This window comes from Vigna unguiculata, chromosome 5 (genome assembly GCF_004118075.2).
Source record: "Vigna unguiculata cultivar IT97K-499-35 chromosome 5, ASM411807v1, whole genome shotgun sequence".
NCBI classification, from domain to species: domain Eukaryota; kingdom Viridiplantae; phylum Streptophyta; class Magnoliopsida; order Fabales; family Fabaceae; genus Vigna; species Vigna unguiculata.
Window position 1 is genome coordinate 47,963,794 of NC_040283.1, and position 101,397 is coordinate 48,065,190.

The following is a 101,397-nucleotide window of genomic DNA, read 5'->3' on the forward strand; positions in this document are numbered from 1 at the left end:
TTGATTTCGTATAAGAGATTTTAAATTAGGAGTAAGAGTGGGTTTGGTAGGACATCTGTCCTCTACTAAAAAAATATGGGGCAGATCGAGATATTAAGTTTGTTAGTCAATAAAAGTTTTGCTAGTTATAATCTGTTTGGACGGGTCTATTGTATAAATAAAAAAAGGAACTTGTAAATATATTGATGATTATTTTCTTTGCACGAACATTCTAATTTTTTATGAACGTAAAAGATAAGTGTTATATATGTTTTAATGTGCTAAAATTTGAAAAATATCATAAATTTGAAGAATACATTGTATATATCAAGGTATCAATATGAATATGATAAAAATGTTAAATTATAAATTTATCATTCAACTCTCTAAAATCTTCACTTAATTTTATAACTTACAGATCGAGATAGAGCCGACAAGAAAGAGAAAGATAGACCGACCACAGGGAGGAAAGGCAACAAAGATAGATTCACCAATACAAGAGCGAGAGCACGCCACGCATCACTCACAGATAAGAGCCGCTATCGCCCCTACTCTCTCTTAAGCTTGCCCCCACGAAGACCACAATTTTTTTCGTCTTCCGGAGAAGTAGAGGGATATAGGTTCATTTATTCAAGGACTACTTTCCTATTTGAGATCTTTTGAAAGTCCTATTTTTAAGGTAAGAATAAAATTCTTACTCAAAAAAGTAATTATACGCCCATCTTTAGAACTTAGGATCCTCTTTTTAAAAATGTAAAAACGCTTAGCTTAGTTTGGATTTGGATTTGGATATATATATTCTTTTCGCATTTGGATTGAATAATTGAATCAGATAGTTATATGAGTGCAATAAAACAGCTTTTTTTGAATATAATTTATAAAATACTCTATTACTTATAAAGAAAGTATGATGATTTCAAATTGCAGTAAAAATATTGAGTCTAATTTTCTATGTATAAGAATAAGGTGAAAAAATCAATGAAATTCTAGAATTAGATTCTATATATTATATTCTATGTATAGAAGTGGTTGTTTTTCCCAAGATTTGTTGATTAGTAATCCAGTCTTATAAAGTTTTTCAATTTATTAAACATTAAAAATTTTAACATAAGATTTTTTTTTTAAAATAAGCCGTTATGCTAGTCAGAACTTACGAAGGATTTTCAACCTTCATTTTAAAATTAAACAAACTCACACGACCTTCATTTTACAAACCAAATACTAAAGAGACCTAAAGAGATTGAGTCAACTTGGATTGTTATCTTTATGGTAAACTCATTTGAAGTAAAATTCTAAGAGATAACGTGATTTTGGCCTACAAAACCTTAAATTTATTTATTTAATTAAACATGTAATAAATAAATCAAACCCAAATAGTTTTCAAAATAACTAAAACCATTTATATATTCCTAATAAAATCCAGTATAATTAGTGCCATGATAATATGTGGCTCTCCCGTTGTACGATCTTCTGTTGTTGTGTGTAGCACTCACGTACAATCAAATTACACTGTCGTGTCACCTTCTATAATCAAAGATTTGCCATACAAAACAGAGTAACTTACCTCTGCTACAAATTTCTTAAACCAAAGTTTCATGTCCAAGAGTTTTCAGACTCATTACAAAAAATTAAATTTAAATAAATAGTTTTTTATTACAAAACATTTCACATAATATAATTTTTTACAAGAGAGATTACCTCTATAAAGTTTGACATTTCTCAATATTTTTAAGAAAAGAACCCTACTTTTCTTTTCTTGAACTCTGAAACACTTCTTCCTACCCAAGCTGCATTAACATTTTAAATATTACATATTCACTTGTAATATAACAATTAATCTCTCAAAAAATCACTTAAAAATGACCCTTTCTTAAAACCCAGTTAAATTAAAATGGCAAGAATATGCTTTTCTTGAGTTTATCTCGTTTTTCTTTTTGCTGTGTCTCCGAGTTCAATGGCTCTTCAACTTCCAACACTTTCTGGTTGTGCCATGCGCTTCAACTCAAGCTTGTGCTCGATGCCTCGTCGAAAATTTAGCACCTTTGCCACTCTGTCACAACCGCGAAGCGACACAACCAACTGGGTTGAAGCAACTTCCAGTTTCTTCGACCAAGACAAACGACCCATCATGTTGTTTGATGGTAATTAACCCTCTTGCATCTTTTTCTTCGTGCTACCTTTAACAAGCAAGTGATTATTTTCTTCAATGCTAATGTTGGGTGAAATCAAAATTCTTTCTTGTGATACAGGAGTATGCAACTTGTGCAACGGGGGTGTGAAGTTCGTTCGTGATAACGATCGGAATAAGTATATGATCTATTGTTTCCTTTTTCTTGTGATAATTCCTCCCTTTGATTACTCTCACATTAAAATTTGATCTTCCATATATTGAAGTTGTTTCTTACCTTGGTTAAGACTTCAGAGGGAAAAAGAACTTGATCAGTTATTTCGTTTATTTACGCTTTTTTGATGATTTTTAGGACAATTAGGTATGAAGCTCTTCAGAGTGAAGCAGGTAAAATGTTGCTTAGGAGATCAGGAAGAGCTCCTGATGACATCTCAAGTGTTGTACTGGTTGAAAATGACAGGTACGCGTATTGAAGGTTCATAAACATTTGTACAAATTTCTGTTAAATTTTCCATTATTTTCTCAACTGAATTAATGTAGTTCTGGGGGGAAAAGAAATTCATGATTGTAAATTACAAGAAAGAAGAGTTCACAGTGACACAAATGACTTTCTGGTTGATTCTAGATCCTACATAAAGTCTGAAGCAGTACTGAAGATAATGGAATACATAGACTTGCCATTTCCACAAATAGCAATTCTTCTTCAATTTGTTCCTCTGTAAGTAGTATTTTATTTTTCCCTCTTGCTTTGTGGGTTTTCTGGTGTTCTTTAATTGCTTAAGTGCAACAGGCTTGATGATATATGTAATACATGACTGCAGGTTTATCAGAGATTTTGTTTATGACAATGTTGCAAATAACCGTTACACGATTTTTGGTCGTTCTGAATCATGTGAAATATAGCATCATCCTGGTTCTTTATAGTAACGTGCTAAGTTCAAAAAGTGTGGTTCTTTATTGTTGTAAGACAGATCATGTTGTCTTCAAATCTTTTGAAACTTGTATATGAACTTTACTTATAAATAAATCTTTAACTTGTAAGTGACAGAAGTGTAAAAATGGTGCAGTAAATTTGCTAGTTATGTAACTACCAGAATAGTGTGGCAGTAAGTTTCTGCATTTCTGCTTTAACAAAGAAATAAATTAAATCAAAACCTATTGGATGAGCTATTAGTTCCTCCGAAAAAAAAAATGAAGAACTATATTCATTGTTTTTGGATTCAGTTGTAATGAGATCTACGTACAGCTGATTCTGGAAGTAAAAGACAGAACAATTTTGAATAAGTGATGATGGTAATACACTTGGGAGCACTATTTCACATGGTCAGCATTCAAGAATTTCTTCTATCCATACAAGAAGCCAAGTAGATAAATACATGTATTGTGGATTTTCAAGTACTGGAATTTGGACTTTTCTTCTGAATCTAGCATAAACAATCATGTACCTCGAAAGAAGAAAGAATTTCAAACCAAAATTCTCAGAAGCAGTTGCAAATCATGCAGATGTCTCAAAGCTTTCATTATCTGTTTCTGTAAGACATGTATGCACTGTCGTAAACGCTTCTAAAAGGGAATATTTTCAGTTTGTTCATGCAAACTGAGGAACTGACTCTGCAGTCAGAACCCTTCATCTTGGATAACTCTCTAGGAAGGGAAATCTTTGGTCTGCATTTTCTATGTACAGATTAGCCAGGCCATATGCAAATCTGTCAAATTACACTCATTGAGTCAGAACAAGAAAAGTAAGAACTTTACCTCATTCAATCTTGAATCTTGAACGGAACATAATAACATGCATTGTGAAAGTTTAAAAGCAAGAAAATTTTAACTATTTACCCGAGAAGTAAAATGACCAGTGACACGAACAGGTAGAAATATTGATACCATTTGTACTTTGATTTACGTTTGACATCATATCCTGGAGGTATATATTTGCGATTTACATATCCATATTGAGGGCGCATTAAGAGAACAAAACCGAGGAAATATCCTGACAAAAACCCTCCAACATGAGCTGAATTGTCCACATGAGGTAGAAATCCAACAGCCAAGTTTAGACCAACAATGATCAATAGGCTTGTAAGAGCTGCACACTGAACCAAGCATGGATTAAAATTTGTCCTTTCACATTGTCTTCCAATGAGTTCAAATTCTTTATTGAAATTTTTGGTATTCAACATTAACAATACATCGATGAATTCAAAGTACCTTATTTGCATAGATACTCCAGTTAGTTAGAAGCTCAGAAAGCATGGCACCCAGAAGCCCAAAAAGTGCACCAGATGCACCAACTGATACGGTACTTGACTTGTTCTCTTTCAAATGCAAAATGGAGAGCAAACTTCCGCCAAAACCAGAAAGCGCATATAAGAGTCCAATTCTCACTGCCAAATCCAAGAGATCAGAATTACACTAAAGAAAATCACATTGAATAGGTTCAATTCAATCTGCATAACTTCAGTACTATGCCTTACAAAATCCGAATTCCTTCTCAAGCCTAACCCCTATAAAGAGAAGGCTGAACATATTGGCTAGCAAATGCACGACTCCAGCGTGAAGAAACATGCAGGAAAAGAACCGCCACACTTCTTGTTGGTCCACCACTAGGTCCTCTTCAAGGGCCCCTAACAGCCGCAGCCTGCAGAAAGTTAATGCAAATGAAATGAAAAATCAAACATTGTTTTGTTTCTATTTCTTCAAATATTTCTTCAAATCGACAATGGTAAGAAATAGAACGTAAGATGAAATTGTATCCATTTATATATTATAAATTGGTCTTATCTTTAGTCGACACGAGACTTTCAACATACAAAGTGAAAGAGAAAATCGTTGTTTCATGCAGATTGTTGAATGTTCATCCATGATGATGATGATGAATGCAAAAAAGCTTTTGGAGAGAAAAGAGAAACTTTCTCACGTGCGGATTGCAGGGCCAAGGAGAGGGTTTTCCCTGAAGGGTTGGAAGGAGAATCTGCCGAGATATTCAGAGAAAAGGCAAGACTCGTCGTTCAAGTAGGCAGGGCAATCATTTTCATACATGGTATAGATGAAGATTGCAATGTTGGCCAAGAAAATGAGTGGCACCAACCATGAGAACCACAAACGAGGCTGTGGAATGTAGAAATTAGGCGGTGGAGGTGGGGGATATCGCGCCGCCTCTATGTCGGACAGGTGCGGCGGCTTCTTCCCCATGCGGTTGCGATTGCAGGTTGCAACAACACAGACACCAAAACAAAAACAATCAAATATGTTGTTGTGTTAGCATGCAATTGCAATGTAACAACCAATCTACCCTCCTTTTTTTCCCTTGGCTTGCCTAGTAGTTATATCAGGTAACCATGTTTCCTTCTTATAGAATTCGTTACATTATATCATACCATCCATTACATTATATTATTATATATATACCTTCATCTTTCTTGCTTTTCTTATATTCTCATTTGCATCTCAATATCTATTTCGGTCCAGTCATTAGTTGGTTGCAAAATAAACACAACTCAAATGTAGGACAACATTTGATTGGCGTAATGTCTAATCATACGTATCAGTTGACACGTAGTCATAATATTTTCACACCCTTCAAATCTTATTTATGTTCGAGAAAAATGTGGTTGTCAACGAATATTTGTCACAAAATCATTTGGGATAATACTGTCAAAGTATATATATATATATATATATATATATATATATATATATATATATATATATATATATATGATCGAAAGAAAAACACAGATCTTTTACATGATTATTCGTCTCCATGATCAAAAGAAAAAGAAAATCCAACAGACAACAGATAAATTATTGTGAAAAGCTACTTCAGCAAGCACTTCACGGATGGTTTGGTGTGGGTGGCTGTTCCATGTGCATTATGGCAAAAGGAGAAAACTTTCTGCCCTGGAACTGCAGATGTTATGTAAATATGATCAAGCACAATGTTGGAGCATCCCACGTTTTCATCACAGCTCAAGTTGATTGCTTTGTCCGTCAATGATGTTCCAACGATCCCTTTGTAAGTTATGTCACTTACCTTGATTGATGCAGTCTTTGAAGAGAAATAACAGAAGAAAAATGGTGTTGGTCAATTTTAGTTATGATAAACAGTGAATGAAATTGGTGGGTTATCTACACTTGTGGTACCTTGTTTTTGCAATCCGTTCTATGAGGGCAATAAAACTGGTCAATGATAATTGGGTTATTGGCTCGAACAAACGTAATCTTTTCAAACGAGATCCTCCTAGCAAATCCAGCACCACCCTAATGCAAAATACAAGTCCTATTATATTCAACATGATGACACAGACAAACAGAAACCACCCTAAACATCGGTGTATTTTAAAGACACAGATACACAAAAAAAATTGATCAGAGAATTTAGACTCGGAATGAAAATATAATTAACGTTGTTTTCTGTTTGCCAATTACCTGCCATGTCTTGATTCTTACACCAGTTAATGTTTCAGTCAAAGTACAATTCTCCACATGCACGTCCTCGACAATGTCGGTCTCTCCACGTGTTCCCAATGATCCAATGCTACAAAAATTTTAAAAACCTTATAACTAAAAGTAGGAAAGGAACATGATACACAAAACGCATAATTTATAATTGGATTTGTGGGTCAAAGAATTGCACTTCTGTGTATATAAAAAACTGTGCTTTATTAATGTATAGTTTACAAAAGTTAATGTAAAACAGAGTGTTTCATTAATCTAGACTTGTTTTCATTAAGGGATGATATATGATATAATTGACACAGTAATATATTTGTATAAAGAAATACTAACTAACCTGATACCATGGCCTGGACCACATGTTATACCAAATATTGTGATGTTGGAGGATCCAGCACTAATAGCAATGCAATCATCACCTGTAGTTAAATTATGTCATTATGAGAAGTTCAAAGGTTTTACCAAAATTTTTTGGTGCTACGTTACATGCAGATGTAAAGTTAATTACCTGTTGCTATAAAAGAATTAAGTACTTTAATGTGTTTAGAGCCAGAAATATCAATGCCATCGGTATTAGGGCTATTTCCAGGAGCAACTAAATGCAGGAAAGAGAGGGTGCCTTTCTGGCAGCTTGTTAGAGTCATGTGGCTTCTTGCAGGATTAATGCTTGTATAACCTTTCAGTTGAAGGCGATTGCATCTATTGAATGTAACTGCCTATGAATTCACAAAAGATGTGTTATGTAAGAGATCAGAACACTTCTTCCAATCCATCAGATAAAGCTAACGAGTTTATGCATTTTTCTACTTATATATTAGTCATCTTACTCATTTTTAATTAGGACAATGATATTTTGACTACAAAATTTTGACAACTTTTTCTTACAATATGAGGTGACATCTTTTAAGTGGTTTTGAAATATTAAGAATGAGAAAATAAAAAAATGGAAAACCACTTAGAAAATAACACCTAAAATTGTAAGAAAAAATTGTGAAAATTTAGTGATAAAAAATCATTTTCCTTTTAATTAACGTGAAATTTGAAATCATCTTGAATTCTTAACACCTTTTTCAAGTATAAGTAAAGTGATCCTAACTTGAAGGAAATGAAAGTTGTCACACTTTTTCATACTGATAATGCGAGGTAAACCTTTATGCAGAAAACAATAAAAGGTCCAAAACTTAAATTTTGTATAAGCTTCGGCAATATTATCGATTATGTCTGACAAATTGAAACATATCAGACTTATGAATTTTAATTTTTAATTTGTTCATGAGTGTCATCCTTGTCTTAATTTTTAACGAAAAACCATGAAGAAATATTTTACCTCCTTAATTATATTAATTTGTTTTTTCCGAGAACAAAAAAGACAGATTTTACTTTAAGGGTTAAATATGTTTTTGGTCCTTCAAGTTTCAATAAATTTTGGAATTAGTTCATCTTCAAAACTTTTGACCAATTTAGTCCTTCATCTATAAAAATGCGTGAATTTAGTTCTTGTAACCAAATTTTGTTAAGTTGATCAGACGTTTCGAGTGCATTTTACGATAATATTTGAATTGTTTTCACTGTTTGGCACATTTTCGCTTCAATGTTAACTCAAATATTATTATAAATGTGTTTAAAATATCAAATAAACTTAACAAAAATTGGTAAGAAGGACTAAATCTACGTATTTTTAAAGATGAAGAACTAATTTCAAAATTCACTGAAATTTGAAGGATCAAAAACATATTTAACCCCATCTTTCACTCTGTAATGAATAAGTGCTGGGATCATTATTTAGATAATGAGTAGCAAAAAGAAAGTATGAAGAGCTTTTTTTTACTCACTGTTGGTGGACGGCACGTTCTCCCCTGAAACAGAAAATTTGGGCTATATTGTTAAATAATAGAATGAGGAATTAACAAGTCAAAAACAATGGAGAAAGCAAGAACAAAAGAGAAAGAACACTGCAAAATATTTACTTACAGGTTGTGGATTTCCTAAGCAAGGTTGTTGCCACCAGATAGAGCCTCGACCATCAATGGACCCTTTTCCACTGATAATTAAACCATCGATGAAAGAGAAGCCAAGCCATGTATTCGTGTGGAATCCAGAATATTCCGGTTTTGTTTTTGGTGCAACAATGTTCCCTGAAAGCTGAGATCCCACAAACACTTCAACTTTTACCAAGATATATGACTCAATTTAGGATCTTCTGCTTTGTACATTTTCCTTTGGCTTAAACTATGCATACTTATACCGTGTATACAATATTCTACGTACACCGTCAAAACTTCTTTACTGATTAGAAATGAATTTTAAGTCTAACTCAATTTTACAAAATCAATTTGTAAGGTCCACAAAATCAGTTTGTAAGGTGAGGATTGCACCTACTTATATATTATGAATTGGCCTTATCTCTAGTCGACGTGGAATTTCTAACACTACCACAAAGTTGATGACTCATAGATATCTGTCTTTGAGTGCATTTTGCATAAAAGTTGAAATACGCTCAAAATATATATATCTCGACGTAAGAGAAATGTGTTAGAAGTTTCTCAACGACTAAGATAAGACTAATTTACACTATACAAGTAGATGCAAACTCCACTTTACAAGTCGATTTTATAAGATTAAATTAGGTTTAAAATCCATTTCTTAACGTGTTGGATTACTAAGAAAAATTACCTGAATGTAGGTGTAATTTGATTTGCATGGACCAGTGAAGGTAGTAGGCTTCAGCATGAATGTCCGTTTTGCTGGTATGATGAGTTGAGATATGTGTGACTTGCTCTGGCAAACGTCTTTCCATGCCTTCAGAAAGGCCTGTTGAAAGTATATATTGAAGATTGTGTAAAAGGTATATGGCATAGGCTTCAAGAACATAATTTGGAATAGGTTTAAAATGGAAGAAATTATTAAAACAATCTGTGAAAACTAGAATGATGAGAGTTCATGATTATGATTTACCGGAGAATCGTTGGTTTGTCCATCTCCCACTGCTCCATATTTCAAAACATTGAAAGTAGTTGTTGTGCTGCTGAATCCGGGTGCAAGAACACTCAGAATGATCAACACTGTGAACAAAAACTCCTGCATGAAATTAACATTTTCCATGACATAAGACTTTGTTAATGGTGAAAAAACTGTAAGAACTTCATATATACAAACCAAACATCATCAGCAAAGTCACTACAACATAAACAAAGTTAACTAGAATGTGACCACTGTCAGATTCTGACCATGTTATATCCAAATCTGCTTGCTCTTGAAGATTCAGAGACTGATATATGACATGTACGTACCCAATTTCTTCTTCTATATATAAGGAAGAAGTGAACTTTCATTAAGTGGTAGTCCGATACCAGGTGGAACAATAGACCTAACAAATAACAAATTTGGTTAAAATAGATTTCAACACTCCAACATATAACTCTGATACCATATTATAAAATCGACTTATAAAATGAGAATTATACAGGTTATGTACTTTAAATTGGTCTTATAAAAACTTCCAATAAAGTTAAATTGGCTTAATTTTAGTCATAAAGTTATGTTGGGTTTTACTGATATTGCATTAATTGCATTAATTGAGACAAATAATGGCGTTGAAGAAAATTAAACTGCACACAATCTATTTGGAAAACACATGGCTTGTGAAGACTAAGACATTGTTTTCACAGTAAGCACATGAAGCAGATGCATCTTTCTACGCTTTCTTCTGAACGAACGGTATGCTCCTTCATTCACACTCAATAGTAAACTAAGGTAAATACGTCAAAAGATTGCTAACTTTTGGTTGAAAAAAAACCTTCTACTTTGATTTCAAATCACGTTGTTGTTGTAATGTATGGAAATATTCTTCTAAATATTTATTTAAATTAAATATAATCACGGAACAATTTCTTTTACACTATTAAAATATAATTCAAGAATGTTACGTAAAATCTACTGACCTAACATAAAATACTACAAATAATATTAAACATATTTAATTATACTGTCTAGATTATCTTGTTTATGCATTCTAAAGAAAATAAATGTGATGGACTCTTTGAACAAAGATGGAAAACTAAATCAGTCTAGTAAAAGATTAAATAGTTGAAGGAAATGCATTCGTCTGTAAAAGATTTTTAATCTTTGTGAGTACTAATATTGTATTTGCTTTCTTCTAAACGAAGATTAGTCAATGAAATTTTCATGATTTTCTTTTTTGTTATTTATAAAATAATATGAAAGATATAACGTAACAAAGAATGCTCCCCGGGTTGAAGATGCCCAAATCCATGCTCATTTTAGTTTTGGGTGGAACAATTTGCGATTTGACTTCAATCCAATGATTTAATTTGCACATGGTCACCATGAATAGTATATATTAGGTTATTAAGTTCATTTAGTCTCGTCGTGTTTACTTGGATGATTCGTGAAGATGCGTTAATTTGGTAAAAGACATTTCTATTGTATTTTAAAATAAAATTTAAGGACATTAACGGCATGTAATGTGTTAATCTCTGATTTAAAAAAAAAAAACAAATATGATTATCATGATTATCACGTGCATTGTCTTGATTTTAATTTATTTTTGACTTATGTCTCTTTGAATTAATTTAGTGTCTATATATATCTTTTTGACTCAAATTAGTCTTCATAAAAGTATCTTTGATTAATTATTTCTTTAATTAATTCAATTTAATTTAATTTTCAAAAATCAAACATTAATTACCTCTTTAACATATGATATATTAATTGATAAAATTTATTTTACCATTTAATATTAATTGTTGAATTATTAATTATTATTTAATACATCAATTTAAAATTATTAATATCATACTTGTAGTTATAAAATTAAATTTTGTGATTTATTTTTTCTTTAATTAATTAAATTTAATTATATTTTTCAATAGTCAAACATTAATTACCTTGTTAACATATAATATATTAGTTGATAAAATTTAATTCACCATTTAATATTAATTGTTGAATTACTAATTATTATTTAATACATCAATTTAAAATTATTAATATCATACATATTTGTAAATTATTATTTAATACATCAATCTAAAATTATTAATACCATACATATTTGTAGTTATACAAATTAAAATTTGTGATTAATTTATTCTTTAATTAATTAAATTTAATTACATTTTTCAAAAGCCAAACATTAATTACCTTTTCAATATATCATATATTAATTGATAAATTTTGATTCATTATTTAATTAAAAAAATTAATCATAAAATTTATATATATAGTATAACATTTATATAAATAATAGATTAATAGATTTGGTCTCAAATCTAAGAGAAATAATATTGCTCTATTTTGAAAAAAACAATTGGACTAGATTGAATAAATAATACTTATGTATGGACTAAATTGAAACAAATAAACATATTTAGGTACCAAATTGAAATAAAGGCAATAACACTTGACCATTATACTAACACCTGGCATTGTTTACCGTGTGCCACTGACAATGTCACATATCACATCAGGATTTGATACGTGACAAAAATAATAAAAGAAATTAAAAAAGTAAAAAAGAAACAGAAATAAAAAAAACACATATTAACATGTGGGGCACCATTAACGCCCTTAAATATATTTTTTTAAAATGACCTAATTGACACACTCTTTAAAAATTGGAACCTAATTGAAATGTCTTTAACAGCAAGACAAAATTGACACATTATTACCGATGTAAGTATCATCCAACTAATTAAATATATATTAATTACTTTTCTATTATTTTTTTTAAGAAAAAGAAATATACTAAAAAATGTTATATATGCTTTCTTCAAAATAACTTATCCTTTTGATTTAATTATTTCTTATTAAGAAGTAGAAGTAGATTTATTATCATACGAAGATACTCATCTCATACGATACGAAAAACTAGATATTAATTTGATAGCAGTGTAGTGATTTTATAATAAAAATAGACAAAATGGAAATAACATCTAGGAAAATGAAATGAATAGTGAAAATCAATATGTAACAAATGCTTGCCAAGTGTTAGTAAAACCCTAAAGTCTGGCTGCATGAAGAGAGATAACTAACTATTTAATAAATTATTTTCCTTCGATCTCTTCTCTCAATTTTAACACTAAAATAACTATTACAACACAATTTTATTTTATAAAAAACTATAATAATATCAGACATATAGTATAATTAATTAAATTATTAATATAAAATATAATAAAATCAACAAATGTCTTTTTTAATCAAAATACAACATTTTTTTATGAAAATTTATACAAACAATAACTAAAATACACTATACATAATAATCAAATTTATTACATATTCTTAAACAATTATTTTTTTATAATAAAAATCATTGTAAATTTATTCTTCTGGTGTTTTAAATCATATTTTTCTTAAGTTGTTATAAAACCAAAATTATAAAGTAAATCCAAAATTAAACTACGGGGCAGGCCAATCCGACCCACACCTTACCCGCACCTTACGGACCAAAATGCGGGGAGGACCAAAACAGGTTGGGCTGACCCGTTTTGTTATCCCTGATACCAACTCCTTTTTATATATCTCTTCAACCTCTTGTCTAGATTTCTAAGTAACTTATTTTTATTTCAAATAATTTTTTTGTGCTTCTTTTATTTTAAAGCTCCCTTTCAAAATGTTCTCTTGTTATTATACCTTTCTCAAACTCCCTCTTTTTAATAAGAAAATTACAATTTTATTTTCTTAATTATCATTATTCATTTTCATTTTCATTGACGAATAATTATGTTAATTTTGATTTAAATTGTTTTTAATTGACATTCCTACCTTAAAACTGCCAACTTACCATCTTTACTCCTTCTCTAAAAATATCTATATGTTTAATCTATAATTAAGTTTTTAATTGACACAATGATAAAAAATCTTTAACAATAAAGTTAATTAAAAGACATGTCATGTTTCAAAGTACAAATTGTTGCACCTACAACACATGCTAGAGACACGTAACATGGACAACTACCATATCTAAAGCCCCAAAGAAGAATGACATTTAATGTTATATATATAGCATTAAATTCATTGCGATAATCATCTTGGACAAACTATGACTCTAAAAAAGAAGATAGTTGTAGAAAAAAAAAATCTAACAAATTGAGGTGTTAGTAATTTTGGAAATCACTCAATGCTTAAAGAAGTTGAAGAGGAAACAATGTTTCCTTTTAAAAGTCTTAATATTTCTTCAAAAACAAAGCAAGAGAATCGAATTTACATAAGAAGAACAAAACATATTAAAGTTTCATGTATTTTCTTCTTCAGAAAAATCAGTTCTTCTATATATATCCTTTTTCATATTCTCGAGAGTGTTGATTAGACTAAAAGAAAGCTGACGGTAGATCGTGAATCTTAACTTATAATTTTTGTGTTTATTGTTCTTAATGAGTATTATTAAAGTTCCAATATTAATCAATCTGAAAAAGAAAAAAAAATAGAATGTTATTGTAAAAATGAAAATTTGATTTGAGTGTATTCACCACAATTTTATGATTTTTTTTTAGGTGTAAGGAACTTGGGTAATTAGTATTTTCAGAGGACAGATTTTAAAAAATATAGTATCTTGATTAGCTAATCTTGAATCTGATTATTTAAAAGAAAAGTTCAAACGCTCTATTTGTATTGAGAAAAGTTTCATTTGAAAATGGCATTAAAAAACATAATTAAACTCCTGTTGTGTTTTATTCTATTTTGTAGTTTACTTTTTTAGAAGACTTTCTATATACTTACCCACCCTAGTATTTGTCTTTAGTTTAGGCTTGAGAACAATTATTTTTTAGGAAGCAATAATAATATAATATAGATATGGATTGCCACTGTGGAAGAAAAACTCATCCACACCAAATTGCTATAAAAACAGCCTTCAACACATAGAAACATGGAAGACAGAAAAAATCTCATAATCAAGTTGGGGAACAAGCGTTCTAATCAAGTAATGGTTACTTTCTCTAAAACCAAAATCAAGTATTGGTTACCCTAAAATAAGATAAATAATTACAACATATCCTTCTCTTTACCCTTTAGCAGGTAAGCAAGCCATTGCTACAAAAGTCACACATCCATTTTCAGTATACAAAGCTGAAACAAAGTGTCAATTGAACTAAGCTATACAAGAATACATAGCTCAAACAAGAGTCCAAATTTTTACCGGATTTCATAGTGTTGTTTCCTGTTGAACACCAACAACACAACGATGTTTGATACTTTAAAAACCATTTTAATATATTTTAAAATACCAAAATTAATGTCTATGAGTATATTCTATATTCTGAAGGCACAACATAGAAACAACACATGAACTCCTGAAACGTGTCAATTGAAGGCTGCATGGTAACACAGATAGAATCTGTCATCACTACTTTATATCAGCAGGATCATATGCAGTTAACAATTCCACAGTATTTTGCACATTGAGGCACTATGTCAAACATGTGGTGGACAGGTCCCAGAAAATCAAACATCTACCAAAAGAACAAACCATTGATCCATGCAAAAACCAAAAAGTCTATGGAATTTAAATACCAGATGGTAATAACCAGAAAAGTGCAAGTTCATACATGAAACACACTCCAAAAGGGTGAACAGAAAGTCCACTATACTGAACCCAGAAGAACACCAGGGTTCATGGACCTCTAATTATTTCATAGTGATGAAAAAGTAACACTACAGTTCACTATTCTGCTGCAGTAGAAGGCAAATAACCGCGACAGTTGTCAAAGCCATACCAAATACCATTAGGTATGTAAGTATTGTAGTAAAACGTAACAGGTTTGTAGCCATAGCTGTTCACGGTCACTTTCTCTGGAATCCAACCATCGTATCCATTCCTGTATAGATACAGATAGCATGTTTGATACGTACACGGGCCGTGTATCTGAAATGTATCCGTAGAGCACCGCTCGAATGTTCCTGAACGAGGATCATCTAACCTCGGCACATAAACCTGATTCATTCATTGATTAACACTAATCAGCACCAAATTAACCCCCAATTTACTTCATTTCATGTAGTAAGCATTCAAATTTCAAGAGAAATTCATGACAAAGAACGAACCTGATAGCCATAAGCATCACCAAATGCAAGACTAATCTGATCTCTGGTGTAAGAGGGAGAACTGCAACTTGTTTTGATGGTCACCGTGTAGCTACAGGAACTAGCCTGGTTCTGTAAAACGCAGTAAGAAGATCTCAAAAATGCTTCACTTCACAATCGAAATCTAACTACCCTTTCATATTCTCTGTTCTTTCTATGTTCCTTCAGGTCAAACATTGTTTGAACCAAAGTTTACATGTAAAAGTAGATGACTTTGAAGATTTTAGAGTATAGGGTGTTGTTCTATTTTACTTTCTGGAACATTTGTAAAAGTAAAGAAACTTTTTTTACCTGTGACTTGGTTTGGTTGACCTTGAAAGATTCATTCGCTTCAGGTTGAGATTGAGATTGAGATAGAGTGATTAATGGGGTTGCTGCTTGTGAGAAAACAGCGATGATGAGCAGTGTGAGGATGAAAATGAGAGATTTCATGGTACAGTGTTTGAGTTGCAACCTCGTTGTGTTCGAGGGAGAGAACGAGGAACACGCTTAGCCTTGAACAGCTTTTCTTTTATTGTGGCAGATCTCAACTATTATTCGTGCTTTTTAGCTTCTGTGATTTAATTGGATTTTCTACACTATTTATCTTTTAGATTAATTAGTGATTTAATTTTTCTTAGTCTTTATATATTTTTTTATTTAATTAAGTTTTTATCTTTAAGAAAAAAAACTTAATTTGAAGTTAATATCGTAAGCAAAGTGTTATTATTAGTTTGAAACATAAAACCTTTAAATAAAAAATACTCAAATTTTGATAAGTAAGAGACTTATATTTTGACAATTAACGACAAATTATTAATATTTTGTTAATGAAAAAATTGAATACGGAATCTTTAGTATTCTCTTTCAAACCTCATAAATTAATCTTATAACTCTAAAATATTAATTAGAAATTGAAACACATCTCTCTTACTTTTCCTATCAACTTTATTATTAAACTAGTGTAAACACAGGCGCTATCGCGCCTGTGTGTACACATTTTTTTGAATTATATTAATAATTGATGATGTTGTAATGTTATTAAGTTAATAAATAAAATAAAAGTATATTTATAAAAAATAAAATAAAATGTACGGAGAAAATAAGAGAAAAATAACTGTTGATGAATAGTAGGAGAAAAAAAGAAAAAGGAGATAAGTAAATAATTTTATAAAAACTTATACAAATAACCATTAATTTTTAAAAATTTAATAAATAATTAAATTATAAAGGGTAAAGTTGGAATTATGAAATGTGGACACAAAAGAGGGAATCCCCTTTATATATAGTTATAGATTAAATGAATTTTATAACTCCGGCTCGTATGAACTTGCCATTTTCATATTTGATTGGGATAGTTTAGTTCTCGAAATATTAAAAGAGGTAATGGTGGTTCTCGGGAATATTCGAGAGATAATGAAATTGGTTCGTTCTTCTTCTTCTTTCTTTTTAATACATAATTTAAATTTGATATCTGGTTAAAGAGAAATAAATATGCATTACTAAAATTAACCATCTTTTGCATTTATGGTTTTAAATTTGTAATAAGTAACTGTATGTGAATATATAAGATAAACTATTTATAAATTAATTGTAAATTAATTGTACGTGAAATATATTTATTATCTTTTAACTTTTAGAGAAAATTAAAATTAATTTTCTTTGAAAATCTTGAACCAATTTAGTCTTTCAACTTTGCAAATGTATAGATTTAGTTATTTTAACCGTGTTTATTTGACATTTTAAACACATTTCATTATAGTATTTTAGTTTAATTATACCTTTTGACATATTTTTCTTCAATGTTAATTGAGAAACATGTTTGAAACGTCAAATAAACTTAAAAAAATTAGTTTAAATGACTAAATTCACGCATCTCTAAAGATGAAAAATTATATTAATTTAAAATTTTCAAGAAAAGCTAATTTTAATTTCCACTTGAAGAATTAAAAAACATATTTAACCCTTATTTTAATCATTTATATCTTTTTTCCTTTTGTGCGAGTGGAATACTCTCTCCATTTCTATTTATTTGTTTTAAGAACAATTTTTTTATATGTTTTTTTTAAATTTCAATAATGCACTTGTATATTATGCGATCTAATTATATAAAAGTAAGATTTTCTTAGAGATTCAACATTTTATATTTACAAATATTGGAATTAACAGAAAAAATATTTTATTTTTATTAAATACAAATGATTGTAAATGAAATTAATGTAGAGTTGACTAAAAGAATAGTGATATGAAAAAATAAAACATAAAATTCAGACATGGTTAAAAAAAAACTGACATAATTTGTTTGATTTTTGACGAGAGTGTTGTATTTAATTTGGGCCTCGCCGAAAGCATGGACTAAAAAAATAATTTATATTCAGAAGTGAAGAACTCCTCACAATCCACATGTCAGCGTCAAAAAGAAAGTTTAACCTTTTCAAATACCCAATTTACAACCACTCCATTATAAGCATGTTTGGAAGCTCCACAGCATCATAAAATGGAATCGAAGCCTAAATTAAAAAAAAGGTTCATTCAACTGAAACTGCTCAGAACAAATGAAGAATGAACAAAAGGTCCTATACACAATGTAGAATAAATGAAGAACATGTAGAAGGTATAAAATAAATAAAGGGTTAACTATATTTGTAGTTTAGAACACCAGTTAAAATTCGTTTATATTTAAAATTTTAATACTTTTTTATCTTTAAATCTTAAAAAATAAATAAATATAATTTTTTTAATTTAATTATGTTGCTTTTTTTACATGTGAAACATATTTTTCAAACAGAAAAGTTTGTATTAAAATTATGTAAAAAACTTAAATGTTAATATGAAATATAATTAATACGTTAAAAGTTTTAATTTAATTACATTAAAAAAGACTATATTCGTTAACTTTTAACGATTAGAATCAAAATATATTAAAATTTGGAACGAATTTCAATTTTACGTTAAAATTCAAACACTACGAACGTACTTAACCCATGAATAAATAAATATTAAAAGAATGAGAAGGTAGGTACAAATATTGGCACAGAAAAATCCCCTTGCTGGACATCTAGAGGAATACAAAATATTGGTAAATAAATAGTCCTGTTGATGTAATGCACTTAAAGCTCTTGAACAAACTTTTTTTCAGCTCTTGGAGCAATATCAATATATTTGACATTGTTATAAAAACTGATGTTATGAACAGAACCTATTTTTTCATTCAATATTTACACTTTTTTCTTTCTTTTTGGTAAGCCAGACAAAACTTAGATTCCAAGATCTATGCTTACTTGTTCATTTGATTGGTGGTTTTTCTTAATAATTCATTTTCTAAAAGGTAATGTCATATTTCTGAAATCACTCCTGTATCTTTTATATCTCTATTATTAACAAAAGAACAAGTTTCAAACTTAGTTTTGTTTCAAAATGTCTTTATCTCATATAAATCCTTAACAGAAAAACTGATAAGGAAAAAGAGTTACAAAAGCAATATAAATTAAATGATAGTCAGCGCAGCAGTACATTCAGATGACAACAAAAGAATTAGTTTCTACATTACACAGTATTCAAATCACCTTCATCACCTCAAAATAAAAGAACAAAAAGTTATGAACCAAAACACCTCTAGCTAGCACTACAATCTCAGAACAAGTGATTATATCCAATTTATTTCAAGTTTCAACAACAGATATAGCTCTTTTCTATGACATTGTTTCACAGCAAATACAGTTGTTAAAACATCAACAACTGAAATGATTATTCTTTCTCGTTTATTTTATATAGAAGAATGGTTCAATGATATCATGATACACACAAAAAATGAAAAACAATCAGCAATCAGCATGATGAGATAATTAATTTTCTAAAAGAACAGTATTTTTTGATCGTTTAGGACTCTAATAATCTAAACGGATAAAGTTTATGTAACAAGTTTGTACTTCAGTTTATACAATTTACTTCCAATTTTTTCATTAATGGAGAGACGATATTGTAGCAACTCATCTTATCCAATTCGTTTTCATGTTAAAATATATATATATATATATATATATATATATATATATATATATATATATAAAGGTAAATTATTCAAAGCCCATCTCATAGACAATAGCAGAAACCCATGAAAACTACAATCACAGAGTCACTGAGTTCAGATAATAAAAAAATTGAAAACAAGACCATTTGTTTTTCTGTACACGAGTAATCACCCAAACCAAACCAACCCTATACATGTTAGTATGATTGCCAGAAGAGTTTATCAAAATTCATAAACATCAGATCAAATTAGTTATAGGATGTTCAACCTGTGCAATTATGAAAGGAGGATTTTCAACAGCATCAAGATCAAACAAATCGATATTCGAAGAAAACTATGACAGAAAATGGAAATGGGGATTTAAAGAGTAAACGAAACGCACCGTTCGATGAGGATATTGCCCTCGGCGTTCGCAAACAGAACCGCCATTGATCATTCTCTCCTCCTCTTTTCCACACCTAACTCTTCCTCCTCTTTCAAAACTATTACAAACCTTTTCTTTTCTTTTCTTTTCTTTTTTCTAATTAAAGTTTAAGTGCATATTTTTAATTGAATTTAATAAAAACTTTTTATTCTATTAAGTACTAACAAATTTGGATTTTATTTATTAGAACTTGGAGTGTAGTTTACTCTTAATTAACAAAATGATTCTTTACTTTGTTTTTATTTTGTAAATTGTAGTTTATTATTACTTTTTTCTTTAATCATCTTGTTGAATTTGTCTCGCTTATTTTTCTCTAAAAATCAATTATTGAAAAAGGTTATTTACGAATTACAAGATATGGAATAAGAACAGAAAGATAAGTTAGTGATTATAAAATATAACAAATCAAACGATAGAGAAAAATAATAATATTTAATTAAGTTTAAAGTATTTCATAAATTTTGATATATATTTTTTTTTTAATTTTTCTTAATTTTTTTAGTCTATTAATATTTAAAATTTTATGTTTATATTAATTCGGCGACGTAACTTTTATTTTGATAATCATCTTGTTTATTCGTCTTCGTGAATTCGTTTATATAATTGTTGTTAATATAAATTAATGAATAATTTTTATTGTTCTAATTAAAAATATGTTGAATAATGAAATCGTTGTAATATTAAACACCATTTTATATCTTCAACTTTTCTCTTTAATTATTTGAATTAGTGTGTTATAAATAAAATATTTGAAGGAGTTACACATAATTAAATAAGTTAAATGAATTATTAAAGATTTAGTAAATTATTTTAATAACTATAAGTATAAATAAGATAAATATTTTTATCTTCATTATCACACTTTATGCACAGGTACGTTCCTTTATATTAAAACACAATCATTTAATTTTCACACTGATGATAAGACACGTGGGACATTTTCCATTATTGTGTATTTTCCTTAATAATATGTGACTTTATCATTATTTATTAATTATTTCATTTTAACATTTCAAAATTTTTATTTATTTCCAATTATTTTATTAACATTTAGTTTTCTTAAAAATTTTAATTTTAATTATTTATTTCAGCTCAAATTCTTAATAATCTTTTTAAATAATCTTTTTAATATATATATATATATATATATAATTTTATACATTTTTATTTTTAAATTTTATCTAATTTCTTGTATATGGCACGAGATTCTTGTTATTAATGATACACTACTAACTATGATACAATGGTAGATCAAGTATCATATTAAATACGTATCTTTATAAAATATTTTAGAATATTTTATTGATAATTATTAATGAAATATCTAACTCATAGAATAATAATATTTTTATAATGATGATAATTAATAATTTTTTGGATTGACAATTTTAATATGATTTTAATTTAAATTTACACAATAATAATTATATATTTATCATATTTTTAAAAATTATTATATAATTTTTAATATATAATATATCACATATATGTCTTATTATTTTTAAAACAAATATTGACATATCAAGTATTCGATTCAGATATTATGTATAATAAACTAATAACCTTTATTTATCTTATTTATTATTCTTGAGAATTTACACCTAAATTTCTAATACAAATTTAAGAGAAAATTAACACGTTTTAGTCTTTTAGGCAAAATAATTTGTTAATTAAGAATGCATAATGATGAACAATCTTTACAATGAATGGCATGGAGTGCACAACCACTACCACCAACATTTTTTTGGTACATCCACTACCTCCGATATAATCAGTACTCTCTCTGTTTCTTACTAAAGAGAGTTATTGCTTCCACCCATAAATTATCTCAAACAGTTTCCACCTTGTCTTATTCTAAACTAAGATCTTTTCTGTAATAAATATTTTCATTGTTACTTTATTGTTAATACTTTTCACAAATAACAGAAAAAAAGAGAGTCATAAACTAGTTCAATTCAATAGAAAAAAGATGCCAGTGTAGGAAAAACTTAAAGAAAATGGTTCCTAGATGACCCTACCACTGTCACCAATATAATAAGTATTTTGAAAGTTGCTAAGAGAAAATTGATTCAACCTCTGTGTAGTTTCCACCTTTGCCATTGTCGCTCTCATGCTTTGTTCATGTCTCTTAGTGGAGAGCACAGTGAGATTTGACAAAAGAACAGTTTTATATATGGTTTCTCTAGATTAAGTTGGAATATGATTTAAAAAACTTTTTTTAAAAATCCAGAAAATGACATGATATATTAGAAGTGTGAATTCTACAAAACTGACTTATAAAGTGAGGTTTGCACCTCACTTATATATTATGAAATATCTTCCGTTAACGGTTCGATAACGGATAAAACAAAATATTCAAAAAAATTCGCTAAGATAAGTTCTAACCTGGCTTTAATATCATGTTAGAAGTTGACTTTAAGCCTAACTCAATCTCACAAAACCGGTTTGTAAGACAAGGTTTGCAACTCACTTATATGTGAAATTACCTTTTCTCTAGTATATGTGAAACTTGTAACATAGACATATGTGAACCATGGTTAATTAACTTCAATGGTTGCTCTACTATAAAGCTTTTACTTTCTTGATCATTATCTCTGCATCATCATTCTTTTACATTCTCATCTTTCTGCTCTTCAAAGGTTGCTCTCTTTCTAAATCTCTTCTGGTATTTGAATCAATTCTTCCCTGTGATTGAACACCAGTTTGAGGTGTTTGAAGTGATTTTGATTATAAATTGAATGGTGCAGGTAAGTGAGAGATGGGAGAAGTTCTGGTTCATGGGACCCTCCATGCCACAATCTATGAGGTGGATAACCTGAAGGCTGGTAATGCTGGTAATATTTTAACCAAGGTTTGTCCCAAATTCATCATCACTCAAAACAAAATTCCTTCTTTCTTCTACCGATTCTCATGTTTCTTAATTATGTCTCTGCCATTGCCTTTTTCTTCACAATCTTCTGCCTGCTCAAAGAAATTCATTCTCTCTTAGCTTTGATTTCAAAGTCTCTTATGTTTTTTTAATAGTCTCTTACCTTCCTTTTTCTTAATTTATTTATATTTGCAGTTAACGTTTTTCAACACATATTACTTATAAAAAATTGTAATAAATTCAATAAATGGAAGAGTATATTTGATTAAAATGTTAATAGATTATTTACCTTTTTTTTTTTGTGATCACGTACGAGAAGAAATAAGGATTCAGCTGAATAATATACTTTTATAACTCTTCAAATATTAACCTATTCCAATCCTATCATCTTCAGTTAACTTTTATTATTTATTATCAGTGGAAGCATATACTCTACACGTATTTCTGTTTGTTTATTTTTCTTTTTTTTTTCAAAAATTTGTTAAATTCTAAAATAAATTTTATTAAAAATAATTATAAAAATAATAATTTGTATAATATTTATTATTAAATATTTTTTTTATTTTAAACACTTATTTTAATTCAAAAAATATTTATTAAAAGAATAAAATCATAAAATAATTATTTTAATTAATAAAATAACTAAATTTAGATGAGGATAAATATCAAAATATAATTATTTTAATTTAAAATAACAATTATTTAAAGGATAAGATTGGAAGAAAAATGTTTACATATATATAATTATAGTATATATTTTATCTCTAATAACTGATTAATTTAGTAAATAAAAATTATAAATAAGTTTATGAATTTAATTAAAAATGTTAAAAGTGTTTAGTCAACTCATGGATATCACAAACTAAGTTTGATTATGCTTGTTTACTAAAGACACATTTAAAATATGTTGTAGAAATTAAAAACAATACTTTAGAAGAAATAGTAAAAAATCATTTAAATTTTAATTAAAAATATACTTAAATCTTTATTTTGAAATTAATTTTAGTTAACATACCAAACATTAAATTTATTTCTTGCAATATATTATAACTAATATTTATATATATATATATATATTAAAATATTACTTTAAAATTTTAATTCCAAACTAGACCGATTTTCTTTAGCTCTTTTATCTTCTAAATACATTCTTAATGGCTCTTTGTCATGTCACAATATGATATTTTGTTTTGAAAAATGATAATTGATGCTTAAAAAGTTTTTATTTCTTACTCTTTATTCCTTACTTTTCTTCCATACTTTTATTTACAAATACACGGGTTCCCTTATAAAAAATTGTTAAAAGGTGATTATTGGTATCAAATAATCTTTTTTTCTACTAAATTTTTATGCATTTTTCTGATATACATAGCTGCTACACAACATCGAGGAAACCATTAAGATTGGGAAAGGAATAACCAAACTATATGCAACAATTGATCTGGAAAAAGCACGCGTGGGAAGAACAAGAATCATAGAAAAAGAACACACAAATCCTAAATGGTGCGAGTCTTTTCACATTTACTGTGCTCATACGGCATCAAATGTCATATTCACAGTGAAAGATGACAACCCAATCGGTGCAACCTTGATCGGAAGAGCATACATTCCCGTCGAGGAGATTCTGGACGGCAAAGAAATAGATCGATGGGTTGAAATCTTGGACGAACACAAAAAACCAATACATTCACATTCCAAGATCCATGTGAAGCTCCAGTACTTCGATGTTTCAAAAGACCTCAACTGGGGCCAAGGAATCAGAACTCCTAAATTCCCCGGAGTTCCGTACACTTACTTCTCACAGAGACAAGGATGTAGGGTTTCCTTGTACCAAGATGCTCATGTTCCAAACAACTTTGTTCCGAGAATACCACTTTCTGGAGGCCGCACTTACCAACCTCGTAGATGTTGGGAAGATGTTTTTGATGCAATCAACAACGCACAGCACTTGATATACATTACGGGGTGGTCTGTGTACGCTGAGATCACGTTGGTGAGAGATTCTAGGAGACCAAAACCTGGAGGAGATGCAACACTCGGTGAGCTTCTGAAGAAAAAAGCACGTGATGGTGTTAGGGTTTTGATGCTTGTGTGGGATGATAGAACTTCTGTTCCTCTGTTGAAAGAAGATGGGTTGATGGCTACTCATGATGAAGATACCGGGAACTACTTCTACGACAGTGATGTGCACTGTGTTCTATGCCCTCGCAACCCTGATGACGGTGGAAGCGTTGTTCAGGATATAGAAATTTTCTCCATGTTTACGCATCATCAGAAAATCGTGGTTGTGGACAGTGCTTTACCTAGATCAGATAATAAACGAAGAATTGTGAGTTTTGTGGGGGGGATTGATCTCTGTGATGGAAGATACGACACACAATTTCACTCACTTTTCAGAACGCTGGGAACAGCGCATCACGATGATTTTCATCAACCTAATTTTCCACACACTACGGTGAAAAAAGGTGGTCCAAGGGAACCATGGCACGACATTCATTCTCGGCTTGAAGGGCCAGTTGCATGGGATGTTTTGTTCAACTTTGAGCAGAGATGGAGGAAGCAAGGTGGAAAGGACTTGCTGATTCCTCTGAGAGACCTTGAAGATTTGATTATTCCTCCATCGCCGGTAACTTACCCTGATGATCACGAGACATGGAACGTGCAGTTCTTTCGATCCATTGATGGTGGAGCGGCTTCTGGGTTCCCCGAGACTCCTGAAGAAGCTGCAAGATCTGGACTCATCAGTGGGAAGGATAACGTAATCGACAGAGGCATTCAAGATGCTTACATCAACGCCATTCGAAGAGCGAAGAACTTCATCTACATTGAGAATCAGTACTTCCTCGGAAGCTCTTATGCTTGGAGTGGTGGTGATGGAATTAAGCCCGAAGACATTGGTGCGTTGCATCTGATACCGAGGGAGCTTTCTCTTAAGATTGTTAGTAAGATTGAAGCTGGGGAAAGGTTCAGTGTTTATGTTGTGATTCCGATGTGGCCGGAGGGTTACCCGGAGAAAGGAACAGTTCAGGCAATATTGGACTGGCAGCGGAGAACAATGGACATGATGTACAAGGATGTTGTCGGAGCATTAAAGGGCAAGGGGATTGAGGAAGATCCTCGGAACTATTTGACATTCTTCTGTCTTGGTAACAGAGAGGTGAAGAAAGAGGGAGAGTACGAGCCTCCAGAAAGACCAGATCCCGATACAGATTATATCAGAGCTCAAGAGTCTCGACGCTTCATGATTTATGTTCATGCCAAGATGATGATAGGTAAGGAAATATAAATCTACACGAAAATCGTGTACAGTTCTCACGACTTTATTTATTCGATGATTGGGCATTGAGCATTGTTTTTTCATGCAGTTGATGACGAATACATAATCATTGGATCTGCCAACATAAACCAGAGATCAATGGATGGTGCCAGAGACTCGGAGATTGCAATGGGTGCATATCAACCCTATCATCTGAGTAGAAACGAGGGTGCAAGGGGTGAGATCCATGGTTTTCGCATGTCATTGTGGTATGAACACGTTGGCATGCTTCATGAGTCCTTTCTCCACCCTGAAAGTGAAGAATGTATAAAGAAGATAAACGAGATGGGTGAAAAGTATTGGGATCTTTACACTACCGAGCCACTTGAAGGAGACCTTCCCGGTCACCTTCTCCGGTACCCTATTGCAGTTTCCGGCGAAGGAAGTGTGACACAGCTGAAAGGATTTGAGTTCTTCCCCGACACGAAGGCTCCTGTTCTTGGAGTCAAATCGGACTACATGCCACCTATTCTTACTACTTAGTTTTCTCTAAATTTTTAAATAAAATAATTGTTTGTGTTTATTTTTATTTTTTTGTGCCTATATGAATACCTAAAACTCATGTAAGCTTAATCTTAAAAGTATTAACTTTAGTTATACAAACAAAATAATTTCTAATGTATCCTTATAATAATAAAATATAATAAGCATAAATGTGTCATCACACGTGTAAAATATATATAAAAAAATGAAAAAAAATAAATGTTAATAAATAAGAAAAAAGAAAAAGCAGAAATAAATTGTTTTATAAAAAATTTCTAAAATAACCATCAATTTTTAAAAATTTAATAAATAATATTTTAAAGAGTAAAATTAAAATCTTAAAATATAGACACAATAGGAAATCTCTTTATATAAATTACAATCTTTAATATTTTGAAAAACATCACCCTCTCAAATAAATATTCTTAAAGTTCTGTTCTTGTTAGAAAGTGTACGTCACCCATTATTTTTCTAACAAAAAAGAAAATATTAACGGTTTCAAACTAACATCTTTATCATTGTTTTTATTTTTTTACTTAATTATCTACTCGTTTCAAGTTAAAAGTGACCATACATTATTATAATTTAAAGTATTGGTTATAGGGATGGCTAACAGGGCGGGACGGGGACGGGGACGGGGATGGGTTTCACTATCTCATATCCATTCCCATAAAAAAAATTCATCCCCATCCCCATACCCAAATTTAACGGGTATCAAACTTTTATCTAATCTCCATCCCCATCAGGTAACGGGTATAATCTCGTACCCATACTCGTACCCGTTTTCTTACTATTTTAATATTAATTTTAATTAATTTTTATAAAATAATAAAAAATTACGGTAAAGGAAACATAATATTATCAAATATTCAATATTAGGAGTATGGTTGTTTCTTCGATATCAAATACTTGAAATAAATTATAATTGTTTACATTTTAGATTAGAATACCAAATAAAATTTAATGAGAACCAAAACATTTATTAAATTTGCAAACATTATTGAAACCTAGTTGATAAATTTTAAAAATATTTTTAAAAAAATATAAAAGGAAAAAATATTTTAAAAAAAATATAAAAGGAAAAAAATATTTAAATTAAAATATATTTTAAATGTTTGTTTACTTCAATTTTTTAAATTATAATGAATCTATTTTTTATATAGTAATAAAAGTTATAATACATCACTTGATTAAAATCACGCAAAGAACAAATAATAAATATAATAATAAAATTTTAATATAGATCTTGTATCTTTTGAACCACAATATATGTTGGATGGTGGTAAAAAAATATTCATGGCAATTACATTAAATTTTTATATTGTAGTAAATAAAAATTATTTATACAATTATAGTGAAAAAATTAAAGTATGATTGTAAAGAGTTAGAAAATAAAAAATAATTAGATAAAATTTATCGAAATAGTATTCTACATGATAAAAATAAACAAAAAATAAAAATATTAAAAAATTAACAAATGTGTGTCTTATAAACAATTTGGAGACTATTGGAAGGAATCACATAAAGGAAAACAAATATATAATTAAAAGTATGATAAGATGAAAAATATCTTAGAGATTTAAGAAAACTTTTCAAATATCAACATATATACTCAATGGTTGATAAAAAAAATTACGCAAAGAACAAATAGTAAACATAATAAAATTTTATCATAGATCTTGTATCTTTTAAACTCTAATATATGTTGAATGGTGATAAAAAAAATATTCATGACAATTACATTAAATTTTTATATTGTAGTAAATAAAATTATTTATACAATTATATTGAAAATATTAAAGTATGATTGTAATGAGTTAGAAAATAAAAAATAATTAGATAAAATTTATCGAAATAGTATTCTATATGATGAAAATAAACAAAAATAAAAATATTAAAAAATTAACAAATGTGTGTCTTATAAATAATTTGGAGAAGGAATTGCACAAAGAAAAACAAATGTATAATTATGGGTACGATAAGACGAATAACATCTTAGAGATTTAAGAAAATTTTTCAAATATCAACATATATACTCAATGATCGAGAAATAACAAATTTTTTTTACCGAAATAAAAGAGTTATTCAAATGAAACAAAAATTAATAATAATAAGTAAAGATTTTTTTTTATATTACCCAGTAAATGAAATGTTTATGCTATTAAACACTTAAATTGAGAGTATTAAACATTCTCAGGTGAAAGGAAAATATATAATAAATAAAAATATTAAAAAATAATAGAAATATTCAAATGTTAGACATACAAAAATTTAATTGACATACATCATTTTAACATAATTACATAAATGTTATGATAAGATAAAAAAATATATTGGAAATGCGAATGAGTTTCATGACAAACAAAATATTTAGAAAAAATAAAAAATAGAAAGATATATATATATATATATATATATATATATATATATATATATATATATATATATATATGGTTACTTAATTAATTGTGAATATTTTAATAATTACATAAAGGTTATGATAAGATAAAAAAATATATTGGAAATGCGAATGAGTTTCATGACAAACAAAATATTTAAAAAAAATAAAAAATAGAAAGAATATATATATATATATATATATATATATATATATATATATATATAGGGTTACTTAATTAATTGTGAATATTTTAATAATTTAAATGAGGATGGAGATATGGCGGGGATGAATATTATGGCGGGGATATATTCATCCCCATACCCATACCTAGAGATGGCAAATAAACCCGTGCCCGTGGGTATCACCCGAACCCGTCCCCGTTTTGACGGGGAATCCCCGCTTTGACTGGGTATGGGTATGGGTATGGGTATGGGTATGGGTAATACCCGAAATTTTCAACTGGGGATGGGGATGGGGATGGGGATATATATATACCCGCCCAAATACCCGTCCCCGCTTAAATTACTAAACTATTTATAATTTATTAAATAATCTAAAAAATATATATAAATAAATAATATATTTACACATATACATGTAATATAATATAATATAATATAATATAATATACATATAATATATATACATAATAATATAATATAATATATATAATATATACGTATAAAACAAATTAATCATTTAACTAGTGAGATCTTTTATAAACAAATTTATAACATTACAAATTTATAAAAATTTAAAAGAAATATATATATATATATATATATATATATATATAAAAGCATAAAATATCTACGCATATACATATAATATATATACAGAATAATATAATATATATTATTATATTTATATTATTATATAATATAATATAATATAATATATACTTAAAATAAATATATATCTATAAATATATATATATATATATATATATATATATATATATATATATATATATAAACATAAGATATCCACACATATAATATATATACATAGTAATAATATAATATATAATATAATATAATATATATAAATAATTATATATATATATAAACATAAGATATCCACACATATAATATATATATATATATATATATACATAGTAATATAATATATAATATAATATAATATATATATATATATATATATATATATATATATATATATATATAACATATTTCTCATTCTCTTTGTTTTTTGTTATATAACATATTGGCAATTGCTTCAGTTTTAGATCCAAGGTACAAGATGGACATGTTAGAATATTATTTTTATAAATTGTATGGTAATGATTTTGATCTGAAACTTAGTAGGATTCGTCATATGTGCTATGATTTGGTTTTGGAATATCAATCAAAAAAGAATGAAACTTCTTCTTATAGAGCTACATCATTGGAGTTGGGAAAGGATGTTGATAATGATGCGAATGAATTTTTAGAGTTTATGGCAAAAAAGAAAAAATCTAGAACTACAGTTATGAAAACAGAGTTGGATTATTACTTGGAAGAAGATAATTTGCCGGTTACACAAGAATTTGATATCCTATCATGGTGGAAAACAAATGGGTTAAAGTTTCCAACCCTTCAAGCAATTGCAAGGGATGTTTTAGCTATTCCAATAACAACTGTAGCTTCTGAATCTGCTTTTAGTACTGGTGGTCAGATATTAACTTCTCACCGTAGTCGACTTCATCATATTACTATAGAGGCTTTGATGTGTACAAGAAGTTGGATATGGAACTCAAACCATCTAGGTAAGGTACTCAAATTTATTAATATTTTTTGTTAGTATTTTTTGTGAATTCTCATCTAATATTCTACATTTGGTGTTTGTAGGTGTTAAAAAATTAAAAGGAAAAGATGTTCTCATGAGTGAAAATGAATCTGATGAAGAAGGTACAATATATTCTAGTAATTAAAATTTTCAATTTCAATTATTATATCATATCTAATTTTTCATTTTTTTTCTATGTGTAGGTGGATCGAATGCAAATGAAACCACTGATCATTTGTAAAATTAATAAATATTTTGGTTATTATAAAATTTTAGTAATGTGTAATTTTTTAGCTTTTATATAATTATTTGAATTTTATTTAGTTGTTATTTGATACTTTAATTTGAGATTTATACTATTATAATATTTTTCTTAATATTTGACATCATGAAAATCAAAAAGAGTATGTTATTTTAATATTGAATATTTTGATAGTATCATGATTCCGTTGGTGTGATTTTTAAATTTTTTTTATAAAAAATATTTAATTGATATATGGAACAATAAAAAAATGGGTATGGGTATGGGTATAAGAAAATACCCGTTACCCGGTGGGGATGGGGATGGGTCAAAAGTTGTATACCCGTTGGGTTTGGGGATGGGGATGGGGATGAATTTTTATTATGGGGATGGGGATGGGATCATGATACCCGTACCCGCCCCGCTCCGTTGCCATCCCTACCCATACCCAAGTGAAAAAATCGGGAATTCCCCATATCTATACCTATACCCAATCAATGTGAAGATTCCCCGTCAAAACGAGGACAGGTTCGGACAATACCCACGGAAACAGGTTTATTTGCCATCTCTAATTGGTTATGAACTAAAATGTGGGAATATATATATCAAAAATATTTTATTTTCTTAATAAAATTTCTTTATTATATAATATTTATATTGTGAAAGAGTACAAATGTTAAGATTTAGAGGATAGAGGAATTGTGATTTTTTGTTCCCTATGAAACCTAACTCCAATTAGTCACCAATTAGATTTTTTTTTCGTCTGAGTGTAACTTTCTATTCGATTAAGTCTATCACTTACATAGTGGGCAAAAAAAGTGATTTTCACATCTTTTTATGGCGAGTACTTTTTAAATGTAAACAAAATTTTTTTAATCAACATAAAAATTCTGAACTTCATATGCCACTTACCGATGTAAATAAAAAATCCATAATAATTGTCACACGAAATCTCTCATACAGCCGTATTTGTTTGAATCTTCCACTCATAACTTGAATTTTTAAAAATTAAACATGTTTACATAAATTATTGAAATGATTAAAGTACTTTTGCATCAAATTATGATCTAATATAAAATTTTGAATTTTCAGACAAACATCAACAAAAAAAATAAAGTTAAGTAATTATTGACCATTGTTTTATTCTTCTTCCTCTCTTATTCTTTTCAATTATAAAATATATATTTTTTATGATAATTATATTACTCTTAAAAATAAACGATCAGGTAATTGATTTGGTGTTAAAACATCATTTTCTTGATTAAATCTATTAATAAATAATAATAAAATAACGAATAACTATTTTTGGTTGATTGCTTATTTATAAATATTTTTCAAAATACTTGATAAAAAAAAATGGTTGTCCTTGCTGTATACTCCAAAATCTTAAGAGTGATTTGAATCAATTATATAATATATATTCTAACTTTGCTATACCGACAGAAAAATTTTCGTGGTTGAAATTTATTGTGTAGGGCCACCAAAAAGCTTTTCTTTAATGATGGTATCCACAAAAGGAAACGTGTTTTCTGATATTTAAAGTAGCACTTATCTGGACACTTTCCATTGGTTCGTGTAGTGTCAAATTTCAATGAAAAATACTCGTCTATTAATAATAATTAGAAGAACGTTTTATCTACTAATTGTATCATCAAGGATTTAATTAGAATTAGTAATAATGGTAATAATAATACGTAGATAAAGGATTTGATTTTATACGCAAATGATTTTCAACGAGATGAATTCAGTACCAACAAAATATTATATAAATTATAATTGAAATAATGTGATATATACTAGAATGAGTGAACCAAAACAATGTGAAAATATTTTTAAGATAAAAAATTAAGCAAAATGTTTTAAGGGGAAAAATAGGCCTATATGTTGGGAAAAAAGAAATTCTTTTTAAATATTACATAAAATAAATATGACATAAATATCAATTACTCGCTATTTATTCCATTTAAAAAATTTATTTTGTTATACTAGTCTTTGAATCTTGATCTAAAATTGAAATTTGTTTTTATCCGAAATTTTAATACATTTTTATCCATAAATTTTAAAAATAAATTAATATAGTCATTTTAACTCAATTACGTTAATTCTTTCAGATGACAGATACATTTTTCAGTTGATATTGAACCAAACATATGTCAAATAATGTAAACAACTCCAATACTAATATGAAAATCATCCGACATGTCAAAAAAAGTTAACATATTTGGATAAAAATGACTATATTCATTCATTTCTAAAGTTTAGTAATCAAGATGTATCAAAGTTTCAAATAAGAACGAATTCCAATTTTGAGGAAAAATTTAAGAACTAAAAATAAATTTAAATATATATATATATATATATATATATATATATATATATATATATATCAATATTAAATAAAAAATAATTTTAAAATATAAATCAAACGCAATTTACTTAACAATAACATCCAAACTATAAGAAAATATTGAAATCAATAATAATACTATCACTAAAGTTGTGATATTGGTAAAAGCTAAATAGTTGTTTGGTTTAAGAAAATATTATCTATTTTACGAATAATTTAAAAAACATGGTTATAAGTTCTTAAAAAGCTCATTATTATAGTAAACTTTAACAACATTAACAACTTTACAATCATTAAAATTTTGTCCTAATATGAATAGACGTGCCAGCAATTTAATCAACATTCAAAATACTTAAAAAGTATAATTAGTGACTAGTTGTTGAAAGATTCTTTTCAGATAATTGAGGTTTTCCCTCATACATATTAAGAGTTCTTCTTTTAGCAACAAAACTTTCAAATATTGTAATTTGGGTATGTTTATGGAAATTTTGAGATTCGCATTTCCGTTTCCATAAACTTAGAAAAAGTTTAAAAAAAGAATGCCATCTACTAGAAAGAAAATACTACTAAATATTTAACTATTTTAGGAAATATAGAGTAATATATTGATATTCAAACTTCTTTATCAGTGGACATTCTAGAAACTTTGAATTTTGTAAAAATATAGAAACGTTCTAGAAACTTTGAATTTGAATTATTCACGTCTAAATTGTAATAGAAAGAAAAAAAGTTTCTGCAGTTCAATCTCTTTTAAAAGTGTGCTTATTTATATCAATAAAAGAGTTTTATTTTAGTAAAACTTTGTATAATTGTTATTTTATTTTATTTTTTTACAAAAGCTAAAAATGAGTATTTTCATGATTGATGTAAAAGTTATTAAGATATGATTGAAAATATTTTAAGATAATCTGACCGTTGGATTGAATGGAGTTATTATAAAAAAGAAATAGAGTAACTAAAGAAAAAAAGATCATTAAAAAAGGAGAAATTTAAAGATTAATTATTAAAAAATTTAGAACATATTCTATCTTAATAAAATGGTATTTTTACACAATAGTATGTGATATTAGAAAAAATAACTTCAAAATAATATATTTTAGATTAATCATATTCTTCCTTTTTTTTTTTCTCTGTCACCTTTTTTTCTTTACATTTTAACAAAGGAATGTTTATGAAGTATTAATTATTTACATTACATCATTAATTGTTTATTGTGGGGTAATATATATGGGAATAAATTAAATTATACCATTAATAAATTTATATACTAAATTGACAATAATAATAAAATAATAAAATGATTAATATTTAATATGTTTTGAAACATATATTATATCGATTTATCTATACAAATGAGTATTAACTAATTTTAGAATTATATAAAATTTGTATACATAATTTATATGTAATAAATTAAAAACAAAACACGATCCAATAAAAAAAATCAAGGGTTTAAACTTTTAAAAGGGCAATATTAATTATATATATATATATATATATATTTACTTATTTATTTATAAAAGTTAGTTAATAAAAAAAAATATATTTATGAAAAATTAAATAATAAATTTATTTATTTGTTATATTCCACGTTTGTTTAAATACCAAACAAGGTAAACCAGTATTTTCAAAAGAAAGTACTAAATAAAAAAATAAAAAACTACATGATTAAATTTTGTATCAATTGAATGTTTTATAAGTATAGAAACATTTAAAATTAAATGTTTAAGAGGATTAACAAGTAAAAGAATTAAAACCATTCGTATATTTGTATGTTAATATAAGAAAATCCTTCATTCATTGGCCATGAAAAATTATAATTATGATATGATCGACTATTAAAGATAAGAGAGTAATTATTTGCATCCCTTTGTTGAAAAGAAAGAAAAACACTGTATATTGCCACGTGGCAATTGGCAATTAGCAATTAGGTATTATAATTAGGTATTAGTAATTAGCAATTAGCATGAACAAAAAATTAATCTTAGCCAACTAGTCAACACCAATGTATATACACTTGGATTATATTATATATTTATCAATTTTCAATTGTTTTCCTCAATCAATGTTCATTGATTCTTGTCCACTCCTATTCACCTGTTTCTTCTTTTTCTCTTCTTCCTCTTAAACAACCTCATCTATAAACTGTGATCAGATCCCATTTCACACTCTGTACTTTGATTTTTCAGAGTTTCACTGTTGGGTACTAAGTGATGGCGCAAATTCTGCTCCATGGCACTCTCCATGCCACAATCTATGAAGTCGACAACCTCAAAATCGGTGGCGGCAATTTCTTAACCAAGGTTTGATTTCCTAAGCTTCTCTGTTCTTTTCATCTTGCATTTCAATTGCTCTAAAATCCTCATCAACTAATTAGCGCAGTAGTGTTTAGTACAGTAGTTTAGGTTTCTTAAATTTTCCTAATCTTCGTACTCACACTTTTCATCAGTGGAGAAGTAAAATTACCCCATACCCCGACGAATCATTTTTGTAGAAAAAAACGTGCTCTGGTTTTACCAGAAGATCTATACGGAGTCTCTGTTCTGTTGTGTTCTGTTCTATTCTGTTTCATACTGTTACTTCTTGATTTTTCAGTTTTTTCTAATTGAAGGAACAAATTTGTTGTTGAATGGTAGTAACTGGTAAAACGATTAGAAGTTGGAAGGATAAGGGTTAGATCCATCGCATGGATAGATAGATAATTGACGACACTTTTCTTCTTTTGTGTGAAAAAGAAAAGTAAGAGGCGGTGGTTATCTTTTTGACATGAGGCAAAAACTTACAGGAAATGGCTTTTCAAAATGATGACATGAGTGTGTTTGGAGTGTTATTTTTCAGATACACTTGTTGGTTTTTCAACAGATTTTTCATAATCATACTTAGCTACTGATTTTCGTGTTGTAAAGTTTGTTCTTAACTTTAAAATTGATTATGGGTTGAAGTAATTGGAGTAGCTTTAGGATTAGATAAAGCTATTTTGTTAAATTTTATCTCTCAGTTGTTTTGTGTAGAAAATGAATCGCACTGTTTTAAAACGAACTTTATTCAAAAATAATGTTATCAACATTCGCCCAACCATATATCAAGTGAGTTTATCTAAAAGGTTTGTGTTGTTAGTTGTAATGTAATTAAACTTTGCAATTAATACAGTTTTTACATTTTTTATTGAAATTGGCAATTTATAAATACACGATAGATTATATTTAGATGAAAAAAAAGAAGACAGTTACTCGTTGTTATATTCTTAATTGATGTTGTCAGAAGAAAAAAACGAGGGAAAGAAATAATGCACTTTAGACTGGAGATGAGAATTGTAAGAAAAATGGATCTGAATATTCCGAGTAACATCATACCCATCCTTCTCCTTTATTTATGTGGTACAAGAGGATAAAAGAGAAAAAAAAAAAAGGAGAGAGAAACTAGAGTGGAATAAACCGAACTAGTATTTAGTGCGTTGCAAATGTAATCAATTAGTTTATGGTGTTTGAATTTAGTTAAATATTTCACTTGTTGAATGTTATAATTAGGTTATAAAATAACACTGTTATTTGCCTAATTATGGGACAAATTTTAGGTATGAGTTTTGAGGTATAATTTCCTTATGGGGGCAAAGATTGAAATTATTATGAACATGAATATAATTTAAGAGGGATGAATACTTCTTTTAAATTATAGCACGAGACAAGTATTACAATAAATTTTTTTTGAAGTAAAATATACCTGTCTTTTAATATTTAATCTTAGTCTTAATCTTGATATTCTTAATGAATTTAACCTTTATATTTCATCTCTATTTTAATGTGGCTCACGCGTATTAACTGATAATATTGACAGGATTTAGATAAATTATAACATAAAAATTAAGATCAAGTTTCACTAAAGAAAGTGTTTTAGTAAAAGTTGAAGAGATGTTTAAACTAAAAATATTTAATGTATATTTTATTTTTTGGTAGTATTGGTAAAGAGGTATATTTATAAATATAGAATTCATCCTATTATAGCGAATAGTGGGATATTGGATCTAATAAAGTAATTGAAACAAAAGCTAGAGTTTCTTATTATAAATGGGTCTCACCTGGTACTCAGATCCGAATATAACCGACAAAAACCTGCTATCCTGGAAAAGAATGACTGAAAATAAATTTCTTCATTTTTTATTTTTACAAATAACTCATCATCTTATTTTTCATGGGATATACTGTGTTTCAACCAAGTTGCACTGAGCCATTCCTGCTGGCATCGCCCATTGTGTTGCTTAATTTTAAGACCTCGGTATTTATTTGGATTATTTGTGATCATATACTATTTTTCTACTTGAAATTCACATATTTGATTTTAAGGGTGAAGGGGAAGGGAAATAGTTACTAGCTTATTGGCGATAAGTGTGTATTGAAACGGGAAAATGATTTGTCCATTAAAAAGATTAATTAACATTTAATATATTTAAAAATAATAAAATAATAAACCTATAGGATATATGATGTAATAAAAAAGGGACTGGAAGAAAAAGAGACGTATAATAAGTATAAGTAAAATCAAGATGTTAATTGAAATAACCTATTGTTCATTGAACTTGTCTTCTACCTCAGCAGTTTTTAAGTTTAGAATATTTTGACTTTACCATGCCATGTTTTCACCTCAATAGCTTTAAGGATCATAAGCATCCTTATCAAAGCCACTGGTGGAATCTTTCTTATATAATACACTGATTGTTTTACTTAGCACCTTTACGTCCATGTACATTGTTGTTAACTCTTGAAATTTCTAATTCCATTTATGTTTCTCCGATTCAGATCGTACATAACATCGAGGAGACTGTTGGTTTTGGAAAAGGTGTCACTAAATTATATGCAACCATTGATCTAGAGAAGGCACGAGTTGGAAGGACCAGAATTCTGGAAAAGGAGGTCAAAAATCCAAGATGGTACGAGTCCTTTCACATTTACTGTGCCCATATGGCATCAAACATCATATTCACAGTGAAAGATGATAATCCTATTGGGGCAACGTTAATTGGAAGAGCATATGTTCCTGTTGAGGAGGTCTTGGACGGTGAAGAAATAGATAGATGGGTTGAAATATTGGACGAGCATAAAAATCCAATTCATGGAAATTCCAAGATCCACGTGAAGCTGCAGTATTTTGACATTTCGAAAGACCGCAACTGGGCTCTTGGCATTAGAAGTCCTAAATTTCCTGGAGTTCCTTATACTTTCTTTTCACAAAGAAGAGGATGCAAGGTTTCTCTGTACCAAGATGCTCATGTACCAGACAACTTTGTCCCTAAAATACCACTCAGTGGAGGCCAGACTTATCAACCTCATAGATGTTGGGAGGATGTTTTTGATGCAATCACCAAAGCACAGCACTTGATATACATCACAGGTTGGTCTGTGTATACTGAGATTTCGTTGGTAAGGGATTCTAGGAGGCCAAAGCCTGGAGGAGACGAAACACTTGGTGAGCTTCTGAAGAAAAAAGCAAGTGAAGGTGTCAGGGTTTTGATGCTAGTCTGGGATGATAGAACTTCTGTTCCTCTGTTAAAAAAAGATGGTTTGATGGCTACTCATGACCAAGAAACAGAGGAGTTCTTCAGGGGAACTGAAGTGCATTGTGTTTTATGCCCTCGCAATCCGGATGACGGTGGAAGCATTGTTCAGGATTTAGAAATTTCTACCATGTTTACTCACCACCAGAAAATCGTAGTCGTGGACAGTGAATTGCCGAGTGGAGAATCTGAGAAGCGAAGGATTGTTAGTTTTGTGGGGGGAATTGATCTCTGCGATGGAAGATACGACTCTCCATTCCATTCTCTTTTCAGAACGCTGGACACAGCACATCACGATGATTTTCATCAGCCTAACTTCGGTGGCGCATCAATACAAAAAGGTGGTCCCAGAGAACCATGGCATGACATCCACTCTCGACTTGAAGGGCCAATTGCTTGGGATGTTTTGTTCAACTTTGAGCAAAGATGGAGGAAGCAAGGTGGAAAGGACTTGCTTGTTCAACTGAGAGACCTTGAAGATGTGATTATTCCTCCATCACCGGTAACTTACCCTGATGATCGAGAGACATGGAACGTTCAGTTATTCAGATCAATTGATGGTGGAGCTGCTTTTGGGTTCCCGGAGACTCCCGAAGAAGCTGCTAGAGTCGGGCTTGTGAGTGGAAAGGATAACATAATAGACCGTAGTATACAAGATGCTTATGTTAATGCCATTAGACGTGCGAAAAATTTCATCTATATTGAGAATCAGTATTTCCTAGGAAGCTGTTACGGTTGGAGTCCTGATGGCATTAAGCCCGAAGACATTGGTGCTTTGCATCTGATCCCGAAGGAGCTTTCGCTTAAGATAGTTAGTAAGATTGAAGCTGGGGAAAGGTTCAGTGTTTATGTTGTTGTCCCAATGTGGCCAGAGGGTGTCCCAGAAAGTGCATCAGTTCAGGCAATATTGGATTGGCAGAGGAGAACAATGGATATGATGTACAAGGATGTTGTTCAGGCACTCCAGGCCAAGGGAATAGAGGAAAATCCTCGGAACTATTTGACATTCTTCTGCCTTGGTAATCGGGAGGTGAAGAAAGAAGGAGAGTACGAGCCTCCAGAAAGACCAGATGCTGATACAGATTATATCAGAGCCCAAGAGGCCCGGCGCTTCATGATATATGTTCATGCCAAGATGATGATAGGTAATTCAGAAAATTAACTCCATTCTTACTCATTGGAATCACTTTCTTAAACTGATACTACACTGTTAGCCAATTTTATTTTTTTGGTTATCATAAGGTCTAAAAGTGGAAGAACTTTTTCTTTGTGCAGTTGATGATGAATACATAATTGTTGGATCTGCCAACATAAACCAGAGATCAATGGATGGTGCAAGAGACTCTGAGATTGCAATGGGGGCTTATCAACCCTATCATTTGATCACGAGTGAGCCAGCAAGGGGTCAGATCCATGGTTTCCGCATGTCATTGTGGTATGAGCACCTTGGCATGCTTCATGACTCTTTCCAATTCCCTGAAACCACAGAATGTATCAGAAAAGTGAACCAGATTTCTGACAAGTATTGGGATCTGTATTCAAGTGAGACTCTTGAGCATGACCTTCCCGGCCACTTACTCCGCTATCCCATTGGGGTTTCCAGCGAAGGAACTGTCACTGAGCTTCCAGGATTTGAATTCTTTCCTGACACTAAGGCTCGTGTTCTTGGTGACAAAGTTGACTACCTGCCACCTATCCTTACTACTTAGTTTCATTCTATGTGCTTGTTAATAAAATATAGTGCTTATGGTGTTGAGTGACGGCAGTTATTGTAATGGTCATGCAAAGATGGTTTTATTCTGAAGACTGACTTCAAGATTTTAGCAATCTCATGCTGAGAATGCTACTGATTTGTATGACTTTATGTGCATTATAATACATGTTTTCCGGGTTTCTGAACAAGGTTTGAACATTGTAGCTGTCGTGAGTTTGACTGTTGCTAATTATTGTTGTTTTCAGTTTTATTGTCAGTAATTTTTTGCTTGTAGTTTTGGGTCTCATGGATTGCTTCTGGATAGCATATGTAATGTTGCCCTTTGATTTCTTGAGAAAATGTATAACAGAAGCTACACTTTTGTAGCAAGACAAGGGAAGCTTCTTTTACCATTCTGGTAAAATGTTAGTATGAAACTACAAAAATGGTGTCAAGTTTACACAATTTCAAAATGAAAATTTTGGGTCATGTCGAAATCATATTATGTTAACACTATTTTAATCATGTGATATGATCAAATGGATTGAAAATGTGTCATGTTGTTACAACTTCATCTCTATACTTAAATCAACTAAAATCGTGCCAAAATTCGATTTGGGAGGATCGAAAGCATAAAAAAACGAAAAGAATAAACACGTTCATCAAGAAAGAATCAAAATAACATTTTCAAACTCAACACTGCAAGGAAGTATTATATTTTAGAAACTATACTTTGAAATACTATATATTATTTAAAATCACATTTTCAAAAATACCTTTTGAAAAGAATATATTCAAGTAAATAATTGAGATAGATATTGCATCCTTTTTTCGAGAATAAAACACTATTTGATGTAAGAGGAGAGTGTCCTCCTTCATTTTAGCAAAGATGATTTGAATATGACACGTCTCTTGAAATAAGTAACATGAAATTTAAAATTATGAATTCATTAATTTCTAATTTAAAATTTTATAAAATAATTTGTCAATTACTTAATTAAAAATTCAAATAAAAGTATTATGAAACCTCAAATAATTGTACTGACAAAGGTAATTAAATAAAAAAGATTACTTATTTTTAATATAAAAAGACTACTAGTGTCTTAATATTTGACATATTTAAAACTTAAAATGTGTTTAATTCATGAAATGTTGACCACAAAAATAAATTTTATTTTGTATTAAAATGTAAAGTGTAAAAGAAGAAACGTAAGAAATATAACTGCAGAGGAGTGTTGAAGTTTTTGGAAAGTGTTTAGAATCTTGGTCCGTACACGCGTGCTGTGGATAATGTCTTGTCCCCTTCATCAACACGCGTCAATCAGGACTTAAATCATACTATTCATATTCAACGTTCCTATCAAACTCACTTCACATACCCCACACACGTGTAAGAACCACTCAATTTCACACTGACTTTGCTTAGAATCTTCATTATTAATATAGAAAAGATATTTATCTTATCCCAACCTTTCAAACTTTTCACTTCTAATAATTGACCATTGATGAAGTGATTAAGGATCGATGTAATATCTAAAATTATTAAATTAATTATTTTTTCTTGATTTAACAATACAATTTCAATTAAAGTAATTCATATATTTTTTACGATCAATATATTTTTATTCCTTAACTAATTTTAGAATTAGTCCATTTCGAAATTTTGAACCAATTTAGTTTTCCATCTTTTAAAATATGTTGATTAAGTCTTTTTAATCAAATTTTATTATGTTTGTTTGATATTTTATACATATTTCAAGATTGTAGTTGAGTTATTTATACTATTTGACACATTTTTATTTTAATGTTAGGTCAAATACTATTATGAAACACATTTGAAATGTAAAATAAATTTAATAAAATTTGATTAAAAAGACTAAATCTATGTATTTCAAAAAATGAAGGACTAAACTAGTTTAAAATTTCAAAATAAACTAATTTCAAAATTCACAAGTTACACATTTTAATCGAGTTTACTTTTCCTAATTAAAAAAAAAAACTAGGAATATCCGGAGTGATAGAAGGCTATGAACTTCCTTTCAACATGATTGTGAATAATTATGTTAGAGTTCTCTTCACTACAAAGATGTCCATTAATGAAAGATGATGCAGAAACAAATTAAAACAAAAAAAAAAATCAATAAAAGAAATAACTTCTGAAAATTACAAGGGGAAAAAGATGTATCATCATATATGAAAATGACACACAGTAACAATATAACAACTTAAAATTCACTTTTCTCTCTTCAAATCAATTTCATCACCAAAATCTTTACAAATAATTATATTTAAATTTTAAGTATATTTAATCTTACAAAATAAATAATATAAGATTTATATATATATATATATATATATATATATATATTTTTTTTTTTTTTTTATATAATGTAAACATACATGGTACATCGAAATAAGAGTGATTTAAAAATTTTAGATATTAAAGATTTAAGAGATTTAAAACAAATTTAAATTAAAATAAGACATCTATAATATATAATTTTAAATTAATTTATTATAGATTATTAATATTAACTTTTTTAGACTTTTTTCTTAAATATAATTTTATAATTAATTTAATAAATATATATTAGTAAAAAAAATTAAACATGGTTTTAGAGACCTAAAGAAATTTTTTTACCTGATTAAACTTTGAATCAACTCTAATTAAGACATATATATTTCAGTGAAATTATATATTAACCGTAATCTCATAAAAATAATAAATAACATAATAAATTTAACAAATAATAAATTTTACTATGATAAAATTTAAATAAAAATAAATTTTAATTTTATAAAATTACTTTATGAAATAAGATTTACACCAAACACCTATCATACTTTCATTTACACATGGCCACTTATGATCAAACTAAAGTATTAACATAAGATTAGAAACCCACAATATATGATAACAGTTTTAGACGATAAATCAAAGTATTTAAAATCGAGATTTGACGAGACATAATCCTAGTAACGTCGTTGAAGGTGGTGGTCGTTGAATGTGACCCCACCTGACAGGAGAAGACAAGACACGTTGAAGGTCGATACAAACCGCAACCGCATTCATATCCATACTTGTTCCTTCAAATTTCCATGACTCCAACCAGAACATAATAAGATACATAAAAACCAAAGTCCAAACAAAGAAACCGAACACTTCTTGCACCGCCACACGCAACACAGAGAAATCTAGATACTCACATCACATCACCAACCACCAATTAACTTCTGCCATTCTTTTTTTCTTTCTTCTATATATCATCACTTTCTCACTTTCTCATTTTCTCACTCTCTCAACCCGTGATTCCAACCTTCTCTTCACCCACCCCTTTTTCTTTTTCATCATCTCTTTCTTTCTCACACCCAACCATGGCTTCCATCTCACAGGGTCTTGTTCTCACCTCTGCCATGCTTCTCTCAACCACTCTCCTCTACGTTGCTTTCTCCAGGCAAAAATCCAACCTTTCTTTCCGGATTCATCACTCCAACAAACCCACCTTGCGCTCTTGCTTGTATTCAGGTAAAGTTTCAAATTTGTTTCAAGAATAATCACTGCAAGATGTTCTTTTCTTACTTTCATCTTTTTCTTCTTCTTTAGGTTAAGTTTTGAATGTGTTGTGTGGGTTTGCAGAGGAAAAGAAACGGGAGAGAAAGAAGAAGAAGAAGAAGAAAGTGAAGTTTGCAGATAGTGTGAAGAAGGAAGGAAGAGAAAGAAAAGAGGAAAACAGAGTATCGAAAAACTGCAGAGACGAATCCTCGGATTGTGTCGGAATGCCGGCGAACAGAATCGCTTTGTATAACGGGATTTTGAGGGAGCGAGTGCACAGAACAGAGTGCTCTTACTAATACTAACACCTGATTTTTCGCAAAGATCGATCAAATGTTGTACTTGTTGTACATTTGTGTAAGGAATTTGAAGAACGCACAAAATCTCATCCATGTGTCTCTGTCTGTCTCTCTCTCTCTCTTCCTCTGTTCTGTCTCTGTCTATCACACTAAATTTTCAAATATAATTTTGTGGTGAGGAGGGTGTTAATACAATGCAGAAATTAAAAGAATATAAAATCTGGGGTATTCTTTTCTTGTGGTTGTAAATTGATGATGCCTACAGGATTTTGTCCCATTGTTATGTACAAATTATTAGGCAAAGTTTTGTTTTGTTTTTTTTCTTTTTTTTCGAAAATAATATACTTCCATCCACTTGAATGAATCAAATTTCTATTGTTTGTTTTTCAACCATTCTTTTCGTTTATTGTATTGAAGGTGTCACTATTTTACTTATGTATTGCAGATTGCTATGTTTTGCCTGTGATATATTGATTACTAAATTAGATTCCATGATTAGAAAAACAATATATCTTTGTCTTATTTTTTTTCTCACATCTAGGGTCTTATTTTTTTTCTCACATCTAGGGCAAACAACAACAAAATACAATAATGATTTAAGTGGTTATTTTTTTAATGTTTTGTATAAAAAATCATAGTGGTAAAAAAAACTACTAATTTAAAGAAAATCATGTTTTAGGTTTCAATATTACATCTTGAGGTAGAACAAGACTGTTAGGTTAATTCGGATTGTAGTTACAGTATAATTATTTATTTAAGAGAATATATATATATATATATATATATATATATATATAATACAATCATATAACAAGATTCGATTATTTTGTCATGTCACTATGTGACAACAAACTAAATTTGTTGATTGCCTGTATATAAATATCTTACATAGGTACAATAATGGTGTATATAAATTATTCCTTGTTCGCACAGTTTTTAAGAGATGGAATAACTAATTTATTCAAGTTCAAATAAACAAACTATATAATTATAATAATATTAATATTTGAAATATTATAAAATATTTTGATGTTATTAATGTTGCAGTCTTCAGAAAAGTTTTAGTCTATTAATTATTTCAAATGATTGACTTATTTAAAATAACTCTATACAAGAGATTTTAAAAAAAGTGGGAGTTAATCCTTAAAATTTAATATATTTCTCACACAAATCTGACTCAAATGTTATATTTGATAGTTAAGTTGTTCTTCATCAGAATATCAGTCTAATTTAACTTATTTTACCTCTAAATTCACATCGAATAGACTATATATAGTTAATCATGTTCATCATCCATCTTTGAGTGATTAATACACTTCACCCTTTTTCATCATCAAATTAATATTTTTGGCCACCTTATAGGACCTACAATTGAAAATTATTACAAGAACAAGTTTTAGTTGACATTTAACATCTGACTTTTAGATTATGTTCATACTCAAACAAGTGAAAAATCAACACCTTTGACCCAAGAGTTTCATATTAAGAAAAGTCCACATAACAGCACCATTTAATATTAAACTAAAAGCTATGAAATTGATTATGGACTTCTATCTCACAAAAATCTATCACTCCTTACATTATAGACTCTGGTTCTGTCAAACTTGTCTGATTCAAAATCTCCTCACAAAATTCAAAGAAAATTCATTGAAGATATCAATGAAAAGATAAATTATATGAAAGAACAACAAGTGGATCTCTTATTTCCCTAGTCAATCTCTGACCTTAATCTAATGAAAAAAATCACAGTTTATGTCTGTTTGTTGTTCTCATCCTCGTACCCAGATGCTCTTCCTCTTCTTCCTATGAGGTATGGTTCTGGGGAGGTGTTTTCACTGGGCATATTCAGCCCCTGATAAGATCGATTAGCTAAAAACTCTGCTCCTGATTTTGCATTTCCTTTCATTAGAGCATTAGAGTTATTCCGCAACTGCAGTGCCTTCTCTGTTGCATTTACTAAAGCAAGGGCTTCTTTTTCTTGCTCAACATTTTCTGATCAAAATGTAGATTGTCATTAGAAAATAAAACTAATGATCTTATTTGGTAACTCAGAATAAATGACTGAATCATTACCAGCATTAAGTTTCAAGGATGGTGGTAAAATGATCTTATTTTGTATTCCATTAAACAGAAACAATGTGATTGACTAACAACAACACATCTTCAGCAATTCTTTTATTATATCAGAATTATGAAGGTTGGTTTTGTTCCTTTTAAAAAATCAATAAAAGTAACCATTCAGTTGCAAGCATAGAAGCATGAAATGAAAACTACCTTGGTTTTCAAAATCTTCAATGTATCCACCCTTCAAGAATGAAAACCGTGCTTCTTCTTCCTCTTGGTCTCCAACTTCCATTTGAGGCAAATTAATTAGATCTCGAAATTCCATTACATAGGCTCCTGTCCACTGGCTTCCCCTGAAAACAGATTGATATGGTCAAATCCGAAATCAAGTAATGGATTTACAATAAACAAAACAAGAGGCTACACAAAAATATTAGCAATTCATACATTTTAAAAATAAAAAGTATGTTTAACTATGATAGTGTACCTATTGAAAGCTATCATTGCTTCATAGGGAGTAATAACTGGAGCTAGATACTCTTTGCTATCCAGTAGAGCAGTTTGGGCACAAGAAACATATATAAAAACATCACACTGATGAAATCAAAGTGTTAGAAAGTTTTTACATAAAGACAGACTGAAATATATGGTACAGATGTAATAAATTTCACCTCAGGAAAGTTAGCAAGTTTAGCTGGGTTTGGCTTTCCCATAACCAAAGTATAGGCCTTCTTGCCAGCTCCAGTTATGAGCTCCTTCATTTGATTGATTATGTGAAGATAACCAGCTGCATCAGTATGCAATATGTTGAATTAAATCCCACTTCTATTGAAAAAAAAAACAAGAATATAAAATATTCACTCTCATAGGAGATAGTTTCCACATTTCTTATAGCTACCTAAACCATGATTAAGACTGTGAACCATTCACATATGCATTCTGTAATCATAGACAATAATCAAATGATGTCTCACATAATAATGTTCCTCAAGTAAGAAAACTATTCTTCTCATCGCATTCAAGGTTAGTAACATTAAGGATTCACTCTTGATATCCTTTCTTACTAGACAACAATATTCGAATAAAATGTTTTCATTTTTGGATGTTTGCAGTATTGTAATGTTTCGCAAGGAATGTGACAGTATAAATCTGTATATGCACATGCTACTTTAGTAATTATCATGCACACACAAAAAATGAATAAAAATTTGACAAGACAACATACCAACACCAAGAGTTCCAACTAAAATCCCAACAATATTAGCATCCTTAGCTCTCTCCACAAGGTAATATCTGCATAGTCATCAATCTAGCTTAGTAAATTTGAAGATATAAGATGGTTTACACAAGACAGAGTAGTGCGTTTATATTGGGATACATACCTACGTTTAAGAATCCTCCTTTGTTGAAACAAGTCCGTCACCATTTGATTTTCATTTGCATCATATCTGACTAAAACAACAGAAATCATAATACTTATAATCATGATTCAGAAAGAAACCTAAAGTAGAAAATAAGTTGAGAAGCTTTTTTATTTCATATACATGTTATACAGGTATAAAGAAAACTTAAAACAGAGTAATAATTTCCGGGAGGTTAGCTTCCCAAAATATACCCTTTTGTTAGAGATGCCGTACAACACATGACATGTTTACCAACTACTTTCTTCGTGCCATTTCATGATAGAAATACATTGTAAAGGATAACATAAATTAAAAGGAGAAATTGACATCAATGTTGGCAAAACTGAGATTTTAATTAAGTTAAGGTGGGGATGGTAGGAACCATTCAAAATTATAGTTAACATAAGCATATGTTCAATCACATCATTGAACTAGAATTCAAAATTCATAAGCTCAAAATCCAATACCACTCATAATTGGCCAGATAACTTTTTCATTAGAAATATAAAGGGCAAGATCGTGAATCTCACAAAATCACAATCCTGCCACCAATCCAACTCACATCTGGCTCCAAAAGTTGCAGAATCAGACAATTTCATGATCTTAATCAGGATCTTAACAACAACGATTGGTATAAGCAATTCATGCAAAGCAATACAGGTTTCATGAGAAAGGTAAGCTTTTATATGCAAATGCAACATATAGATATTGTAGTGTATAAAGAAAAATACAGATGCATATGACAAATTTCATAAAGGACGGGAAACTGTCAACCTATTTCACAAGTATTGAATGTGAGCACAACATTTGCAAAAGCTGAATCGTCAAGTCCAATCCAAAAGAGCAAGTAGTCATCCATGCTTTGTCCCTGAGGTAATTTCCAAGTTAATCCCCCAATGCTATACGTAGTTCCACTTTCCCCATTGCAACCACAAGCTAGTTCTTGGAGCCCTTTTATCTTTTTAATATCTTTTGATGGAAACATAACTGAAGATGGAACATCAGCAAAGTAAACTTCTGGCTTTGGGTCAAGTCTGCATGACATTGATGATTCTAACAGTGCTTCTTTAATTTGTTGCATTGAATGTGCATATTCCAGCCCAAAAAGGACCTGGAAGCAGATGGTCCATGAAACACCGAATGTCAGAAACTTGTATGGTAGAAAAATACCAATAAACTTCTCTTCTATATGGCAGAGAAGTTGGAAAAATTAGCAATTCATGCAAAGAAATGTAAATCATCCCAAAAAAACTACATAAAGATGAGAAGTCCAGTTTATATTCTGAACAATCATCACCAGAGGATAATTGCAGTTGCATTATTTCACATACACTACAAAATTCAGATAATTTATATAAATATGAATCCGGGAATGATTAAATAAATAGTTATACCATGATAGGCTTACTATTTGTCAGAGCATATTTTGACATACTTTCAACGCAATCAGCTACGCAAATGGAAGCCTTCCCAAAAACAAAAAAGGATGGCAGAGTTGTTGTCCTGAACACCAAAAAGAGGATCCAATGGAAGCGTAAGAATTAGAATCTCAACCCTTAATTAAGGTAAAGAAATAAACTGAGCAACCCAGTGGTACCACAGACACTATAATTCCATTTAAGTTGAAGTGCTCAAAAAAGGAATGGAATCTAAAGGAAACTTAGCATATGAACTAACAGCATAAATAACTGAGCAGTAAGTATCATACTCATACACAGATGGATATAGTTATTTGAAATGCATATCCACACTCCAAAATCAGATATGAGAAAAAAGACACGTGATTTATAAAATAATCTCAAATTCAAGATTTAAAAAATGTTTTAGAAGTACTCACGGACTAAAACATGTATGTCCATAATGTATGACACAATCAGCATTAATGTGTGATGCTCCAACTTCATCAACACAGCAACTGCCATACGCCGTGTCTGCCATCACAAACAACCCAACGTTCGTCTCGTGCCCACTTTCTGTGGCATCAATTTTCTTCAATGATTGAAGTCTCTTGCGCAGAGCAGTGACCACTCTTGTTGAATCTTTCAGAAGATTATCTGGAAACTGAATTTCACACAAGAATATCCTTGTAACAGAGCAAAGTATAGTAATAACCCCCATCTACAACGAGACCTTAAATATTCAAAATTTATACTGTGCTTGGTGATAGAGTTGATAAAGAATAGTTCTTTTATTGCTAGTGTTTTGTCTAGCCATTGATGAGTTTGAGGGAAAGGTGAAAGTGAAGAGTTGACGAGAAAGATTGTCTTACTTGTAAGGCAACTCTATTGAAGTTGTGAGTATGAATGAATTGAGCAGAGGCGGCAATATCATAATTTGATTCAAAATCCATAGCCATAACCAAAGATCACAAGCAGTGAAACAAAATAAGCTTTTTTGCTTTCTACGGCGTCCCTGTTAATAACATTCAAAGTAACAGAGAAAAAATTGACATTACATGTGAAAAGATGAAACTTTGAAAGCATTGAGAGAGAGGTAGTAACAATACGTGTTAAATTGAAGAACAGCGTGAAGTGTTGTTGTTGCTTCTGGTGTGGTGTGCGGAACCTGAACGCACTCTGCCACTGTTGTTGACGCAGCTCTTAAACGGCGTCGTGCTGCTCTCGCCGGAGTTTCTGAATCTATTGAGTTTTTGGGTACTTAGGGCACACCCAAAAGACTTGATTGATTTTGGAATTTTAAGAATGTAAGAATGTAACAATTTAAGAATCATTCTTTTAAAAAAGATTTTTAACGAAAGTAATTTTTTTGTGTACATATATTATCCTATCGTAATATGTTAAATTAAGTATCTTCTAAACTTTATTTTTAGGTTTTGTGTATTACATGAATTTATTTGTTGTGATTTTTTCCATCAATAGATTTTTTAAGTTTAAATATGGTGTTGGTTAATAAAATATAATTTTTCTACCGAATAAAAAAAAGTTGATAATTTTAGTTCTTCAATTTTTCATCAGATTGCTTTCATTATTAATTATTAATTCTATTCAATTTAATAATTACGTGGATTGCGAAATAAACAATAGAAAAATTAAGAAATTAAAAAGTAAAGAATAATATTTACATTTACACTTATACATATAGATTTTTGTGTGTTCTTTGTTTTCTAAATTTATCTTTTAAATAATAATTTTTTAAAATAAAATAATTATTCTATCAATTTTACTGTTTCTTTAAATTTAAATGTTTTTTTAATTTAATCCCTTTTGAAACTTAATAATTTTATTATAAAATAAACAAAACTATTTATAACAAAATTAAAAATTATTTATATTTAAATTTGCAATAATAATAATAATAATATTAACAATAAATTTTTATTTTTTATTATCTAAAAAAAAGTAATACACATACATATATTTATAAGTAAAAAGAATTACTATTTATAACATTTTAAAATCATGAAATAATTATATCTTATTCATAAAAAGCAATAAATAAACACACTAAAGATAGAATTTTATGAATATTCGAATAACTTTCAGAAAAAAAAAACATAGGTATTATCTTCATTATAATTTTATGAAAATTTTGAATAATAATATGTACAACTGATCATTCATACATATTAAAAACGGACACTTATTTTGTTTCCTAATTTCTCTTATTTCATATTCATATTCTTTATGATTTTAATTTTTTTTATCATTTTAATGAAAAACACAAGTTTATAAATGTTCTGAATAAAATTAAATTGTGTTACTTTATTTAAATTTTGTCTATTTCTTTGTTGTTATTATTAATTTATTGTAGTATCTATAACATAATATACAGTAGTTCTGTGTAACTAAATACCTGTACATTATCGACAACAAATCCTTGTTTTTTCTGGAAAAGAAAGAGGAGAAGAAAGACAACACACAGAACCCAAAAAACAACTTCTCACACAACAAAGCTTACCCATTTCAGGGCTGCCACCAAGGTAACAGACACAATACAACCGCCATAGCTCTCTTTCTTCCTTAATTTTCCCTTTTATATCCTTATATTTCTCTTTATTCTCTTTCTTCTTCAAATAAATTACTAAAAGAAATTCCAATTTGTAATTTTTCTTTTAATTTTCTGGATTACTCCCTGACTTCATCTTTCTACTTCTTCATTCACCCGCGGATTCGTTTCAGCAGATCTGACTAGGGTTTTTGGGGGGTTTCAGACATTGCATGCATATGGGGTATGTTTTCTCTATCCAACTGTAACCCACCGAATAAATTTATCTCTTTTTTTAATTTATTTTTCATTTATTTACTTCTCCCCTTTGTGGGTATCTATGATTTTGGTTGTATTAAGAAGTATGAGTCAATAACATGTGCTGGTATAAGTGTTAATATAATCTGGGAATAACTTTTTTTAACGATTGTTTAGTGTATTCTTTTATTGATATGGTTTAGTGTTAATATAATCTGTACGTGTGTTTTTATATAGATATAGATTTTGCTCCTGGCTTAATTTTCTGAATTGAAGTGGTTGGGAATCTTGTGGAAGGGATTTTCTGTGTTAAAAACATGAGAATTTGAATTACTGTGTTTGGAAAGTTGTCGAACCTCTATGTCTGCATAATTTTCATTCAGCTAGTTTGTTATATGTGTAATCCTCTGCTATTTTTTTCTCCTTTGTGAGGATAATTTTGCACTAACCAATTAGAGAAAAACGTTTTAGTGTATGAATTTGTGGAGGATGATTTAGAAAATTGTATTGATATGATTATATTACGGTGCATAACAGAGTTAAATGTGATTGCAATAGCACAGTGGTTGCCTTGGATCCTTTAAAAAGTCCCCTCTAATTGCTAATGCTGATGTTCCGCCAAAAGGATTGAAGAAGCGAGGTAAGGAAGCAAAGAAAGCAAGCACATCAGAGGATTTTTGGATCACAAGCACGCATGATATGGACAACAGTGCGGTTCACTCACAGGGAAGCATTTCATCAGCCAGTATAACCAATCCACCTGCAGATTCTCATGGATCTTCATGCAACCCTACTGAATTTGTCAATCATGGTACTCTATGTTGCTTCCTTTTTTTCTTTTTGTTGATATTTCATTGCATAACATATGAAAAACTGAAAGGAAAATTAGATTATATGGCTTTGCACAATGAAATCTGAAATCATTTTTTGATTACTTGGTTGCTACTTACAAAAATTGGCAAAGAAAGGAAGGGAAAAAGTTATTGACCATGAGATTTCTTTGCCAGGTCTTATCCTTTGGAATCAGACTCGGCAAAGTTGGATCGGAAATAAAAGGTGTGAGAACAGAACCGAACAGTCACGAGAACCAAAAGTGAGGTAAACTGCATTGTTTGATTGCTTTTACTAGCACTTTGTAATTATAAGTTTTTAATTACTTTTTATTTATTGGGTGTTTTGGGGAGGAGGGGAGGGGTGATACATGCATAGCACCTATTTGCGTTTATTCCCCACAGAATTCACTGTGCTTTATAATTCTGATATTCCACAAGTCTAAACAGATGATGTAATGTACTTTTCAAAAAGTTTGTTGTTAGTTAGCACCTTTTTCAGAATCCATGTTTCTAAGAGGATAAATGTGCGGCAAGTATATGTAAGGATTGTTGCTAACAGCAAGCTCATTTTTCTGTAGTACTAATTTCTTGTGTTTTTTTTTTTTTGACTGGTGTAAAATGATTGGGTTTCATCTTAAGTTAAAATCAACACATGCACTTTAACTTTTTTGAAATCTCTCTCATATGTATATGTTCTTATGGAAAATTTTATCCAACAACAAATTGGAGAAAACACCAATTCCATCCATGGCCTCATGAAAATCTCTATCTATGGTGCTGCAGTTGGAATGCAACATATGAAAGTTTATTGGGTGGCAACAAGCCATTCCCTCAGCATATTCCCCTTGCGGTAAGCCACACGGTCTACTTCTGAGCCTAAGTAATTATTGAATAATGATACTTTGATACTTTGATAGTTTCACTTTATCTTCTTCTTTACAAATACAAAATTTTACTTTTGTTAGAACCATTTTATTCTTAATGTTAGTTTGGGTGTCAGAATTTTTTTCCTGAATTATAATCAATTATCTGATTTGTTTGTTTGTGTAAATTGTTAGGAAATGGTAGATTTTCTTGTGGACATATGGGAACAAGAGGGTCTGTATGACTAACCTATACAAGACTGATATGATTATAGTTCTTTCTTCTGAAGGAAGAGGAAAATTGAGCATACTTTACTTGCAGTTTGTAACTTTGTATATCTGTTGTAACATCATCTTTCAGTTAACAATGACAAGGAATTTTATTATAATTTTTCCACAGCCTGCACATTTTTAGGTATCATAAATGCCAATTCAATCACACAATCAAGATCTTGCAAAAAAATTTATCAAGTTAGCTGCAACTATATTTGCTGTTAACAGACTTTCAGCCTCTATGTGTTTGAGAGAATACAGAACACAGTTACTGTTTTTTCTTTTAGATGAAACTATGGTTAAGAGTTAGATTTGGAGGACTACTATATAATATTATTATTTAGAAGGAAAAAAAAACTAAATTTGAAAAAGTTGTAATAAAAGAAAAAAAAAATGGTCAAAATTGCAGAAGTAGCATAACAGTAATTGCCAAGAAAAGACATAGTGAAACTTGCATTTGAAAATTCTGAAACTGAAATGAAAGACAGGACAGGAGAATCGTACGGTCATGACGTTACCACACAACAGTTATGCTACAAGCACTGTTCTAGTAACAGCCTTTGGATGGCTTCCACGTCCTTTGGACATTGTGATTTGTGAAGAAAAATATTAAAATATTTTTATTTTATTTTATAATATAAATAATAAATATCAACTATAAAATAATAACATGAGTCAGTTTGAATTTTTGGACATTGGATTTGTGAAGAAAATACTAAAAGATATAAATACTTTTATTTTATTTTATAGACATAAATAATAACTACCAGCTACAAAAAATTATAATAAAAGTCAATTTGAATTTTATTCCATCTTCTTTATAGTAAAAAGGAAATCTAGAAAAGTTTCTTTATCGAGGGAAAAAAGGTTGTTGTTTTGTTTCGAAAATGTTGCAGATTTTTCCTCGGTTTGTTCAGTCATGGACAAGAAGCTCAAGAGTCGAGGAACTTGTAAAATGTCAAAAAGCTTAAAACAGAAAAGGGATTCATTAACCATCTTCTCTGTTAATTTAATTATAATATATTTTTATAAGAAAAAATAAATACCAAGTTGAAATTATTAATTGATTAATTATACTATGATTAATTTTTATAATAAAATACTATTTTATCTATTTATTAACTTTTTAATCTATGTAAAAAAAAATTATACCTAACACTTATTTATGCGTATGAAATAAGTGAAATAAGTACATCAAAATTCAGAAGAAAAAAAAAAGTACCTATAAAACTTCTTGTGTCAGGATCAACATCTTGTCATGTCTAATTAAACAAGTAAATGTTGTTAAGTAAGGTTATATTTCACATCTCACCACACTACTAAATCAATGAAAAGAAGATTCTTGTACCTAAATATTAAAATAACAGGTTTTCTATAACAAATTTTAACTGTCATTATTATTAAAATATGAAAAATTATTATGGTACTATAAACAATTTAGTACATAACAAACTTAATATATGAACTAACAAATATACATAACAAAAGGTCAAAATGAATTAACCCTATGACACTATGAGAAAAGTTATAATCTTTATTGATCAATCATAAATAATCTTGACTTTGACACAGTGATCTTCCTTAGGAAATAGAGATAAGGAATCTCATGCCACACTTCATAACCCTCAGTCAAACAGTATTTAGATCTTTGTGAACCCTGAAACTCAATTTATTACTTTGAATCTTGTTAATAAAAAATTGACCAAGAATCCAAAGTCAGGTCTCCAATTTCCCAAAAGGACTGAACTACACATTTCCTCTCTGTGCTCTCCATTTTCACTATTTTCATTGGGGGAACAAACCACTGAACCAGTGCATTGTCTCTCCAACAGGAAACATCTCTCAACTTTATCAAACACATTCATTATTGTCTTCTCTTCTTTTCTATCATATTTCAATTGCCACAACCCTTCACTCTTCACATAAATCACTCTCAAAAAATATCAAACACCTCACTCATGGCACCACAAAGCAGAAACAGATTCAAAGTTGCACTCATCTTGGCTTTCTTCTTTTTCCTCATTCTTCTACTTCCTGAATCAGGTAACAAAACTGTCCATTTAGTCATTTTTTATGTACTGAGAAATATATATGAAGCTAGAAATTCAGAACTAGAGTTCATGATTGTGATGCATATTTGTCTCAGTGAGAGGTGATAGAAGAAGAAATAGTTTGGAAGAAAAGAGAGTGATGATAGGGTCAAAGCCTCCAGCTTGTAGAAACAAGTGCATGAAGTGCAAGCCTTGCACAGCAACTGTGGTGGTTCCTAATCACAAGAGTCAGGATGATAGCTATTACCTTCTTTCATGGAAATGCAGATGTGGGGATAAGTTCTTTCAGCCATAGCTATTACCTTCTTCTAACCCTAAATTTATGTACATTATTTTTCAGTCCTTTAACCTGAATCTACCCTAGTATTGTTCATGCTTGCTTTTGTTTCTCATCTTTCTCTCTTTTTCATTACTGAACTTATTCATGATGTATACATTAATTTAATATGTATACATGTTCTAAGTTAATCTTGTTGGAAGCTTCTTATATGTGTCTCACTCTTTCTTATTAGTAACTAAATGAAGGAGATAACTTGCTTTGATGAAATGGTTTATATAACTGCTTTCATGAATACATATATCCATGCATAATGGAGATAGGTATACATATTACTATATATGCATGCAAGGCAAGGCAAGAAAAAACAGTATTCTAATTCAAATCACTAACATAATTATTTAATAAACTTAAATATATAACACTTATATATAGTACCTTAATTTTGTATATTTTAAATATTTTATGGTTTACTTTGTCTGGTTTAAAATACTTTTCTAGATATATGGTGGTGACAAGTTAAGCAGTTATATGCAGATATATCTTGCAGCTAAGATCAGATAGGGACATGGTATGCAGAGTTAGGAGTTGTTTTAGATATTTGCAAATATATTCTTTTTTATTTTTCAAAGCATTGAGTTAAGTTTTATTAGGAGACATATATAGTTTATAGCTATAAATACACAATTTATGTTACTTCTCAGAGTTTTTTTTTTTTTTTTAAGATTAAAATTTGTATCTATAATATTCTTAACACTAAAGCGAAGAGTTTATTAACTAAAAAAAGTTATCAAGAGATAACTTTATCAAATTAATAACCAAAACTGGATATTTCACAAAAACTAAAATAAGACAAATTTATAATACCAAATATTTCACATTAACTAAAATAAGACAAATTTTAGGAGATTGTAATATATAAGATATGTGAATTTTATTTTATAAATTAATTTTATAAGATTAAATTAAACTTAAATTTTTTAAATGTTATTAAGTTCAATCAAACTTTATCCTAATAATATTGTTTTTAAAACATATATTTAAAAGTATTTGATAAAATTTAGTACGTGACCCATTATATAAAAATACTCCTCTTTCTCTAAAGAATACGAGCTCTTTTTTATTTTTACTGTTATTCATCTACTTTTAAAATAAAATAATGTATAAATTAAGAAATAGAACTTACATTTCATTTATAATAGAAATATATGGGATTTTATATATTAATGTTGTTTCACCCCTAATTACAGATCGGCCTTAAGATTATTCGTCTTTTAAAAGGTTTGTTTCTCGTTTTATAAAAGTAAAAAGAAAAAAAAAGTTTCCATTTTAATATAGTACGGGTAACAGGAAAATTGCATTTTTTTTAATAAATATATTTTATTGGTATACATATTACCGTAGACTTTGTGGATGATTAATTTCTAACAAAAATATTATCTACTTTTAATGAGATATCTCAACTCTCACATTTTTTTTGGTCCACAAAATTCAACTTAGAAACATTATTTAATCCAGTAACACTTTAATATACAATCTAATAGTTATAATTGATTTTAATATAAATGTTTATTTATATATAACTTCTATGTTACAGTTGTTAATTTCAGTCAAATTAAAAAAAAAAGCATATTTTTAAAAAAATAACCAAACATAAATTTCCAACATAATTTTATTAATTAAATATAATATTTTTATTATAAAATAAACTGTAAAGTATATATAAGAGAAGAGAATGTTTAAAAAAAAAGAAAACCACCCGAACTACTAAAGATTTGTATGAACTTAGTTCACAAAGCCCAAAAGGATTGGGTCAACAACACTGGACCCTCCTAATACTCTTCCAAGCATATCTTTATCATAAACCAAATCAAAATCTCTCTTGTGCGTTGCTTTCTCCCCAATTGTCTTGTCAAAAGCGACTTTGTGATTATAGATGGAAAGAAATTTATACCGCTCAAAGTTTTCATATTATATGAAAATTTTCTTACAAATATATTAAAAAGAAATTGCAAGAAAACATTTTTTCTTGTTATTTTTTTTAAAAATTTTAGTTGACAGATAAACTTTTTATAAATAATTATTTCTTATAAAATTATAAAATTCACAAATATTTCTTACAAAATTTATTGCGAGAAGTATTTTACATAAAATATTTTGTAAAAAAATTAACAACAATTTTTTACAATTTTTTTTTATAATAAAATTTATAAGTATTTTTTTTTCTTTAATTTTTAAATTAAAAAAAGAAATTGAAGTGAAAAAGAAAAATAATTAGTTCTAAAACCTAGAATTTACCTTTTACTTTTTCTTTAGTCACATCAAAAAGTTATTTATTGTTTTATCGACAATTGTTAAAAGTTAATTCTTGTTAATAAAAAAATTAAACCTATAACTTCTTTCACTTTTTTTATATAATTTATCAAATTAATTTTATCTCTTTAAATTATTAGGAAAAAAATCGAACACGACCTTCTATTTTCTAGCCATTACACCACCTTATCATTCAACTTTATTTGCTAACCATATGATTAGTGTTTGAAGTAACGAGTGTGAAGATGGCGATAAGATTCTTGAAGCATAGATTGATGAGAAAAAGATAGAATGAAAGCTTGAAATATCCCATGTCGATCGTGGTTTTGTAGTTACAACAACATTTCAGTCTTGTAATGAAAGCTGTGTTATACTATGTTAATTAATTCAATGATGAGCATGGGCAAAGTTTGTCACCCAAGACAACGTTGACGCATGTTCGGCATCAATTGGTCGAAACTGTGGCTAGATTGTGACACCATTTCTGTGACCTGCATAATCCATTCATGGCCGTTCAATTTTGCAGCCTGCAATAACTCAGCTTCTCAGAAACGGGTCCACACCGATTCATGTCACTCAATCGTGTCCTCGCCAAACAGATCCTAATCTTCAACTTGTATTTTTCTAATGCTCAAATGCTACATGTTCTTCACTGGTGCTACTGTATAAAAATGACTCACCCCTTCTTTGGTTTTTGTGTTTCTGTCTCAACTCAGGAGTTTCTCTTCTCACACACACTCTTTCACTCACTCTCAAATCACTCTCTCTCTTTTTCTTGCGGTGTTTTCTTTCCAAGTTAAGCACTTTATTACACTTTCAGTCCCTACCATGTCATTCCCTTCTACCCTTTTTCGTTTTCCATTGTTTCTGTCTCTCTGAAGTGCAAAAACATGTTACTCAGAACTTGCACCGTACCAACTCCAACCTCATGGCTGCACCATTCCAAGGACTCTTCATCTGAGAGACATAACGCTGAGAAGAAAATTTGCATGTCACGAGAGTGGAAGAACCAAAGCATGAAGATGAAACAAAGTGGAGAAGTGGGAGAAGAAGAAAAGCAGAAATTTTTGAAGAAGAGAGGAACACCAGTTTCGGTTCGGGAACTGTTTTCGGGTTCTGGTTTGGATGAGCATGAAGAGGGTGGTTTGGGGTTGCAGACGTCGGTGATGGGCGGTGGGATGGGGAGTGGCGGTGGCAGGATCTGCGGTGGTTTTAATGGAAGTGGAAGAGGCTCACATGGTAGGGATTGGACAGATGCTTATTATCAGAACATGATTGAAGCAAACCCCAATAATGCTCTTTTGCTTGGAAATTATGCTAAGTTTTTGAAGGAGGTAATTACGTTCACTTTTAGTTTGGTTTAGTTTGGTGGATGCTTAAGCTTGTTTCTTTCTATTACTACTTAGTGTTTTTGTGACATTGAATTTGCAAATAGGTTCGTGGAGATTATCTTAAAGCAGGGGAATATCTTGAAAGAGCCATTTTGGTTAATCCTGGTGATGCTAATGTTTTGTCCCTCTATGCTGATTTGATATGGCAAACAGAGAAGAATGCTGATCGAGCTGAGGGCTATTTTGATCAAGCTGTTAAAAGTGCACCAGATGATTGGTGAGATAAATATACACAGATTAGGAGAAAAAAATATTTTTGTTTGTTTTGTAGTAGTGTTGTAGCTTAATTATAGTTGATAAAACTAATGTATGAACCTTATTTATTGTCCATCTTCAGCTATGTTCTGGCTTCTTATGCAAAATTTCTCTGGGATGTTGAAGAAGATGAAGAAGAAGACAAAGAATGTGAACAAAAGACTGATCTGGGCCATGCATATCCACTTGATCTGTTTAAAGAAACCAAAGATAGCCCTCATGGTAGTCAAGTTTTTCAATCCTAAATCTCTGAGTGAACTTGGATAATCTTAAAAGACTAATGAACTATTAGAGTCTCAAACAATAATGTGTTCCCTTTTTTCATCTCTTATAAGTGACTATTATGTAACATATATATCGGTTTAGTAGAGTAGAGTTGACTATGTAGCTGTTAATAGCTTATGCTACAAATAAGAGAAACCAAACCTGAAATCTGTCTTCTGTTGTATACTAGGGAGGCTTCCACTGCTGTATCTTGAGAATATGAAATTTTGGTTGAAAATGAAGAAAAGAGAACAACCCTTTTACGGTTTCACCATGTTCTTTAATTGCTTATCTTGAACTAGAGTTGTTAAAAACAGTGATCACAATGCAATGAGATTATGGGTTGATTCATATGTAACAGCTTCCATGCCTCTCTCAAGATTGAATAAAAATGGGCCAAAAGGAAATGTTTTAGTCTCCCTCATGACTTGTTTTGGTACCATATTTTCCCTACGTTTTTCCTAAAAAAAGCTCAACATCTAGTACATCTAGTTCTCCCTTTATTGATCAAGGATCAAATATGTTGGGCAAAGTTGATCCAATTTTATGACAAGAAAGGAAAACACCAAAAGTAATCATGAAAATTTAATGAGCGTAAGTCTTATATCAAGTAAAAATAGAAAGCAAGAAAAAAAATGTATACACTTATTATTTTAAAGTTTTAAGTTCTAAACAATGTTAATATTTTTATATGTGTTTATATTGAGAATTTAAATGTGAGTCTAAATCACATATCAAACAAAAATGAAAAAGTTGAGCATCATACAAAAATGAAAATCTATAAACTTATTGTCTTAAAGTTTTTTTGTTAAAAATGATATCAATTCCTTATGTGTAGGATAGACTCGTTTCTCTTACCTTCTCTCCTAATGAATCCTTCTTGAAAGATCCATCAAATAAAGCATAGAATATTCATGTGATAGGTTTAAATAACAATATAACATAAACCAATGGCTCCAAATGTAGATGGGACCTGGTTTGCAACTTCATCTTTGTGGTCACAGCCAATAGTATTGAAAGTATGGGTCTCTGTCTTCTTTGTCTTTAACCTGTCAGATACACTCCTTGATATGTTTGAGATGCGTCTTATTTAAACACTCTCTTCTCATAATTTTGTACTCACTCCATGAGAAGTGATATCACCGTTAATTTAGCTTTAGTTATTAAACTATTATCTCAGCCTTCAGAAACACTCATAAGCTTTTATTTCTGGCTAGACTGAGATTTTGAAACACTAAGAAAAGGAAACGCGATTTGGAAACACATATCTAGATTTCATCGTCAATCATGAAATCTACCATGTCGAGTTTTGAGGTCAAAACATGCTACAAGCCATGTTGGTCATATGAGTTATGGAATAAAGGTTAGAGTTACCTATTTAATGTTCTTTCTTATCTGTATGAATGATTAAATGCTCCCAAGTCTATCTTCACACGTGATAAGAAATAGCCTTTCCACCACTCATCTTCTCATGTCCAATTAGAATTCAGCTAAGAGTCTAAGCCCACCATGGATTAGGTACCCAAATGGAAAAAGTTTCTTTCACACCATGTGATTACCATATAACAATCTTTGTAACAGGAAAATCATCTTAACATAACAATTTTTTTTTGTTTCTAATAAAAAAACAAGTGAAAGATATCGTAGTGTTAAAGTGTTAAATGAGTGTAAAAAAAATTATAGTGTAAAGTATAATTTTCAATCGCAAATAGTTATGTTCTTCTTAGACAAACTTGATATTTTCAATATCAGGTAAGATCGTCAAGATCATGAGATCATTTTTTATTATATAAGAAGAGTTCTTTCACAAAATGTATTTCTCGGTAATGGTTCTAGAGATCCTATATCTATCGGTATGAAAATAAATCATGTGACGGGTTTCTTATTTGAACAAATGGTACTTCAAACTTAGAATGAGTATAAAGAAATTAAGTATACTTCTTTATTTTTTGAGTTGTTATATCGTTCAAGACCTTTGGTCTCTATCCAAACTTATGAAAAAAATGGAATCACATCTTATAGACTTGTTGAGAATAATTCTGATCTAGTTCATGACCTATTAAGAGTTTCAAGCATTGCGGATAATGAAGATTTCTTTTTTTTCTTTCAAGTTTTTAAGGTTACATAATTACTTAATCCGCAACATTTTTTACTTTGATTTTGTTCGGAGACTGTTTTTGTAAAATAACTAGCTATCTATATAGATAGTATTGTAAATATTGGCCTATTTTTTGGTCATTCCTTGTCCGTGAATTTAAAGAACCAATCACCAGAAACCAAGAAAAAGAAAATTAAAGAGAAGATCGTCATCCATCCACAGGCAGAAGAAAGTTCCATTCTGCACATCCTATGTACAAAATTGCATAGGATTTCTAAATGAAAACACAGTTACAAGCAAAATTTATGTCCATAGAACTGAAACTAAGCATTAAAAAGCACGTATGCATGACTCAGTTAACTACTTACACTTGATCTCATCTTGGTCCTGATAATTGAACACATGACATAGGCACATTACTGAAAAAACTGGCTTGTCCTGATGAAGTAGCTTCTCCACTACTCAATTTCATGAAAGCTGAATAAGTACCAGCTTGAGATAATGAAGGAGGATCAGGCACAGTACACAAACCTTCAAGCATCTGAGCCACTTTTGTCATGGAAGGCCTCAAACTCACATCATCTTGTATGCACCAAAGAGCAACTTTTAGAGCAGCCTCAACCCTTTCATCCTTCTCATCAATATCTATCTTTGGATCAAGAACTTCCTTCAGTTTCCCTTCATCCATCATTCTGAACACATAAGAAGGAAAATGTGCTTTCTCTGCTCCTTCCCATTGATCATAGTTCTTCCTCCCTCCGATTATCTCAAGCAAGAGCATGCCATAGCTGAAAACATCACTCTTCTCCGAAATTGCATAGTTTGTAATCCATTCTGGTGCTAAATACCCTCTCGTGCCCCTCAGAGTTGTGAACACGTGGCTCTGCTCGCGGCTCATTAGCTTGGCCAATCCAAAATCTGAAACCTTTGCTGTGAAATTATCATCAAGAAGAACATTCTGTGGCTTGATGTCACAGTGGATAATCCTCACTTCACACTCCTCGTGGAGATACGCCAATCCCTTAGCCGTGCCTATTGCAATGTTGTACCTTGTCTCCCAGTTCAGCAAGAAACTGTTCTCACTGTTCTTGAAGATCCATTTGTCCAGAGAACCCCTCGCCATGTATTCATACACAAGAAGACGATGAGGACCCTCAGCGCAGAACCCTTTGAGCTTCACCAGATGAACATGGTGAATACTTCCAATTATGGACACTTCTGCTTTGAACTCTTTGGCTCCTTGTCCAACACCTTCCAATTTCTTCACAGCCAATTGGGTGCCATCTTCAAGCTCACCTAAATACACTGAGCCAAAACCTCCTTCTCCAATTTTTGTGGAGAAATCCTTTGTCGCTCTACAAAGAGCAGCAAAAGTAAAACGCGCCGGCATCCCAGAGATACTGTCCAAGAAATCATCGTCTTCCTCGAACGTGTCTTCGGGATACCTAGTATCATTCTTCTTCCTCTTGTAGTAGTACAAGAATACTGTCACAAGACCAACAATAACCAGCACTGTGAGAACTGCTATGACTAGAACTAGCACCGTGTCTTTCCTTCCATTTTTGTTGCCATGTCCATCATCACCACCACCACCAATGGAGACCTTCATGTATGAAACATAACCACCGGTGCCCCCCTTACTGCGTTGGAAACTCCCAGTGTCATCAAAATGAAAGCATCTTCCGGTACTGTTTTCAAAGAAAAGCACACGGCAAGAACAGTTTCCTACACAAGACTCTTTGCAAGAGTTAAGGGTTGATTTTGAGACCGGTGTAGTGTACTTGAGAGCAAAATAATCAAGCTCTTCACCGACATACACAAGTTCTGTTGAAGTACTAGAACAGGTGGAGATGTTGGGGGGTTTGCAGTTAAAACTAGTTCTGAGAAGTTTGGGGCAGATGCACCAGTTTTCAAAGAAGCAAACATAGTAAGGATCACAAGGCTGAGGAGTGCCACAAGGGTCTTGTGGTACCTTAACTGCCTCAGGGGTGGGAGACCTCCCTTTGTTAAGGTCATAAAAAGTGATAGCCCCGGTTGGATCCAAGGTAGCAGCCCACAATGAGTTTGGATCTGAGTGCTCAGAGAAGTTAATTTTCCACAGCAAAGCTCCATTTGGGTCAAAAAATCTCCATGAATTGGACACCAGAGAAGCTGAGTGAACCTTGGTAGTGCCATTTTTGGAGCTTCTATGAGCTTCTTCTGATAGGGACCAGTACATTTGTGGAGGTTCAAATCCTGCGTAGAGAAACAAATCAGCTTCCTTATAACTAAGATAATAGTTCATGTTCAAGCTGTTGTGGAAGCTTTTGAGCATCATTCCCTCCACAAATTCTTGCCCAGGTAAAAGAGTATCAGTGGGATGGCTAAAACTCTGCCAAATGGCTGTGCCATTTTCCCCAACCAACACCAAATTCCCTGAGTCTAGCAACTCCATGGCTCTCACTTTATTCCCTGTTGTATTTGTTGCCCAAACCACAGCATCATCACCTTTCAAATATGCATTCCCACCACGGTCCAACTCAAATTTTGCAGATTTTCCAACGAGTAACCCTCTGTTCGCAGTCCAAACCACTTTGTAGCTGCTTAAGTGCAAGACAACTAAAACAAACGACGAAACATCGAGAGTAGTGAAGAATCCTAAACCGAAAGCAGAGTTGTTGGATATCAAGAAAAAACCATTATGGTCGCTCCACTCAGGCTGCGATGCACTGAAGCCAGGATATATCTGATGAATGTGTTGATCTTTCGCCAGACAGGTACTACTGAACAAAAGGAACACACACAAAAACGAGGTTCCCCACCTTAACATACCCATCATCCTATGACTGCATCAAAACATTGAGTATTAACTCAAACAAGGATCATGTAAGATCTGAGAAGATAATAAACAACTTGGTTACTAACACTACACCTTGATTTACTTCACACAAAGTATGGAATTGTTTCCTTGAGTGAAACAGAAGCAAACCAAACCACGAGGTGGGTGTGAAACTACTGTAAAAAGATGGAGATTTTCATGGAAAATAGTGCAGGAAAGCATGTGAGGAAAGATAGAAGGAAGTGCAGAATGAAATGAAGAGAAATAGTAACAGAGGTATGAATATGGCAGACCTTTATTTTGCATTGAGTTGGAGAAGCGATGTGGTGATGTTAGAATGTTGAAGAAGAAGAAGAAGAAGAAGAAGAGGAAGATTAGAAGGAGTTGTGTGCACTTTGTCCATAGCTACATATGGTTGAAATTCTATGTTCTTTCACTACAGACTAATAAATGGTAGGGATGATGTTGTTGCATAGTTTCACTATGATGCTCCTAAACTTGCCTGTTTTTGAGGTTATTGACCCTTTTGACTTATTTTTGTGTGTGAATATATATATATATATATATATATATATATATATATATATATATATATATATATATAATGAAGAAATTTGTAAAAAAAAAAGATAAAATTTAAATGAATCAATTTTTTTTTATTCGTTCAGATTTTTAATTTTTTTTATATGATCTGAGTTAGATTAACTTGATTAAGAACAGATTAAATTAGTTTTGATCAATATGAAATTATTTTATTTGAAAAAATTATCTTATCCCACAATTCACGTATAATTTTGTAAACAGTGTGAGCAACGTAATTTATTGTGACTAATTGTTATAAACTAAATAATAATAAATAAATAAATAAAATCAATAAATCATAACATTACAAATGTAAAAAAATTAATAATAAAAGATATATTGATATGATTCGAATTCATCAAACTTACAAGTAAAAAACAGTATTGAAATTTAATCTTGAGTTCGACTTAATTGACCTAAAATCGCAAACATTTAAGCTTTCAAGTTAACCTAAATTAATAAACACTTCTATAGTACCTATTTAGGTTAAAAAATGGAATGAAGTAAGAAAAAATAAATTTCTACTTCAAATTTATGTAAAAGAAATACACATGAAATGGAATTGTCTTTTCGTCATCTATAAATAATTATTTTTATTTCATTTCAATTCGATTTACATATAATTAAACATGTAATAATCAATTACTAATATTTTTTTATTCCTAGTGATTAGTCTTATTTACACCAAAAGAAAAATATAACCTTCAATTAGTATCATTGAATAATATCTTGGAAATTTACGGCAAATTTGATAACATTAATTCAACAAATTTTCAAATGCATTAAAAAACGACTTCAAATTCTCTAATGATTTTTTTGTGTTGGTCCTTGAATATTAAAATTACACCGTGTTAATATTTTAAATATCTTCTTAATATATTTTAAAACATCAAAATTAATACGTTAATAGAAAAATAACACAGAAAAATTCAAAAAAAAAATTAAATTCATTAAAAAACTTTTTTTTTCAATTTCATTAAATAAAAACTACAATATTTGGTACCGGTCTCAATGCGGCAATACGAAAACCACTTTTAAGAAGTCCAGTGAGAAGACTACAAATGTTTACTTTAGATTGGTGGATAGATAGTGAAAAACTAATAAATTAAAGAAAAATAATTGGAAAATTGAGAGAGAGGAATGAATAAAAATTTATAATATATTTTTTATATTTTTATCATTTTTAAATGATTTTTAAAAATTATTTAATTAAAATTGTCAACATAATAAAATTTTGATAAAATTTTGACAAAAACAAGATAATATTTGAAAATAATGCTGCAAATTAATTAATTAATTAAATTTATTATTTTAATTATTTAATTTTGTATATTATACTAATGGCATGTGACATAAATCATGAATAAAATAAAATGTCATTAATTAAAATTTTTTTGTTAATCAAATGAATGATAAATGTAATATATTACATTGTCATCTTTGACATAACCTATTATATATCTTTTTTTAATAGTAAAAATAAATTTAAAATATTAAATATAATGAAATAAATTAAAAAATAAAATAAATAAAAAATAAAACGTATTTAATAAAAATAAAAATTTATTATTATTATAAAGAAATTGATTTTTTAGGACTTTGACTTGGTCGTTTTGGAGAGCTTTCAAAAATGAGTTGGCATACCACCTGCCACATTAGTTTCTACCCAACCCTATTTATTATAGTACTCTTTTTACTTACTATCACACTTCAACATCACAGCATGCATTTATTAATTCGGATAATTAATAAATACTAGAACTTTCAGGAACATTTATATATAAATTAATTAATTATGCCATTAATAAATTAATTAATTAATTAGGCAGAATGAAAATTTCATGTTACCGCAATTACTGCACTGACAACCAATCAAAACTTCAATTTTCCATGACGTTCTCAATATTTTAGTTTGCAAAATATTTACTAAAATAAACATGTTGAAAAATCTATAGAGAAAATAGGGATATTAAAATTGAAGAAAATAGTCACTAAAATTTATAAATAATTTTGAATCTACTCCAACCTTGATATAAAAATTTAATCTTGGAATTAAATGTAACAGTTTTCACCATTAAATATTAATAATAATAATAATAATTATTATTATTATTATTATTATTATTATTATTATTATTATTATTAAAACAGACATATCAACTAAATCAGAAATCAATGTCAGAGTAATGAAGCTCAACATCTATGTGTTTAGCTATTTAAAGCAAACCATAAAAAATAAATAGCCACGTGTATTATGTATATTAAGTATGTTTTATCTCTCATTAAGAATTAAAATCAGATTTTTTTTTCTAAACTTATGGATTAAAATAAATAAAAAAGTATGAAGATTAATTAAAGGTCACAATTTTAAAGAAAGAAAAAAATTGCCTAAAATTTGTCGCTAACTGAATATGTGAAAGGGAATGACTAGCTACCTAGTATTGGTTGTTTACGATTAAATATAATTACTAAATAATATATTTAAAAAATTGGTAAGAAAAAATAATAACCCTCCATTGAGTAGTTAGATTGCATTAAAACAAATTTTAATTTTAATTTTTTTTTATAAACATGCTTATCAATAACTCACTTAGACATAATATTTAATACTAATATAAATATTTTATTATTAGAATGAAGTTGTCAAATGTTTTTTTTTTTCCTAAAAACTGAGTTCTCAAAAGCTAATTTTCTTGACATAAATAGTAGCTATCTCGACTTGTTTCGTTACCAGGTAATGTTTGAAAATATTCGTAGATATTTTGTGAATACTTTTAATTTCACGTGAACTTGTTTAAAAAATAGTTTTAAAATAAAAATTCAAATAAAATATATCTGAAAATATATTTTAAATAAAATTAGATTATAAAATATTATTATTATCTTTTTACACCATAAAAATAAATTTAAATAAGGTTAATATATTTTAAAAAATAGCTTTATAAATCTAAATAAAAAATATACACATATAAATTAAATTATATGTAATTTTAAAATTTTTAATACTTTTTCATTAAAATTTGATTTTTATCACTTTTTCTAAAAAAAAATAACGAACCACAAATTGTAAATATCTATAAATTGAATATCATAATAATTGTTTTTTTTTTTCTTTGAGATGTGGCGTTGACGTACCACAAATTTTAAAATAAAAACTAAATGTGTACCAAATTAATATAAACTAAATATAATTTTCTTAAAAATATTATATCACAGCCACTTTGAAGGAAGCATCTTTATAGATAAGGTTCTTTTTATAATAAAACAAATTAAAAGACTAGAGATATTTTTAATAATATTATTCCAACTTATAAAGCTAGAAGAAATATAAAATAAAGAAAGTGACCCTTAATTAAGTTTTGTTTTCCAAAAACTGATTTTGAAAAGTCTAAAGTTCTCTAGAAAAGGATTGACAGGTCAATTATGGGGTCAATATTAATTGATTAAAGAAAAAAAAGTCACAATCTACTAAAACTATATCAACACACTTCAAGTCTCTCTTGTGAATTTATTCAATCCAACACTTTTTTTTCTTCTTTTTAACCCATGAAATCTAAGTAAGTCCAAGTTGTTTTACTTTTGCAAGTGTGGAAAGTGAAAATTTCTTACCAGAAAAAGAAAGATTTATAATTTAATAGGATTTGTTTACCAAAACTTAGAAAATTTAATTTAAGACATTCTTCAGTGTAATTCTTTTACATCATGAAAGCGTAAAACAGTGAATTACTAAAAAGCATAAAACGACAATACCATTTATATTTATAGAGATAATCGAATTGTGTAAAAGAAAATATATAAATTTTTGAATATTCAATTATTATGAATATTAAGTAGGGTCACAAAAATAGATCATTCAATTCATTTTGACTCAACTTCACATTGATTTGTTAAAATTGGATTGGTTTAGGATATTCTAAGTCATTTTAAGAGTTAGAATTATCGATTTAGTTTGTTAATGGATGGATTAACGAATTGGCAGCCACTTTTTTTAATTTTTAATTTTTTAAATTTATTTAAAAATATATTTAATCATGTAAATACTTTTAACTATATTTAATCGTGTAAATATTTAATATTTTTAATTAAATTAATAAAAATAATTGTTATATTTATATATTAAACTTTTTATTATAATTTTTAATTAAAATTTAGTTTATAAATAATAATAATTTAAATTACAATGTTATCATATATTTTCATCAATAATACAATATATATTTTGTTAACATTTTTTTATTACTTTTAATTTTAATTTTTAATTTAGAAAAATACGAGACATCATATTAGTTGAAGCGGAGAAAAACAGATTAGAAAGTTTAAAACTTGATTAAAAATTTAATATATTTTTAGTCCTATAATTTTTATAAAATAATTCACATTAGATTTGTAATTTTTGTTTGGCTTAACTTAATTTTTTAATTTTATAAAGTTTTTTTGTTATATTAATATTAAATTTTTATTAAAATTAATATATCAAATCATTTTACCTAAAAATTTAAATATTTAAACTAAATTTTATTTTGTAAATGAAATAATTTGGTATATAAATTATAAAAAAATGTAATGTCAATTAAAAAAATAGACTTAATTAAAATTAAAGTAAATTAAATCAAATAAAAATAAAATATCTAATCGAATTTTTCGTACAAATTAGAGAACCAAAATAAAATTTTAAACTTAAAACTTTAACTCGACGGGTAAAATATAACTAATTTTATCACTCTTAATATTATAATATTATAGTGTATTGAATTTGATAAATTAAAGATATTGTGATTTCAAAATGCGAACTAATTACTCACAGCAAAGTTTTCAAAATCATATTATTGAAAATATTTATTAATATGAAAAACAATTTATTTCAAAATTTAAAGATTTAAATCATTAAATTTTACTTAGAAAATTCGGAACCTTCCGAATACATCACTATTAAACCTAAATTGATGACCATAATAGTCTACAGATTTGTAGGTATAGCATTTTTTTTCATATTGCCTCATTGATGAATTTCAATCACATAAAAGAGATTGTGATATACTATTTTAGTGACTCAAACCTAATACAGATAAGAACTCATTAATCTTACAATAAAAGTAAAAAATAATAATTCAAATTTAAGATTATTTAAATTTTTATTCAGAAAAAAAAAATGTTAATTAGTTTTGAACTTGACATTAAATGAGCTATGCAATTTTAGGTTCAAAAGCTGCGCGTTCCAGCCCATACCAGGCAGCAAATTAAGAAAAAATAAATAAAAAAGTGAATTAATTATAAACATTGCATTAAATGAGCAATGTCATTTTCGGGTTTTAAAGTTGTGCATAAAAGACAACACTGGAAAATTTAAAAGTGATTATAAAATTAAGAAAGTTGTGTTTGATAAAGAGTAACATCGAAAGGAACAAAGATCTTGGTACATCTTAGGATTTGTGTAATTAGAGAGTGTTTTGTTTCAGCTGTTCAAGTTTATTCTTACTCTTTCTCGGATATATTTATTCTTATTCGCTCCTAAATACTATACTCTTTTTAGTAAGTTCATTAGGTTTGTCTCGTGTTGAATAAATTGAATTATGGTTTATTAAATATGTTGAAATTTTCAAATAAGCTAATCTATAACATATGAGTAAATATAAATATTGTTTTATAAATTGTTTTAGTAAGTAAATAAATAATTAGCACAGCTGAAAGAGAGGAAATAGTAGTAAAAGAACCCAAACATATTTTCAAAAGAGCATTGCAACCATATTTTGTACCTGGTGGACCCCATTGATTCTTAAAATCACAACATTGTTGTTGCGTGTTTTATTACAAGCTGAGTTTGCTACACTGTTGTACATGGTGGTTGTGGGTGGAGTATAGCTGCAAGGTGGTTCACCTAAGTCCAAAGGATTTTTCGTCTACAGATTCAAAATTCTTCCAAAAATTTGCAATTTATGAGAATACTTTGAGCGTAAAAGTGAGTTAAGCTAAAATTGAATTTTAATTCAGTTTTTCGTGAGAGTAAGCAATTTATGAATCGGTTTGACCCATATAGTCAGATAGTTTGGTTCACTTTTTTCCTTTCGATATTTATTTTATATATTTATCGTTCTAACAGTACAATAGGAATTTATCAATTTTCATCAAATATTAGATAATAGTTAAAAATTAAAGTATCAATTTACATAATTTAACAAATAAATTATTTAAAAAAATTATTTAAATATTATTAAATAACATTATAATTTTTAAAAAAACTCAAATCGTCAACATACATGACTAGAATTTTAATTATAATAAAACTTACCATAGAGAAATAATAAATAATTATTGTTTGTGGATTATGGGTGACTCAAATTTGTTTAACTTGTAAATTATTGTTGTTCCTTAACTAATTTATATATTATAAACTCTTCTTATCTCTAGTTCATATGAAATCTCCAACACATTATTCACGTCAAGACAAAAACATATCGAACATGAAACTAGATATTAATAGCTTGTTCAATAGTAGTTCAACAAACAACAAATCTTTTGATAGCATGTGACAATATATTAAAAATAAACTTTAAGTCTATTTCAATCTCACAAAATTATTTTATAAAATAAAATTTATACTCATTTATATACTTTAAACTCATCTTATATGTAATCATATGTAATGGATGTAATATCTTAAAAGAACACGAATTAAAATATATTCCAGATAGTTTTTGGTTGCCCAATATACACTGTTCTGAATTAAATATTTCGTAACGTAGTTTCAAATTACTTATGAGATATTGCAAGCTGAACAAGTTGGTCAGTTTTTACATTATGGGTGCGAAAAAAGATTGTAGGAGTACAAGAAGAAAAACCATCTATTTTGTCCCATGTTTGTTACCAACACTTGGGCTTTCTTAAGTTACAGGTGCCTTTCACAGTCACCATCTTTTGATAGAACATATAATTTCCGTTCAGTTAGCAACCTCAGCTGCACACTTACTTTTAAATTTAAATCAATTTTGAAAGAAATAGACACTTTATTGAATAATAATATTTTAACTTATCTTTTTATCCACTTTTAAATCACTATTTCAATCATCATTAAATCATTTATTTTAATTTTTTTTAGTGTTGTGATATAATGATCTAATAATAAACAAAATGGTGAATTAAAAATGGATAAAAAAATGGATTAAAACGTTATTATTCCACTTTATTAACTAGGAATATCCGTAATTTTTGTTTGTTTGCATCGGTATACTTTTCTATTTTTATACATATTTAATGTTTTCAAAATAAGTTTTTAGACTTATTTAATGTTTTCAAAAACCAGTAGAAAAAGAGAAAAACAACCCAAAGGCACATCCTGAAAACCTAGAGTAGAAAAGTGGAAAAGGGATATTTAAAGGAGGAGTTAAAGGAAGAATCTATTCAATCCCCTGAAAACAAACTCTTTTTCCAACCATCTTGGGTTAAAAACTAAGAATCTGGTGTTTATGGAGGAAAAGTATTGCATCAATCTCAGGAATATTACAAATTATTTTTTGCTAATCAAGTTACCCTCACTGAATTACATACATAATAAACGCCTCAACCACTTTTTTTTCTTCTACATTTGGAATGCATGCTTAGACTTCATATCATGTTCTCTTCATTTTTTATTCGCCTTCAGCTCTTCTTCTTTCTGCTATTTTCCCTTGGTATGTATACTAGTTATCAATTATTAGTAAGTCTCACATTGACTATAAATAAAAAAGTAGGACATTATATAAAAATAAAGACCCACATATATCCATTGTCTTAAAAATTTTGGATTGAGAGTGATGTTAATATTTTATGTGGTTAAGCTCAGGTTTCATTGGTGTTTGTTCTCTCCGGTAAAACTTTCTCTATAAATTATAATCACTCCTATGATGACTTTGAGTTATAATCTATCTAACCAAACACATATTCATGCACTAAGCAAAGTTTCACAATCTGATACGATGCAGTTTTGGGAGATAAAGCATTTACAGGAACATATGGTGTAAACTATGGTAGAATAGCAGACAACCTACCTCCCCCAGAAAGTGTGGTCACCTTACTCAAAGCAGCAAAAATCAAGAACATAAGAATATACGATGCTGATCATCATGTTCTTCGCGCATTCAAAGGTTCCGGCATTGAAATCGTGGTTGGACTCGGCAACGAATTTCTCACGGAAATGAGTGTGGGAGAGGACAGAGCCATGAGTTGGGTCAAAGAAAACGTTCAGCAATTTCTTCCAGGAACCAAAATCCGTGGAATCGCAGTGGGAAACGAGATCTTAGGAGGCACAGATATTCAACTCTGGGAAGTTCTTCTACCTGCAGCAAAGAATGTTTACAATGCCCTAAGTAAGCTTGGTCTGGAAAAAAATGTTCAAGTTTCAAGCCCACATTCTGAGGCTGTTTTCGCTAACTCTTTTCCTCCATCGTCATGCACTTTCAAGGAAGATGTTGTTCCGTATATGAAGCCTCTGTTGCAGTTTTTCTCGCAGATCGGAACTCCATTTTTCATAAATGCTTATCCCTTTCTTGCCTATAAGAACGATCCGGAACACATTGATCTTAACTATGCTCTCATGGAGAAAAGTGATGGGATTTATGATGCAAAGACTAAACTGCATTATGGGAACATGTTTGAGGCTCAGGTTGTTGGGTTTTATATTTCTTCCTATGTTTTGGTTAGGTTATAGTCATGGTTATTGAAAGACTGTGGTTCTATATAGTTATATGACATTAGTATTAACTCTGATACTAATTATAGTTATGATCATCGAGATATTGTGGTTCTAAATGATTATATGACATTAGTCTAACACATATAATGCTTTTAACACCACTTTTACACCAAATCTTTTAAGATAATGGTGTTATGGGTCTTTATTTTTATATATGGTTTAATTTTGTCTATTCTATCCAATGTGAGACTTTGACTCATACTTAGACTATTTCCAACACAGGTTGATGCGGCTTATGCAGCGTTGGAGAAGGTTGGGTTTGGGAAGATGGAAGTGATTGTTTCTGAGACTGGTTGGGCTTCGAAGGGGGATGAGAATGAAGCTGGAGCAACGGTGAAGAATGCGAGAACCTACAATCTTAATCTGCGTAAGAGGTTGCTGAAGAAGAAAGGAACCCCTTATAGGCCCAAAAAGGTGGTGAGGGCTTATATCTTTGCTTTGTTTAATGAAAATTCGAAACCTGGTCCAACGTCAGAGAGAAACTTTGGATTGTTTAAGGCTGATGGAAGCATTGCTTATGATATTGGCTTCACTGGACTTGTACCATCTTCGTCAGCTTCATCATTACTTTCCTTCAAGGTATGAACACCAATTTAGAATTTTTTTATTGTGTTTTTCTGTATAGATATTTTAAAGTTTAGGATTTAAGATTTAGAAAATGGTCAAAATATTTTATTATGTCTTCAAAATATATTCATCAAAACTTACACCATATCAATATTTTAAAAATATTAATATAAGTGTATATTAAAAACATAACAGAAAACGACACCTAAAATTGATTAAAGAATTTAAATTGGTATCAACACCTTCAGATTTTATATATATATATATATATATATATATATATATATATATTATTTGATATCACTTTTATTCAAAAAATTTAAATAATAATATTATGAATCTTTATTTTTATGTAGTGTTTAACTTTATTTATTTTATCAAATGTAAAACTTTTCGACTAACATTTGAATCGTTTCCAACAAAAATTAACTTAATATGATTAATAGTTTTTCTATTTTAAAATTCTGAATTAAAAATAATTAGAATCTCCTGAGATAAAAGATACGAAACATAATATATATATATATATATATATATATATATATATATATATATTAATTATGTTATTGTGGTTTCAAAGTTTCTAAAATAATGATTCTTTGCAGGGTATTGGAACCTGGTTTGTGCTGGCTTTCACAAGTTTGGTTGCTTTCTTTTTATAGCATTGTAATTAATTATGGGATTAAGCGACCTGCTAATTATGTGATTCTTGGATTCTTGAACAGTTTTCTGTATTTCAAGTTGTGAATTTTCATAGTGAAAATGTGACTTATCAATGTATAAATGATTGACTTGTTATTCATTAATACCATAAGCTTTATTAGGGATTTAATCTTCTGTGTTGTTGTTGACCTGCTGTTTTTTCAATATATTTTTTTTAATATGTTATCCTAAATAATCAAGTTTGTTTGTTTCTAATTTCTCACAATAAAATTAAGCTGGTAAGGTAAAGAAAAAAAATCAGCAAAAGTTTATTTTTTAATCTTTTATTTATTTTGTATAAACATTTAATAACTCTCTTAATTTAGAAATGAAAAACTATTATTTCCTTATTGTTTTTCAAAACTTAACTCCAAAACACACTTTGCATGTGTCATCACCAAAGCATTTTGTGGATCACTTTGAAGCTTTTAGGAAATGTTTATATATATATATATATATATATATATATATATATATATATATATATATATATATATATATATATATATATATGCATGTCACTGTCACTAAAAATGTTTTAACAAACTAATTAATTATCACATAATACCTGTATCTTCCCCCTCAACAAATAATTTATATATGGATTTGGTAAAGTGAAAAGGTTCAACTATAAATTAAACCAAATTTAAGAAGTGCTCAAACTTTAATTATTTTATTGAATGTTGTACCTTTACAATTATGGGTAACGATCAGATAGAATTAATAAAATATATTGCTGATAATGCTGGTAACTGTCAAAATCACATTTCATTTTTTATGAAAAAAAAAAAGTTGTTTAACATCATTTGATTATTTGAGAATTTGTATAAAAGTGAAATAATCTTATTAAAAATTAATTTTTATATTTTTGAAAGAAAGAGAAAATAAATAATTATAAAAATAATATTAAACGATAATAAAAGAATGATGGTGTTAAAATATCAGTATTCTTTGTCTAACTACTGTAAATAAAAAAATATAAATATAGTTATTTAGAATGGTAGACATTTAGAAAACAAAAAAGGAAAGGAAGAAAAATCTAGTCAGACTCTGGGTCTGAATAATTATGAAACTTGGATATCTTCACACATGGCCCAACCTAAAAGTATGAAAAAATATTATAAAGATAAAATCCTAATTATTAAATATGATATCAGATTTTTTATATTGACGCGGATCTCGTTAATTTATCCCAATAACAAAATGTTTAACAGTTGAACTACTTGAAAGGAAATATGGCTAGAAATCAAAATAAGTAATATATATATATATATATATATATATATATTTATATATATAAAAGGAATACAAATGAAAAAATACATAATCACTTGGACATATATAATATATTAATTTAGAGGAAAAATATTTATTTTTTGTTTGAAAATAAGGAAAATGATAAGATTAAATTTTTATTTAATATAAAATATTAAAAGAACATTTTAGTTAATACATTAAATAATTAAATACAATTTAGTTTATGGTAGATCCAAGTTTAATCATAGTTATTTACTAACCTGCCATTAATTTCTCTTTTCTTTTTACTCTTTTTCTTTAAATTTAAGCAATCGTGATTTTTTTTTCTTTCCTTATTTTTGTCTCACTTCCATCCACCCATTTAAGCAGATAATCTTTTGATAATATTTTTATAATTTAAATAAAATTATTTAAAATAACACTTAAATAAAATAATTTATAAACTCCTATATATAATGTTCTTACTATAACATCTTTATCACAATGATACTAACATCATCAATTTTCTTCCTTTTTCTTTTTGCTTTTATTCACGTTTTTCACCTTTTCCTTGTCTTTAATCTCTTTCATACATAGATGTCACTGAAAACATTCAGAAAAGGCAAATATTTTTTCATAGCTATAATCATTATTGTTCTTAATGCTTGATACTTAGCCTGAATTTGATAAATGCCATGGATTGGATTTGCTACTATTTTTATTTGTGATTGATAAAAAAAAAAACATGCCAAATATATGTAACAATCGTTTTTTTTATTTATTATTTAGTGAACAAACTCGTGTTTAGTTTAAGTTAATTTATTATATTTAGATTAATCAGGGAAAAACGTGACGGATAATAGACAGCATTTTAATATATATTGTGAAGTACACCAGTCTTTTGTTTTACAATTAAAAAGTACTTTTGGTGTATATTTATACGATTTGACCCTCGTGCGTATACGGTTTTAAAATCTTAAATTCCTGGTATAAGAAAAGAGAGAATTTAATATGAAAGTTGGAATATGAATTAATTAAGATAAGGAATCTACATAAGGAAATGATGCTATGACTTCTAATTTTTTACTTTCATATTTTATATTTTTAACGTGATTTAATGTGGATCATTGATTAATATATTATTATTTTTTTTTTGAATGAGTTAATGATTCACATTAAATCATGTCAGGAAGTAAAAAATGAGAGTAAAAAAAATGAATATTATACATATGCTTGTGATAATTAAAATATGAACATAAAGCATATATAATTCTAGATGGATTCCACGTTTATAATTGTTAATTATATATATGAAGATTTGCAAATAGGAATTTGATTCCTTCGTAGTTCAGCTTATACAGTCAAAAGATATTCTTCCATTTCAAAACTTTTTCTATTATTGGTGGAATAATATTTTTGTATATTTGGTTCATCTACCTATAATTGTTAATACCTGGCCAAAATCTTTGCCCCGTTTATTTTTTTCTTTCTTCAACAACCAATGATATTTAGTAATGTTTTTCATGGAATCTGAGTAAACACATGCCAGAATAAGGCATAAAAAAATCGATTTTTCAATAACATTAATTAGTTGTTTTAAATAATCAAAATATTAATTATTAACATTTTTTTTTCAAATAAATAAGCATCTGCTTACTTGTTTATTTATTATATTCCGTCCATTAATGATAGTGGCAGCAACATCCTCGTTTTTTAACTGTGAAAAAGATATTAGCAACGGTCTTTTATTTTCAATTATATAGTTTTTGTTTATAAAGGTTTAAATCCTTAAGTTTACCAAATTTTGTAATAATTCTGGAAAAAAAATATGAATATTAAATTTTCATATCATCAGATAATGATTTTATTTTAACAGGATACAAACTATTATATTTTGTTTATCCAAGTGTTCCAAAAGAATAAATCATTCTCACCGTAGAGGAAATAATTTTCTAGTTGAAAAATTCAAACTCCTTAACGTATAGGCCAATATCTAAAACTATAATCTATTTATTTCCTTTCATTTTTATTTTTTTGTTGTGTTCAAAGATAAAACTTTCATTTTTCTTATAATTCAAAGATTCAAAATAGCATTAATTGTCGATAAATTTTAGGTGGAGAGGAGGAGTCCGGTGAGGATATAGTTGACTGAACATAACTTTGACTGATATATAGTTCCAAAGTAAGTTGAAGTTTTAGATTTTTATTTTTGTGCGATATTAATGAGTTCAGATTTTTTATTATTATTTTTTACTATCTTTTCATAAGTATTAAAAATAAATTATACTGATATTTTAAATATTTTTTCAATATATTTTAAAATATTAAAATTAGTGATAATAAATGTATTATGAGAAAATAATAAAAAAAATAGCACACAAAAAATAGCAGAAAATTAACTCTCCAATAAAGTAAACATTAACAAAATTAAAAGTAAAGTACCCTTTCTAATCTTTAATATAAGGAAAAAAAAAAGAATTCAAATGTAAGAAAAAGTTCTGAGCAATTTAAAATATAAAGTGCAAACTTTGTATATATATAATGAACTATCTATTTGAAGCTACGTAAGAAGAATAATGGGTTGCAAATAGGAAAGCTGAAGTTATAGTTTTATGCATAATACAATATAAAATTTACATAATCGCGTTGTGAATTGTAAACTTTATTCTTTCAAGGGCATGACCCACAAAAGAAGGGGCAGAGGTTCCCTTCTTGAGGGACATTCCAAACCCCAAAGATTAGTGAGTTGAATTAAACAAAGCACCAGATTTCCGCAATGCCAGTGTGATCAAATCTGGAACTGCACTCTACAATTCCCTTTCAATCATCTGTGGTTGGGTGCACCGCAGGCTCCGCGGTCGCACCACTATCAGCGTAATCCTCACCGTTGATCTGATCCAGGACCAGCACAAAACCCATGGCAAAAGCCGCGTCAAACCCAGCCTTAACACACAGAGAGAACACTTCCTTCCCAAGCACAACACTGGTGGTGGGGTCCACCTTACGTCGAATCTCAGCCACAGATTCCTTGGTCACATTGAACACCGTGCAGCATCGCTGAGAGAAACACCCTTCGATCTGGTACTCCTCACCCGGGTTATCGTACATCTCCACCGTCAAACTCGCGCGCGACCTTCCGATGATCGACGCTCTCTTCACGCTGAAGATAGGTTTATCACCGTCCATCCTCTCCCCTTTGAAGCCCTCCCACCGTTGATGCAAACTCGGTCTCTGCTACGCCAAAACATTACACACAACTCAACTCACTGAGTCCACTCAAATCAATGAAAAACACACCTAACCATGATAATTCTAAACACGAATAAATCAACGTAATGCGCATATCAAATTCTGAATCACCTAAAGTCAAAATTTAAGATAAACTATTAATCCTTAATCGAGAAAATTAGTTTAGTTTTAAGTTTTAAGCAGAAAGAAGAAGAAGAAGAGAGAGTATAGATTTGTACCTTCCGACGAACAGTGAGGAGGCAGCGTCCGTTAGGATCCATGAGAACGAGTTCGTCTCTGTCGCGAGTGTCGGGTCCGTAAGAGTCAACTCGGAAGACGAGTTGACCCTTGCAGTCGTAGACGGTGAAGCCGTCGCCGGCGAAGAAGAGAGAGGTTTTGAGGACGGTGAGATGGATCTCTTCTTTGAAGACGTATCCAGGTCCCACCTCGTTCATGTTTTCCGCAGCAGCGTCAGAAGCCATACACAGAGGGTAGTAGTGTGTGTGGAATGTGATGTGCGATTGTTTCTTCGGTATTTGTATTAGAAATTACGTTGTTTTTAATGGGGCAAAGGAAAAGCACTATTCATATTCCCGCAATTGAATAATCCTCCACCATAACCAAATCAATTTATGCCACCCATCAATTATTAATTCACAGAGTGTGGGGCATAGAAATGGAAGCATGCATGGGTGGGTTATCGTTACCCCAAACGTGGGGATCAAAGATAAAAAAATATCTACGAACATGATGCGACAGGACTTTTAATTTTAGGGCACGCCAATTTTATTTTTTATTTATACGTATTTTTCATAATATATGATTTTAAAATGGCGTATTTATTAATATTCTTAAAAAAAATTAGGGTTTGGAAAATATTTTATTGGGTTTGGTAGTGTGGACATTGTAAGCGTTAATTGACTCTGAGTTTGGGCTAACCCGGTGCCAGTTGTTGGCGGTTGTAATGTTACATTTGAAGAAAAAATAAATTGGGAAATTTCAAATATATCCCAATCCCAACAAAAATTTTGTCAACTGCAAATTTCTTTCTCTCCACAAAAAAGACAAAATTTATGTGTGGCGACGTATTCTTGAGTTTTATTTTCGCTCATCGGTTAATTTTCAAATAAAATTTAATTATATAATCATTTAAAAATATTAACCAGAGATGTTTCATTTGATATAGGGTTATTTGTTAGAACAAAAATCGTAGTCTAAATCCTTGTTGAAGTTATAAAGAGACTAACTATATTTTCTTTTGCTTGTATTACAGGATAATTTTTTTTTATATATATAATTAATGTCATCAATCAATAATCACCTTGTATATATAGACTACTTTAGAAAATTAAAATAATATCCAACTATTTTAATAGCATCATCAAAATCAAAATCCTTATCGTTATTGTTCTTTCTAGTCCCATCATTAACATTATCTCTTGTACGGAGAGGAAAAATAACCCATATGAAAATTTAAAAAAGTTCTAACTATTACCATTGTAACGTAAAACTATACCAACAAAAAGACTAAAACGAAAATACCAAAAAAAAAAGATTTTTTATCCACTTTAAGAAAAATAAAATGAAATAATTAACTAATTTTATGGGACCACTTAACCCCCATTTCTTTGGTGTAGAGGGTCTAAGCTAGAGTCCATCCTATGATGTATACTGCCAAAAAAGCCGATGTTGAGGGAATTGAGCTTCTTAATTGCTATCCATATCATAATTTTATTTTTTTAAAATATATAAAAAATAAAATAAAAATATATTTAAATTGTTATGAAATTATTCAACGGGGCGGAATAATATTATTATTTAAAATGGTTTAAAGTAGCATTAATGCAAAGCAAAAATTGAAATGTAAGGCGTTGAAAGTAGTGTATCATGGAATCACACACAATGTGTACACAGGCCACGCCCATCATTATCTTTTCCCAAAGTCAAAAGCCACCCTTTTGAAGGAGGTGCTGTGAATCTCTGCTGTTTTCACCCTCACAATTTGCTAAAAGTCACCCTCACCCAAACATTTCATTCACCCGTCTAACCAAGATCTGTTCAACCACAATAACAACCTCAATGGATCCATACTGTGCTTACACATGACAAAAATATTCATCTCCATATATATTTGTTAATAAAATTTACATGATTAATATTCGCGAATATTTATTATTTACGGGAAACGAATATTTTAGGAAAATAAATATTAATGAGATCTAAGCCTAACCACATAAGGTATTGACACCACTCTTAATCCAAAATCTTAAAACAATGAGTTTATGAGTCTTTATTCTTACATAGTGTTCTAGTTTCTCATTTTAAGTCAATATGAGACTTAAATTAACACTTAGATTCCTAACAATCTCTCTCTCAAGAGTGAGTCCACTTCAACCATATTAGTACACTCCCCAGCGGAAGCATTTCCAACCACAAGTACTTCTTTTCTGTCTTTTCTGTACCGCCGTTCTTCTTAATAAAACACGCTTACTTAAAACTCTTGTCAGAAAAACTTTCGGTATAAAAACCATATTACACTCGCCTGAACCAGTTTTAATCAAATTATAGGTAAAAAGTATTTGTGTCCGGTCATACCTGTTTCCATCTCTACGTATGCTACTCTACGATTTTACATAATAATTTTATTTAATTCTTGTTTCAGATGCATGGTTTTACTTTACCTACACTCAATTAAGTTGGTGTTGAAACTTGAAAGTGGAATTTGAGCCTTACATTATCCACTCACGCTCCCACTACACGTAATTTGACTCAAAGGAGGAGAAAAAAAACGCTGAAAGAATTAAATTATTTAACTGTTACTGATGTAATAAAAATAACACTTTCAGATTTGAATGATGAACGAGGATTCAGTAATCCCTTTAATGTAACAAATTAAAAATTAATCTATTATTACAAAAAAGCCGCAATATCCTGAACATAAATTACCAAAAATATGTGAAAAAAAATTGAATCTGTATATCTATCACTGATCCAAATTCTATTTTTTTTTTAAAATATCTGTTTCAGAAGTTAGTAACCTGTACTTTTACTAACTTCATTTGACGTGATGGCTTTTAATTGGTTAATTAATTTTAATATACTTTTTGTGTCATAACTTAACCCTATCTTTACGTGGCCGATTTCAATTGCCTAACCAAGTTTCATCCTATCTTTATAAACAGAAGATAAAAATGTCTTTTACGTATATTTTTATTACTCTTAAACTTACTTAAAATATGTAAAATAAATTAAAAAAAAGTATATCATTTTTTTTTCTTCTAGGATTGATTCTTGGATACCATTCTCACGAATTTATTTGGCACGATAAACGAATATAACTATTTTCATTCGATTTATACTCTTCAAGTCAAGCAAAATTGCATCTGAACAAAAGCACTGGTAAACTAGTAAAGCTTTCCAAAAGTAAGTTTATTTTTAGTAAAACACGCAAATTATTTAATTTAAAATGTTTAATAACTATTTTTGCTTTGTGAAACTATATTGAGATAAGTGAACATAGATTTGCCACATTAAAAGGTATTAATATTTGTTTATTTGAGGTATCTTTAAGTCAAAAAGTTGATTTTTCTTTGGTATTGGGTCGGTTACGGAAAGTGTGGTGTGGACAAAAAAAGGTGGTGTGTCGTGTAATCCAAACAAAGAGTTGTTGGTGATGGGCCTACTTGCTGGGCTCCATGAGACATGAACTTTTGTGTTTGATGGCAAGCTAAAAAATATAAAGAATTTTTGTTAATTATTTTTTAGCGTTTAAATTTTATTAGTGTAAATAAGAAAAGACAAAAAAGATATAGACAATACAGATAAACATGAATTGAGAAAATAAAAAAGAAAAATTGAATAATGGTATGAATGAAATCTGATTTCAATTTTAATTTTAAGGTTCGGTTGAAAATTAAAAAAAAACTTTATATGTAGATAATTTTAAAATAAGTCAAATTTTGGAAACAAAATTACTCAGTTTTATTTTTGTTGTTTGATCCCACCAAACTATCACTTTTTTCCAGATTCATCAATGGATTTTCTAAGCAAGAATAGAAGTATCGACCACAATATTCAACACCACACACAATCTTAAAACTTGTTAATGTCATTTCACGTTATTTTTCTACGTCGACAAAATACATGACGATGATTTTGGTCTTCCGGTTGAAAATCACACTAAACTTAGGACAATGTGAAAAGAAAGACTAGTAATTCAAACAAAAATTATAGATGGAACCAAATAGAACCTTTTTCAAAAGATAAAAAAATAAAATTATTTTTGTAAATCAAACACTACTTACAATATGATAATGTTTTTTCCTTTAAATTTAAGAGTTTTTAAAACGTATTATGTTCATTTTCTTCTCAAGAACGCTCACCAAGCTAAGAGAATTAATGTACATTCCCTAAGCTATTTTTCTTCTCTCACATCACAAAATTCCTTACTAAAAGAAAATAATTGAAGGGTTTGCAAGGGAGAAGAAGCTCTGTGGAAGACTTTTACGAAATAAATGTTACTTTTTACGCAATTGGATCGATTATATATTAATTTAATGAAAGAAATTTGTTAATTAACAAAATTCAAGAGTGATATCGTTGATACGTTACGTAGGATCCTAGTGTTCATACGCCACAACGTAATTAACAATCGGCAAATTCATGTATAAAAAGTTAACATAAAAGTAAGTAGGAATCGAATTTGACTAATGAATTTTCATTGAAAAGTTAAAGGACGTAAAGCAAAGCATGGTGCAAGAGCTTGCATGATACCACCATTTACGTACAAGAGAATTCAAATACCCAAGGTCATGATGAACCCTATATAGCATGTTCCTATTCCCCACATAACCTAGGTGTATATATTTATATATTTATATATATAGAAATGCGTGCCTTTAACCTTGCAAAGCAAAGCAAAATGATTCAGATATGTTCCACCAATTCAGTTGCATTATTGGTTCTGCACTGGGTATCTCACTCCAGCGACCAAAGCACGTTGCTGCTCTATCTGCATGAAACCATACAAATCTTAATCATCGTAAAATGACTATGTAGCATTAAAACCTTCGAATAACTTACTTGGAACAATTCATGCAACTTGTTCTTGAGATAACAATATTCATGCTCCAGCATCTCCAACGCTCGCAAGCATCTGCAATATAGCACGTGGAGAGATTCAGTTAGGTTAGGTTGCAATAAACTATGCATAAATCATCAATGTTGAATACTTGATTATATATTTATCGGGTAGAGAAAAAGAATTTTGAGAGGTGTGTATAATGTACCCTGCACGGTTGCTCTGGTCTGTAGCAGCACGAAATGCAACGCAAATGTTTGTGACTCTCTTCGCACCAATGCTTGAGCTGCTACCCATGAACTGATTCAAATGGATTCCAATTTTCTTGTAGTCTGATAACTCCTTCTCCATTCTGCATCATGCAGAAATCAATTTAGCAACGAGAATTCATAATCATAACTAAGAAGAAGAAGAAGAAGATTGATAACATACAGCAATCCTCTGAGATTGTTGAGTAGTTTCTCGGACTCGTGAAAATAAATGTTGACCACCTCAGAGACGAAGTTTGGAGAAGCCTCATCTTGCAGCTGTTGAAGCTGCAAAAATTGTTCATCCAACACTCCCTGCATGGAATGGAATCAGACCAAACATATGTAGCAGAATTAATGTTGTTGTTAATGTTGTTTTTGTGTGTGTTTGAAACATATACCTGGTGGAAAAGAAAAGCAAGAAGACGGTTCATGTCGGCCCACAAGAGGTCCGCACCGAAACCAAGCATCCACAGAGGGAGACCCGTTTTGGCGATTTGATTAAACCACCGTGTGCGGTGAAGGATTAAGCGGCAGCCACCACTGTAACAGTAACTTATTGACACCGAGACCAAGAAGGAGAGGGAACAAGCGACACAAATACTCACACACACACTCCAGCTACTATTGCTGTCACGGGAATGCCAATATTCCTATTTAAAGCATTCCACGAGGGCACAACACAACACAACGTTGTTTTTCCACCACAAAAAATTTGTAACTCTTACTTCTGAATCATTAAAATAAGGAAAATATAGTTGTTTCTCATTAGTATATTATGATTAGAATATTGGTTGAGTTGTAATTCCTTAAATAATATCGTTAACCATTTGAATTATTTGAAGGGGGTTTAGAAGAGTTAGGGTTGTTATTTGATAACTCCTATGAAAGTGGTAATGATGGCATTGATTAGTTAAGGTGAGTGAGAGTGAGAGTGAGTTTTGGGGAGTGGGTGTTAATTAAAATATAGAAAGGAAGGAAGGCATGGAGTTGAGTTGGGGTAATCGAGGTGAATGTGGGGTATCTACCCTACCAATTAAAGGCCATTGCCCCAGGCACGGTGGTGTTGTTGGCAGTGTTTCAAAGTGCAATTCTTCTTCTTCTGTTCCCTTCCCACCTCACTTCACATCTTCCCACCAAAATGCTCCATTCACCTGACACCTGCCTGCACCTCCACCTCCTATAACTTCATTCTTATTTCTCTCACTGTAAAAATGTGTTCATACCATTTTTAATTTGAATTTCTTAAACAAATTATTTCAAAAACTAAAGTTACACCCTAAGTTCCCGTAAAAATTCAATCATGAGTGTAAGTTTTACATCGAGTAATTATATAAGAATGAATATTCATAAACTTATTCTCTTAAGATTTTGGATTAAGAATAGTGTCACGTATTGTTAGAAATTCAAGTGTGATTCTAAATCTCACATCGACTAGAAATGAAAAAGTCGAACATTATATAAGGATAAAGACCCATAAATCCATTGCCTTAAGGTTTTGGGTTGAAAGTGATGTCAATGCCTTATGTGATTGGGCTCAGATCTCATTGGTTAAAATCGACTCACACGTTCAAACGAGTACAATATAGTTCTTGACAAGTATTCCAGGTAAGCAAAACCGACTCAGACGAGTACAATATGATCTTTGTATCGAAAGTTTTTGTGACAAGTATTTCGGATAAGATTGTCCTGTTAAGAAAATCCTAAACCTAACACGTATAAATACTCGAAAGACCCGATCTGTAGTGGTGTGGTGAAAAGTTTGGTAAGTAAGCACGCGGTTGAATAAGAGAGAATGGGAATTTTGTCATTTTATGGAACTTATAAGTATAGTATATATGAAGTGGAGGGAAACTGAAACTGGTTTAAAATGCAGTGAATAGCAGACACAGCATGAATGAATGGATAGACTTTTGTTGTGATGATGGCCTAAACACCAAACTACACTCCATCTTCTGACACCCACTTCACACGCCGGGGAATCAAGCACAAAATTATACCTTCTTTCTGCTCTTATTATTATTTTATCATCCAATCACTATTAGGACCACACTTATTATTAGCTCTTCATTCTGCATTCAATAATTATTTTTACTTACAATTATTACAAATACACTAAATTCGTTGCATTGTAAAACAGTAGCTTCCACAATATATTAATGCATTAATGAGAGAATTTGCAGTTTTTGTAAACACGAGTGAAGTGTTGCATACTTTTCATGTACACTTTCATGGAAGTGTTAAATATGCACTTTAATAACCGTACAGTATATGAATGCAAATTACTACTACCAATCTTCGGCATGGGTTAACACCTACTTTAACCTTGTTTAATAGTGCTATTACTGAGAATCATGCATCTTCATTTCAATTATTTATACATTCCTCGAAATCCTTGCTTGAAAGGCATACTTTGTTCATAATCAACTGACGTAAGCAAACTCTACTTAATTCCCCAATAAAGTCGTTATCTGATGTTGTTTGCAGTGGATTAACATGCATCCAATAATTAATGTTGGTTTTCAGAACTCTTTTTCCAATTATTAAGCTCATACATCGTTTCTCATAATTTCTTTTCCCATCGAAACAAACTATCTTTACTTTCATAATTATATGGTCAAGAAAACCATGGTGAAAACAGTAACCTTTTTAATCGATTCTACTAACTTCTATTAACTCGTCATAATTAGAAGACTGGTTAATTATATAGGGCACATGGCTATGATATACTTCGTTGTTGATTTGAGTATATTCCAAAAATATCTGAGTTCTATATTATTTGATTTTGTATACACCTTCAAAGATTTATTTATTGATTATTATTTTCAAACAAGCCAGTTAAGGCATGGTTTTGATTCATCTCCACAATTGAGCGACGTAAAACTATTGAGTATTAATTAAATAAGATTTTACGATGTGTTTGGATTATAGTTAGAAAAATTATGTTTGGTCGAATAAAAATAAAAATCTTATTCTACGAAAAAAATGTAATTTTGTTTTGAAAATAATTCACGTTTGAGGTCAATGAAACAAAACAAAAATATGTAAAATATCATGTGTGACTTTCAATACAAAATAAACTTGTATTTAAACTATCAAACTGAAAACCAAACATATATTTAGTCTCTTCCGGACAACATCAATGTTTGGATCTGGTATCGAGATTTATAATAGAGAGAGGTACAATTAAAAAGAGTAACTGAAAATAAATAGAGTAAATAGAAGATATTGTTTGATATTGTAATTAACAATATCTTAATAATATCAAACAATATCTAACACTTCCCCTCAAGTTGGAGCATACAAATCGTATGTGTCAAACTTCTTACAAATATAATCAATTTTATATCCCGTAAAGACTTAGTAAAAATATCTGCTAACTGATCACTTGAGTTAACAAACTCAGTCTTGATGTCTCCAGACATGATCTTTTTCCAAATGAAATGACAATTAATCTCAATGTATTTACTTGATAGTATATGTTGATGACATCGTATCATTATAATCAATTATCACATCCGATATATTGTCGGTCTGAAAGTTGAACCCCTCAATACATCTTTGTTGTTAAAGAAAGATAAACAAAATTTAAATTATCTCTAACTTCAACTTTAACTAAAATGTAAAATTATTAGATATAACAAAACAAAAATATATTGATCTCTAAATATATAATCAGAAGCATGCTTTGTTTTGACGTAAGCAGACTGATATACATAATGGAAAAAAAAAATATTAAAAACTGTTCAGAGGAAGTACTACTTTTGAGGTGTGCTGCAGTGTGATATTAAAATGATAAACAATGGTTAACCTTAGTTCATAGACTTCATAATCGTGTTAACTTTTTGCTCTCCCGTGCTTATTTACAGTGACCATTATTGCAACAACCAATATGTGTCTTTTGCCTTTCTTCGTATGATTTTTGTTTCATTTCCTTTTTGGTTTCGAAATGCTAAACGAGTTCTTGTTCTCTAGGAGCTGGAGTTAAAAAATACTGCATTTTTTCACTCTCTTCAAAAGGTGGTTTCAAAGCTCGAGGTGGTTGTTGTTGTCTTCAAAGTTTTTAACTTCATGCTGTTCTTTTGTTTACCTTTTCCTTTCTTTCACTTTCCGTTTGGTTCTTCCAAGAATATTCTGTGGCTAATTTAGACCCTCTTGCGCGTGTTCATTCATCTGCTTCATCGTAATGTTTCCTTAATTCTATGATGTTTATGTCTCAATAGATCTCAAGCTTTTTATGATTTTATCTCTGCTAAAATTCAAAAGTTAACCATACATTATATATTGAACTTTGTTTGCTTAAGATTGCGAAAAGATTGTCAGAATTAAATACCACATATGATCTCACACGGGTTAGTTACGTTTTTAAGGTGTTTTATGAGTTTTCTTTTTATTACGATAGTATAATCTTAAAATTTTCGATTTAAATGAATGAATATGTATTAGTCAAATTATAATCATACTGTATAACATAAGAATTTTTTGTATATTAAGATCAACTATTCAAAATTTATAAAAAATAAATTTTGAAATACAAAGAGTTTGAGAAACGACTACTTCTGATCGAAACATTAAATTCAATCAAATTTAAAAATAAAATAAATAAAGAGATTAATGAAAAAAAAAATTAAGAAGAACATGAATTCTATACTTTTTAATTCTAAATTAAAATAAATGAAGTTCTGATATTTAGAACAATTTTTACTGCTCAAATTATTCGCAACAACGTTATAGACAATTATATATAAATATACTAGTTTACAAAACGGAAAATTTTTAAGTTATACTTAATATTTTCATAAGGGTTGTTTTTTATGGAATTCCTGAATTTGTTTTTCTTTTTGTTAAATTTCAGTCACTAATTTTATTTATTTATAATTAAATTTCCGTCACTATTTTCCTTGTGGGATATAATAACAGATTCTACTTGGGAAAAACAAATGTAATTCTATGCACTAACTAAAAATATTAACTCAAATCCTCTTCAGAATATCATGATATTGTTGTTGATATCTAATTGCGTATCCATTTCTTCAAATATTCTTACTTCGTCTAACTTAGTTTAGAACCCTATGATATTTACTTTGATGGAACCATTTTAACACTGGATTGTCCCACAGTTTTACGAAATTCTTACATCAAAACTTGTTCCATTTTGCAAGGTAAGGATCAGAGTTAGTTATTCAAAAAAGGATTTAAATCCAAATGAGCATTCTCCCTTTCTGTATCCTAATTTTATACAGAATTTCTCATCTCAGTAACAATATGAAATACTGTTTCATCTCAGTAATAATATGGAATACTGTTTCATCTCAGTAATAATATGAAATACTGTTTCATCTCAGTAACATTGTTCAGTTCTCTTGATCACTTCCTTAACTTGGCACAGTTTTTTGTGCAAAGTCACTCATCCTTTGACTCTGATAGCAGAGAATGCCTTATAACTCTAATTACATCTGTAAGAGACACAACCCCCACAAGCAAACCCTCTTGATCCACCACCCAAACTCGATGAACATGATTACTCACAGCCTTCTCAATCACCTCACACAAAGCTGATTCACCATAGCATGTCACAAGCTCCTTTCTGCAGGACCCTCTATTCTGCATCTCTGACTCACTACTGTACAATGGACTTGATTCAACTTCTTCAGTGAATGCCAGTGCACTTATTCCCAACCATGATTTTAGCGAGGTTATGTGGCATCCCCTCAAATCAGTCGCAGAAAATGTACCAATCAGCTTCCTGCATCTTCCCTGCAAAACTTCAATTTCATTTCTCATTTCTAAGACAGCAATATCAACAACAATAATAATATGAAAAGGGTTTAATCAGAACTTGCATTTATAAGCTGCTTGTGATCATCTTCACCAACATCACTAGCTCTAACAATAGGAACAGCGTTTAACATAGCTGCCTTCAAGCACTTTATGGCATGAACAAGTTTTGTTCTGTCAGTGATGGCATAAATCTGCACTGTGTCAGCCCCCAAATCCTGCACAGAACGTGATAAAATGCTGTGTAGTTCAGCAGCACGACCATGCAAGAACCTAAGCATGTCCATCTGAGTCACCATTTGGTAGCTAGAAGCAGACTCTGCAAGTTCCACCCCAGATGCTGCCACGTTCTCTTCTTGCCCATCAATCGGTACCATAGCACGATGCACCCCTTTGCTGAACACTTCCATGCAATCTAACATACTAACACATCATGCAAGAATAACCAAAGATTCAAACTCAAAAACAAAATCAGAAGAGGTTTTTGTTTTTGTGTTAAGGAAAGGGTTTTTTTTTCCATCTAGGCAGATCAGTCTTCAATATTACTGAAGTAGGCATGTTTTTAAAAAATTACGAAAATGGGCAAAACGTTATGGGGATGCACGTTTTTTGGGTGAAAAAATCGTACAACCCCCAAACGTTTTCATGGTCAAGCGGGTCAAAAGGCGAAATCGTGTGGGGGGACACGTTTTTGGCTCAGTAATCGATTACAGCATGGTGTAATCGATTACTGCATGATGTAATCGTGCAGGGGGATACGTTTTTCATTGTGTAATCGATTACCACATGCTGTAATCGATTATAGCATGCGTTGCAGTTTTCTGGGTGTAATGTAATCGATTAAGAATGAAGTGTAATCAATTACATGATTAGTGAAGTATGTTCGAGGGCAATGTAATCGATTACAAAGGTATTGTAATCGATTACAATGACAAATTTTTTTTAAAAAAAAGGTGATTAAATTAGAATTGGATAGAGAGGCAAGCATAATAATTTGTAATGATTTTATACAGTTTTTTGGTCCATCAAAGAATAAAGTATTTGAAATTATAGTTCATGAAGACATAAGAAATATTAATCTTTATAAAAAGTTGTCTTAGTTTTGACATTGTACAAAAAAGAAATAAACATTGAAAAGTAAATTAATTGAAATAAAAAATGTACAAATTATTGGCAAAATGGACATTGTCTCCTATGATGACCCTCAGTGCGACAATAAGAGCATTTTTTTGGCTTATCCGTAACGGGTTGATCCATTTCGTTATGGATCCTATTTGTTGTAGGTCGTCCGGAAGCCTTGGAGTGAAATTAGGACCTGTAATCTTTTTTTTTCATTATTATCATCGTTTTTAGTTTCATATTCAACTATGTCATATATCATTGCTTTCCTATCCACTAAAATGTTTGTTAACGTTTTTTTTTTTTAAATCACGCATGTAATCGATTACACTTCGTTCGTAATCGATTACATTACACCCAGAAAACTGCAATGCATGCTGTAATCGATTACAGCATGCGGTAATCGATTATAGAACGAAAAACGTACCCCCTGCACGATTACAACATACAGTAATCGATTACACCATACTGTAATCGATTACTGAGCCAAAAACGTGCACCCCCCACACGATTTCGTCCTTTGACCCATGAAAACATTTGAGGGTTGCACGATTTCTTCACCCAAAAAACGTGCACCCCCAGAACGTTTTGCTCATTTCCGTAATTTTTTTAAAACCTGCCTACTTCTGTAATATTGAAGACTGATCTGCCTAGAAGGGAAAAAAAACCTAAGGAAAGTTAATTAATTAACCTGGTATTAGGATTCAGAGTCCACAAGCTAAGGCCTTCAAAGGAGTGACCAATGATGGAGGAAACAGGATCAGACATCCTTTGATCAAGATCTTGGGTGATGTTATCACCACCGCTCAAGTGGTCATCACCGGCTATGTGGGCCACGATATCAAGCATAGTCACCATTCCTATGTAATGTTTCCTCACGGCACCGGTTTGCTTATCGGACTCTACGATCATCGACCCTCCGGCTCCGATCCACTGCCCCGGCGGCGCCGCCACCGGCACCGCCACAATCTTGTTCGCCACCAGGGTATTCATTGTTTGGGCCAGCGACGCCGTGTACGGCACCTCCACTAGCCTCTTCCTATCCACCATCATGTCCTTCACCTTCTTCTCCTTTAGTCTCACACTTCCACTTTCTTGCATGGTGGCTCCACCACCTTGTTTCGCTTCTTTCACCTCCTGCATAGCTTCGATTTTCCTTCTGCTACAACACAACAAATTGTTCTTAGTGCAAAGATTGGTATAGATCGGAAAATACGGAACAAGCATCAAAAGATTTGTTTTTTAAGATTTTTTTTTAAAGCTGTAGGTAAGTTACATATATATATATATATATATATATATATATATATGAAGTTGTTGGTGAAATTCATTTTGTTTTTTTTTATGGGTTTTATACGTGTGGTGTCGTGAGATCCGCAATGTCGTGCATGCAAGTCTGGTCTTGCCACCTGTGATAACATACTTGATGACTCAGCAAATGCCCTTGAATGGCGACACCTGTGTTGAATGTTTGTGTTCTTGCAGAACACGTACCATAGGCTTTTCCGTGCACAACCTTTTACGTCGGCATAAAGTTTCAATTTTTGTTTATTCCATTAAACGCCACTTGGTTAATTTTTTGTGTTCTTATTACATCATGCACTGGCATAAAGTTAATGGTCATTTTTTAATCATTTCTACACAATAATAAATCTTTTCATTATTGAAATAGGAAGAATCCAAAGAAATGAAGTTTTCCCAATGTGGGAAAAAACTCTTTAAAAGTGTTGTAGGACGTAATGGTGGGGCAACGAGCAGAGAAGAGAAGAGAGAAAACTCTGCAAAAAGAGAACTGAACATACCAAAGTTTTACAATAACTTGATCTATAACTTGATCTATATATTATTTTTTATACAATCCCATCCTTTCGTTGTTTTCTTTTGGATAATGAACTACGGGATAAAAACACACATTCCACCACTTCTATCTTTATATGTTCCTCCGAATCATGCAAAATTAAAGTATTGTGTACCAAAGTTGATGTGAAAAAACAGAGTCTTAAATTAGAACAGTGGTAAACAACTGAAGTGAAGTGAAGTGATGGTGAAATAGAAACCACATAGCTTGAACAGAATGGGACAACGTTAAAAGTCCCTGGTACAAGGCAAGGGTGCAAATCTCGTGACCCACATAAATGCTCAAATTCTCCGTCCCCTACACCATTTATAACACTAACGTCTTTTCTCGTGAGCACGCATTACTCCACTCCAGCCAAATCACCAACTTCGCTTTTAAATAGTAAAAAACATAACTACTCACACTAACCCCATTCATTAACATGGATCCACCCTCTATAAAAAAAAACCAACCCAAAAACATCAATTTCAGCATCATCGTCACACACATACCATAAAAAATGACTCTCTGTCGTCTTCTTCTCCTACAAGTACTATGTTGCACGCTGTTTTTGCCGTCTCATGTAACGGCATTCACGGTGATCATGTCAGACTCCGGCGTGCCGTCAACCCTGGTAGACGGTCCACAGACGGGGTTTTCCATGAACCAAGACGGTTCCCGAACGGATAAACGAGAGCAAGAGGCGGTGTACGACATCATGAGAGCCACCGGAAACGACTGGGCCACCAACATCCCCGACGTGTGCCGCGGTCGCTGGCACGGCATCGAGTGCATGCCCGACAAGGCCAACGTTTTCCACGTGGTGTCTCTTTCGTTCGGAGCACTCTCCGACGACACCGCTTTTCCGACATGCGACCCGACCCGCTCCGTTATCTCACCCTCCATCACACGCCTTCCCCACCTCAGGACCTTGTTCTTTTACCGTTGCTTCAGTTACAACCCTCAGCCCATCCCATCCTTCTTGGGCCTGTTGGGCCCAACCTTGCAAACCTTAGTCCTCAGAGAAAACGGCCACATTGGGCCCATTCCCGTTGAATTGGGCAACCTTACTCGTTTGAAGGTCCTGGACCTTCACAAAAACAACCTCAACGGCTCCGTACCCCTCTCATTGGGCCGGATCACAGGTTTAAGGTCTTTGGATTTGAGCGCCAACAAATTAACCGGTTCCATACCCGGTTTCAGTTTCCCTTCTTTAAACGTGTTGGACCTCAGCCAGAATCTTTTGATGGGCCCAATTCCTTCTTCTCTATGGGACTGTCATTCTCTCATCAAATTGGATTGCAGCCGCAACCGCCTCGCGGGCCCGTTGCCGGAGAAGCCCATGAGCCTGAAAGACCTTATGCTTTTGGATTTAAGCTACAACCGTCTGCAAGGCCCATTTCCGGAGTCAATCAAAAGCCTGAGTTCGCTTCAGGCTTTGATCCTCAAAGGAAACCCAATGGGCTCGACTACGATGATACCCAGTGATGGGTTTGATGGCATGAAAGCCCTGATGATTGTGGTTTTGTCGAACATGAATTTGCATGGGCCGGTGCCCGAATCACTGGGGAAGTTGCGGAACCTTCGCGTGCTTCATCTGGATGGGAACCACTTGAATGGGTCAATTCCGAAGAGTTTCGGGGATTTGAGAAACCTTAGTGAACTTAGGCTGAACGATAATGGGCTTAGTGGGCTTGTGCCATTCGAGAGGGAAATGGTTTGGAGAATGAAAAGAAAGCTGAAACTGAACAATAATTCAGGGCTTTGCTACGATGCACGCAGTGGTTTGGGAGATACCATGGACTCCACCTTCGATTTAGGTATTGGTTCGTGTGACACAGAATCTACGACTCCAGATTCCGTTACCACACACCAACAACATCTTTCAATGTCTTTCCCGACACCAACACCAACACATTTCACATCACACGGTGTGAAACCTCTTACATCATCACTCCCACTACCCATTTTTCTACTCTTTACTATCATTTTCTTGTATGTAAATAAATAAATAAATAAATTATAGTACAGTACATTCAAATTTGTTATAGCAATATATTTATACTATTTAAAGTATTATTGTTTGAAAGTATTGTTGTATGATGAGAGTTGACGTATCTGCTTTGAAAAATGTTTCTGTATAGATGTTTTGGGTTAACGTGATGAGGAAGTTGGTGGGGTAATGGAGGTGTAGAAATACAGAAAACAATGCCGAGATGACAGAAACCGTGGAAATGTGATTGATAAGTGATATTGTTTATTGAAAAATATATTTTAACCCACTTTTTTACTCACTTTTAACATATTGTTTTAATCACCATTAAATTATTTTTTTTTATTTTTTAGAGTAATATGATGTGATGATCTAATAGTGATTGAAATGATAGGTTAAAAGTAGGTCAAAAAATGTAGGTTAAAATATCATTGTTCTTGGTTATTTGCTTTTAGACTAGTGTAATGAGTATTGATGCGAGAGGAAATTAAATTATTATTGCAACGGGAGGTGCATGTTTGTCGTTAGAAAAAAGGTTAACTATTTCTTTTATTAGTCTATATGAAATTTTGGTTTAATTTAATTATTCATATGTAAATTTAGTTTTTTTAAGCTTATTTAACACTTTATTAAAACTTTATTTACATTCTAAATACATTTCTTAGTTAATATGAAACCAAACTTATATCAAATGTTGTAATTTTTTTAAATGTTATTATTTAACATGTCTTAAAATATCAAATAAATTTAACAAATATCGAATAAAATGATCAAATTTTCACAAATCTAAAGTTGAGAGACTAGATTAGGTTAAAATTTGAAAGAGACAATAATTTTAATTTTTAATACAAATTAAAGTACAAAAATATATTTAATTTTTGGATTTGGAAATGACAAAAGAGTAAGTGAAGAAATATAAAAAATATATATATATATATTTAAATCAAAAACATATAAAATGGTGAAAAATAGAATATCTTTTTATTTATTTAATAATAATATTGTTATTATAAAGATATAAATATTAATAAAATTTCAATGATATAATCTATTACGCCTTTACTAATTATATAAAAACCAATTCAACCCCAAACATATATTTTAAACATTAAATTCTATAAAATATTAGTTTACATACTAAGGAGAACAGTTTACAATATTGTCCATATATGATTTTCCGTCAAGTCAAGGAGAAAGTGTTTTGAAACATAATTCATATAAACATTTCAATTTCACCAATGATTCTAAGGTTTTTATCTAATTTTTTTACGTATTTCAGAAATCAAATAACCTTTAAGATATTTTTTAAAATTCTATTTTAATAAAAGAGTTTTAAAACTTATTTTTATTAATATTTTATTTAACTTTTAGTATGAATGCATCATTAAAAGATGAAAAAGTAATTTGTTATTCTTGTTACTTAAAATAAGCTAATTAAAAATTGGGTTTGAAATATAGTTGGTGTTGATAATTTGAAGCATTATTAATTAGTTTAAAGAATTGTATGACAACTCATTTGAGGATGTTTGAAGCAGAACTCACATCAATCATTGAATCATCATAGTCCAACCTAATTAACAAAATCATATTACATTATACACACATAACTTATAACTCCTGCAAGTGTATACAAAATTTTCTGAACATTATTATATTCTTATTTATTGCAGCTTTTTAGCAATTACATAAACCACGTGAATATGAGTATATATGAACATAAAGAATCCCACCTAATCAGAGTTAACTTTAGTGCAAAGAATAGTATATATTACTGTATTCAAATTTGTATTGTAGAAATATTTATGTTTAATTATGTTATATTTATATTTTTATAGATTTAATTAAGTTTTAAGTTATTTATAAATTCAGTTATTTTTAGTTAAGATTTTTTTATATTTTTCTATTAAGTATCTATTAAGAAACTTACGAATTAAGTTGAAAGAGAAGGAGAAGGCATAACAAATTTTTCCACTCACTTTGTTTGTACTTTGTTTTGTGGAAGGTGAAGATAGGTGTAAGGAGAAAAAATAAAAATAAAAAATTCTAAGATAAAAGATTACATGGATGTTTGGTTTTGTATAATTGATTTTTTAACCCAAAATTAGTAATTGTTTGGTTTAGAGCACCAATTAAAAGATAAAAAATTATATTAAACGAGAAACAACTAATTATTGTTTGTGAGTTAAAAAATTAATAACACATATGGCACATTTCAAATAATATTAAACTAATTTAATAAAATATGCTACATTGAGTTTTTTTTAATATATATTTACTACATCCAAAATAAAATATAGAAATCAAAATGAGTTATAAATCTTAAAAAAATATAAAATTAAAGTTTTTTTATTATTATTATAATATGATATTCTTAACTGTAAGTGATTTTTATTGATTTTAGTTAAAATTTTCATATCATCATCTACATCCATTAAGTCATTGTCATAACCATCACAATACTTATTATTTACCATTTTTTACTTAAAATAATTATAGAATTGCACATTTATCAACACGTAAAACCAAATTTAAAACAAAATAATATCCAATTAACAAAAACAAATAAATAGTAAATTCTTAATTAAAAACTATAAAAAAATTGATTTCTTGTTATTCCAAAACAATTTAACTAAAGTTTATTTTTAAATTAAGAAGTTGAGGAGCCTGTATCTTATATATCTAAAATATTTGTTATATTAATGTTTTTATTCTGACAAGTATAAAGCATTGGGTCCTTTTATGCTTACTCATCAAAACCAAACACAATTATGTGTCATTTCACTTTCCCAAAACAAGTACTCTCCAACTAGTGCAATTTAATATTCACTACATACCAATCTTATTATGTAATCAAATTATTATACCAAACTTTTATCTTTTACAAGCTAACCAATAATTGCTTGTTGAATCATTATTTCTGTAAAATATTTAAACTCAACCGGAAACAACTTTTGGGAAAACAAATACAACTTAAACAAGCCTTACGTTAATGATAGTCCGACATGATGAAAGTTTAACCACATATAATTAAAGGGTTAAATATGTTTTTATCCCTTAACTTTTAGTGAATTTTTGAATTAGTCAATTTCAAAATTTTGGACCAATTTAGTCCTTCATCTTTTGAAATACGTGAATTAAGTCATTTTAATCAAATTTTGTTAAGTTTATTTGACATTTCAAGCTCGTTTTATAATAGTATTTAATTTAATATTAAAGCAAAAATGTGTCAAACAGTTTAAACAATCACAATACAACTTTAAAATGTTTACGAAACAATCAAATAAACCTAACAATTTTTTTTGATTAAAATGACTAAATTCACGTATTTTAAGAAATAAATGATTAAATTGATCAAAAATTTCAAAATGGACTAATTTCAAAATTTAATGAAAGTTAAGGAAAACAAACTTATTTAACCTTATAATTAATATCAAGAATCTCTATATTTGATTTTTGCATAATTTGTTAGTTTTTTTTTATCTCCAACAATAAATATATAAGTAAAGAATAAACTTATACAAATTAGCAAGTATTAGGTTTAATGGAAGAAATTAATCTCACGTAACATCGAAAATGATTGATTTTCAAGGTTAGTAGTGTATGAATGCTCTTTTTTAGCACCGACAATTTTTTTTATTTAAAGAAAATATCTAATAAAAATAAAACATATAAATTAGATGTATTTTCAACTTCACTTGCTTATCATGAGATAAATTTAAATTTAAATTTAAATTAACTATCATAAGATAAAAGTAGCTTTTATAATTTCTCTAAAATTTCATTTTTAGTTTTTATAAAAGTTGATTTTAGTTTATGAAAATTAATGTTATTTTTACGTTTTTATGGTGTTATTAAAAATTATAAAATAAATTCACCCAAGCATAAGCATACCAGAAAATTCATTATTTTTGTCTTGTATACTCCGGAAGGAACTTTTACCATTTATTTATTATCCATGTCAAAGTTAAGGAATTTTCTTATACAGTACTATATTAAAACTAGTGTGATTGGACCGTACATTGTACCAGGAAAATAATATATATAAAAAGTAAATATTTAAATAAATTTAAATATAAAATTTATTATAAATTGTAGGAAATTTTTTATTTCTGTAATATAAGCATAAATGCAACTTTCGATATTTTTTCCCATTACTTTTCTCATATATATGATGCAATCATGTTATGTTAATGTTCTTTGATTTCAACTAATTACACGATGCATAATTTAAGAATGATCGAGACAAAAAGTTAAAATAATTGCAAACGTTGAACTACAATATTTACTATTTAATAATAGAATGTATGCACAAATTACTTTATTATAATGCGTATACTCCTCTTTATAATTAAATAATAATAACATTTTTTTAAAAGTTCTAAATTTCTTTTTATCGTAGGTATTTATTTATTACCATTATTTACACATTTATATTTGTTTTCTTATAAAAATGAATCATTGATAGAATTCCATGTGAAATAGTTTATTTGCATAACTCTTTTATCATATTAATAAATATTCAATAAAAAATAAAATTGTTAATAGTATAACAAAGAAA

The 101,397-nt window shown here is 29.7% G+C and overlaps 17 protein-coding genes across 30 annotated transcripts; 9 read left to right on the forward strand and 8 right to left on the reverse strand.

The window, feature by feature from the left end:
• Positions 1-1,847: 1,847 nt before the first annotated feature.
• LOC114184061 (DCC family protein At1g52590, chloroplastic) lies at positions 1,848-3,261 on the forward strand. The gene is made up of 5 exons (XM_028071299.1): positions 1,848-2,120; positions 2,229-2,286; positions 2,460-2,567; positions 2,733-2,825; positions 2,929-3,261. Exons 1-5 carry the CDS (start codon positions 1,934-1,936, stop codon positions 3,008-3,010), a joined length of 528 nt encoding a protein of 175 aa, XP_027927100.1. The 5' UTR covers positions 1,848-1,933; the 3' UTR covers positions 3,011-3,261.
• Positions 3,262-3,291: 30 nt separating this feature from the next.
• LOC114184060 (RHOMBOID-like protein 5) lies at positions 3,292-5,680 on the reverse strand. Its single transcript, XM_028071298.1, has 5 exons — positions 5,025-5,680; positions 4,582-4,745; positions 4,316-4,491; positions 3,944-4,200; positions 3,292-3,813 (listed from the first exon to the last, which is right to left on the reverse strand). The coding sequence occupies exons 1-5, from the start codon at positions 5,297-5,299 to the stop codon at positions 3,735-3,737; spliced, it is 951 nt and encodes a 316-aa protein (XP_027927099.1). The 5' UTR covers positions 5,300-5,680; the 3' UTR covers positions 3,292-3,734.
• A 151-nt stretch (positions 5,681-5,831) lies between these two features.
• LOC114185746 (probable polygalacturonase At3g15720) lies at positions 5,832-9,866 on the reverse strand. Its single transcript, XM_028073640.1, has 10 exons — positions 9,790-9,866; positions 9,518-9,640; positions 9,236-9,373; positions 8,534-8,704; positions 8,395-8,418; positions 7,071-7,278; positions 6,900-6,981; positions 6,536-6,644; positions 6,251-6,367; positions 5,832-6,155 (listed from the first exon to the last, which is right to left on the reverse strand). The coding sequence occupies exons 1-10, from the start codon at positions 9,790-9,792 to the stop codon at positions 5,925-5,927; spliced, it is 1,206 nt and encodes a 401-aa protein (XP_027929441.1). The 5' UTR covers positions 9,793-9,866; the 3' UTR covers positions 5,832-5,924.
• A 5,189-nt stretch (positions 9,867-15,055) lies between these two features.
• On the reverse strand, positions 15,056-16,228 carry LOC114183445 (embryo-specific protein ATS3B-like). Its single transcript, XM_028070466.1, has 3 exons — positions 15,959-16,228; positions 15,629-15,739; positions 15,056-15,518 (listed from the first exon to the last, which is right to left on the reverse strand). The coding sequence occupies exons 1-3, from the start codon at positions 16,097-16,099 to the stop codon at positions 15,249-15,251; spliced, it is 522 nt and encodes a 173-aa protein (XP_027926267.1). The 5' UTR covers positions 16,100-16,228; the 3' UTR covers positions 15,056-15,248.
• Positions 16,229-22,645: 6,417 nt separating this feature from the next.
• Positions 22,646-26,826, forward strand: LOC114183189 (phospholipase D alpha 1-like). 3 transcript variants are annotated; one of them, XM_028070114.1, is made up of 4 exons: positions 22,646-22,739; positions 22,848-22,951; positions 24,342-26,241; positions 26,335-26,826. In XM_028070114.1, the coding sequence occupies exons 2-4, from the start codon at positions 22,859-22,861 to the stop codon at positions 26,766-26,768; spliced, it is 2,427 nt and encodes an 808-aa protein (XP_027925915.1). In that variant the 5' UTR covers positions 22,646-22,739; positions 22,848-22,858; the 3' UTR covers positions 26,769-26,826. The 3 variants fall into 3 exon arrangements, with proteins under 3 accessions (XP_027925915.1, XP_027925916.1, XP_027925917.1); XM_028070115.1 differs by having other exon boundaries at positions 22,699-22,765; positions 26,335-26,813; XM_028070116.1 differs by lacking the exon at positions 22,646-22,739 and having other exon boundaries at positions 22,848-22,934; positions 26,335-26,813.
• Positions 26,827-35,560: 8,734 nt separating this feature from the next.
• LOC114183322 (phospholipase D alpha 1) lies at positions 35,561-41,176 on the forward strand. Its single transcript, XM_028070296.1, has 3 exons — positions 35,561-35,848; positions 38,339-40,238; positions 40,369-41,176. The coding sequence occupies exons 1-3, from the start codon at positions 35,759-35,761 to the stop codon at positions 40,800-40,802; spliced, it is 2,424 nt and encodes an 807-aa protein (XP_027926097.1). The 5' UTR covers positions 35,561-35,758; the 3' UTR covers positions 40,803-41,176.
• A 2,746-nt stretch (positions 41,177-43,922) lies between these two features.
• On the forward strand, positions 43,923-45,028 carry LOC114183896. Its single transcript, XM_028071071.1, has 2 exons — positions 43,923-44,312; positions 44,424-45,028. The coding sequence occupies exons 1-2, from the start codon at positions 44,162-44,164 to the stop codon at positions 44,636-44,638; spliced, it is 366 nt and encodes a 121-aa protein (XP_027926872.1). The 5' UTR covers positions 43,923-44,161; the 3' UTR covers positions 44,639-45,028.
• Positions 45,029-46,113: 1,085 nt separating this feature from the next.
• Positions 46,114-50,793, reverse strand: LOC114185289 (2-(3-amino-3-carboxypropyl)histidine synthase subunit 2). The gene is made up of 11 exons (XM_028072934.1): positions 50,612-50,793; positions 50,375-50,517; positions 49,943-50,166; positions 49,500-49,608; positions 48,880-49,216; positions 48,085-48,154; positions 47,928-47,995; positions 47,374-47,489; positions 47,190-47,296; positions 46,913-47,055; positions 46,114-46,630 (listed from the first exon to the last, which is right to left on the reverse strand). The coding sequence occupies exons 2-11, from the start codon at positions 50,459-50,461 to the stop codon at positions 46,389-46,391; spliced, it is 1,503 nt and encodes a 500-aa protein (XP_027928735.1). The 5' UTR covers positions 50,462-50,517; positions 50,612-50,793; the 3' UTR covers positions 46,114-46,388.
• Positions 50,794-51,910: 1,117 nt separating this feature from the next.
• Positions 51,911-54,403, forward strand: LOC114185290. 11 transcript variants are annotated; one of them, XM_028072935.1, is made up of 6 exons: positions 51,911-52,045; positions 52,248-52,294; positions 52,872-53,119; positions 53,316-53,406; positions 53,925-53,991; positions 54,200-54,403. In XM_028072935.1, the coding sequence occupies exons 2-6, from the start codon at positions 52,284-52,286 to the stop codon at positions 54,251-54,253; spliced, it is 471 nt and encodes a 156-aa protein (XP_027928736.1). In that variant the 5' UTR covers positions 51,911-52,045; positions 52,248-52,283; the 3' UTR covers positions 54,254-54,403. The 11 variants fall into 11 exon arrangements, with proteins under 11 accessions (XP_027928736.1, XP_027928747.1, XP_027928746.1 ...); XM_028072946.1 differs by having other exon boundaries at positions 51,913-52,045; positions 52,867-53,119; XM_028072945.1 differs by having other exon boundaries at positions 51,919-52,045; positions 52,245-52,294; positions 52,867-53,119.
• Positions 54,404-56,235: 1,832 nt separating this feature from the next.
• On the forward strand, positions 56,236-56,623 carry LOC114184801 (EPIDERMAL PATTERNING FACTOR-like protein 8). The gene is made up of 2 exons (XM_028072107.1): positions 56,236-56,320; positions 56,424-56,623. The coding sequence occupies exons 1-2, from the start codon at positions 56,236-56,238 to the stop codon at positions 56,621-56,623; spliced, it is 285 nt and encodes a 94-aa protein (XP_027927908.1).
• A 2,971-nt stretch (positions 56,624-59,594) lies between these two features.
• LOC114186094 lies at positions 59,595-61,173 on the forward strand. The gene is made up of 3 exons (XM_028074114.1): positions 59,595-60,252; positions 60,354-60,526; positions 60,647-61,173. The coding sequence occupies exons 1-3, from the start codon at positions 59,809-59,811 to the stop codon at positions 60,807-60,809; spliced, it is 780 nt and encodes a 259-aa protein (XP_027929915.1). The 5' UTR covers positions 59,595-59,808; the 3' UTR covers positions 60,810-61,173.
• A 1,940-nt stretch (positions 61,174-63,113) lies between these two features.
• LOC114186211 (G-type lectin S-receptor-like serine/threonine-protein kinase SD2-5) lies at positions 63,114-66,262 on the reverse strand. Of its 2 annotated transcripts, XM_028074252.1 has the most exons (3): positions 66,038-66,262; positions 65,838-65,920; positions 63,114-65,751 (listed from the first exon to the last, which is right to left on the reverse strand). In XM_028074252.1, the coding sequence occupies exon 3, from the start codon at positions 65,742-65,744 to the stop codon at positions 63,303-63,305; it is 2,442 nt and encodes an 813-aa protein (XP_027930053.1). In that variant the 5' UTR covers positions 65,745-65,751; positions 65,838-65,920; positions 66,038-66,262; the 3' UTR covers positions 63,114-63,302. The 2 variants fall into 2 exon arrangements, with proteins under 2 accessions (XP_027930053.1, XP_027930054.1); XM_028074253.1 differs by lacking the exon at positions 65,838-65,920.
• Positions 66,263-73,826: 7,564 nt separating this feature from the next.
• LOC114186049 (glucan endo-1,3-beta-glucosidase 14-like) lies at positions 73,827-76,438 on the forward strand. Its single transcript, XM_028074049.1, has 4 exons — positions 73,827-73,990; positions 74,282-74,961; positions 75,274-75,630; positions 76,224-76,438. Exons 1-4 carry the CDS (start codon positions 73,915-73,917, stop codon positions 76,278-76,280), a joined length of 1,170 nt encoding a protein of 389 aa, XP_027929850.1. The 5' UTR covers positions 73,827-73,914; the 3' UTR covers positions 76,281-76,438.
• A 3,694-nt stretch (positions 76,439-80,132) lies between these two features.
• Positions 80,133-81,378, reverse strand: LOC114183435 (protein LURP-one-related 12-like). The gene is made up of 2 exons (XM_028070456.1): positions 81,024-81,378; positions 80,133-80,787 (listed from the first exon to the last, which is right to left on the reverse strand). Exons 1-2 carry the CDS (start codon positions 81,264-81,266, stop codon positions 80,377-80,379), a joined length of 654 nt encoding a protein of 217 aa, XP_027926257.1. The 5' UTR covers positions 81,267-81,378; the 3' UTR covers positions 80,133-80,376.
• Positions 81,379-85,509: 4,131 nt separating this feature from the next.
• Positions 85,510-86,728, reverse strand: LOC114186239 (pseudo histidine-containing phosphotransfer protein 6-like). The gene is made up of 5 exons (XM_028074282.1): positions 86,514-86,728; positions 86,297-86,427; positions 86,073-86,216; positions 85,867-85,939; positions 85,510-85,795 (listed from the first exon to the last, which is right to left on the reverse strand). The coding sequence occupies exons 1-5, from the start codon at positions 86,580-86,582 to the stop codon at positions 85,739-85,741; spliced, it is 474 nt and encodes a 157-aa protein (XP_027930083.1). The 5' UTR covers positions 86,583-86,728; the 3' UTR covers positions 85,510-85,738.
• A 4,578-nt stretch (positions 86,729-91,306) lies between these two features.
• LOC114183722 (SNF1-related protein kinase regulatory subunit gamma-like PV42a) lies at positions 91,307-94,289 on the reverse strand. The gene is made up of 3 exons (XM_028070839.1): positions 93,701-94,289; positions 91,956-92,313; positions 91,307-91,869 (listed from the first exon to the last, which is right to left on the reverse strand). Exons 1-3 carry the CDS (start codon positions 94,234-94,236, stop codon positions 91,516-91,518), a joined length of 1,248 nt encoding a protein of 415 aa, XP_027926640.1. The 5' UTR covers positions 94,237-94,289; the 3' UTR covers positions 91,307-91,515.
• A 643-nt stretch (positions 94,290-94,932) lies between these two features.
• LOC114184290 (protein TOO MANY MOUTHS) lies at positions 94,933-96,930 on the forward strand. Its single transcript, XM_028071582.1, has one exon. It carries the CDS (start codon positions 95,367-95,369, stop codon positions 96,855-96,857), a length of 1,491 nt encoding a protein of 496 aa, XP_027927383.1. The 5' UTR covers positions 94,933-95,366; the 3' UTR covers positions 96,858-96,930.
• Positions 96,931-101,397: the final 4,467 nt, after the last annotated feature.

What these genes read in the sequence shown, in the direction of transcription:
- LOC114184061 (XM_028071299.1), top strand. Translation starts at nt 1,934, where the DNA reads ATGGCTCTTCAACTTCCAACACTTTCTGGTTGTGCCATGCGCTTCAAC. An exon ending in ACCCATCATGTTGTTTGATG is followed by an intron (nt 2,121 to 2,228) that starts GTAATTAACCCT and finishes CTTGTGATACAG; the next exon opens with GAGTATGCAACTTGTGCAAC. An exon ending in CTTCTTCAATTTGTTCCTCT is followed by an intron (nt 2,826 to 2,928) that starts GTAAGTAGTATT and finishes ACATGACTGCAG; the next exon opens with GTTTATCAGAGATTTTGTTT.
- LOC114184060 (XM_028071298.1), bottom strand. Translation starts at nt 5,299, where the DNA reads ATGGGGAAGAAGCCGCCGCACCTGTCCGACATAGAGGCGGCGCGATAT. An exon ending in CTTGGCCCTGCAATCCGCAC is followed by an intron (nt 4,746 to 5,024) that starts GTGAGAAAGTTT and finishes AACTTTCTGCAG; the next exon opens with GCTGCGGCTGTTAGGGGCCC. An exon ending in CTGGTCATTTTACTTCTCGG is followed by an intron (nt 3,814 to 3,943) that starts GTAAATAGTTAA and finishes GTAATTTGACAG; the next exon opens with ATTTGCATATGGCCTGGCTA.
- LOC114185746 (XM_028073640.1), bottom strand. An exon ending in GACAAACCAACGATTCTCCG is followed by an intron (nt 9,374 to 9,517) that starts GTAAATCATAAT and finishes TACTTTCAACAG; the next exon opens with GCCTTTCTGAAGGCATGGAA. An exon ending in TAAGAATCAAGACATGGCAG is followed by an intron (nt 6,368 to 6,535) that starts GTAATTGGCAAA and finishes ATTTTGCATTAG; the next exon opens with GGTGGTGCTGGATTTGCTAG.
- LOC114183445 (XM_028070466.1), bottom strand. Translation starts at nt 16,099, where the DNA reads ATGAAATCTCTCATTTTCATCCTCACACTGCTCATCATCGCTGTTTTC. An exon ending in TCAACCAAACCAAGTCACAG is followed by an intron (nt 15,740 to 15,958) that starts GTAAAAAAAGTT and finishes TGCGTTTTACAG; the next exon opens with AACCAGGCTAGTTCCTGTAG. An exon ending in GTGATGCTTATGGCTATCAG is followed by an intron (nt 15,519 to 15,628) that starts GTTCGTTCTTTG and finishes TGAATGAATCAG; the next exon opens with GTTTATGTGCCGAGGTTAGA.
- LOC114183189 (XM_028070114.1), top strand. Translation starts at nt 22,859, where the DNA reads ATGGGAGAAGTTCTGGTTCATGGGACCCTCCATGCCACAATCTATGAG. An exon ending in CTGGTAATATTTTAACCAAG is followed by an intron (nt 22,952 to 24,341) that starts GTTTGTCCCAAA and finishes TGATATACATAG; the next exon opens with CTGCTACACAACATCGAGGA. An exon ending in TCATGCCAAGATGATGATAG is followed by an intron (nt 26,242 to 26,334) that starts GTAAGGAAATAT and finishes TTTTTCATGCAG; the next exon opens with TTGATGACGAATACATAATC.
- LOC114183322 (XM_028070296.1), top strand. Translation starts at nt 35,759, where the DNA reads ATGGCGCAAATTCTGCTCCATGGCACTCTCCATGCCACAATCTATGAA. An exon ending in GCGGCAATTTCTTAACCAAG is followed by an intron (nt 35,849 to 38,338) that starts GTTTGATTTCCT and finishes TCTCCGATTCAG; the next exon opens with ATCGTACATAACATCGAGGA. An exon ending in TCATGCCAAGATGATGATAG is followed by an intron (nt 40,239 to 40,368) that starts GTAATTCAGAAA and finishes TTCTTTGTGCAG; the next exon opens with TTGATGATGAATACATAATT.
- LOC114183896 (XM_028071071.1), top strand. Translation starts at nt 44,162, where the DNA reads ATGGCTTCCATCTCACAGGGTCTTGTTCTCACCTCTGCCATGCTTCTC. An exon ending in GCGCTCTTGCTTGTATTCAG is followed by an intron (nt 44,313 to 44,423) that starts GTAAAGTTTCAA and finishes GTGGGTTTGCAG; the next exon opens with AGGAAAAGAAACGGGAGAGA.
- LOC114185289 (XM_028072934.1), bottom strand. Translation starts at nt 50,461, where the DNA reads ATGGCTATGGATTTTGAATCAAATTATGATATTGCCGCCTCTGCTCAA. An exon ending in AGGAGGATTCTTAAACGTAG is followed by an intron (nt 47,996 to 48,084) that starts GTATGTATCCCA and finishes ATGACTATGCAG; the next exon opens with ATATTACCTTGTGGAGAGAG. An exon ending in GCAATGATAGCTTTCAATAG is followed by an intron (nt 47,056 to 47,189) that starts GTACACTATCAT and finishes ATCTGTTTTCAG; the next exon opens with GGGAAGCCAGTGGACAGGAG.
- LOC114185290 (XM_028072935.1), top strand. An exon ending in TACTGAATTTGTCAATCATG is followed by an intron (nt 53,120 to 53,315) that starts GTACTCTATGTT and finishes TTTCTTTGCCAG; the next exon opens with GTCTTATCCTTTGGAATCAG. An exon ending in TCACGAGAACCAAAAGTGAG is followed by an intron (nt 53,407 to 53,924) that starts GTAAACTGCATT and finishes ATGGTGCTGCAG; the next exon opens with TTGGAATGCAACATATGAAA.
- LOC114184801 (XM_028072107.1), top strand. Translation starts at nt 56,236, where the DNA reads ATGGCACCACAAAGCAGAAACAGATTCAAAGTTGCACTCATCTTGGCT. An exon ending in TCTTCTACTTCCTGAATCAG is followed by an intron (nt 56,321 to 56,423) that starts GTAACAAAACTG and finishes TATTTGTCTCAG; the next exon opens with TGAGAGGTGATAGAAGAAGA.
- LOC114186094 (XM_028074114.1), top strand. Translation starts at nt 59,809, where the DNA reads ATGTTACTCAGAACTTGCACCGTACCAACTCCAACCTCATGGCTGCAC. An exon ending in ATGCTAAGTTTTTGAAGGAG is followed by an intron (nt 60,253 to 60,353) that starts GTAATTACGTTC and finishes ATTTGCAAATAG; the next exon opens with GTTCGTGGAGATTATCTTAA. An exon ending in AAAAGTGCACCAGATGATTG is followed by an intron (nt 60,527 to 60,646) that starts GTGAGATAAATA and finishes GTCCATCTTCAG; the next exon opens with CTATGTTCTGGCTTCTTATG.
- LOC114186211 (XM_028074253.1), bottom strand. Translation starts at nt 65,744, where the DNA reads ATGATGGGTATGTTAAGGTGGGGAACCTCGTTTTTGTGTGTGTTCCTT.
- LOC114186049 (XM_028074049.1), top strand. Translation starts at nt 73,915, where the DNA reads ATGCTTAGACTTCATATCATGTTCTCTTCATTTTTTATTCGCCTTCAG. An exon ending in GGAACATGTTTGAGGCTCAG is followed by an intron (nt 74,962 to 75,273) that starts GTTGTTGGGTTT and finishes TTTCCAACACAG; the next exon opens with GTTGATGCGGCTTATGCAGC. An exon ending in CATCATTACTTTCCTTCAAG is followed by an intron (nt 75,631 to 76,223) that starts GTATGAACACCA and finishes GATTCTTTGCAG; the next exon opens with GGTATTGGAACCTGGTTTGT.
- LOC114183435 (XM_028070456.1), bottom strand. Translation starts at nt 81,266, where the DNA reads ATGGCTTCTGACGCTGCTGCGGAAAACATGAACGAGGTGGGACCTGGA. An exon ending in TCCTCACTGTTCGTCGGAAG is followed by an intron (nt 80,788 to 81,023) that starts GTACAAATCTAT and finishes TTGGCGTAGCAG; the next exon opens with AGACCGAGTTTGCATCAACG.
- LOC114186239 (XM_028074282.1), bottom strand. Translation starts at nt 86,582, where the DNA reads ATGCTTGGTTTCGGTGCGGACCTCTTGTGGGCCGACATGAACCGTCTT. An exon ending in TTGCTTTTCTTTTCCACCAG is followed by an intron (nt 86,428 to 86,513) that starts GTATATGTTTCA and finishes CATTCCATGCAG; the next exon opens with GGAGTGTTGGATGAACAATT. An exon ending in GACCAGAGCAACCGTGCAGG is followed by an intron (nt 85,940 to 86,072) that starts GTACATTATACA and finishes GCTATATTGCAG; the next exon opens with ATGCTTGCGAGCGTTGGAGA.
- LOC114183722 (XM_028070839.1), bottom strand. Translation starts at nt 94,236, where the DNA reads ATGCTTGTTCCGTATTTTCCGATCTATACCAATCTTTGCACTAAGAAC. An exon ending in ACTCTGAATCCTAATACCAG is followed by an intron (nt 92,314 to 93,700) that starts GTTAATTAATTA and finishes ATGATGTGTTAG; the next exon opens with TATGTTAGATTGCATGGAAG. An exon ending in ATCACAAGCAGCTTATAAAT is followed by an intron (nt 91,870 to 91,955) that starts GCAAGTTCTGAT and finishes GAAGTTTTGCAG; the next exon opens with GGAAGATGCAGGAAGCTGAT.
- LOC114184290 (XM_028071582.1), top strand. Translation starts at nt 95,367, where the DNA reads ATGACTCTCTGTCGTCTTCTTCTCCTACAAGTACTATGTTGCACGCTG.